We start from the raw sequence: 143,888 nt of genomic DNA, 5'->3' as shown, positions 1-143,888 counted from the left end.
ATAATCAATTAACACATCTTATTATTGTTTAAATATTTTTTTCTAAAACAACTGATCTGTTTTAATACTGGATTTATTTTCCAATTATTTCTTTATTTATTTATTTCTCCTTCTTCTTCTTTATTTATGTATTTTTGCTGTATTGACTGTTTGTGCAGTTTGGTGCTGAGAAAACCAAAGCTGATTACAGCATGTGTTCATGATGATGGAGGGCTGCGAAAGTTGGTCTTTCTCAGCACATTGTGAAAAACTGCTGCTATTTAAGTTACAACTTAACCTATTTGATTTTTAGTGGTTTGATTTTAAGTTTATACAAATACAGAGTATTATTTTATCATGATCAGTGTGACTTTAAAGTATCTCTTACATTTTAGCTGCTTCAAAATGTTTTCTCTCTTTTCTGTCAGCAAAGAAACAGTAAACTGTTACTTCACTGACTGTAAGTAAAGAAAAGAGTACTTTTTACTTCTGACTGTGCATTTTAATGATGTTCACTGTACTGCAGAATAAACTGTGGAAGTGTCACTGATGATCTGCTTGTATCCATGTAGTATTTAAACTCAAACATCTCCCTCAGGTGGTCAGTAACAAAACCTGGTGTTCAGTCAGTCATCATCCTGTCTCTAAGTGCTATGTTCCAGTTTGGCCTCAGGGTGGCAGTAGCTGAAGCTACAAACTAAAATGTGTTGGAGCATTGATGTGAATGCTTTTAAGTATTCCTTCTCTCCTGATGAAGACACTTAAGAGTCTTCTGAACATCTGGATCATCAGTGTTTTGCCCTCCACATCACACTCAGAAGCTGCTCGACATCGTTATAAAATAACTGTTTGACATGGAGTAATTAGTCAAAAATGATCTAATATGTATTTGGCTACAAATACATCATATGTCTCTTTTTTTAATGTCAAAGTCTTTTTTGTTAACAGTTCCTTAGAGAATTATCCAGTGCAATGCTTCAGTTCTGCCTCATGGTGGCACTGTTGTGATCACAGCTTGGGGTTAGGAATCTTGACCAAGGATACTTTAGCATGCAGAGTGGAGTAGCCAGGAATTAAACCGCCAACCTTCCAATTAATAGATGACCTGCTCTACCTCCTGAGCCACAGCCACCCCGTAACATGTACTAACCAAGTACTAACCGAACCCAACTCTGCTTCTGACATCAGATAAGATCAGGCGTGTTCAGGGTGGTATGTCTGTAAGCCTGTGCGGGTAAAACATCACCAATGTTGGTTTATATTAGTTTTAACCTTTTTAGCTGCTGCAAAGAAACAAATACATAAATCCATAAATGATCTGCTTGTATCCATGTAGTGTTTCCAGTCCAGCAGCTCCCTCTAGTGTCCATATCTAAAGCCTGTGGGAGGATGGTGTTAATCTAAAATGTGAATCATAGTGTTCCAGTCAGTCATCAGTGTGTCTCTGCACAGCTATCATTAAAATGTGTTCAGAGGGCCTCAGTGTATGAATGGTTCCAGTTCAGCTCCATAACAGCAGCGTCCCTGGTTTGATTCCTGTGTTTCAGCTCATATCTGCCTCTCTCACTGAGGGGGACGTACACTACATGGAAATGGATTTGATCAGGAACCAAACTACAGCTCACTGACACCAGAGGATGGATCAGTTTATCTGATTGTTCTTTTCATCGTGTGAAATGATGAACATCTGGGGGCAGAGTCGATCTTGGTGAGCTGACTGTCTCTGTTTCATGAAAAGAAAAAAAAAGTTAACCACCACTGTGTTCACACAAAGAGAAGAAAAAAAAACACCCTCTCTCACTGAGGGGACGCACACACACACACACACACACACACACATACTCTGCACCAATAGTAAAGCTGGTGCTCAGAGGAAGAGGGCGGGGCTTTACTTGGTGTCAGTGAGAGAAATGAAAAAAAGCTCAAATGAGTGAGAAGGACGATGAAGGAAACATCTGTGCTGTGTCTGCTCTGTAAGTAGAATCTCTGTGTTTGTTTGAATTATTGACCTTTGACTGTCTGCTCTCCTGATAACTGATGATGGAGGAGAAGACATGAAATATAGTGTGATATAATATAGTGAAATATAGTATATAGTGTTATTATTAGTAGTATTAAGGTTAATCTTGTTTGTTGATTTTATATATATTCTTTTCTTAATAGTGTAAATTATTATATCTTTATTTATATTTATAATAACTGCGGCTGCTGTTACACCCAAATTTCCCCTCTGTGGGACAATAAAGGCTGTTTCTTCTTCTTCTTCTTCTTAAAAACTAATCAGGCTGAATTCAAGTTCAAACACCATGAGGACCAACTGCAGGTCTGAACTGACTCTTTATCTTTGCTCAGGAGTCCAGGAAACACAGCAGGCAGTGAAAAGCTCAAATCATTCACTGATTACATGAACACAGCTGCACAGAGGACACATGACTTTACTGTGACACTGAACAGGAGAGACTGTTGTTCAAACTTTAGTGAAACTTGTTGCTGCATCAACTCTAAAATGAGCAGATCTATCAGAGAGAGACGAGTTTGTGTGTCTGTCAGCTGTTTGTGTGGAGTTGTTCTTTGTGTTCACCTCAAACCAACCTGAGTGTCATTTCTCTTTAGTTCTGATCTCACTGCTGAGCTGCACAACAAACCAAGGTCAGTAACCTTCTTCTGTCACAGCTTCAACCTGATAAATGCTCACTAATATGACCTGTTTGGCTTCATGTTTCATTGTAACCCTCACAGCTTGTCTGACTGTGAGTCCCAGCAGATCTCAGTTCTTTGAAGGAGACTTTGTGTCTCTGAGCTGTGAGGAGGACGACAGCTCTGCTGGATGGACTCTGAGGAGGAACACAACAAAAAAGCACAGGACTCAGTGTGGAGATGGGTGGGGAAGATGGTCTGGTTCTTCCTGTAACATCAGCTACATCTACACATGGTACAGTGGAGTTTACTGGTGTGAGTCCAGAGAGGGTGCCATCAGTAACATGGTTAATCTCACAGTCTCTGGTAAGCTGAGTGTGTGGAGTTAGTGTTGATGAAGCTGTGTGTAAATGGATGAAATGCTGTAGTTTGTCTCTGTGTTGAGGTGGATCAGTGATCCTGCAGAGTCCTGTCCTCCCTGTGATGGAGGGAGATGACGTCACTCTGCTCTGTCAAACAAAGACCACTCCCTCCAACCTCCCAGCTGCTTGCTATAAAGATGGCTCCCTCATCAGGAAGCAGCCTACAGGTCACATGACCATCCAGCATGTTTCCAGGTCTGATGAAGGCCTCTACAAGTGTGACATCAGCGGTCATGGAGAGTCTCCATCCAGCTGGATCACTGTCACAGGTGACACACTCACCTGTCTGTGTTTCTGCAGGTTTCAACATTCACAATGTGACCAGAACTTAATGACTGTGTTTGCTTTATTTTAGAGAGACCCACCACCACACCTCCACCTACATCCACACCTCCACCTACATCCACCTCTTCTCCTGGTTCCACCTCCATCACTCTCTCCTGCTGTTCTCTCTGTGATCTCCTCTGTTGGATCAGTCTATGTTGTGGTTCTCCTGGTGTTACTGGTTCTGCTGGTGAGACGATGCATTCACAGGAAACCTGAAGGTGAGACTCAGACTTCTGGATTTGTCAGACTGAATAATTTACAAATTTATTGTAAATCATTAAATATTTTTATATTTACATTTTTTGTAAGTAAAAGCAACAAATATTATTACACATCAAAAAATATAAATTATTTCCTAAAATTATTAGATTTTTTATTTACATTCTCTACAGTAGATTAAATTTCTCTTAAATTTGGATTTCAGCAGCACAAGAAAAACCATCTGAAGATGATGTCACAGATGACATCACATACAGTGACATCAAAATATCACATCATCAACAGCAGCCAATCAGACGGAGCAGAGGTAATTGGATTAACATAATAAAATAGATGGATGTTACTGGGGTTAGGTTAATTGGCCACTCTAAATTACCAACAGGTGTGAATGGTTGTCTGTCTCTCTGTGTTAGCCCTGCGACAGGCTGGTGACCTGTACAGGTGTACCTGCCTCTCACCCTATGACAGCTCAAGAATAGAATAGAATAGAATGCCTTTATTGTCATTATACAGGATGTACAATGAGATTGGAGGCCCACTCCTGTTCAGTGCCATGTAACAGAAAATCAAACTCTCTAAAATAAAAATATTATAATCTAGTATGATCAATATAATCAAGAGATATACAGAAATAAACAATGTGTAAAATATACAAAAAATAGCATGTATAAAAATATATACATACATTGGTGCATCTGTACATTGTAAGAAAAGTAAATATGTGTATACATATAATAATGAAGATGATGAATATTGCACTTGGTGAATGAATACTGGATATTACACAATATAGGAATGTCAGATATTGTTCAGTATGAATAATATAATATTGCACAGTTACAGTGGGTGAGTGTGTGAGTTCAGGGTGGTAATTGCTCTGGCGAAGAAACTGTTCTTGAGTCTGTTTGTTCTGGCTTTGATGCACCTGTAGCGCCTGCCAGAGGGCAGCAGGTCAAACAGGTCAAAGCCAGGGTGTGAGCTGTCCTTGATGATGTTCCTGGCTCTGCTGATGCAGCGGGAGGTGTAGATGTCCATCAGGGAGGGGAGAGGGCAGCCAACGATTCTTTGTGCTGTCTTGACTACCCTCTGAAGCCTGACCCTGTCTGCCTCAGTGCAGCTGCCGTACCATACTGTGAAACACAGTACGTCAGCAGGCTCTCAATGGATGAGCGGTAGAAGGTCAGCAGCAGGTTTGAGTCCAAGTTGTTCTTCCTGAGGACCCTCAGGAAGTGAAGTCGCTGCTGAGCCTTCTTGATAACAGCTGTGATGTTATCTGACCAAGAGAGATCAGCAGAGATGAGGACACCAAGAAACCTGAAGGTGTGGACCCTCTCCACATGCTCACCGTTGATGTAGAGGGGAGCTGGGTCAGTCCTGTGCTTCCTGAAGTCGATGATGATCTCTTTGGTTTTCATGGTGTTCAGTACCAGGTTGTTCTCTGAACACCAGGCTGTCAACTTCAAGACCTCCTCTCTGTAAGCTGCCTCATCTCCCTTCGAGATGAGTCCGACCACTGTGGTGTCGTCAGCAAATTTGACGATGAGGTTGTTATTGTGGGCCGGACTGCAGTCATGGGTGTAGAGGCAGTACAGGAGGGGGCTCAGCACACAGCCCTGTGGGGAGCCAGTGCTCAGTGTGCGGGTGGAGGAGAGATGGGGGCCAAGTCTCACAGTCTGGGGCCGGTTGGTTAAGAAGTCCTTGATCCAGGAACATGTGAGAGGGGGGAGGCCCAGGGTGTGCAGTTTGGTGGTGAGAATGTCCGGGATGATTGTGTTGAACGCTGAGCTGTAATCCACAAAGAGCATGCGAGCGTAGCTTTGCTGCTGCTCCAAGTGGCTCAACACAGAGTGGAGAGCTACAGCGATGGCGTCCTCTGTGGATCTGTTTGCTCGATATGCAAACTGATGGGTGTCGAAAGTGGGGGGCAGGTGGTCTTTGATGTGCTGGAGAACCAGCCTCTCAAAGCACTTCATGATTACCGGTGTGAGGGCCACAGGGCGGTAATCATTTAGGCTGGTGACAGATGACCTTTTGGGGACAGGGATGATTGTGGCTGTTTTTAGGCAGGGGGGGATGACTGCTTTGGCCAGGGAGAGGTTGAACATCCTGGTGAGAATCAGGGTGAGCTGGTGGGCACACGCTCTGATCACCTTGCCAGGTACTCCGTCTGGTCCGGCAGCCTTCCTGGGGTTCACTGCCAGGAGCACGCGCCGTACCTCATGCTCCTGGACAGTGAGTGGGGTGCAGCCTGGTGGGGGGGGGCAGGACTGGAGCAGATGGGTGGTCCTGAGGCATCTCAAAGCGAGCAAAGAAACAGTTAAGTTCCTCTGCTAGTGATACACTCAGGTCTCCTGCAGTCACATCACAGCCTCTGAAGTTTGTGATGTTCTGAATGCCCTGCCACACCTCCCGTGTGTTATTGCTGGACAGATGGGACTCTATTCTCCTCCTGTATTCCGTTTTGGCTTTTTTAATTCCTCTTTTCAGGTCAGCTCGAGCAGCACTGTACAGAGCTCTGTCGCCTGACCTGAAGGCAGCATCACGGGTTTTGAGGAGTGAACGGACCTGGCTGTTCATCCAGGGTTTCTGGTTAGGGAAAACCCGGATGATTTTGCTGACAGTCACATTTCCGATACAGAACTTAATGTAGTCCAGTACCGTCCCTGTGAATGTTTCTAGGTCCTCGTGTTCGAATAAGTCCCAGTCTGTGTATGCAAAGCAGTCCTGTAGGTCGGAGAGTGCGTTTTCAGGCCAGGTTGTAATGGTTTTTACAGTAGGCCTGGCTCTCCGTCTGAGGGGGGTGTATGCTGGGGTGAGCAGCAGGGAAAGATGGTCGGACTGGCCGAGGTGGGGGAGGGGTTTGGCTCTGTAAGCGTGCTTAATGTTGGAGTAAACATGGTCAAATACTCTCTCTACAATTTGGGAGAATGTAGAGGTGAGTTTGAGGACTTCTTTGCCAGCAATGTTTCATCAGACCAGGAGAGGTCCTCAGAGGTGTGCTCACCCTCCCCACAGCAACACCTTTAATGGTCAGTGTGGGATCTTGTCTATTACACTCTCTTTGGTTTGCTCCACATTCAGGAAGACACTGTTGTTTTTGCACCACTGGGCCATATGTCACCTCTCTGGTGGGGAAGGAGCCTGAGCTAGTGCGTGAGGTTGAGAGATACCAGCTAGACATAGTTGGGCTCACCTCAACGCATGGCCTGGGCTCTGGAACCAGTCTCCTGGAGAAGGGCTGGACTCTGTTCCAGTCTGGAGTTGCCCTCGGTGAGAGGCGGCGAGCTGGGGTGGGTATTCTTGTATCCCCCCGGCTTGCTGCCTGTACGTCGGAGTTTTCACCGGTGGACGAGAGGGTAGTTTCCCTGCGCCTTCGGGCTGGGGAACGGGTCCTGACTGTTGTTTGTGCTTATGCGCCGAATGACAGTTCAGGGTACCCACCCTTTTTGGAGTTGCTGGGTGGGGTGCTGGAGAGTGCTCCATCTGGTGACTCCATAGTCTTGCTGGGAGACTTCAACGCTCACGTGGGCAATGACAGTGAGACCTGGAGGGGCGTGATTGGGAGGAACGGCCTGCCCGATCTGAACCCGAATGGTGTTTTGTTATTGGACTTCTGTGCAAACCACAGTTTGTCCATAACAAACACCGTGTTCGAACACAAGGATGTCCATAAGTGCACATGGCACCAGGACACCCTAGGTCGCAGGTCGATGATCGATTTTGTAATCGTATCATCAGATCTGCGGCCGTATGTTCTGGACACTCGGGTGAAGAGAGGAGCTGAGCTGTCAACTGATGACCACCTGGTGGTGAGTTGGATCAGGTGGCGGGGGAAGATGCTGGACAGACCTGGCACACCTAAACGTATTGTGAGGGTGCGCTGGGAACGCCTGGCAGAAGCCCCAGTCCGGGAGATCTTCAACTCCCACCTCCGGCAGAACTTCGACAGCATTCCAAGGGAGGCTGAGGACATTGAGTCCGAATGGACCATGTTCCGCACCTCCATTGTTGAGGCGGCTGCTCAGAGCTGTGGCTGCAAGGTGGTTGGTGCCTGTCGTGGTGGTAACCCCCGAACCAGATGGTGGTCACCGGAGGTGAAGGGAGCCATCAAGCTGAAGAAAGAGTCCTATCGGGCTTGGTTAGCCTGTGGGACTCCGGAGGCAGCTGACAGGTATCGACAGGCCAAGCGGAATGCAGCTCGGGTAGTGGCCAAAGCAAAAACTCGGGTGTGGGAGGAGTTCGGTGAGGCTATGGAAAAAGACTTTCGGACGGCATCGAAGCGATTCTGGCAAACCGTCAGGCGACTCAGGAGGGGAAAGCAGTGCTTCACTCACACTGTTTATAGTGCGGGGGGGGTGCTGCTGACTTCAACTGAGGCTATAGTCGGACGGTGGAAGGAATACTTCGAGGACCTTCTGAATCCCACTGACACGCCTTCTGTAGTGGAAGCACAGTCTGGGGATGAGGGGGATGACTTGACCATCACTGGGGGTGAGGTCACTGAGGTAGTTAAACAACTCCTTGGTGGCAGAGCCCCTGGGGTGGACGAGATTCGCCCTGAGTTCCTGAAGGCTCTGGATGTTGTAGGGCTGTCTTGGTTGACACGCCTCTGCAACATCGCCTGGAGATCTGGGGCAGTGCCATTGGATTGGCAGACCGGGGTGGTGGTCCCCATCTTTAAGAAGGGAGACCGGAGGGTGTGCTCCAACTTTCGGGGGATCACACTACTCAGCCTCCCCGGTAAGGTCTATGCCAGGGTGCTGGAAAGGAGGGTGCGTCCGTTAGTCGAACCGCGGATTCAGGAGGAACAATGCGGTTTTCGTCCTGGTCGTGGAACGCTGGACCAGCTCTTTATCCTCTCAAGGATATTCGAGTGTGCGTGGGAGTTTGCCCAACCAGTCTACATGTGCTTTGTGGACTTGGAGAAGGCATTCGACCGTGTTCCTCGGGGTGTTCTTTGGGAGGTTCTGCGGGAGTATGGGGTGTCTGGCGCATTGTTGCGGGCCATTCAGTCCTTGTACAACCACAGTGAGAGCTTGGTCCGTATAGCCGGTAATAAGTCGGATTTGTTTCCTGTGGGTGATGGACTCCGTCAGGGCTGCCCTTTGTCACCGATTCTGTTCATAATTTTTATGGACAGAATTTCTAGGCGTAGCCAGGTGGCGGAAGGCTTCTTCCTTGGTGGCCTCAGAGTCTCATCTCTGCTTTTTGCAGATGATGCGGTTCTGTTGGCTTCATCACGGGGGGGCCTCCAGCTCGCAGTGGAACGGTTCGCAGCCGAGTGTGAAGCGGCTGGCATGAGAATCAGCACCTCTAAGTCTGAGGCCATGGTCCTCAGCCGGAAAAGGGTGGAGTGCCATCTCCGGCTCAGGAACGAGCTCTTGCCCCTAGTGGAGGAGTTTAAGTATCTCGGGGTCTTGTTCACGAGTGATGGGAGAAGGGAACGGGAGATCGACAGGCGGATCGGGGCTGCTTCTGCAGTGATGCGGACGCTGCACCGGTCCGTCGTGGTGAAGAGGGAGCTTAGCGTAAAAGCGAAGCTCTCGATTTACCGGTCGATCTACGTTCCTACCCTCACCTATGGTCACGAGCTTTGGGTAGTGACCGAAAGAATAAGATCGCGAATACAAGCGGCAGAAATGAGTTTCCTTCGAAGGGTGGCTGGCCTCTCCCTTAGAGATAAGGTGAGGAGTGCGGCCATCCGGGAGGGGCTCGGAGTAGAGCCGCTGCTCCTCCACATCGAAAGGAGCCAGTTGAGGTGGCTCGGGCATCTGATTAGGATGCCTCCTGGCCGCCTCCTGGGTGAGGTGTTCCGGGCATGTCCCACCTGGAGGAGGCCCCGTGGTAGACCCAGGACACGCTGGAGAGATTGTGTATCTCGGCTGGCCTGGGAACGCCTTGGGGTCCCTCCGGATGGGCTGGAGGAGGTGGCTGGGGAGAGGGAAGCTTGGGCTTCTCTGCTTAGGCTTCTGCCCCCGCGACCCGGCCCCGGATAAGCGGAAGAAAATGGATGGATGGATGGATGGGCCACATGGCTCACCTCTTTCCTGGCTTCATCATTGTTGAGTGATGAGACCCTCCACATGCCATCCACAACCTTGATGATAGTGTTGGTGCACAGTTGTGGGTCAGCAGGGTGAAGAGCAGTGAGCTGAGCACACACCCTTGTGGGGCTCCAGTGCTCAGTGTGATGGTCTTGGAGGTGTTAGTACTGAACCGCACATTCTGTGGCCTTCCTGTCAGAGAGTCCTGTACCCAGTTACAGAGAGAGGCTTTGGGTCCCAAGGGTCTGAGTATGTGGATACTTCTTTAAGATGCTTGCTGAGTGAGCGTTCCTCTCCAGCCTGTCAGCAGACCCCAGTGTGTTGTTCATGGAATCGTGAGTTTACATACTCTGTGCTTTGTTAGTGTTTGTGTGCAAGTTGGCTGTGACACCTTACCAGCATGTTGTTCAAGGTGTTGAGTTGATGCATTTGGTGGGTCCCTGCTGTAACACAGACATATGCCTCATGTGACTGTGGCAAACCATGAGGGTTAGCTTTTGCCTATTTTCTGCTAGTACCTACTCAACTTGACTCTACTCTACTCTACTAAGGTTCAGTTGTTTTCCATTACAATTGAGTACAACCTCAGCAAGGTGGCCCCAATAGTCCTGTGACATCATTTGTATGTGGTCTACCTTCCTCTGGATTCTGTCATCAGCCACCAATCACAAAAACGTCTGCACCTCATCACTAGACCACAATATTGGTCAGTGTATTCCCTCGTTGCTGGTTTTCAAAAGGCTCTGACATACTGACATGATACCATCACACAGTTGCAAAGCTCTTGTTCCACCAAGTCCCAACGATGCTGTGTTGGATTGAGATGTGGTGACTGTGGAGGCCGTCTAGGTACAATGAACTCACTGTAATGTTCAAAAAAACAGATTGAGATGACTTGAGTTTTGTGACATGGAAGGTTACCCTTCTGGAAAGAGCCATCAGAAGATGACTACACTGTTGCTACTTTTCAACCACCGAGGAGCCGGTGCTCGTGCAAGTGCTGGTGCTGGTTTCAGTGAACCAATGAAATGCTTAAGAATGGGCCCACGTTTCCACCACGTTTCTGTGAACTGCTCCTTTACGTATGAGTGTAGGCGGGTCCTCGTCAGGACACGGAAGCTGAAGCACACAAACATGGGAGAACACGCTCCCCTTTCTGTGCTGCAAATACGTTTTAAATAGAATAGAATAGAATAGAATAGAATAGAATAGAATAGAATAGAATAGAATGCCTTTATTGTCATTATACAGGATGTACAATGAGATTGGAGGGCCACTCCTGTTCAGTGCCATACAACAGAAAATCAAACTCTCTAAAATAAAAATAAAAATATTATAATCAAGAAATATACACGATTCTTTGTGCTGTCTTGACTACCCTCTGAAGCCTGACCCTGTCTGCCTCAGTGCAGCTGCCGTACCATACTGTGATACAGTACGTCAGCAGGCTATCAATGGATGAGCGGTAGAAGGTCAGCAGCAGTTTTGAGTCCAAGTTGTTCTTCCTGAGGACCCTCAGGAAGTGAAGTCGCTGCTGAGCCTTCTTGATAACAGCTGTGATGTTATCTGACCAAGAGAGATCAGCAGAGATGAGGACACCAAGAAACCTGAAGGTGTGGACCCTCTCCACACGCTCGCCGTTGATGTAGAGGGGAGCTGGGTCAGTCCTGTGCTTCCTGAAGTCGATGATGATCTCTTTGGTTTTCATGGTGTTCAGTACCAGGTTGTTCTCTGAACACCAGGCTGTCAACTTCAGGACCTCCTCTCTGTAGGCTGCCTCATCTCCCTTCGAGATGAGTCCGACCACTGTGGTGTCGTCAGCAAATTTGACGATGAGGTTGTTATTGTGGGCCGGACTGCAGTCATGGGTGTAGAGGCAGTACAGGAGGGGGCTCAGCACACAGCCCTGTGGGGAGCCAGTGCTCGGTGTGCGGGTGGAGGACAGATGGGGGCCAAGTCTCACAGTCTGGGGCCGGTTGGTTAAGAAGTCCTTGATCCAGGAACATGTGAGAGGGGGGAGGCCCAGGGTGTGCAATTTGGTGGTGAGAATGTCCGGGATGATTGTGTTGAACGCTGAGCTGTAATCCACAAAGAGCATGCGAGCGTAGCTCTGCTGCTGCTCCAAGTGGCTCAACACAGAGTGGAGAGCTACAGCGATGGCGTCCTCTGTGGATCTGTTTGCTCGATACGCAAACTGATGGGTGTCGAAAGTGGGGGGCAGGTGGTCTTTGATGTGCTGGAGAACCAGCCTCTCAAAGCACTTCATGATTACCGGTGTGAGGGCCACAGGGCGGTAATCATTTAGGCTGGTGACAGATGACCTTTTGGGCACGGGGATGATTGTGGCTGTTTTTAGGCAGGGGGGGATGACTGCTTGGGCCAGGGAGAGGTTGAAAATCCTGGTGAGAATCAGGGTGAGCTGGTGGGCACACGCTCTGATCACCTTGCCAGGTACTCCGTCTGGTCCGGCAGCCTTCCTGGGGTTCACTGCCAGGAGCACGCGCCGTACCTCATGCTCCTGGACAGTGAGTGGGGTGCAGCCTGGTGGGGGGGCAGGACTGGAGCAGATGGGTGGTCCTGAGGCATCTCAAAGCGAGCAAAGAAACAGTTAAGTTCCTCTGCTAGTGACACACTCAGGTCCAAACCAAACTACTGCAGCATCTGTGTGCAGCACAGAGGGAAACACAGACAGCGATTAGAGCAAGACGACAAGTACGCACTTTGTGTCCTTTTATCTGTGATATGAACTGATACAAAGCAGCAAGTTCAGCCTTAGAGCCCAACCTAATTCACAGCCGTGAAAATCGCTTCGCTTTTCTCCTGTAATACACATGTAATATGGTAGAAAACTTGATGTTGAGACGGCAGAGTCACGCCCTTCTGCTGCTTTCATCACGCGTTCTTGGTTCGAGACCAGCTAGTTTGCGGGGCCGGAGTTGAACCCGTTTTTCGGCCGAGCACCGAGTGTTTCGGCGGTGGAAAACCCGCTGAATGGTTCAAATACTGGCACCAGCACCAGAACCCCGTCGGTGGAAAAGCGGCCTGTGATGATAAGAATTAGGGCAGAGCTGGTGGTGGTGAAGATAAAGATGGAGGCTTGGCTGGAGCACTGAGTGATTTGGAGATGTGGAGGAGGTGGGTTGCAGGAATAAGTCTGCAAGGAAGAACGGCAGGTACGCAGGGAGATTTAAAGTGTACAAAGTGGAGACTGATTGGCCTGAAGAATGTGGGCAGAAAGATGATTGGACCAGAGCAATGATGTCAGCTTTGAGTTTGACATAAAGCAAAAGCAGAAGTGATGAGAAGAATAAACTAGCAGCCAAATATGCAGGAAAGCAGGCAGAGGAGTGAAAACAGATCTTCCTTATTGACCTTATGCATACACTTCATTTGACTTACTGTTGCCTGCCTATCAGCTCTAAGCAGCCTGGCCATTCCCCCTTGACCTCTGAAATCAACAAAACATTTTCTGCCACAGAAATGCTGCTCACTGGATATTTTCTCTTTTTCAGACCATTCTCTGTAAACTCTGGAGATGGTTGTGTGTGAGAATCTAAGAAGATCAGCAGTTTCTGAAATACTCAGAGCAGCTGATGTGGCATCAACATCCATGCCAAATACAGAGTCACTTTAAATCACCTTTCTTCCCCATTCTGATGCTTCGCTTGAACGTCAGCAGGTCATCCTGACCATTTCTACATGCACTAAGTTGCTGCCATGTGATTGGCTAACAAAGTGGATGTTCATTATATATCAGAAACCTCAGAAATTCATCAACAGGACAGGTGATCTATGTTTTCTCAAACAGGAATTATTTCATTTGCTGACCAGTTTTTGTTTTTTTTTCATCATGATGATGAAGGAACGTGTTCACCAGTTCAATCGTGACGTGTTTTAGGGGGAATAAGATATCCCAGCATGTAAGGTGTGCTCTGAGTTTGGCATATCTGAGCTGAAAATGCCAGTCTATCATTATGAGACACGAAGTCAAACTGAACAAACATGCTTTAATGCAATGAATCATCACAGCAGCAGCTTCCTCTTGTTGATTCTAGTTCACTACAGGCTGAAGCAGGTGAGACTTCTTTCAGTTTTTTTGGTTAAGCATTTTGTTAGTGAGACCGTGTTTGCTTTGTGCTCTGTGGTGAAACGTGTCAGCTGAAAATAGCAGCTCTGTGGCCGTCCATCCTTCCTCCTCACACAAACGCAGCCTAATTCTTTGTTGTTTCTAAGCAGAGGTGTTAAGAAGTAGAAAAAACTGTGAAAACCTGCTGCTGTTCACAGAAGTCACTTAATCGCTCCATAAACAAAAGTAAAAACATTTTGGCCACATTATCAGTGCAATGCTGTTATAATTGTGGAGTTGTTGTGCCAATGACTGAAATCGATTTCATTCAACAGAAGGAGATCCAGCTGTGATCTACTCAACGGTGAGAACTGAAGACGTCAGTTATGGACAAAACCTCATCAGACCTCATCAGAGGTAAAGCTGCTCTTTAACTTTGAACAGAGCCAAGCGAGCTGCTTCTGGTCTTTATGCTAAGCTAAGCTAACCACATACTGAGTCAAACCCAGGACACCAAACCTCTAGTATATCAGAATGAAAAACTCTTTCACCTGTGTGGCAGGGCAGTCAAATTAATGATGTTCACTGTGACAATAACACCTGGGGGAATTTCACCCCAGGAAATTTTTTAACACTGGAACAACTGAGTCATTTCGGCCCTTTGGGATTTTAAAAATCATGTAACTGTTAAAATAAAATCCCTTCATTTCACATTTCATGACTTTTCCTAAAATGAGCTTATTCATCAAACAGTGAATTTTAAGGTGTTTGGGATCAAAAGAAAAATATGACCACTTAATTATAGCCAAGGATGTAATTTTGATGCCATGAAATGAATGTTAAACAGTTACAGCAGCATGCTGCGTTACCTATTAACTCTTACTGTTTGTGCGCATTTTGATTTGAAGGCTGCTATAGCATGGATTGAAGCTGACTGATCAATAAATATATAGGTGACTATGGTTAGATACAACATGAATAATTACTGCAGGACTGAACAGGTCACCACTGGGATGTTGAGGTGGGGCAGAGCGGGTCAGAGGGGCAAGTATGTGATTGTTAGTAGTAAACAATTCAGAATGTAGTACATCACATGTAGCCATGCTTTTTAGTGTGAATGCACTTCTGCACTCACTATAGCGAGCCTAAGTAGGGGAGTAGATTTATTGGGACTGTCATGTTCCTGGGTTTTGAGTTTATGAACTTATGAATTCTTGGTTATTAAATATTCTCTTTTTGGCACTTCCAGTTATGGTTACTCACATCCTCTTTTACTTTGGTAGTCATTTATACCTTGTATTTTGTATTTAAAATTACTTCTGTTCTCTTGTTTTGATTGATTGTAGCACGTCTAGTTGACTCGATGACTAATCGGTGCTATTGCCGCTAATCGGTACCAAAGAAGAGCAGAGGCACAACTGTTCTTTAGCTTCACCTTTTTACAGAGTCACCACATCCTGACTCAGGACATTAAACGTCTCGTGTCTCAGAGAGAAAACTGTCACGTTTGAACTGTGTGTGTTTGTGTTCAGACTTTAAACCAGAGCCAGACGTCTTCTACTCTTACCTGAAGTAGTCCAGCGTCCAACCACTGACGTCCAGCTGCTGCTCTCTGACTGCTCCCCCAGCACCTCAGAAACCATCTACATGTTACAAAGATTTTTAGATGTCCTTTTTTTCATCTCTAATGTTTTTGCTGGAGTTTTAAGTCTACTTCACTGTAATTTAGATTCTATTCATGCTTGTTGGACGCTGCTGTTGTTGCAGCAGTTTCTCTGCAGGATTAAAAAGCTTTTGTTCTCACTTGTGGTTTTGTGAGTTTCACTGAGGTGTCAGATGGAAAATTTTACGAACTCGAGCTTGGGTGTAGCTAACCGACATACACACCTCTCTTCAGTGCAGAGAGCAAAGAAGGTATATCAAACCACAACTGCAGGCTAAAAAAAAGCAGAGGCATCATTCAGTGGCTTCAAACTGCACTCAAAGGCTCCAGTACAGGACACGAGTGTTTGACACTGAGGAGTTTTTATGTCTGAAAGTCGTAGTCAAGCAGGAATGTCTGATTTTTTTTTTTTTTTTTTTTTATGAATACAAAATCAAAATTCGGGCTTTTTGATGATGCAATTTGAAGAGCTTAACTTGGACTTTAGCTGATATTAAGATTTGTCAGAATATCTGACAGAGAGTAAAGCTGGCTCTGTCAGCATTATTGCTCCTCCCCCTTGGAAACATTCAAAGCACCACACTCAGTAGTTTAAAATGAGAATAGACAGCTGAGGTGTTTCAGTGTCTAATAAACTGCAAACTGATGAACATGTGACTCAGACCGGACTTCCTTCAGAACCATATCTCCTGAACCAGCTCAGAGCTCCTCATGTTAAACACTCAGTGAAGCTTGAAATGGACAGGAATCACATTTAAAGTCTGCTGCCATCTACTGGTGAAACTGGGTGTTACAGTTTAAACTGTTGTCATTTGGAGGTTTAACAGGAGCAGGCTGAGTATTCTAGACTCCCTTTTACTCCAGCTGTGTTTTCTAGTTCCTCCTAGGACAGCCATTCCCAAAGTCAGGAGCACTGGGGGGGGGCATTTGATTCAGGTGTGATTCAACACACCTGAATCAAATGGCTGAATTACCTCCTCCATTGACTCAGGTGTGTTGAAGCAGAGACACATCTAAAACCTGCAGGACACCGGCTCTCGAGGCCTGGATGTGAGGATCCCTGTTCTAGTAGATCTTCAGAGAGTACTCCTTCCCCTTGGAAACATTCAAAGCAGTAGTTTAAAATGAGAATATACAGCTGAGGTCTATTTCAGTGTCTAATAAACCGCAAACTGGTAAACATGTGACTCAGACTTCCGGACTTCCTGGTCTTGAGTCACAGCTGATTCAGGACCATATCTCCTGAACCAGCTCAGAGCTCCTCGTGTTAAACACTCAGTGAAGGTTGGTGTATACCACGGCAGAAGTGATCCTTGAGATGTTAGGCTATAAGATGAACAACAATAAGGAGCAGTACCCTTCATGGAAACGACTAGACAAGGCTAAGATCAAAGCGGGGATGAAGTACAACAGGCTGTCCATACCTGAGGCCTTAGAGACTGCCAAGCAAAGACTCACAGCCATACAACTCACAGAGCGAACCACAGCAACCTCCATGAACAGGCCCCAGTAACCATCACAGTGGCAGACATCCATATGAAGAGCTGGACTCCACGGAGCACCTGGCAGGCTAAGACACACCCAGAATCGGTGACTGAAGGCATTCAGACTGGAGAAGTGTAGTTGGATGGTAAATAAGAGAGGAAAAGTAGGCAGAACTGAGGGGATTACACTACCAGAAGGCAACATTGCAGACATTGAGGACAGCTACAATTATGTTTATTGCATGTTTAATGCCCTAACTGTAACTCCTCCTTCCTCAGAAGACAAACAGAGCGAGCTGCTCAAAACAAACTGACCTGTTTTACACTTTAAAAAGTTCACTATAAGCTCGTTAGGTTTGAACTCGTGTTTGTTCTTGGAGAATATCAGCGTATTGTGGACATTCCTAACGATCTCAGTGTTGGATCAGCACAACTGGATAAAATGAGTTTTTGCTGGACTTTGCTGTCTGTCTGCCTCCTGTTTGTCTCTACAGGAGAGATTTAACTGTTTTAAATTCAACAAGATTTCAGTCAGAGGCTGAAACATCCTCGCCGCAGGAAGGAGCGCTTTCGCAGCTCATTCATCCCAACAGCAGTTAGAATGTACAACACATCATGATGTCATGAGTCACTTGGACACTTTACCTCCTCTGCCATCACTTTATCCATACAGTCCATATACGTTTTATTTATTACACTCACTTATTATTACACTCACTTATTTATTACACTTATTTATTACACTAAGGTACACAGCATACCGTGTATGCTGTGTACCTTACCGGCTACAAATATATATAATGTTTTTGATATCTGTATATAGTGTTCTGATGTGTGTGCACATGTGTGTATATGTATATGTGTGTATTGTATTGACATTTATATATATTTTATCCATATAGTGCTTATGTATATGTGTATAGTTTTTCTAGTCTATTCTATTTTAGTTCATTTGTTTTTACTCATCCTTTTTTCATTTTTCTCTGTATTGAGCTGCTGTAATGCGCAAATTTCCTCGTTGTGGGATCAATAAAGTTTTATCTTATCTTATCTTATCTTGAAGAAGTTTGTTCATACTGATTGTGTGAATGTGTTTTTGCGTGGGCTAACCCCCCCAGGTCTCAGAGTTAAAGAACTGAGAAATCATTTAGATTTACTTTTAGTTCTTCATATTTTCCCTCTTGTAGTTACAGACGCAGCAAAATAAAAATAAACTTTAGTATTTGTCCAACAGCCTGCAGTAGAATTCAGTTAAAACTACAAAGTAAAGTGAGTTAGTCCTTTATGAGTCAGTATCCATGCAGATGGCATGGTGCTGCTGAGTAACACCTCTCACAGGGAGGCGGTCCTGGCTTCCAAACTCACACAGCTCCACGTGGAAATTCATTTAAATAAGTTATTTCACCTGATCCAGTTCAGCAGAGCTCAGTGAGCTCTCTGTTTGCTCCTCACTGTGCAGTGAGCAGTTGCACTTTGACCTTTAACCTCTCTGCTCTGTGTTGTTTCCTCTTTCAGAGCAGAAAGACCTCACAGCTGAGCCTGGACAGAACGTCACTCTGCCGTGTCAAGTTCCAAACAGAACCTTCTCTGTGCACTGACAGAGAAGTTACCTGATTATGGAAAAGATCCTGGACTGCTGGGATGGAAAGTGTGTTGCTCCGTATGGGCAGCATCCATCCTTTAAGAACCGGGCGGATCTGCAGGACAGACACATGAAGGATGAAGACGCGTCGTTGGTTCTGAGCAATGTGACGATCACTGACAGTGGACCGTACCAGGCTTATGTTTTAATGACAGAACCAATCTCATGGGAGCTCACCTGAGGCATCAACCTGTTTCTACCTGCAGGTCAAAGAGGAGGAACCACGGAGGATGGAGGGAAGGAGGATGGAGGATCTGTTGGACTGATCGTTGGTCTGTCAGTTCCTGCTGCACTTTTTGTTGTTGCTGGATTTGCCCGCACTGTTGAATGTGACTGCTGTATCGCTCACCTCCTTCTTCTCTGCCTGCACAGATATTCCACCTCCTACCTGAGTGTGTGTTTTCCCCTGAGGGAGGCAAGAGAGAGAGGAGTGGCCTCAGAGAATCCTTCTTGGAAAGCTGAACCTCCACTGGATCTGGAAATTCCCCCTTCTGTCCCCCAAAATCAGTATTGGACAATAAACTTGTGAACTTTTCATCAGAATCCTGTGTTTTGAGTCCCATCCGTTCACTGACTATTATGACAGATCAGCTGTATCTGAATGATGAGTCAGTTAAGACTCAGATGTTTCCTCTGAGCTGTGAAGCTTTCTTTCTTTAAGCAGACCCTTCAGTCTGTTTGTTACTGCAGTCTAATCCTGTAAAGAGTTTCTGATGGTTTATTCTTTAGTTTCTGTTGTGAGAATCTGAATTAAATCGATCTGCACAGACAGGTGAGGTTTTAATTTGCCTTTGCAAAGGGGTCAAAGTGCAGCAGCAGTCTGCATGGCATTTTACAAAGGATAATAACAAGCATTGAATAATCATAGCAGGGGTGTCCAAAGTCTGGTCCACGGGCCAAACACGTCTTGAGTTCAGATTTTACATGACCCGCCCATTTTGTGTTATTTTTGCCCCACCAGCATGATGAATACAACTCAGCATGCAATTCATGTTTTTAACTCATGGAGGCAGTGTTGTGTAACAGATGTCTGCCAACTGCTTCAATACCTCAAAAAGAAGAAGATTGATTGACCAATGGGTGGGGGTCACAGGTGACATAGACGGCTCAGCAGTTGTAAGCTGCCAATTTGACTCTTAACGGCCGTGAGTCAAATAAAAACATCGCCAAAGCAAGCTATGACGCTATAAACATGGCAAACCTTTATTACAGTTTATTAAAGACTGTTACAAAAATAACAGAATGCTTTTGCCCCGAGGAGAAGCCGGAGTCAGCTAACGTTTGCCTGGCTCTGTGCTGAATTGATCCTCACATGTTAACAGCTGGCAGACAGGTCAACTAACTTTTTTTTTCCATGAGCCTTCAAGGAAAAGATGCAGCACTGACCCAACTATTTGCACAGAAAAGCTGCAACTTTTCCAGACACACTTGTCACACACAGAGTCCTGCACCACACGCTTCCAGCTCGGCGGGAGGTCACCGTTGGCAGTACCGGCCTGCAAACAAAGCGTATGCAGCAGTCATTGCATCCCTCGCTGCTGAGTTCAATGACTGTTTTGGGGATTTTTCCTGAACAGGAAATGTTGCTGTTTGACTCTAATGATGCTCCACCTGCATCTGCAGCCTCACCTGCAGCTGGAGCTGACTGAGCTTCAGTGTCAGTGAGTCTCACAGCCGACACCAGCACCTCACTCTCGTCTCGTGTTTATGCTCTGATGTGTTCCTCTGGAAAGTATTAAATAACAGAATATTTATATGCAGCTTTTATTGTTTAAAATAATGTTGTTGGAGTGTTGGCCCTCGGAAACTTTCACATTATTAAATGTGGCCCTCTTTGAAAAAAGTTTGGATGCCCCTGCTGTACAGGAACAGTTACACTCCCGTCATCATCACAGAATACAGTCAGAACCTGTCATGAAAAGGATAAGTCGTACAGATGAGTGTATCTCGTAATAGAGGATTATATAAAGACAAAACTGTGGAGCCTTCCCTTCAGTCAGGTCAGCTTAACACAGAAACACTGAGACGTTTGTGACCTGTTGAACCAGCTGATAAACATTTGATCTGATCTGGAATCAGTGCAAACAAACCAGTGAGCAGGTCTGTGGACTGACCTTTCTCTCCACCTCTTTCAACATCTTGTGATGTGCTGTAAAGGTTTAATCCTCATAGAGGTGTAGGTAAAGCTGTTATGTTGTTATGACATAACATGGATGGAGATCTATTTCAATTCAATTCAGTTTTATTTACATAGCGCCAAATCACAACAAACAGTCACCTCAAGGTGCTTTGCATTGTGGGTAAAGACCCTACAATAATACAGAGAAAACCCAACAGTCAAAACGACCCCCTATGAGCAGCACTTGGTGACAGTGGGAAGGAAAAACTCCCTTTAACAGGAAGAAACCTCCAGCAGAACCAGGCTCAGGGAGGTGGGGTCATCTGCTGAGGGGGGAGAGAGCCAGAGATTAATAATAACTAATGATTAAATGCAGAGTGGAGTATAAACAATCTGTCATATCTGTCAGATCTGCTCCACCTGTACGTTCCTTCACGTTCACTCAGGTCAGCTGATCTGGCGCTGCTGGCTGTCCCAAAGACAAAGAGGAAGTCCAGAGGTGACCGCGCTTTTTCAGTTGCTGCCCCAAAACTGTGGAACGATCTTCCTTTGCACATTAGGCAGGCTGACTCACTCTCTGCTTTTAAGTCCTCTCTTAAAACACATTTTTTCTTATTGGCTTTTAACTCAGTTTGAGATGTTGGTTTTCTTTGTTTGTTTTCTTAGCTGTGGTTTTTATTTATTTATTTATTAATCCTTTCCTTATCTCATGTCTGTGTTTTGTTTGTTTGTGCTTAGATTTGTACAGCACTTTGGCCAATTGCATTTGATTTTAAAGTGCTTTATAAATAAAGATTGATTGATTGATTGATTGATTGATTGATTGATTGATTGAAACAAAGTAAATAAGGTGAAGGAAAAGAAACAGTGCATCATGGGAACCCCCCAGCAGCCTAGGCCTATAGCAGCATAACTAAGGGAGGGTTCAGGGTCACCTGATCCAGCCCTAACTATAAGCTTGATCATAAAGGAAAGTTTTAAGCCTAATCTTAAAAATAGAGAGGGTGTCTGTCTCCTGAATCCAAGCTGGGAGCTGGTTCCACAGCTCTTCATATGTGAGACTCTTTCTTAAATTTCTGCCTGAGCTTTGTGTACTGTACCGGGCATCGCTTCACCACCAGAGACGTTTCCAAGACATCAGATTGATTTATTGAGCTTTAATTATATTTGCAACAAGGCCAAATAGCATTAAAGAGAAGGACAACAGTCTGCATGTATCTGATGAAGAGGGACTGAGTATTAAAATGTTACAGGTAGAAATGACCATATGAGAGAGAGAGGATGTTTACAGGGTGGAAGATCCTAACAGCCTTTTATAGACTCGCCTAAACATGTGTGAACCTTTTTTTTGATGGAAAATCTACAATTGTGAAAAAAGAGACTTGTCATTCTGTGGGTTTAGTGTCGGTGCATCTGTGATGAGGCGAAGATTCACAGCCAAACAGCAAAGCAATACTTTGCAAAGGGAGGTGTGCGCTCTGGTGTTATCTTACTTTCAGTGGACCGCAGACACACTGTAAACATGATAAACCTGCTTTAAAAAGCAAACCGTTCAGTTCTCAGCTGGAAACTGGACTTCTTTAAGTTTCTTGAAGAAGGTCCACCTCTCAGCCAAGAGGCTTCTTCAGTTCTCAAAGCAAAAAGAGGAGAGACCCAGATGAGGAAGAGAGGAACGTCACTGGCCTTCAGGACAGCTGAATTTGGTGTCACTGAGGGAGAAGAAGCAGGATGGGCTCACCCACAGAGGTGCCTGTTTAATCTTTTATTTATCTTAATCTATTTCAGGCTCCAAATATTAAAGTGCTGCATGTTACAGAGTACAAGAGTGTCATCAGTTTGGAGGAGGACCCAAATACAGACTCTTGAGACAAACTGTAAAACACACCTTTAATTCTACGTGTGGAAAGTCCATACAAAAAAATCCAAAACACACAGGAGAGGATAACAGACCCTGAGACAAAGACCAAAGGATACCTGAGGCTATTTAGAACTGAAGGGTACACAGGTGAGACCAACCAGGGGTAAAGAGCCAAAGGAAATACAATTAAATACAAAGCACATGAGTAGGGCTGCAACGATTCATCGATTAACTCGATTAAATCGATTCTAAAAATTTATCGACACAAATTTACTGTGTCGATGCTTCGTTTAAACTCTGCAGCGCTCAGCTGTCTCGGTGTAAGCGGTGCTCCTCACTAGCATTAGCAGCATTAGTGCTGACGTTTTTTTGTGGGTTTATTGGGGGCTGGCAAACCAACATAGAACTGCATTACCGCCACCTACTGGACTGGAGTGTGAATCACTCACGTATACACAAGCACACATTCTAAAAAGCTCTCCATCGCTGCGATGGATTTCATTTAACACAGAGTGGATCATCTAGAGTTGCCACCTGTCTCGTAAAATACAGAACCCCGTATGTTACGGGACTCCGTGGAATACGGCTCCGTAACATGCCGTGTTCCGTACTTTACGGGACGGGTGGCAACTATCGCTGACATGCATTTCCACGCCTCCACTGCTCTCTGTGTGTCTGTGTGTGTTGTGCTCGCTGAGAATTTCAGCTGTTATTTTTGTCTTTACTTCAGCTGTAGCTACCAGAACTGGTTTGCTAGCGAGCGCGGGCCATTAGCACTAGCGATGGTTCGGTACCGGAAGGCCCGCCCCCCAGGACCGAGGGGCTCCTTCAAAATATTTTTTATACTTTAATCCCTTATTAGTGACTAAATATAGACCTGCAGTAGAAACGTATTTTCGAGAATGCTTGTGAATACAAAGCATTACACCATTACTCCCACATGCGCCATGGCTCCCGCAGCCACTAGTTTTTCAAACCACTCATAGCAGGCAGCGGTTTTAACTGCGCAAGCGCAAAGAGGCGAAGCTGTGACGGTGAGCTCAAGTAGTGAAAAAGGAAACGTTTTTCCAGCGTCCAAAACAGCAGCTTTTTCTTTTAGTAACCACCATTAAATCTGTGAAACAGCTGGAGGTCCTTCATCAAGCACCTGATCAGCAAGTGTTAAGGTGAAGAAAAGAGAACTTTGTAGCTGCTCCATTCACCGCTGTTTGTTCACATGGCGAGAAACTGCAGTACGGAAGTTAAAATATGCAGATAAACTGTTAATAAAAAAAAGTATTTCTTATCCGATTACTCGATTAATCGCTGGAATAATCGATAGAATACTCAATTATTAAAATAATCGTTTTATGCAACCCTACACATGAGACAAAAAACAGGAAGCAACTAAAGAGTGAAAACCTGAAAAGACACACAAGGAAAACTAATAAACTAATTTAAACTCTAACTACAACTAAGAATTCAAGACTGAAAAGATCAATAACAAACTCAATATCAAAACAGGAATTATTTAACACTCAGCACTAAACACTGGGTCAGAGACTCAGGACAAGAGACACAATTCAGAGATAGGTCATTACCACATTTGGAAAAATGCATTCCTGTCATTTAATTCAGTCTTCCCCTCAATGTGAATAATTGTTGTCAACAACATGCAGTTTGCTTTCACATGTGTGCACATGAGATAAATAACAGATCAACCTTTTTCCTCAAAGCATGAACCATGCACTGTGCCCCCTATTTAGTTGGAGGGCTAGGTGATAGAGTGCTGTGAAAAAGTATTTGCCCCACCCCACCCCCACCCCCACCCAATTTCTTTGCTTTTTTCCTTTCTCACTGATAAGTGGAGAGGTTATGAGGTTATGTTTTGGTAGCATTTGTCTGTCTGTTTATCCATTAGCGGGAAAATTATAAATGGATTTCCATGAAAATTCCTGTAGTTGTTGGGGGCGGTACAAGAAACGATTGATTGTATTTTCCTGTTAAAGGTCAAGGTCACCAAAAACGTTCAAAAATTTTAAAATCCCTGTGTCAAAAAGGTTGGACTCAAATTTCAAAATTCAGAGCCATCCATCCATCCATCCATCTATCCATCCATCTGTCCATCCATCCATCCATCCATCCATCCGTCCATCCATCCTCTTCTGCTTATCCAGGGCCATGTCATGGGGGCCCTCTCAATCTGGAGGATCAGCGGCTCTACTCTGAGCCCCTCACAAATGGCTGCACTCCTCACCCTATCTCTAAGGGAGAGGCCAGCCACCCTGGTCAGCTCTTTTTTGCCGGTTGTATTCGTGAACTCATTCTTTCAGTCACTACCCAAAACTGACGACCATAGGTAAGGGTAGGGACGTAGATCGATCGGTAAATCGACAGCTTTGCTTTCATGCTCAGCATCCTCTTTACCACAACAGACCAGTGCAGCGTCCGCATCACTGCAGACGCTTTTGCCATCACTCATGAACAAGACCCTGTGATACATAAAGTCCTCCACCTGAGGAAGCAACTCATTCCTGAGCCAGAGTGGGCACTCCACCCTTTTCCAGCTGACCATGGCCATGATGTGAAAAAGTAATTTCCCAACTTGTTAAATCATGAATTAATTGTGATTGATCACATTTTTTACAAAGCTAAATTCAATTTCATTAGCCACAGCCAGGCTTGATTACTGTCAGACCTTTGAAAGTGAAGCACCACAATCTAAAAAGCTGAGAAACAAAGTCAGTGACATCTATCAGTCTATAAATGGTTACAATCACTGTGAGAGCCACAAACTGAGAAAACTTGAAACAGTGGTCATTAGCCTCTCAAACTTACTCAAAGAGAGCATCAACCACTCTGCCAGTAGGTCACAAAAGAACCCAGAACACCATCTAAAGAGTTCATTACTACATGATCAGAAAAAGATTGGGCAAAAATGGCATGAGAACGCTCCAAAGAGGAAAACACTGCTGACCAAAATAACACAAAGGCTCATCTCACATCTGCCAAATCACCTTGATGATCCCCAATATTTTGTGGACTGATGAGTCAAAAGTTTAACTCTTTGAAAGGTTTATGTCCTATCACATCCACATAAAACTACCACAGCATTTCATAATAAAGATCACACCAGCAGTCAAACATGGTGGTAGTGCAGTGGTCTGGGGTTGATTTGCTTCTTCAGGACCTAAATATTTGCTTTAATTGATGGAACTGGATTTGGAAGATTTTGGAGTGGTCTAGTCAAAGTCTGGACTTTAATCAGATTAAAATGCTTTTGCATGAAATTAAACAGGCTGTTCAGGCTCGAAAACCCTCCAATGAGACTGAATTAAAACAAAAGAAGAGTGGTCCAAAATTCCTCCACAGTGATGTGAAAGACTACCACAATCTGGTATTAGATTTAGGGGGTATTTTTCACACAGGGCCAGGTAGATTTGGATAACTTTTTTTTTCCGTAATAAATGAAATCATCATTTAAAAACTGGATTTTGTATCTACTGTGGTTGACTTTGTCTGATAATAAAATTTGTTTGATGATGTAAAACATGTAAGTGTGACAAATATGCAAAAAGTAAGAAATCAGGAGGGGGCAAACACTTTTAACAGCACTGTGTAGCTATGACTCATTGTTCTTCACAGTGTAAAGATGTGTGTATCATTTTTTATAAGGAAGCTGAGCCTTCATCGTTTGTGTGCTCTGACGATTAAGATTTTTGTGTGTATACCTTGTTTTACATGACTGTTGTGAATTGGTGTTATATAAACTTGAATTGTCAATGCAGATCAAAGTTTCTGGTTACAATCACGGGTGATGCTCTTCGATGACATCATCCTCCACGTCCAGTCCCTTGACCTTGGTAGGTCGGGTCATTGCTTCAGAGATGGTCTGGTCATTTCCTGCAGTCAGAGCAGTTCACAAAGGAAATAAAGGTGTATTTTATGAAATGTTAAGAAAGTTTGGCTACAGTCAGACTTTCATCATCAGGTCATTCATTATTGATTGTTTGATGAGGGAATGGCTCAGAGTGTTACCTGTGGCTCTTTGTTGATATAAAGAAACCATGAGGAGGGTGGAGATGAAGAAAGGGCAGAAGACCAGCAGATATCGCATCAGTGTAAAGTCAAAATGACGAGTGGTTCTTTGAGTTCCTGAAGTGGGTGGAGTTGTTGTTGCAGGTATATCTGCAGAGAAAATCCCACCTGTTCAGGTAAATTTGTAGGTGAAATGAATTTGAAAAATCAGAGTGAAGCTCCTCACCTATGACAGTGATCCAGCTGGATGGAGACTCTCCATGACCGCTGATGTCACACTTGTAGAGGCCTTCATCAGACCTGGAAACATGCTGGATGGTCATGTGACCTGTAGGCTCATTGCCAATGAAGGTGCTGTTTTTGAAGAAAGCAGCTGGGAGGTTGGAGGGAGTGGTCTTTGTTTGACAGAGCAGAGTGACGTCATCTCCCTCCATCACAGGGAGGACAGGACTCTGCAGGATCACTGATCCACCTCAACACAGAGACAAACTACAGCATTTCATCCATTTACACACAGCTTCATCAACACTAACTCCACACAAGCCACTTTTTCACCGACGGGGTTCCGGTGCAGGTGCCAGTATTTGAACCGTTCAGCGGTTTTTCCACTTTGAACACACTCGGTGCTCGGCCGAAAAACAGATTCAACTCAGGCCTGCAAGCTAGCTGGTATCAAACCAAGAACATGTGACGAAAGCAGCAGAAGGGCGTGACTCTGCCGTCTCAACATCTAGTTTTCTACCATATTACATGTGTATTACATGAGAAAAACGAAGCAATTTTCACGGCTGTGAATTAGGTTGGGCTCTAAGGCTGAACTTGCTGCTTTGTATCAGTTCATATCACAGATAAAAGGACACAAAGTGCGTACTTGTCGTCTTGCTCTAATCGCTGTCTGTGTTTCCCTCTGTGCTGCACACAGATGCTGCAGTAGTTTGGTTTGGACACTAAAACGTATTTGCAGCACAGAAAGGGGAGCGTGTTCTCCCACGTTTGTGCGCTTCGGCTTCGTGTCCACACGAGGACCCGCCCACACTCATACGTAAAGGAGCGGTTCACAGAAACGCGGTGGAAACGCGGGCCCGTTCTTAAGCTTTTCACCAGTTCACTGAAACCAGCACTGGCACGAGCACCGGCTCCTCAGCGGTGGAAAAGTAGTAACACTCAGCTTACCAGTGACTGTGAGGTTAATCATGTTACTGATGGCACCCTCTCTGGACTCACACCAGTAAACTCCACTGTCCCATGTATAGATGTAGCTGATGTTACAAGAAGAACCAGACCATTTTCCAAAGTTAGTTCCACACTGAGTCCTCTGTAGTTTGCTTGTGTTCCTCCTCAGAATCCATCCAGCAGAGCTGTCGTCCTCCTCACAGCTCAGAGTCACAAAGTCTCCTTCAAAGATTTGAGAGCTGCTGGGACTGACAGTCAGACGAGCTGTGACATAGGATAAGATAAGAAATAAGATATTTATTATGTGCTTAACCTGACATCCTCTCGGGGCACTCTGAGAAATGAATGCAAAGAATTTTGTAGTGTACTCTATAAAAGCTCCTCTGTGAATCGTCACCTCATTGTGGTGGAGGGGTTTGTATGTCCCAGTAATCCCAGGAGCTATGTTGTTAGGGGGTTTGTCCCCCTGATAGGGTCTCCCATGGCAAATTGGTCCTGGTTGAGGGGCCAGACAAAGAGCAGGCCCCTATGGAAATGACAACTAGCGAACTGTTAACCCTGCCCTGGAAAGGGTTACTGGAGCCCCACCCTGGAACCAGGCCTGGGGAGGGAGCCTGAGTAAGAGCATCTGGTGGCCAAGCATTAGCTCGTGGTGCCTGGCTGGGTGCAACCTGAAGAGATGACATGGGCCCACCACCTACAGGAGGTGCCATAGGGGTCGGGTGCAGTGTGGGTCAGGCGGAGGCATTGGTGGACCGTTCCCTGGCTATCATGACTGGCTATTGGGACATGGAATGTCACCTCTCTGGTGCAGAAGGAGCCTGAGCTAGTGCATGGGGTTGAGAGATACCAACGAGATATGGTTGGGCTCACCTCAACACATGGCCTGGGCTCTGGAACCAGTCTCCTGGAGAGGGGCTGGACTCTGTTCAAGTCTGGAGTTGCCCTCAGTGAGAGGAGGCGAACTGGAGTGGGTATTCTTGTATCCCCGGCTGGCTGCCTGTATGTCGGAGTTTTCACCGGTAGTTGAGAAAGTTGTTTCCCTGCGCCTTTGGACGGGGAAACGGGTCTTGGCTGTTGTTTGTGCTTATGTGCCAAATGACAGTTCAAAGTACCCACCCTTCTTGGAGTCACTGGGCAGGGTTGCTCCATCTGATGACTCCATTGTCCTTCTAGGAGACTTCAACGCTCACATGGGCAATGACAGGAGACCTAGAGGGCTTTGATTGGGAGGAACGGCCTGCCCAATCTGAACCCAAATGGTGTCTTGTTATTGGACTTCTGTTCAAACCACAGTTTGTCCATAATGAACACCATGTTGGAACATAAGGGTGTCCATAAGTGCACGTGGCACTGGGACACCCTGGGTCGCAGGTCGATGATCAATTCTGCAATCACGTCATCAGACCTGAGGCTGTATGTTCTGGACACTCGAGTGAAGAGAGGAGCTGAGCTGTCAACTGATCACCACCTGGTGGTGAGTTGGATCAGGTGGCGGGGGAGGATGCTGGACAGACCTGGTGCACCTAAACATATCATGAGGCTGTGCTGGGAATGCCTGGCAGAAGCCCCAGTCCAGATCTTCAACTCCCACCTCCGGCAGAACTTTGACAGCATTCCAAGGCAGGCTGAGGACACTGACTATGAAAGGACCGTGTTGCACAACTTCACTGTTGAGACTGCCACTCAGAGCTGTGGCTGCAAGGTGGTTTGTGCCCATTGTGAGTAATCCCCGAACCAGATGGTGGTCACTGGAGATGAAGGGAGCCATCAAGCTGAAGTAGGAGTCCTATTGGGCTTGGTTAGCCTGTGGGACTCTGGAGGCAGCTGATGGGTACTGGCAGGGCCAAGCGAAATGTGGCTCGGGCGGTGACAGAAGTAAAAACTCAGGTGTGAGAGAAGTTCGGTGAGGCCATGGAAAAAGACTTTCAGACAGCCTCGATGTGATTCTGGCAAACAGGCAACTCAGGAAGGGAAAGTGGTGCTCTACTCACACGGTCTATAGTGCAGGTCTAGTACTGGTTACTTCAATTGCGGCTATAGTCAGGTGGTGTAAGGAATACTTCAAGGACCTCCTTAATCCCACTGACACGTCTTCCGCAGTGGAAGCAGAGTCTGGGGACGAAGGGATGACTCGCCCATCGCTGGGGGTGAGGTCACTGAGGCGGTTAAACAACTCCTTGCTGGTGAGACCTTGAGGGAAGCAGTGCTGCCAGTAGGCAGAGAACAGCAGCAGCAGAGCTTAGACCTCAGTCTCTATAATTTTACATTAAGGAACATTATTGGCAAGTTGTTCCATAATTTTTAGGGACAGTTTTTTGCAGACTGGTAAACCTCTGTTGTTCTTGAATTCTGAGAAACTCTGCATTTCTTAGATATTGTTTTTATACCCAGTCATGCTACTGGCCTATTGCTTATTAGCCTAATGAGTAGTGAAATGTTTCTCAGACTGTTTCTTCTTAGTACCACTTACTTTCCCAGCCCTTTGTTGCCCCATCCCAACTTTTTAGAGAAATGTTGTTGGATTATTACTTATCATAAAATATTAAAATGTCTCAGTTTAAACATGATGTGTTTTTTTGTTTCTTTACATTTTGCACAAAGCAATACGAGGTTGGGCTGAAAAGTTCAATGGCTGACCACAATGCAATGGTCAAACTTGACCAAATGCGTTTTATTTTTCCACATAGTCTCCTCTGCGGTCCACACATTTCTTCCATCAGTGTTGCAGTGCTTGGATCCCCGTGGTATAGAAACACTCATTCTGACACTCAATAAAGTCCTCAACAGCAGAGATGACCTCATCATCGGTCTGATACTGCTTCCCAGCCAAGTGTTTTTTCATGTTGAGGAACAGGAAATAGTCAGATGATGCCAAATCAGGAGAATATGGAGGGTGATCAACCAGCTCAAAGCCACAGTCGAGTACAGTAGCCATTGCAATGGACTTGTATGCAGGAGCATTGTCCTGGTGAAAAAGGACCCCCTCCATCAGTTTTCCAGGCCATTTTGACTTAATTGCCTTTTGCAGCTGCCTCAGCAAGTTGGCATAGTATTCTTCATTGATAACATGGGCTTTTTTGAATGTAGTCAATGAACCCAATGCCCTTTGCATTCCAGAAGACTGAGACAATCAACTTCCCTGCCGATGACACCACCTTGGCCTTTGTTGGTGGAGGAGAAGGCGGATGTTCCAACCCATGGACTGCCATTTGGTTTCTGGCTTAAAGTGGTAAACCCAACATTCATCATGGGTGAGGAAAAGTGCCAATTCTGGCTGCAACATGACCAGCCTGGCGTGTTATTGTGGCACCCACGGAGCGGGGAGAACACGGTAAATGTTTACTTGGGTGGTGGCTGTGGCAGGACGTCCGGACCTTGGGTCATCTTCAAGGCTCTCCCCACCCCTCTTGAAATCAGCTGCCCACTTTTGCACAGTTGATAAAGCTGGAGCATCATCCCCTAATGTAGCAACCATGTCAACATGAATGTACTTGTGGCTAACCCCTTTTTCTGCAGATATTTAATAACACCACAGTGCCAAATTTGATCCATTTTCACAAAATGTCTCTAGTATTAAACTTCCAAGTCCTCAATTCTGTATCCAGTGTGGGTTTATCTCGAAATAAAATATGCAGTTGGCATCAGTAAAGGTTTAAGGCAAGCCAAATTTAATTACTCTATGATAACTCCATCTTAGTCAGCCTATGAACTTTTCAGCCCACCCTCATAGAAGTTGTAAATTTAGTTATATTTAAATATTGGCATTTCAGAGCACCAGTCATTTCAATGTGCTTTATATTGTAAGATAAAAACACAACAATATTACGGGGCACATCTGAAGGATCAAGCAATCCCTTATGAGCAATACTTGGGAACAATGGCAAGGAAGAACTGCCTTTTTAACAGGAAGAAACCTGCAGCAGAATCAGGCTTGGGAAGGGGCAGCTGTCTGAGGCAGTGGAAGGAAATTACTGCAAGAATTGATTTATTCAATTAGAGTTTGTCATGAACGCTGAGTGGCAGGCAATATGGAACCCCGACTCAGGAGACTGGACGTCGAACTCGGAACAAACAGCTTTATCAGCTGAAACTCACAGGAGAAAATGGAAAACAAACTGGCTGGCAGCTAGCCAGAACTACATAATATAGACTTGGAAAGGAACATGGACTTGGAACTGGAAACTAGGAACTTTAACCTTAAACACAGCACAAACAGGAGAAACTAATGATGACTAGGATGCAACAAAGAGCAGAGGGAAAATATGGCAATAAATACACAAGTCGTAATGAGATCACAAGAAACAGCTGGGAGGGAAAACACAGGAAGCAAAACTAAACACACCACACAAGGACCAAAGGCACACCAAAATAAAACAGGAAGTAACTAGACAGAGACCAGGACTGAAACAAATGAGCTTAATGCAAGTACAGAAGAAAATAATAACACTGATAAATAAAACACCTGCTCAAACACTAAATAATCCATAATCAAAAATAAACAAGAAATCCAAACTAAGAACCAAACTAGATCATGATCTACTGTATGGGCAAATAAAAATGATCCAGTGTGCGCTTTTTAGTGCACTTGCCCAACAATCACTTGACTTTGTTTCATACAGAAGTTATTACAAAAATGGTAGCATTACTGAGGACTGAGAACTTCTAATTTATTGCACAATGGGACAAGAATGAAAATAAAATAATCTAAAGAGAACTTTTATTGTTTTCTTTTTTTTAAACCGGAACAGGAAATGGCATCTCTGAGTTGAATCACATTTGGACTGACAGCAGAGTGCTACCTGATGCTCTGCTATATATATTGTGAAATATGTATATGAAATGTTAACAATTTTGCAGACGGCCCTTTTTTTATTCCAAAATGTGTACATTTTAACCTGTGACAGAAGAAGGTTACTGACCTTGGTTTGTTGTGCAGCTCAGCAGTGAGATCAAAACTAAAGAGAAATAACACTCAGGTGACAGTTTTCACACTTCAGATGCACAGCATGCATTTTGCAGGCCTGCAGAACATCCGCTCACGTTTGTACATTTATAAGCAACACTTCACGTGACTGTTTGTTCAATCAAATCCATATCATCACTCCTGCTCCTGTTTACAGTAAAAGCGTTTGAAGCACTTAACATTCATAGTCAGGGTTAGGGTTTCACACACATTTTAATAAATTTTCATAGGCTATGTATGTATGTATGTATGTATGTATGCACTTCAGATGCACAGCATGCATTTTGCATTTTGTCTCTGGCATATATACATACATACATGCATACATACATACATACATACATATATACATACATACATGCATATATACATACATACAACATGCATATATACATACATACATGCATATATACATACATACATACATGCATATATACATACATACATGCATATATACATACATACATGCATATATACATACATACATGCATATATACATACATACATACATGCATATATACATACATACATGCATATATACATACATGCATACATGCATACATACATACATACGTGCATGTATGTATGAATGTAATTATTCTCTCTAGGTTTTCCATTCTTATGATAGCACTGATTTTTTTAAAGGATCTTTTTTGAAAGCTCCTCTACAATAATCTGTTCATAGTTTGGAGAGCAGTATCAGAACATCACCAAGTAGCATTCTCAGAAATATTGTTGCGACTGAAACCTGCAGACCAGCTCCACACACTGAAATATGAATAAAACTTGCAAACTAAAGAAGGCAATGGAAGTGGAGTCGTACTTACTGAGCAGTGGCAGCAGAGTTGTCTCTGGCATTGTTCTTCTCAGTAATGATTTTCACACTCTGCTAAGCTTAGCATAACACCCCTCCTTCCTGACTCTGTGACAGCTTTCATTTCCTTACCTGTTACTTGACAAATGTTTTTTTTTACTTGACTTTTTTGATCAGGATGATGTCAGGAATGTTGAAAAAAAATTTCATCTGAGAAACTAAATTCAGAGAAACTAATTCTGTTGACCATCATACAAATTTTCATTTGCTTCTGTAGGGGGCGCTATTGCACCTATAGCTTTGAATCCATAATTATGGGTTCAGCCTGAGTTTGTACATGTATGATTACATTTTTAGGCTGATCAGGCAAAGCACGTGCAAACGAGTGCACAAACAATTTTGTGGCGAGGGAGAAAAACGAAGGCCAAAATCAAGGGCCTGGTGTGACAAGGCTGCTGAATATTCTACAAAACCATGAATAACTTTTGGTGGGCTACTTGATAAGATAAGATAGTGTTTATTTGTCACATGCACAGTTATACACAGTACAATGCACAGTGAAATGTATTTTGTACCTGCAACCATATATACACACACATATAAATAATAAGAATAAAAATAAAAATAAGTAATTCACACTATACACTATACTCTATATACTATACACTATACACACTTTTATAAATTATAATATTTACATTGTGCAATAATGGTCCAGTTAGGGCTCAGAGTTGAGCAGACGGATGGCTTGTGGGTAAAAACTCTTCTTCAACCTTTCAGTCTTAGCCCTCAGGCAGCGGTAACGCCGGCCTGATGGGAGCAGGGAGAAGAGAGAGTGTCCGGGGTGGCTGGGCTGTTTTAGGATCTTCATGGCCCTCAGCCTGCACTGCTTGGTGTAAATGTCCTGCAGGTTGGGGAGGGTGGTTCTGATGGTCCGTTCAGCTGAACGAACCACCCTTTTTAGGGCCATGAAGTCCTGCTTGGTGCAGTTTCCCATCCAGGTGGTGATGCTCCCACGCATGATGCTCTCGATGGTGCAGGTGTAAAAGTTCCTGAGCACCTTGAGTGGGAGCTTGAAGTCTCTCAGCCGCCTGAGGAGGTAGAGACGCTGTCTGGCCTTCTTCACAGTGATGTTTATGTGATGAGTCCAGGACAGGTCCTGTGAGATGGTCACTCCCAGGTATTTGAAAGTGTCCACTCTTTCCACCTCAGCACCACTGATGACAAGTGGATGGTAGTCCCTCTGCTGCTTCCTGCTGAAGTCCACAATCAGTTCCTTTGTTTTGCTGACGTTGAGCAGGAGGTGGTTCTCCTGGCACCAGTTCTCCAGGCGGGAGACCTCTCTCCTGTAGGCTGTCTCCTCATTGTGAGAGATTAGTCCCACAACAGCAGTGTCGTCAGCAAACTTGATGATGACGTTGGACTCTGACGTGGCCTCGCAGTCATGGGTGTACAGTGAGTACAGCAGAGGGCTGAGCACACAGCCTTGGGGGGATCCAGTGTTGAGGGTGAGGGAGGATGAGGTGAGGTGACCCACTCGTACCACCTGTGGTCTGCTGGTCAGGAAGCTGTGAACCCACCTGCACAGGGATGGGCCCAGGCCCAGGTCCAGCAGCTTAGAGACCAGCCTGGAGGGAACTATGGTGTTGAATGCTGAGCTGTAATCTACAAACAGCACTCTCACATAGTTCCCCTTACCAGTGTCTATGTGTGAAAGGGTCTTGTGGAGGAGGAAGGATATGGCGTCATCTGTGGATCTGTCTGGCCGGTATGCAAACTGTAGTGGGTCGAGGGTGGTGGGCAGTGAGGAGGTGATGAATGTCTTGAGTCTTTCAAACACTTCATCACCACAGAGGTGAGTGCTATGGGCCTGAAGTCATTGGGGCTGCTGGGGTGTGGTTTCTTTGGGACAGGGACTATGATGGACTTTTTAACCCCTTAACTGGCAGCAAATAAAATCACCTGAAACAACTACATAACACCCTCTGGTCATTATTGGCTCTGAACAACCCATTTCATAGCCTATTAATCGGCTGCGTCTGGTCCGCGGGCCGAATGAAGTGCATTTATATGGCAGGCTAGACCCGCCCATTTTGACTGACACCTCATTCGGCCAATCATGTTAAGAAATGGGTTTCCCAGAGCCAATAATACTCAGAGGGCGTCACGTAGCTTTGTCAGGTGATTTGGTGCAGCCAGTTACATGATTGGCCGAATGACGTGTCAATAAAAATGGGAGGGTCTAGCCTGCCATATAAAAGGGACTACACACGGCCCGTCACCGGGCCCTTGCCAGTTAAGGGGTTAAAGCAGGTGGGAATCACACACAGTTTCAGTGAGAGGTTGAATATCAGTGTAAACACAGGTGCCAGCTGGTCAGCGCAGGTCTTAAGGACACGTCCACTAATACCGTCTGGTCCAGCCGCTTTCCTGGTGTTTACACGTCTAAACGCCCTCCTCACGTCGCGCTCCGTCACAGTGAGTGTCTCCGCCCCTCCGGCCGGGAGCGCAGCGGGCTGTCGGCTTCCCGACTCAAAGCGCGCAAAGAAGATGTTGAGTTCATCAGCCAGAGAAGCGTCGGCACTCACGGGGTGTGTGTGTGGTGCTTTGTAGTCCGTGATGGTGCGTAGTCCCTGCCACAGTCCCCTGGAGTCAGACTGTTGTAGTTGCTGTTCCAGTCTGCGGCCGTAGCGATGTTTAGCCTCTTTCACCGCTCTGCGGACGTTGTATGATGCAACCTTGTAGTCCTCCATGTTCCCAGAGGCGAGGCCGGAGTTGTAGGCAACGGTGCGGGACCTCAGGGCGTCGCGGACAGATTTATCCACCCACGGCTTCTGGTTGGGAAAAGTCCTGATGGTCCTCCTAAGTGAAGTGTCTTCAACAACTTTCCCAATAAATCCCACAACAGTTTCCGTAAACTCCTCGATGTCTCCGCCCGCGCTGCTGCGAAACATGTCCCAGTCGGTTGAATCCAACGCACCCTGCAGAGCGGCCTCTGTTTGATCAGACCACCGTGTCACTTCTCTCACAGCAGGGGGTTCCTGCCTGAGCCGTTGTTTGTATTTCGGCATGAGAAGGACAGAGGTGTGGTCAGACTTCCCAAAAGGCGGAAGAGGCTTTGCTTTGTAGCCCTCTTTGAATGCAGAGTAGCAGTGGTCTAGGGTCCTCTCTCCTCTGGTGGGGCAGTCGATGTGTTGAATCAACTCCGGTATCAGCTTTTTCAAGTTTGCACTGTTAAAGTCCCCGGCTACGATGAGAGCCGCATCACGCTGGTTAGCCTGATAGGTGGAAATCGCCTCATGTACCTCGGATAGTGCAGTGTTTGTGTCCGCCTGAGGTGGAATATAGACGGTGCTGAAGATGACCGAAGTGAACTCGCGGGGCAGGTAGTGGGGGCGGCATTTCAGGGTTAGGAGCTCCAGGTTAGGTGAACATGATTGTTTCAGAGGGACAACATTCCTACTGTCACACCAGTTGTTATTGATCATTAGGCACACACCTCCTCCTCTTGATTTTCCAGACTCACTCGTTCTGTCCGTGCGATGAACACTGAAGAACTCCGCCGGCTGTACGGCGTGGTCCGGTATGAGGGGGGTCAGCCATGTCTCCGTGAGACAGATGATGTTGCAGTCCCTTATGTCCCTCTGAAACTGTATCCTGGCCCTGAGTTCGTCCAGCTTGTTATCCAGTGACTGGACATTAGCCAAGAGGATGCTCGGCAGTGGCGTTTGGTGCGCTCTGTGCCTCAGCCTCTCTCTTACGCCGGCTCTTTTCCCTCGGGGCCTTGTCCGTGACCTGGTCCGTCCTTTGTTTGAGCTGGCCCACTGGAAACGCAGTATCTCCTGAGGCCAAGTCGGGTCGGGAGAAAAAGGTGTCAGAATACAGCCAGAGTGCTGTATTCTGATATTAAAAAGAGTCTGTCTGTCATACGTGATATGACACAGAGCAGGCGGAATTATAAAGTCCAAAATTAGAGCTAAACCTAATATATACAAACAAAGCGTAGGAGCAGGTACGACGGCTGCTGACCTCACCGGCGCCATCTAGAAGACCTGTGTAGGTGATTTGGAGCCATTTTGGTCTCACTGGGTGAAATGCCCCAGGGAGGAGATGATTTAAATAACAGGCCTGAAAATGGCAAATATTGACACCTTCAATTGAAAATGGCTGACTTCCTGTAGGGTTTCAGGTATGGGTCCAAGAGAATTTTTTGTACGACTTAGGATATTACATGAGCTTGCACAATTTCAGATATGTAGATAAAATGTAGCTCCGGGGCTATACAAAAAACATGGCATTTTATGATATTTGCAGGTGGCGCTCTTACATTTTAGGGACTTTATGCATATCGTTGTTTTCAGGGCGGGAGGCTCATAAAACCACTAAAGTCTGACACAGATTGGGCAAGTTGGCTTTGAGTTACTGCCATTTATGTCTTCATGGTGAAACATCGAACTTTGCCATCCTGCCAGGGTCACACCCTTTGGCAAAAACTCACAGTTTTGAAGACAATGTAAGGCAAACTCCTGTAGGCTTTCCAGGGGAAATTTGAGATGTTCTGCTCAGATGGTTCTGAGTTATTAGGGAAAGTATGAGGGCAGGAAATCGCTAAAATCACCCATATAATTCAAAATAGCAGACTTCCTGTTGGGTTTAGGACATTGGACCCAGTGGTCTTTTTTGGTCGTCTGGACATGTTACATATGTGTACCAAATTTCATACATGTATGTGAAATACTAGCAGTAGGAATTGAACTAAAGGTGGAGCTGTAGAGCCATTTTGAAAGGCCCATGCCTGAAACCATTAAAATACTTAAATTTTCACCAGACCTGACATGTGTGCACAATTTCATGAGTTTTTGAGCATGTTTAGGCCCTCAAAAAAGCAATTTATTTGCCTAAATGTCCAAAGCAATTATAATAGGGCCTTCGCACAGGTTGTGGTCGGGTCCTAATCAAGGGTCCTGTTTAACCCTGGGATAGGGTTACTGTGATCCCACCCTAGGGTCCATGGGTGAACCCAGCGGTGCTTAGCTTGAAGAAGCTAAATGGGTCCTGCCCTCCTATGGGCCCACCCGCCATACAATGCCATAGAATGCTGTGTGGAGTGAGCAGTGGTCAGGGCTGTTGGTCCTAGCAGCCTGATCCCAGCTTCCAAAACTAACTTGTACATGGAATGTCACTACTCTGGAGAGGAAGGAACCTGAGCTAGTGCACAAGGTTGCGAGATACTAACTAGACATAGTTGGGGTTTCCCCTGCTGGACAAGTGGGTTGCTTCCCTACACCTCTGGGTCAGGGAGCATGTCCTGCTGTCATTTGTGTGTATGTGCCAAGCAACAATCCACAGTTCAGTTTAGCCTTCTTGTAGTCACTGGGTGGGGTGCTGCAGAGCGTTCTATTTGGGCACTCCATTGTTCTGCTGGGGGACTTAAAGGGTTAAAGGGGGTGTGATAATGAACACCATGTTCAAGCAGGGTGTTTATTATCAATTATTGAAGGGTGTTTATAAGTACTTGTGGCACCAGGACACCTTAGGCCACATGTGTCGGATTTGGCTTGTGTCCAATTCAGAATTCTGAAAAGGAGTTAAGTTTATTTGAGCTAGCATGTACCACCCTCAAACTGACAGACTGATGGAGCACCTGAATAAAACTTCAAAGTCCATTATTTTTTAAGTTTATTCACAAGGATGAACACAACTCGAGTTACTCTGTGGGTCGCATCTGCCATGACTACAAGCACACTATACTACACACTAACTATACACTCCAAACACACTAAAATCTCTCAAGTCTCTCAAATTTTTGGTCCCCAGAGCTGAAAAGACTGTTCAGTACATCCCTGATTTTGGTTCAACGTTATCCCCAAAAACAGTTTTTGGTCAAAGTCAGTGCTTCGATATTGGAGTGGGTGTGGTCATGTCACAGTGTGGTGGCACAGAAGGTAAGCTTCATCCATGCACCTTCTTCTCCTGTTGTCTTTCCTGTTCTGAAAGGAATTACAATGTCGAAGACTGCTAGCTGTTAGCTGTTAAGCTAGCTCTTGAGTAGCGGCCGTTACACCATTACAGACCATCTTGGTTCCTGCCATATCAAGCCTGTTACTTTGTCCAGTTTTTCTCTGAGATAAATTTTTTTCTTTTTTTAGGGAAAGACACACATGAATATGTCAAAGCATGCCCAGACTGTCAGTTACTGCCTTTGCCCTTTCGTCACCTGACTCTAAATAATGTTCCTCTGTAACACACATGTGCACCAGCTCCACCAGAAGTGGCCTTCAGGTCCAAGGATGCAGCTTACCTGTCACAGCAACAGCAACCCTGTCAAAGCATGAAGGGGCTCCACAGATAAGGCAGGCAGCTTACCTGCCACATCCACTGCAGCAGTAAGATGGCATGGGCCAGTTTGCACCCCTGTTGCCACCTCCGCAATCAACCAGTGAAAATTTTCCACCTCCAAGACATGACAGAACCTGATCACAGCCACCTCCTCCAGTGACGGATAACCAATCAATCACATCAAGCGGCCAGCTCAACAAAAATGAGGAAACACAAACTGTGTGCAGTTTTATTCATGGTGTATCTGTGAGCAGTGTGTCTCTACAAATTTAAACATAATAATTTCTCATTATTCAGAGTTTCTATTGGGCTGTGCAGATTAAAGTGGGCAGTTTACAGTGTTGTGGTTCAATTTTCAGCGATGGATGTCGGGCTAGTCCAGAGCAGACTGTGGTGTTGGTTCTCACTGTTTGGTCCTCATAGAAACATTATGACAGAGGCACTGAAACTGAGGGGGGGCGGCAGCAGGGGGGTGGTAGATATTATTTGTAGCAGTGTTACATCAACATATTAAATGGATTTTTTAAATGAGGCTCAATGGACTATTGACTTTTTCTGCAAACACAAACTGCCCCCATGGTCCAAGGTTTAATCACACGGTTGCAGCATGATTAAGGTGGTCTGTACTTTGGGTTCAGACCACCAGTTAGTATCAGAGCTCCTGCATTTTTCTGTGTTTTGGTTTGTGTAGCTCAGAGTCTGACCTGCATCTGGAAAACTTAGACTTAACCCAGATGTCCCAAATCCACATGACATGAGGAGCTTTCAGTTTGTTCTCTTACTAGGAAGGTGACAAAATTCACAGCCCAAAAAAGACAGTTTGCAGTCTGAAAATTATTTTATATAGATATTAACATTTTTACAAGGTTGGGTTGAAGCAACATGTTTGAGTTGGAAACTGTATCCTTAACCGTCATATTGGATAGACTAGTTCTTATACAGTGCTTTTCTACTCTAATTGAGCACTCAAAGCTCTTATACAACATGTTTGCATTCACCCATTCATACAAGCACTTCCATATGTAACTAAGCTGAGTGCTTATTATCTTTCTAACATTCACACACATTCACACTCACATTGGTGAGCAACGTGGGGTTCAGTAACTTGCCCAAGGATACTTTGGCACGCAGCCCGGAGCAGCTGGGAATCAAACCACCAACCTTCCGATTAGTAGGTGACCCGCTCTACCAGCTATCAGAAATATCAGTGCATTTTATTCAGAAACAGGAGTAATAATAATAATAATTAAAGCCGCAAGCGGCGTTTTACGGCCCTCGCTGCATGCGCGACCGCCAAACCCAGCGCGAGCCGCAATTGAGCCCCCGCGAACCCCCAGCGAGCCACCTACGAGCTCCGCAAATCTCCAGCCAGCCACCTGCGAGCCCCGTAAACCCCACTGCATGCCGCCTGAGAGCCGCTGCTCCTGCAACCTGCGACCTGCCTTCCCTGCGAACAACGTGCCCTGCAAACAGCCTGCAACCCACCTGCGAGCCACCTGAGATCCCCCTTCAAGCTGTCAGAGAGCCAACTGTTCTGCCAAATGTAATCCCCACTGGCAAAAGATGAAAATCTTGGCAAGGATGGACATGATAACACCGTTGAATCTATCTATTTGACTGTGGCGAAGTTTTCTACCTTTTTTCATGCATTTCAGAAAACCTAAATGTGATTCCCACTATCTAATGCTTTTGTTCCATCTGTAGGGGGCACTAGTGCACTTGTTGCTCTGAATCCACAAATCTAAATGAAGTCTTGTACAGTACATAAGGGAAAGGAAAATGCAAGCAAAGTGCAGAAAGAGTGCGTGAGTGATTGCGCAATACGTGTGAGAAGGTTGTGGTTTCTCCATAATGATGTCATCTTGACATTGGGGTGGTGGTCACGGCTGCAGCGTGCAAAATAGGGCATAGGTCTGATTGACTTTTCTGATCAGGAGTATCTGACGAACATGTAAAAAAATTTTCATGCATTTCAAAGAAACCAATGCGGTGGACCTCCATACAAAATTTCAGTTTCTTCTGCAGGGGGCGCTATTGCAGCAATCGCCATTGTTTCTCCACGTATGGATTCAGTGTAGGTGTGTTCATAAATTATTCTATTTTGGGGCAGATCGGGCAAAGCACGTGCGATTGATGGCAGGAAAGAGGACGGGAATGTTTGGTCAAACGAACGCCAAATTCAGGGGCCTCATGTGACAAGCCCGTTGAATTGAATACGAAGCCTTCGATAACTTTGGATGCCCTATGTCTCTAGATGATGCAGAGGCATTTTGGTGTTAGCGCGTCAAATGCCCTAGGAGAAGTTCGAGCAAATATGAGGTGTCCAACAGTGCAAAATAGGCAAAAACAGAATTTCAAGCCAAGCTAGCGGATTTCCTGTGGGAATGTGGGCATGGGTGTCATTGACTTTTTTGATCGTGCTGGGGTAAAGAATGTTTGTCTCGAATTGCATGCATGTCTGAGAAAGTAAATTGTTGGCTCCCCATATAAACGCAACGCACATTTGCGGTGTGGTGGCGCGTGTGGCGTGCAAAATTGGGCATAGGTCTGATTGCCTTTTCTGACCAGGAGGATCTGAGGATTGTGTACAAAAATTTTCATGCATACCAGAGAAACTAATTTTGTGGACCCCCATACAAATTTTCATTTTGTTCTGTAGGGGGCGCTATGGCATCAATCGACGTGGTTTCTGCACTTATGGATTCAGTGTAGGTGTGTTCATAAATGATTCCATTTTGGGGCAGATCGGGCAAAGCATGTGGGATTGATGGCAGGAAAGAGGACCGGAATTATTGGTCAAACGAAGGCCAACTTCAGGGGCCTAGTGTGACAAGACAATTGAAATGAATACGAAGCCTTCGATAACTTTAGATGCCCTATGTCTCTAAATGATGCTGAGCCATTTTGGTGTTTGTGGGTGAAATGCTGTAGGAGGAGTTCGCGCAAATACAAGGTGAGCGAAATTGCTGACTCGGCAAAAGCCAAATTTCAAGTGAACCTGGTGGATTTCCTGTGGGTCATGCAGGGGTGCCTCAAGAGGATTTTTTGTTTGTCCTGACATGATCTATGTGTGACGAGAATTTCATGAATCTAGGGCAAACTTGAATTTGGCCTCTCCCATAGGGGCCCGAAAAATGAAATTTCCAGGGGGCGCAGTGTAGCCGTGTTTTTGAGTTAGTTTGTGGCGACATTAAAATACGTAATTTTTCGCCAGACCTGCCCACCATGCAAAAAATGGTGACTTTTCGCGCATGTTCAGGGGGTCAAATTTAGGTTCAAAGAGAGAGAAAGTATAATAATAATAATAAAGAAAAATAATAATAATAATAATAATTAAAGCCGCAAGCGGCGTTTTACGGCCCTCGCTGCGTGCGCGACCGCCAAACCCAGCGCGAGCCGCAAGTGAGCCCCCGCGAACCCCCAGCGAGCCACCTACGAGCTCCGCAAATCTCCAGCCAGCCACCTGCGAGCCCCGCCAACCCCACTGCATGCCGCCTGAGAGCCGCTGCTCCTGCAACCTGCGACCTGCCTTCCCTGCAAACAACCTGCCCTGCAAACAGCCTGCAACCCACCTGCGAGCCACCTGAGATCCCCCTTCAAGCTGTCAGAGAGCCACCTGTTCTGCCAAATGTAATCCCCACTGGCAAAAGATGAAAATCTTGGCAAGGATGGACATGATAACACCGTTGAATCTATCTATTTGACTGTGGCGAAGTTTTCTACCTTTTTTCATGCATTTCAGAAAACCTAAATGTGATTCCCACCATCTAATGCTTTTGTTCCATCTGTAGGGGGCACTAGTGCACTTGTTGCTCTGAATCCACAAATCTAAATGAAGTCTTGTACAGTACATAAGGGAAAGGAAAATGCAAGCAAAGTGCAGAAAGAGTGCGTGAGTGATTGCGCAATACGTGTGACAAGGTTGTGGTTTCTCCATAATGATGTCATCTTGACATTGGGGTGGTGGTCACGGCTGCAGCGTGCAAAATAGGGCATAGGTCTGATTGACTTTTCTGATCAGGAGTATCTGACGAACATGTAAAAAAATTTTCATGCATTTCAAAGAAACCAATGCGGTGGACCTCCATACAAAATTGCAGTTTCTTCTGCAGGGGGCGCTATTGCAGCAATCGCCATTGTTTCTCCACTTATGGATTCAGTGTAGGTGTGTTCATAAATGATTCCGTTTTGGGGCAGATCGGGCAAAGCACGTGCGATTGATGACAGGAAAGAGTACGGGAATTTTTGGTCAAACGACCGCCAAAGTCAGGGGCCTCATGTGACAAGCCCGTTGAATTGAATACGAAGCCTTCGATAACTTTGGATGCCCTATGTCTCTAGATGATGCTGAGCCATTTTGGTGTTAGCGCGTCAAATGCCCTAGGAGAAGTGCGAGCAAATATGAGGTGTCCAACAGTGCAAAATTGGCAAAAACAGAATTTCAAGCCAAGCTAGCGGATGTCCTGTGGAAATGTGGGCATGGGTCTCATTGACTTTTTTGATCGTGCTGGGGTACAGAATGTTTGTCTCGAATTGCATGCATGTCTGAGAAAGTAAATTGTTGGCTCCCCATATAAACGCAACGCACATTTGCGGTGTGGTGGCGCGTGTGGCGTGCAAAATTGGGCATAGGTCTGATTGCCTTTTCTGACCAGGAGGATCTGAAGATGGTGTAAAAAAATTTTCATGCATACCAGAGAAACTAATTTTGTGGACCCCCATACAAATTTTCATTTTGTTCTGTAGGGGGCGCTATGGCATCAATCGACGTGGTTTCTGCACTTATGGATTCAGTGTAGGTGTGTTCATAAATGATTCCATTTTGGGGCAGATCGGGCAAAGCATGTGCGATTGATGGCAGGAAAGAGGACCGGAATTTTTGGTCAAACGAAGGCCAACTTCAGGGGCCTAGTGTGACAAGAGCATTGAATTGAATACGAAGCCTTCGATAACTTTAGATGCCCTATGTCTCTAAATGATGCTGAGCCATTTTGGTGTTTGTGGGTCAAATGCTGTAGGAGAAGTTCGCGCAAATACAAGGTGAGCGAAATTGCTGACTCGGCGAAAGCCAAATTTCAAGTCAACCTGGTGGATTTCCTGTGGGTCATGGAGGGGTGCCTCAAGAGGATTTATTGTTTGTCCAGACATGCTCTATGTGTGACGAGAATTTCATGACTCTAGGGCAAACTTGAATTTGGCCTCTCCCATAAGGGCCCCGAAAAATGAAATTTCCAGGGGGCGCTGTGGAGCCGTGTTTTGGAGTTAGTTTGTGGCGACATTAAAATACGTAATTTTTCGCCAGACCTGACCACCATGCAAAAAATGGTGACTTTTCGCGCATGTTCAGGGGGTCAAATTTAGGTTCAAAGAGAGAGAAAGTATAATAATAATAATAAAGAAAAATAATAATAATAATAATAATTAAAGCCGCAAGCGGCGTTTTACGGCCCTCGCTGCGTGCGCGACCGCCAAACCCAGCGCGAGCCGCAAGTGAGCCCCCGCGAACCCCCAGCGAGCCACCTACGAGCTCCGCAAATCTCCAGCCAGCCACCTGCGAGCCCCGCAAACCCCACTGCAAGCCGCCTGAGAGCCGCTGCTCCTGCAACCTGCGACCTGCCTTCCCTGCGAACAACCTGCCCTGCAAACAGCCTGCAACCCACCTGCGAGCCACCTGAGATCCCCCTTCAAGCTGTCAGAGAGCCACCTGTTCTGCCAAATGTAATCCCCACTGGCAAAAGATGAAAATCTTGGCAAGGATGGACATGATAACACCGTTGAATCTATCTATTTGACTGTGGCGAAGTTTTCTACCTTTTTTCATGCATTTCAGAAAACCTAAATGTGATTCCCACCATCTAATGCTTTTGTTCCATCTGTAGGGGGCACTAGTGCACTTGTTGCTCTGAATCCACAAATCTAAATTAAGTCTTGTCCAGTACATAAGGGAAAGGAAATGGCAAGCAAAGTGCAGAAAGAGTGCGTGAGTGATTGTGCAATACGTGTGAGAAGGTTGTGGTTTCTCCATAGTGACGTCATGTTGACATTGGGGTGGTGGTCACGGCTGCAGCGTGCAAAAAAGGACATAGGTCTGATTGACTTTTCTGATCTGGAGTATCTGAAGAACATGTAAAAAAATTTTCATGCATTTCAAAGAAAGTAATGCGGTGGACCTCCATACAAAATTGCAGTTTCTTCTGTAGGGGGCGCTATTGCAGCAATCGCCATTGTTTCTCCACTTATGGATTCAGTGTAGGTGTGTTCATAAATGATTCCATTTTGGGGCAGATCGGGCAAAGCACGTGCGATTGATGGCAGGAAAGAGGACAGAAATTTTTGGTCAAACGAACGCCAAATTCAGGGGCCTCGTGTGACAAGCCCGTTGAATTGAATACGAAGCCTTCGATAACTTTGGATGCCCCATGTCTCTAGATAATGCTGAGCCATTTTGGGTTTAGTGGGTCAAATGCCCTAGGAGAAGTTCGCGCAAATACGAGGTGTCCAACAGTGCAAAATTGGCAAAAACAGAATTTCAAGCCAAGCTAGCGGATTTCCTGTGGGAATGTGGACATGGGTGTCATTGACTTTTTTGATCGTGCTGGGGTAAAGAATGTTTGTCTCGAATTGCATGCATGGCTGAGAAAGTAAATTGTTGGCTCCCCATATAAACGCAACGCACATTTGCGGTGTGGTGGCGCGTGTGGCGTGCAAAATTGGGCATAGGTCTGATTGCCTTTTCTGACCAGGAGGATCTGAGGATTGTGTACAAAAATTTTCATGCATACCAGAGAAACTAATTTTGTGGACCCCCATACAAATTTTCATTTTGTTCTGTAGGGGGCGCTATGGCATCAATCGACGTGGTTTCTGCACTTATGGATTCAGTGTAGGTGTGTTCATAAATGATTCCATTTTGGGGCAGATCGGGCAAAGCATGTGCGATTGATGGCAGGAAAGAGGACCGGAATTATTGGTCAAACGAAGGCCAACTTCAGGGGCCTAGTGTGACAAGACAATTGAAATGAATACGAAGCCTTCGATAACTTTAGATGCCCTATGTCTCTAAATGATGCTGAGCCATTTTGGTGTTTGTGGGTCAAATGCTGTAGGAGGAGTTCGCGCAAATACAAGGTGAGCGAAATTGCTGACTCGGCAAAAGCCAAATTTCAAGTGAACCTGGTGGATTTCCTGTGGGTCATGCAGGGGTGCCTCAAGAGGATTTTTTGTTTGTCCTGACATGATCTATGTGTGACGAGAATTTCATGAATCTAGGGCAAACTTGAATTTGGCCTCTCCCATAGGGGCCCGAAAAATGAAATTTCCAGGGGGCGCAGTGTAGCCGTGTTTTTGAGTTAGTTTGTGGCGACATTAAAATACGTAATTTTTCGCCAGACCTGACCACCATGCAAAAAATGGTGACTTTTCGCGCATGTTCAGGGGGTCAAAATTGGGTTCAAAGAGAGAGAAAGTATAATAATAATAATAATAATAATAATAATAAAGAATAATGGAGAATTCGAGCAAAAACAATTAGGCGTTTTCCCAGTCACCCCGACGCATACCTTTTCGGAAACGTCTCGACCTGACCCACGTCCCTATGAGGTCGGGGGTCACTGGCGACCGCGTCCCATGCGACCGTGGGGATTTTAACGCATTTTGGGGTATGTGGCATAGTGAATCCAATAGGCTCCTCGCCGAGACTTCGTCGGCTCGGGCCTAATTAAAGCCGCAAGCGGCGTTTTACGGCCCTCGCTGCCTGCGCGACCGCCAAACCCAGCGCGAGCCGCCAGTGAGCCCCCGCGAACCCCCAGCGAGCCACCTACGAGCTCCGCAAATCTCCAGCCAGCCACCTGCGAGCCCCGCAAACCCCACTGCATGCCGCCTGAGAGCCGCTGCTCCTGCAACCTGCGACCTGCCTTCCCTGCGAACAACCTGCCCTGCAAACAGCCTGCAACCCACCTGCGAGCCACCTGAGATCCCCCTTCAAGCTGTCAGAGAGCCACCTGTTCTGCCAAATGTAATCCCCACTGGCAAAAGATGAAAATCTTGGCAAGGATGGACATGATAACACTGTTGAATCTATCTATTTGACTGTCGCGAAGTTGTCTACCTTTTTTCATGAATTTCAGAAAACCTAAATGTGATTCCCACCATCTAATGCTTTTGTTCCATCTGTAGGGGGCACTAGTGCACTTGTTGCTCTGAATCCACAAATCTAAATTAAGTCTTGTCCAGTACATAAGGGAAAGGAAATGGCAAGCAAAGTGCAGAAAGAGTGCGTGAGTGATTGCGCAATACGTGTGACAAGGTTGTGGTTTCTCCATAGTGACGTCATGTTGACATTGGGGTGGTGGTCACGGCTGCAGCGTGCAAAAAAGGGCATAGGTCTGATTGACTTTTCTGATCAGGAGTATCTGAAGAACATGTAAAAAAATTTTCATGCATTTCAAAGAAAGTAATGCGGTGGACCTCCATACAAAATTGCAGTTTCTTCTGTAGGGGGCGCTATTGCAGCAATCGCCATTGTTTCTCCACTTATGGATTCAGTGTAGGTGTGTTCATAAATGATTCCATTTTGGGGCAGATCGGGCAAAGCACGTGCGATTGATGGCAGGAAAGAGGACAGAAATTTTTGGTCAAACGAACGCCAAATTCAGGGGCCTCGTGTGACAAGCCCGTTGAATTGAATACGAAGCCTTCGATAACTTTGGATGCCCCATGTCTCTAGATAATGCTGAGCCATTTTGGGTTTAGTGGGTCAAATGCCCTAGGAGAAGTTCGCGCAAATACGAGGGGTCCAACAGTGCAAAATTGGCAAAAACAGAATTTCAAGCCAAGCTAGCGGATTTCCTGTGGGAATGTGGACATGGGTGTCATTGACTTTTTTGATCGTGCTGGGGTAAAGAATGTTTGTCTCGAATTGCATGCATGTCTGAGAAAGTAAATTGTTGGCTCCCCATATAAACGCAACGCACATTTGCGGTGTGGTGGCGCGTGTGGCGTGCAAAATTGGGCATAGGTCTGATTGCCTTTTCTGACCAGGAGGATCTGAGGATTGTGTACAAAAATTTTCATGCATACCAGAGAAACTAATTTTGTTGACCCCCATACAAATTTTCATTTTGTTCTGTAGGGGGCGCTATGGCATCAATCGACGTGGTTTCTGCACTTATGGATTCAGTGTAGGTGTGTTCATAAATGATTCCATTTTGGGGCAGATCGGGCAAAGCATGTGCGATTGATGGCAGGAAAGAGGACCGGAATTATTGGTCAAACAAAGGCCAACTTCAGGGGCCTAGTGTGACAAGACAATTGAAATGAATACGAAGCCTTCGATAACTTTAGATGCCCTATGTCTCTAAATGATGCTGAGCCATTTTGGTGTTTGTGGGTCAAATGCTGTAGGAGAAGTTCGCGCAAATACAAGGTGAGCGAAATTGCTGACTCGGCAAAAGCCAAATTTCAAGTGAACCTGGTGGATTTCCTGTGGGTCATGCAGGGGTGCCTCAAGAGGATTTTTTGTTTGTCCTGACATGATCTATGTGTGACGAGAATTTCATGAATCTAGGGCAAACTTGAATTTGGCCTCTCCCATAAGGGCCCGAAAAATGAAATTTCCAGGGGGCGCAGTGTAGCCGTGTTTTTGAGTTAGTTTGTGGCGACATTAAAATACGTAATTTTTCGCCAGACCTGACCACCATGCAAAAAATGGTGACTTTTCGCGCATGTTCAGGGGGTCAAAATTGGGTTCAAAGAGAGATAAAGTATAATAATAATAATAATAATAATTAAAGCCGCAAGCGGCGTTTTACGGCCCTCGCTGCCTGCGCGACCGCCAAACCCAGCGCGAGCCGCAAGTGAGCCCCCGCGAACCCCCAGCGAGCCACCTACGAGCTCCGCAAATCTCCAGCCAGCCACCTGCGAGCCCCGCAAACCCCACTGCATGCCGCCTGAGAGCCGCTGCTCCTGCAACCTGCGACCTGCCTTCCCTGCGAACAACCTGCCCTGCAAACAGCCTGCAACCCACCTGCGAGCCACCTGAGATCCCCCTTCAAGCTGTCAGAGAGCCACCTGTTCTGCCAAATGTAATACCCACTGGCAAAAGATGAAAATCTTGGCAAGGATGGACATGATAACACTGTTGAATCTATCTATTTGACTGTCGCGAAGTTGTCTACCTTTTTTCATGCATTTCAGAAAACCTAAATGTGATTCCCACCATCTAATGCTTTTGTTCCATCTGTAGGGGGCACTAGTGCACTTGTTGCTCTGAATCCACAAATCTAAATTAAGTCTTGTCCAGTACATAAGGGAAAGGAAATGGCAAGCAAAGTGCAGAAAGAGTGCGTGAGTGATTGCGCAATACGTGTGACAAGGTAGTGGTTTCTCCATAGTGACGTCATGTTGACATTGGGGTGGTGGTCACGGCTGCAGCGTGCAAAAAAGGGCATAGGTCTGATTGACTTTTCTGATCAGGAGTATCTGAAGAACATGTAAAAAAATTTTCATGCATTTCAAAGAAAGTAATGCGGTGGACCTCCATACAAAATTGCAGTTTCTTCTGTAGGGGGCGCTATTGCAGCAATCGCCATTGTTTCTCCACTTATGGATTCAGTGTAGGTGTGTTCATAAATGATTCCATTTTGGGGCAGATCGGGCAAAGCACGTGCGATTGATGGCAGGAAAGAGGACAGAATTTTTGGTCAAACGAACGCCAAATTCAGGGGCCTCATGTGACAAGCCCGTTGAATTGAATACGAAGCCTTCGATAACTTTGGATGCCCCATGTCTCTAGATAATGCTGAGCCATTTTGGGTTTAGTGGGTCAAATGCCCTAGGAGAAGTTCGCGCAAATACGAGGTGTCCAACAGTGCAAAATTGGCAAAAACAGAATTTCAAGCCAAGCTAGCGGATTTCCTGTGGGAATGTGGACATGGGTGTCATTGACCGTTTTGATCGTGCTGGGGTAAAGAATGTTTGTCTCGAATTGCATGCATGTCTGAGAAAGTAAATTGTTGGCTCCCCATAGAAACGCAACGCACATTTGCGGTGTGGTGGCGCGTGTGGCGTGCAAAATTGGGCATAGGTCTAATTGCCTTTTCTGACCAGGAGGATCTGAGGATTGTGTACAAAAATTTTCATGCATACCAGAGAAACTAATTTTGTGGACCCCCATACAAATTTTCATTTTGTTCTGTAGGGGGCGCTATGGCATCAATCGACGTGGTTTCTGCACTTATGGATTCAGTGTAGGTGTGTTCATAAATGATTCCATTTTGGGGCAGATCGGGCAAAGCATGTGCGATTGATGGCAGGAAAGAGGACCGGAATTATTGGTCAAACGAAGGCCAACTTCAGGGGCCTAGTGTGACAAGACAATTGAAATGAATACGAAGCCTTCGATAACTTTAGATGCCCTATGTCTCTAAATGATGCTGAGCCATTTTGGTGTTTGTGGGTCAAATGCTGTAGGAGAAGTTCACGCAAATACAAGGTGAGCGAAATTGCTGACTCGGCGAAAGCCAAATTTCAAGTCAACCTGGTGGATTTCCTGTGGGTCATGGAGGGGTGCCTCAAGAGGATTTATTGTTTGTCCAGACATGCTCTATGTGTGACGAGAATTTCATGACTCTAGGGCAAACTTGAATTTGGCCTCTCCCATAAGGGCCCCGAAAAATGAAATTTCCAGGGGGCGCTGTGGAGCCGTGTTTTTGAGTTAGTTTGTGGCGACAGTAAAATACGTAATTTTTCGCCAGACCTGACCACCATGCAAAAAATGGTGACTTTTCGTGCACATTCAGGGGGTCAAATTTGGGTTCAAAGAGAGAGAAAGTATAATAATAATAAAGAAAAATAATAATAATAAAGAATAATGGAGAATTCGAGCAAAAACAATTAGGCGTTTTCCCAGTCACCCCGACGCATACCTTTTCGGAAACGTCTTGACCTGACCCACGTCCCTATGAGGTCAGGGGTCACTGGCGACCGCGTCCCATGCAACCGTGGGGATTTTAACGCATTTTGGGGTATGTGGCATAGTGAATCCAATAGGCTCCTCGCCGAGACTTCGTCGGCTCGGGCCTAATAATAATAATAATAATAATAAAGAATAATGGAGAATTCGAGCAAAAACAATTAGGCGTTTTCCCAGTCACCCCGACGCATACCTTTTCGGAAACGTCTCGACCTGACCCACGTCCCTATGAGGTCGGGGGTCACTGGCGACCGCGTCCCATGCGACCGTGGGGATTTTAACGCATTTTGGGGTATGTGGCATAGTGAATCCAATAGGCTCCTCGCCGAGACTTCGTCGGCTCGGGCCTAATAATAATAAAGAATAATGGAGAATTCGAGCAAAAACAATTAGGCGTTTTCCCAGTCACCCCAACGCATACCTTTTCGGAAACGTCTCGTCCTGACCCACGTCCCTATGAGGTCAGGGGTCACTGGCGACCGCGTCCCATGCGACCGTGGGGATTTTAACGCATTTTGGGGTATGTGGCATAGTGAATCCAATAGGCTCCTCGCCGAGACTTCGTCGGCTCGGGCCTAATAATAAAGAATAATGGAGAATTCGAGCAAAAACAATTAGGCGTTTTCCCAGTCACCCCGACGCATACCTTTTCGGAAACGTCTCGTCCTGACCCACGTCCCTATGAGGTCAGGGGTCACTGGCGACCGCGTCCCATGCGACCGTGGGGATTTTAACGCATTTTGGGGTATGTGGCATAGTGAATCCAATAGGCTCCTCGCCGAGACTTCGTCGGCTCGGGCCTAATAATGCATTAGTCTTATATAGCGCTTTTCTAGACACCCAAAGACGCTTTACAATTTCATGCACTATACATTCACACCTCAATCATACTTGGAGCCACAGCTGCCCTGGGGCAGTCTGACAGAGGCATGGCTGCCAATTTGTGCCTACGGCCCCTCCGACCACCACCACCAAGCACACAACCACATTCACACTAAGTAATAAATTGATTTAAATTTCCACACTTTGAACTTAGTGGGCCATCTTTGGCCTTTTGGTGGCCCACTTGTAGGCCCCAGGCCACATGTTTAATGCCCTAACTGTAACTCCTCCTTCCTCAGAAGGCAAACAGAGAGAGCTGCTCAAAACACACTGAACTGTTTTACACTTTATCTAAAAAGTTCACTCTAAGCTCGTTAGGTTTAAACTCGTGTTCGTTCTTGGAGAATATCAGCGTATTGTGGACGTTCCTACCAATCTCAGTGTTGGATCAGCACAACTGGATAGAATGAGTTTTTGCTGGTTGTAGTTCTTGTAGTTACAGACGCAGCAAAATAAAAATAAACTTTAGTATTTGTCCAACAGCCTGCAGTAGAATTCAGTTAAAACTACAAAGTAAAGTGAGTTAGAGTCCTTTATGAGTCAGTATCCATGCAGATGGCATGGTGCTGCTGAGTAACACTTCTCACAGGGAGACGGTCCTGGCTTCCAAACTCACACAGCTCCACGTGGAAATTCATTTAAATAAGTTATTTCACCTGATCCAGTTCAGCAGAGCTCAATGGGCTCTCTGTTTGCTCCTCACTGTGCAGTGAGCAGTTGCACTTTGACCTTTAACGTCTCTGCTCTGTGTTGTTTCCTCTTACAGAGCAGAAAGAACTCACAGCTGATCCTGGACAGAACGTCACTCTGCCGTGTACAGTTCCAAACAGAACCTTCTCTGTGCACTGGCAGAGAAGTTACCTGATTACGGAAAAGATCCTGGACTGCTGGGATGGAAAGTGTGTTGCTCCGTATATGCAGCATGAATCCTTTAAGAACCGGGTGGATCTGCAGGACAGACACATGAAGGCTGGAGACGCATCGTTGTTTCTGAGCAATGTGATGATCAATGACAGTGGACCGTACCAGGCTTATGTTTTAATGACAGAACCAATCTCATGGGAGCTCACTGTGGCATTGACCTGAGTGTTGCTCCTCCAGGTGAGTGAGCAGAGTTCAGTGTGTCTGTGATCAGAGGTGAAGCTGCTTCCTGGTTGTTGATGTTTGTTTCTAAAGATGTTGTTGATGAGACTTTGTAGAAAGCAGCTGGTCTGAGTGATGTGATCAGAGTGCAGTAGATAATGTCTGACAGCAGTTTGAAGAGGAAATGGATTCTGTTCTGTTCTTCACTCATCACCTACCTGACAGCTGACACCTCACACCTGTTTCTACCTGCAGGTCTAACAGGAGGAGTTGCTGGACTGATAATTGATGCATCTCATCAAGCTGTAGATGGTCTCCGCATTATTAGTGATTGGTTGTTTTGGTCAACTACATAAAATATAAAGAGCAAACAACTGAGCTAAGCTAATGCAGCCTGAAATCTCTCATCCCATCATCACCCTCAGCAAACAGCAGGTGTTGTATCCAGAGAGGAAAATGAGTGAATTCAACCAGAAATCAGTCACAAACTCATATCAAAATAAGATAAATGCTTTTAAAGCAGCTGAACAAGAGCTGCAAAACATAAAACACAGAAACAAACCAATATTCAGGTTATCAGAGACAGTTCAGTAGAGATCCCAGCAGAAACAGCTGGATGAAAGACTCTTAAAAATGATCGAGTGCAGCTTCGATGATCATCTGAAATTCCACTTTAAGTCTTCCCAAAACTGTGATGATTGTTATTAACGTCATACTTTCAGAATAAAGCACACACCTGCCCTACAGCCCACTGTTGTCTCCATTTCTGAGTTGTATGTGAAGCAGCAGCAGGAAACAGGTTAATACATAAATACGTAGCAGTGAAGGAGGAGCTTCAACCTGCTTCCTGATGGAAACATCTGGAAGCATCTGTGCCTCTGAGAGGATCCTCGTTTCACACAGATGCAGCAATCTAACAGCACTGGTTGGTAACTGTCTTCACTTTATTATTGTTTTATCATTAACACAACAGCAAAGCAGCAAATTAGTAAAAAGGAGGGAACATCATCACTGTCATGTGTACAGCAAACAGCTGATTTATCCTTTTACACACTGTAACAATTTAACGTCTCATTGAATCAGACACGGTCGGGGGGGGGGGGGGTGTCTCATGATGTCAGTCATATCTCAGGAGATGTGACTGCTACAATCATTAGTATAAAAAAGAAAAGGAAGCTGTGAGAAGGAGAACCAGATTTCAAACATCATCCACTAGAGTCCGAACAGCTGCTGGATGGAGAGACGTCAAAGTATCTGCAGAGGGAACAAGATCAGGTTGATCAGGGTCAGAGTGTCTCAGAGAGATCAGGGTGATCAGGGTCAGAGTGTCTCAGAGGGAATCAGAGTGTCTCAGAGGGATCAGGGTGATCAGGGTCAGAGTGTCTCAGAGGGAATCAGAGTGTCTCAGAGGGATCAGGGTGATCAGGGTCAGAGTGTCTCAGAGGGAATCAGAGTGTCTCAGAGGGATCAGGGTGATCAGGGTCAGAGTGTCTCAGAGGGAATCAGAGTGTCTCAGAGGGATCAGGGTGAGGAGAGCAGGTTTCATCTAGCACAACAACACAGCTATGCTCTTCTCCATCCCCAGAAACACACAGCAGTGTGACAGGATTTAAAGCATTACAGTGTTTAACAGTGATGCATCTGAGTCAGTGTGTGTGTGTGTGTGTGTGTGTGTGTGTGTTTGTGTGTGTGTTTAGCCTCTCAGTCTTTTGCCATCAACTTATTTCTTCACTGTTTTTATTTATTTTTACGTACTCCTGAGTTTAACACGCCCACAGAAAAAGGACAGTTTAATCTTTTTGCCAGCTAAACAGAGTCAACATCTTCTGTTCACAAGACTGTTGGATTCCAGCCCTGCTAGACCAGGTAAAAAGGAACAGTCTTGTGTTGATTCTGCTTTTGACATTCCTCTGAGAGCTTCACTTGTGAGCCGTGTGGATATTTAAAGGTCAAACGTCTCTGCTGTAATATAAAGTTTGATCAGTAGATGGCAGCAGATTAAAATCTTTTTTGGGTCTAAGCCTGACCCTAATACTAATATTAAATTCATCTTCAAAGTTTCTTCAGACTTTACTGGGAGATTCCTCAGATACCTGGATCTTCCATACTGCCCACACTTTACCTGCATGACCCCAAATCCCAAACCTGGAATCCACAGATCTGTTTTCATTCTGGGAAGATGATTTATTCTAGTGATGTCTGACTGTTTTAAACGCTCTGCTCTCTGTGAAGACGGGTGAAAACAGTGCTTTTTGGAAACAGGGACACTCACACATGTGCATTATGGTTGCCAGTCCTATTTCCACATTTGTGGCCTGGCAGTAGGAACCGCAGCGTTTTCAGCATCTTGCGTTTCCACATAAACAAAGATCGTTTTTGAAACGTTTCCATCTGAACGCGCGACTTTGCAAAAAGAAAAAAAAATAACAGTTTCCACTGGAAAGGTTCTCGTGTAAACGGGGTCTCTCTACAGTTCTTCCCTGTTGTGCTCCTTTGTTACTGACCACCTCTGCAACTACATCCACTTTAAATGTGAAGAACACAAAGTACAAATACTTCATTACCTCATTTATGCCTTGTTTGCAGTGCTGTACTCAGGGGCTAAAGTGCAGATACTGCAGTACTTCAGCCTCTAGAGTAATGTATCAGGTAATTTCAAATGCAATGTCTCTATCAGCTGAACAAATATCAGCAAACACAAACTGTTTGTGTGCAGTTTGTCACAGTGTGTCTGCGAGCTGAAGGTACAGCTGCTGTGTTTCCAGGGAGGGAAAAGAGGTTCGATTTGAAGGTAAGGACTGCTCAGGGACATCTGATAAACTGGAAGCTAAAAGCTTATGTGTAATGTCCTCATTTTTAAAATTAGATATTGGATGTGTGTGATGTGAAGTTATGACTTCATGTTGTGAAACGTCCTGCTAAACAAACTGCGCTAATGACTGATTAAAGGAACTGCTGCCCACGTCTGTTTAACGGCTCTTCAGGAAACACGGGTTCCTGATAGGAAGATGAAAGTTTGATAACTGTCGCAAGTCGTGAGCTTGAGTCAGGATGTGGTTTGGTTAGCTTAGCTTAGCACAATGGCTGGAAACAGACAGAGCAGCTAGCTCGGCTCTGTTCAAAGCTAAAGAGTACCTGGGCCTCCTTGATCTGGTGGTTGTTTATCCAATGCTGAAGTCTTCAGTTCTTAAAGCTGAGTAGACTCCAGCTGAATCAGTGTCTGCAGAATAAAACACATTTAAATTACTGCAGGTGCAACAATATTAAACTACAGTAATGGTAACATTTGATTACTTTCACTTCTGCAAATTTCTTAAGACATTGACAGTTTTTATAAACTGCAGCATCTTTCCACAGTTTTCTTTCTCTCCAGTGAAACTGAGCAGAAGTAAGTGGGGGTGTTTCTGAGAGAAGGTAAGGAGCATAACAACTTTTTTTAAAAGCAGACTGACGTACTTCACCACAGAGCACAAAAAAACATGTGCCCACCACATCAACACTATTATTAGCCACAGTGGAACCGCTTCAGACTAACAACAGGAAGTAGCAGCTGTTTTACACGCAGAACTCTTAAAAGTATTGATTGTATGAAAGGACAATTTGAAGAGTTAATGATCTTTGGTCTCTTTACCAGCCTCACACAGACTTGTGTGCGAACCAAACCCACATAGCATACAAATCTGTGCTGCACACGGGGCTCAGATACAGCACTGCTGCATGTTCTATAGGACAGGTGTGGCCCCGAAAACACAACACACCTGACACACCTGGTCCATATGAGCTGAACCTGTGGCTGAGGAGCTGTTAGTTAAGGCCCCCCAAAAAAAGCAAGCGAGCCATATTTGGGCTGCCAGTGACCTCTGCTGCCATCCTGGTTACTCTCTGCAGAGCTTTCCTTTCTGCTGCTGCCCGCAGAAAGTGGAGAAGCCCTTTCTGAGCCTTTTTGACCAGCATAGATATGTTGGCTGTCCAAGTCAGGTCATCTGATATTTGTGTCCCCAGGAACTTAAAGGAGGCGACCCTCTCTACACTTTCACCATTGATGCTACTTTTCCACCACCGAGGTGCTGGTGCTCGTGCCAGTGCTGGTGTCGGTTTCAATGAACCAGTGAAATGCTTAAGAATGGGCCTGAGTTTCTATGAACTGCTCCTTTACGTATGAGTGTGGGCGGGTCCTCGTCTGGACACGGAAGCCGAAGGACACAAACGTGATCCAGATTCTTTTGTCTACAGTAGCAGAGTCTGCGCAGTGTTTTATGTAGGCCAAAACTGCCTCTGTGCACTCTTGTAGCTCCAGATGATCAAATATGGCCCACTCTGTCCACTGGAAGCAGTCCTGTAGTTGTCTGAGCGCTCCCTCTGGCCAGATTTTTACAGTCTTTATTACTTGTTTGGTCTTTCTGAGGGGTGTGTACACAGGGAGCAGGAGGAGATGGTCGGACATGTCCAGGTGGGGGACGGGTACGGATTTATGTGCTTGCTTCAGGTTTGAGTATACAGTAGCTTATCTAATGTGCCACTGCCTCTGGTGGGAATTTGGGGAATATAGATTTGAGGCCGGTTTTATTAAAATCTCCTGCAACAATGAAGGCACTGCTTTGGCGAGCCTCATGCAGGAGCAGCAGAGCTATGCTAACATTAGCACCTGGTGGGATGGTAGGTAAAATGGTCTGCACACAACTGAAATGTCTTCAAGTCCGGGCAACAGTGAGTTTGGATAATGATACTGTTTGTGCACCAGTTATTCTGTGTGTATATGCACAGACAGCCCCCCCCCCCCACCTCTGCTCTTGCCAGAGTTAGCATTCCTGTCGTGGCGAGACAGGGTATGTCCCGTTAGCTGAACATCTGGTATGAGTGGATGCAGCCAGGATTCTGTAATGATAACTACACAGCAGTCCCTGATTGTTGGATTGAACTTCAATCCAGCTGTTTTATGCATGACTGCTCTTGCATTAATGAGAAGGATGATAGGAACTGATGGTTTGTGTGGATGTCTTGCTAGCCTAGTTTTTAGACGGTGCCTACGCCAACATCCGCTCCTCCTTAGTGCAAGAACAAGCCACGGAGAACCCGGTGGTCCTACTATTGTCTTTGGGATGTCGTGTTTTTGCTGGAACTCGCTCATAACTTTAGTTCAGCACTTGTTTCCAATGATCTGCAGTTCGTTGTAGGTGTATGTCCTACCCTCATTCACACATTTGCATTCATGCATAAACACACTCGACATTTAGAAGAAAAAGCACAACCAGAGAACTCTGAGCTGCTGCATCTATGTTCACCGACCAACCACAACATGTTGGGATGTCATGAAAACTCCCAAAATAATCATTTTTATAAAAATTTGTATTTTAGTAAAGACACTAAAACAAAATTTAAAATGTTGCAGTCACATAAATATAAAAATCAATGGTAAATTTAATAGAAGAAAAACATTCTTAATGTCATTATTATTATTAATGAATTGGTCTGTCTGCAGAAATATGTTTCCAAATGATTTCTACATGTTCCTTCCTCTTTTTAAAACAGGCAGCCCTCTGCTGAAACACCTGCAGCTCAAACAGGAAGCTGGACGACTGCAGAGCTGCTGGATTCCAGTAACCACAGACCACAAACACACAATCCAGCACACAGTCAACAACACTCAGTAAGCACAGTGTGAAACACACTTTTACATAAAGGAAATAGATTTGTAACAAAGTATAAAATTAAATGTTGGGATTTAAGGTTTTAATATCATCAAATCATAAAAATGTTTGTTTCACTGATACAATAATCCACATTTTTACACTTCTGATCATCCCTCACATGCTCCATAACATCCTCATAACCCATCATATCATCAAGGGCAACAACAGTCTACATGTACGAGCTCGAAATTTCACATGCACGAGTTTCACCGGTCGCTTGGCTGGAGGAGGACAAGCAATTTTCACCTCATCGCACAAGCTCCATAGGAAATGAATGGAGGGGGAGCGACGTCTCTGCCCGTGTATCGAGCCCCTTAGAGTGCTCCAAAGTCTGTCTGACTACTCAGCAGGTATCTCTGTAGCAACTCTAACAGATATTTGGGCAGCTATGTTACAGTCGCCACATAAATGAATACCAAAACCTTAATATAAAAGGACCTGTGTAGAACCACCACTCAGAGACGGTGTCCCAAGATACGATTTTAAAAGCCTTTTACTCCACACAGGTTGTACTTCTACTGCATATGTGTGAAATTGAGTGTTGCCTTTCGTCGTCACAACATTAAACACAGAGGTGGCAAAAGTACTGACATTCTGTACTTAAGTAGAAGTACAAGTACTTATGTTAAAAAATACTTTAGTAAAAGTCGAAGTACTGGTTCAACTTCTCTACTTCAGTAAAAGTAAAAAAGTACAGGGTCTGAAATGTACTCAAAGTAAGAAAGTAAAAGTAGTTCTTTGGAGGATGTTTCTACCTGCTATTTTTGTGTAAAACAAACCGAACCTCATTATATATTATTGTAATAATATAAAATAAGACATGAGAATACAAATGTTATTCCAATCTAAATTTTTATTCTAATGAATGCACTCAGCTTGAATCTGTTATGTAGGACACAAACTGTTAAAGGGAATTTAAACACAGCTCTATTCTCTGTGTCCTCCATAGTAGAGGGTGACTGTGCCTCCACCTAAACACCAACATGAGGATACTCAGGGGTTACAGTGGGATTCAGAAGGTGGAGGAACCCTAAGATCAGCTGTAGTGGCTCTGCATGGGGAGAAGAATCACAGCTTTCTATTGTGAGCTGCAGTAAATGATGTTGGTGTGCAGGCTGTGATCAGCTGACCTGCTGCTGCTGCTCTGAGGTTTACTGCTCTGTGTGGATGAACTGAACTCACAAAGATGTAACCCAGTATTTCACAGCTATCTGAGCTGATCTCCATCCCCTACACTGACAGCATACAGGCTGTAGAAATGTTGGATTCAGTGAATGAATCTCAGCATCAGCAGCTTTGATTCAAACTCATCTCTGCTGCACTGATGTAACCTGTAACTCTGACCATCAACACAGAGCTTTACTGTAAATACAGTACAACAAACTAACCTATTTATTAAACACTAAACTGCAGCATTTTCATAGAATCTTTGAATTACACAACGTCAGCATACTTCAGTTTGTTTTCCAGTCCTTACCTTTAACTCTAACCTCTCTTCTTCCTCTCCTGTCCTCTTTCTCCATCTCTGAGTGAACTTCTCTCTCTTTGCTCTCCCTGAAATACAGCAGCTCTTCTTTTAGCTAGCTGTGTAACAAACTGCACACACTTTGTGTGTTTGCTGATATTTGTTGAGCATTTAGAAACGTTGCATTTACCTGCCACACGTTACTCCCTTCATGCTCGCTCCTCTTCAGTAGCGCTAGCTAAGCTGTTTATGTGCCGCAGCGCAACTTACGGACTCGGTCCGGCCCGATTATAGCGCTATAAATGATACATTAATTATATGGGTTTGCGTATTTAATCCCTTTGTACGAGATAAGCCGGTGATGGAGGATACGCCAGTACGATTGTCTCTTATATATTATTATTCCTCCATTTAGGCTCAGATCGTTTGATGTTTGAAGGCGCACTGACCGGAAATGCAAACTTCTCTCTGACGTGTTAAAAAGTAACGAGTCTGTTTGAAAATGTAAGAAGTAGAAAGTACAGATACTTGTGTAAAAATGTAGGGAGTAAAAGTAAGAAGTAGTCAGAAAAATAAATACTTAAGTAAAGTACAGATACCTGAAAAATCTACTTAAGTACAGTAACGAAGTATTTGTACTTCGTTACTTCCCACCTCTGATTAAACAAACCAAATAAACCACAGTTTAAAAATGAACTAGCAACATAAACTGCAGTTCCTCTAATGTCCACTTGGGAGTCAATAGTGTGTCAGTCCTCACAAACTTCCATGATGAAACAACGGTCCCACAGCAAACTAAAATACAGTATCACTATAGCAACAAGGAGCTGAAACTGAGAACCCCAGAACACCCCATGAAGAAAACATTAAAGCACATCAATACCTCTCCTTCGTCTGATTGGCTGTTGTTGATGGCCTGATGTTTTGAAAGTACTGTAAATTACGTGAGTGATGATGTCATCATCTCCAGCTTCTTCTTGATCTGCTGAAATGAACAATAATAGAAATTAAACATCTAAACAGAGTAGATTGAAGAAAGTTGTTACTGTGATCATAATGAATGAACTTTATTCTACTAAACAAACTCAAAGATGAAACATCAGGAAGTCTGAGTCTCACCTTCAGGTTTCCTGTGAACACATCGTCTCACCAGCAGAACCAGTAACACCAGTAGAACCACAACACAGACTGATCCAACAGAGGAGATCACAGAGTGAACAGGAGGAGACAGTGATGGAGAAAGAGTGATGGAGGTGGAACCAACAGGAGAGGTGGATGTAGGTGGAGGTGTGGATGTAGGTGGAGGTGTGGTGGTGTGTCTCTCTAAAATAAAGCAAACACAGTCATTAAGTTCTGGTCACATTGTGAATGTTGAAACCTGCAGAAACACAGACAGGTGAGTGTGTCACCTGTGACAGTGATCCAGCTGGATGGAGACTCTCCATGACCGCTGATGTCACACTTGTAGAGGCCTTCATCAGACCTGGAAACATGCTGGATGGTCATGTGACCTGTAGGCTGCTTCCTGATGAGGGAGCCATCTTTATAGAAAGCAGCTGGGAGGTTGGAGGGAGTGGTCTTTGTTTGACAGAGCAGAGTGACGTCATCTCCCTCCATCACAGGGAGGACAGGACTCTGCAGGATCACTGATCCACCTCAACACAGAGACAAACTACAGCATTTCATCCATTTACACACAGCTTCATCAACACTAACTCCACACACTCAGCTTACCAGAGACTGTGAGCTTAACCATGTTACTGATGGCACCCTCTCTGGACTCACACCAGTAAACTCCACTGTCTGGTGGGTAAACAAGCATGTTACAGGTAGAAACATACCATCTTCCCCACCCATCTCCACACTGAGTCCTCTGTAGTTTGCTTGTGTTCCTCCTCAGAGTCCATCCAGCAGAGCTGTCGTCCTCCTCACAGCTCAGAGACACAAAGTCTCCTTTAAAGAACTGAGAGCTGCTGGGACTCACAGTCAGACGAGCTGTGAGGGTTACAATGAAACATGAAGCCAAACAGGTCATATTAGTGAGCATTTATCAGGTTGAAGCTGTGACAGAAGAAGGTTACTGACCTTGGTTTGTTGTGCAGCTCAGCAGTGAGATCAGAACTAAAGAGAAATGACACTCAGGTTGGTTTGAGGTGAACACAAAGAACAACTCCACACAAACAGCTGACAGACCCACAAACTCGTCTCTCTCTGATAGATCTGCTCATTTTAGACTTGATGCAGTGTCAATAAAGTTTGGAGAACAGGCTCACACAATTTTGACTCTTCGTGCTCCTCTACCTGAGTTTTTATCTGAAAAGCAGCACTTACAGCATTTTTTCAGCTTAAAATCAGTGAAACTTCTGTGATACTGATGTGGTCAGTAAGTATAAGAGGGGGGTGTTAGTCAGTTTCAGCTGCTTTGGTGTTCATGAAATTAACAACAGGTGCTCTACAGGGACAACAATGAGACACCCCCCCAAACAGGAATGGTTTTACAGGTGGAGGACACTCACATTTTTCCCTCCTCATCTTTTCTGACTGTTTTTCACTAGTTCTGCATTTGGCTAGGCTCAGAGTCACTGTTGGGAGCATGAGGCCATACCTGGACCCTACAGAGTCCGACTCCTCCAGTATGGCATCAATACGTGCCATTGGCAGAAGGTTTGCTGCGTCTCCCAGCACAGTCTCAGAGCATGGAGGAGATTCCAGGAGACAGGCAGTTACTGTAAGAGAGCTGGAGAAGGTCCTTAACCCTACAGCAGGACCTGGATCTGCTCCTTTGTGCAGGAGGAACAGGATGAGCACTGCAGAGCTACAGAATGACCTCCAGCAGTCACTGGTGTGAATGTCTCTGACCAAACACTCAGAAACAGACTTTGTGAGGGTGGACTGAGGGTCTGGTGTGCTCTATTTGGCCCTGTCCTCACTGCCCAGCACTGTAGAGCTTGATTAGCACTTGTCATAGAATACCAGATTTGGCAGGTCCACCACTGGAGCCCTGTGCTTTTCACAGATGAGAGCAGGTTCACCCTGAGCACATGTGACAGACATGAAAGGGTCTGCAGAAGCCGTGGAGTACGTTATGCTGCCTCTAACATCGTTCAGAATAACCGGTTTGGTGGTGGGTCAGTGATGGTCTGGGGAAGCATATCCATGGAGGGACACACAGACCTCTACAGACTAGGCAATGGCACCCTGACTGCCCTTAAATATCAGGATGAAATCCAACCATCTATTTTCTTCCACTCATCCAGGCCCGGGTTGTGGGGGTAGCAGCGTAAACAGAGAAGCCCAAACCTCCCTGTCCTCAGCTGATTCCTCCAGCTAATCCAGGGGGACCCCAAGGTGTTCCCAGGCCACCTGAGAGATATTATCTCTCCAGCGTGCCCTGTGTTTGCCCTGGGGCCTCCTCCTGCAGAGCAAGCCCAGAACACCTCACCCAAGAGGTGCCCAGGAGGCCTCCTAGTCAGATGCCTGAACCACCTCAACAGTCTCCTTTCAATGTGGAGGAGCAGCAGCTCTCCTCTGAGCCCTTCCCAAATGGGTGTGCTCTGCACCCTTATCGCACATTCCCTTCTCTCATCACTTGTGAACAAGACCCCAAGATATTTGAAGTCCTCCATCTGGGACACCAACTCATCCCTTAGCTGGCATGGGCGTTCCACCCTTTTCCGGCTGAGGACCATGGCCTCAGACTGAGAGGTGCTGATTCTTATGCCAGCCACTTCACACTCGGCTGCGAACTGTTGCACTGCGAGCTGGAGACCACCACTTGATGAAGCCAGCAGGACCACATCATCTGCAAAAAGCAGAGATGAGATTCTGAGGCCCCCAAGGCAGAAGCCTTCTGCCACATGGCTACACCTAGAAATTCTGTCCGTAAAAATTATGAACAGAATCGGTGACTACAGGCTACCCTGGTTCAACACCCACAGGAAACAAATCTGCTGACTCATTGTGGTTGTACAAAGACTGAATGGCCAACAATGGGCCAGACACCCCATACTCCCGCAGCACCTCCCAAAGGATACCCCGAAGGACGTGGTCGAATGCCTTCTCCAAGTCCACAAAACACATACAAAGTGGTTGGGCAAACTTCCACGCACACTCAAATATCCTCAAGAGGATAAAGAGCTGGTCCAGCGTTCCATGACCAGGACAATAACCGCATTGTTCCTCTTGAATCCAAGGTTCAACTAATGGATGGACCCTCCCTTTCAGCACCCAGGCATAGACCTTACCGAGGAGGCTGAGGAGTGTGATCCCCAATAGTTGGCGCACACCTTCCAGTCTCCCTTCTTAAAGATGGGGACCACCACCCCGGTCTGCATCAACCAAGACAGTCCTACAACATCCAGAGTCTTCAGGAACTAAGTGCGAATCTCATCCACCCCAGGCCCCCTGCCACCAAGGAGTTGTTTAACCACCTCAGTGACCCCACCCCCAGTGATGGGCGAGTCTTCCCCCTCATCCCCAGACTCTGCTTCCACTACAGAAGGCATGTCAGTGGGATTAAGGGGGTCCTCAAAGTATTCTTTTCACCACCTGACTATAGCCTCAGTTGAAGACAGCAGAACCCCATCCATACTATAGACCGTGTATAAACCTTCACTGGCCTGAAGGTGCAGGGAAGCAAACCTCTCGTCTACCAGTGAAAACGCCAATGTACAGGCAGCAAGAATACCCACTCCAGCTCACCTCCTCTCACCGAGGGCAACTCCAGTCTGGAACAGTGTCCATCCTCTCCAGGAGACTGATTCCAGAGCCTAGGCCATGTGTTGAGGTGTGCCCGACTATATCTCGCTGGTATCTCTCAACCTCACTCAGGCTCCTTCCCCACAAAAGAGTTGACATTCCATGTCCCAGTAGCCAGTCTCAATAGCCGACAATTGGTCTGCCAGGGCCTCCACACGTGGCCACCACCAAGCAACCATTGCACCTGACCCCTACAACACCTCCTATGGGTGGTGGGCATACTGGAGGGCAGGCCCATGTCTCCTCTTTGGCATGATGGGCTAATGCCTGGCCACAAGAAGCACTCCTTTGACCTCCCTCCTCAGGCCTGGCTCCAGGGTGGGGCCTTGGTAACTCTATCCTGAGCAGGGCAAACAGTTCCCTTGGTCTCTTCCATAGGAGTCTTTGGATTTCAGGATGACATCCTTGGACCCTTTGTCAGACCCTAAACTGGTGCAGTGAGTCCTAGTTTCCTCCTGGTACACAGCAATGTTTGGCCTCACGTGGTGAGAGTATGCAGGCAGTTCCCGGAGGAGACATGTATACAAGAAAATGGGGCCGTACAAACTACCAAGTACCATTCTCTGGAGTTTGAAAAAGGTGACTGGACTTTTTGAGTTTCTTGAAATTACTAGGACCTGGATGGCTGATAATTTACACAGACATGTGAGCACGATGTTGTGTTGCGTCAGTTAAAATTTGGCTAAATGTTCCAGCATGCTACGTAATTTTTCAGTTTGATTTTCAGGGTGTTTCTTTTGAGCTCAGAGGCTTAAAATAGTGCTGATTGTAAGATTATCTACAATAAAAAAGGAGCTCATTATGAATGGAAGGAGCTGTGTTATATACATACTCTGGACTCAATTGTTTGGTGCTTCTGAAATCCTCAGGTTTTAAAATCAACACAAGATCATTTTGGAAAGACTCCACAGAGCTTTGTGTTCTCGTTTTTGTAAAGCTCAAATATTTAATCGAGTTCCTGCAGAACAACAACAACATGTCCTGATAATCAGTGAACAGAGTCTGTGAGAGAAAGCAGCCTCTGATTATAGACACTGGGAGTCTCTGTATGCTGCCTTTATGGAGCTACAGATACACAAAGATACTGACTGCTGACACTACAACACATCACACTGACACACACATCACACTGACACAGACACACACACACACACTGACACAGACACACACACACTGTCACACCCAGCCTTGAGTCACCTTCACACAAAGTGAATCAGTATAATATGAAATAGTTTGGGAAGTTCTGCTAACACAAACCAGTCTGATTGTCTTTTTCTCTCTTTGTCTGAGAGAGAAACACAGTTTGGTTTTTAAATCTCACCCAAAGAGACAAACATGAAGACCCTGACACAACAAACAACATCATCGAGCAGAGCTGCAGAAACACAAACACTGGGTTGGGGTTACAGTGGGATTCAGCAGGTGGGGGGACCCTGAGATCAGTTGTAGTGGCTCAGCGTGGAGAAAGAATCACAATAATTTCTCTCGTGAGCTCCAGCAGATCAAACTTCAGTAATTCAAACAAACACAGAGATTCTACTTACAGAGCAGACACAGCACAGATGTTTCCTTCATCGTCCTTCTCACTCATTTGAGCTTTTTTTTCATTTCTCTCACTGACACCAAGTAAAGCCCCGCCCTCTTCCTCTGAGCACCAGCTTTACTATTGGTGCAGAGGCAGTGGGGGCAATGAACTCATCTTTTTTCTTCTGAAAATATACAAGTGATACAATTATTTCATTGCATATCTGTAAACAGCCTCCAACATCACATTTTTCTCCTAATAACATTTTGTGTTTAAACACTGACACCTTTCTACAAAAACATGCAAGACCATCATCATCATCACAGAGATGAGCAGACATCTGAAAAGTCATCCATCCTCTGGTGTCAGTGAGCTGTAGTTTGGTTCCTGATCAAATCCATTTCCATGTAGTGGACGTCCCCCTCAGTGAGAGAGGCAGATATGAGCTGAAACACAGGAATCAAACCAGGGACGCTGCTGTTATGGAGCTGAACTGGAACCATTCACACACTGAGGCCCTCTGAACACATGTTAATGACAGCTGTGCAGAGACACACTGATGACTGACTGGAACACTATGATTCACATTTTAGATTAACACCATCCTCCCACAGGCTTTAGATATGGACACTAGAGGGAGCTGCTGGACTGGAAACACTACATGGATACAAGCAGGTCATCAGGTCGATATAAAGAAAGAACATACTGAGCATGTGCAGGTCTGATGAAAGTGCTGTGTTTTATTTAACTGTTGATAATGATCACCTTTATTTAAATATGTGTTTAATACCATGATGAAATAAACTGTGGAGGCTGTTCCTGTGCTCAGAGAGGGAACGCTGTTAAATCCATGTTTGTCTGGTGTCACTACTTTAAATAAAGGTTTAAGAGAGAGAAGCAGCTGAAACAGCTCAGAATCCTGAGGCCTGACCTATGGAGCAGGTTTTCATCCTATCCAGGTCATGTCAGGGTTAACCCTGAGTTTCTTACTGCGGTACATCACCATGGAATCTTATACTGCAAAACTACCCTTCAGTTATGAATCACGGCTGACCAAATAATCCTTCTGTAAGTTATTATATGATCCTCTGCGGGGTGTCGGGCGGCTCTCGGGCACCTGAGGCCCTGGGGTCTTTGCTCCTCGGCTGGAGGGCTTCATCTAGGACCTCCCTCTCATCTGCCGGAGTGGGTGTGCAGCTATTGTTGGAGTGTGCGGCCAAGGGTCTTCGGTGCTCTCGATAGGTTGCAGACTGTCCGGGTGTCCTGGATCTTTTGCTATCTGTCTCGGGCTTCTGGTGGGTGGAGCTGCTGTGGGTGGAGCTGTGGTGGGCGGAGCTGCAGCCTATAGAGAATCTACAGAGCTCATCTTGGAAGAGTAAATCTGTCTGGCACAGCAGAGCATTCAGATCACAGTTCTGGTGACAAACTCCTGCAGACATGAGAGGCTTAAAGAATCACATGAACACTGAGTTTGAATGATTTTAGGAGGTGTTTTTATCCTTTGACACATTTATAATTTCGTCCTTCAGCTCCGGGACTGTTCATTGTTTTTGGGATGTTTGTCTTCCTGGCTGGGGCGGAAGGATGGCAGCAGTTTATGGCTGTGATGTTGCAGCTCTGACCTCGACACTGAAGTCATGTCAATCCCCACATCGAATATAAAATGTTGATAATTTTGGTGCTTCAAACACATTAAAATCCAAACTGTGGAGAGGGGAGGGGACTGTAGCCCTCTTAAACTGATCTGCAGTCAGTGTGTGAAGCTCAGAGCTCCTGGATTAGAGTCGATAAGGTGGCGTGGATCTACTGCATCGCTTTATTGTCATTGTGCTCTCACCGCATGACTCATTTCTTAGGAACAAACTTATTAAATTATCTCTGGACAAAATGTGGTGGACGGCGGGCCGGTGTGAAGCCCACAGACGGGCAGGAACGCACATTTCCTGTTTGGCCTCTGATGAAAACATCTAAACAAGCACGTTTATCACAGGAGAAAGTTTTTGTCTGTATCCTCTGTGAGAGAGCTGGGCTGAAAGGACCCACAATCACAGAGTTTAATGGAAATGAAAGCAAAGCCTGATGACGATGATTAGACTCTCCTGACCTGCTCTGAACAAACTGATCTAAACTAAAAATGTTACATTTGCACAGCAACCCTGAACTGGATGCGTGGCAGAAAATGAGCGCATGGATTTAAAATGTGGATCATGGCTCCATCAGACCTTTGCTGCTGATTTTCAGCCCAGTTCTGTGTAACGTGGCAGACCTCAGCCTTTCCTCCCTGCTTCCCTTCCTTAAGAACAGCCTCCTGACACCTCCCATCAGCTGAAGGTCCAGATCATCTCTCAGGTCCTGTGTCAGGTCTTTCAGATACTCTTCATCTCCTCTAAGTAGTTTTTCAGACCACTTCTTTTACCCTCCACCCTCCGGCTTCCTCATATTTTTGAAGGATACACTGCACATCATTCCAGGATGTGCCACAGAGCTCTTGGGAATCACATTGTTGGTGCAGAAATGCTGTGTTCTCCTGTCAGACTCGGATATCTGTGGCCTTTTTCACAGATTTGCTAAGCTGTGTGTTGTGTGTAGACACAGCATCAGTTCATTGCTTCAGTTGGGGGACTTTTTTATGTTTGAATGATTCATAGGTCAGTGTTAAGTGGCTCTACAAACAAAAGAGCATTCCTCTGAAAACGGTCAGGTACAAGGACCGGAGAGCGGCCGAGTTTAAAGGTTCAAAAACCTTCAGGAAGTGTTGCTCAGAGATTACCTGAGAGTTGTGTTTTATACACTACATTTCCATGTATGTTTGCACATGTTTCATCAAACTGCTTTTTCCAGATATAGTAACACTTAATACGACACCAACTGAGGCTGTAAGTACTCTGGAAATATGTCTCTGGAGCTTGAAAAAGGCGACTGGACTTCTTTTTGTTTCTTGAAGACGTTTCACCTCTTATCCGAAAGGCTTCTTCAGTTCTCAACCAAATGGTGGAGAGACCCAGGTATTTAAACCCCTGTGGGCGTAGTCCCCTGGAGGTGGTTATGACCCTCTATTGATCATGTGCTTGAACACATGTGCCCAGGTGTGAAGGGGGCGTGGGTCATATTTAATCAGTGGTTTCAGTTGAAACCAATTTAGGACTCCGCTCCATTGTTTCCTGTGGCCTATTGAGGTCACTGGAACAAAGGTGTGAATGGGGGTTGAGACGTCTGGGAAGGGAGCTCAGGACAGCACTGTAAGCGGGGGAAAGTTGGTGACGTAATCAACCTCCTCTGTTCAATGATGGTTGTTCACAGTGGACATAGATGCTTCTTTCACTCCTCTTTCAAACCATCTGTTTTCCCTGTCAAAAATGTGAACATTGGCATCCTCAAAAGAGTGCCCTTTTTCCTTCAGATGCAGATGTACTGCTGAATCTTGTCCTGTCGAAGTGGCTCTTCTATGTTGTGCCATTCGTTTGTGAAGAGGCTGTTTGGTTTCACCAATGTAGAGGTCCGAGCACTCTTCACTGCACTGAACAGCATACACTACATCGCTGATCTTGTGTTTGGCGGGTTTGTCCTTGGGATGAACCAGTTTTTGTCTTAGGGTGTGACTTGGTTTGAAGTATACTGAGATGTCATGCTTGGAGAAAATTCTTCTGAGTTTCTCTGACAAGCCTGACACATATGGGATGACAATGTTGTTCCTCTTGTCCTTCCCATTCTCTGTAGTTTGTGTTTGGCCTTCATTCCTGTGCATCTTAGCTGATTTGATGAAGGCCCAGTTGGGGTAACCGCATGTTTTGAGGGCTTTCTCAATGTGTGTGTGTTCCTTATGCTTCCCTTCTGCCTTAGAGGGAACACTTTCCGCACGGTGTTGTAGGGTCCTGATCACCCCAAGTTTGTGTTCCAGAGGGTGGTGGGAGTCAAAGAGGAGATACTGGTCTGTGTGTGTGGGCTTCCGGTAAACTTCAATGTTGAGGCTTCCATCTTCCTCGATAAGCACCGCACAGTCCAGGAATGGTAACTTGTTATCTCTGGTGTCCTCCCTGGTAAAAAGTATGTATTTATCCACTGAGTTAAAGGGCACTCTTTTGAGGATGCCAATGTTCACATTTTGGACAGGGAGAACAGATGGTTTGAAAGAGGAGTGAAAGAAGCCATCTATGTCCACTGTGAACAACCATCATTGAACAGAGGAGGTGGATTACGTCACCAACTTTCCCCCGCTTACAGTGCTGTCCTGAGCTCCCTTCCCAGACGTCTCAACCCCCATTCACACCTTTGTTCCAGTGACCTCAATAGGCCACAGGAAACAATGGAGCGGAGTCCTAAATTGGTTTCAACTGAAACCACTGATTAAATATGACCCACGCCCCCTTCACACCTGGGCACATGTGTTCACACACATGATCAATAGAGGGTCATAACCACCTCCAGGGGACTACGCCCACAGGGGTTTAAATACCTGGGTCTCTCCACCTTTTGGTTGAGAACTGAAGAAGCCTTTCGGATGAGAGGTGAAACGTCTTCAAGAAACAAAAAAGAAGTCCAGTCGCCTTTTTCAAGCTCCAGAGACTACTATGACCTGGATGACTGAGAATCTACACAGACATATAACCTGGAAATACATGTAATTACATTTCCAGAGTATTTCCCTGGGTCTTAGCCGTTGGTTGGGTTATGAAGTGTTTCCTTTTATTTGATTGTCACATTAATTAAAGTCTAATTACCGCTGCGTGGGGATGAAACAAACCATATTTCTGACTCATGGACATCATTGTTTAATGAGGTGTGACAGGCAGGTGTGATTTTTTGTAACGATCACAGACTGTGAAGCGGTTTTTATTCCGATCAGTTCAGTCTGAGACAGTTTCAGGCTGGTGGAAACGCTCCGGCCTCCCTCCGGATCAGAACTTTCCACATTTAGGATTTTAGTTTAAGTCTGCCGTCTGACTCAGTCAGGTAGGGAGTGAAGCTGATGTGAGTGTATCTATTTTTGTCTGCCGATTAGTCAGAACTCATAAAATGTGGACCGTTGACTGTGTGTTGGCTCTGTGCCCAGCCTGTGAGTGTGTGAGTGAGAGTGTGTGTGTGTGAGTGTGTGTGTGAGTGTACGCCTACTTCCAAGTAAAACCACGAAACACACCCACAAACTCTCACTGAGGAGGCGAGCAGGGGGAAGCACACACACCGCTGGACGGACGGATAAACGGACGAGCGGCTGCGGGAGCGACAACACGGTGACGAGATGAACGGTGAGTGAAACTTTTAATGAAGCAGCGAATCAGGAGCAGAGCTTAAAGGAAACTCTCCCGCAGATTAGGAGCCCGAGCAGCTCAGATTATATGCTGTCATTCAGAGCCTTACATGGAGCTCAGCAGAGGGACAAACAGCCCGTGTTCTGTTTACTGGCAGCAGCTGCCTTTGAGTGTTTGCCTTAAAGGATTCAGGGCAAACCTGTGTGAGCTGTGCGGCTTTATTTGAGTATGAGAAGCTGGAGAGGTGACAGGAGATGGAAACTGGAGCTTCCAGATGTAAAATCAGAAATTTGCTCTGGGATAAAAGAACTTTGAGGAGGAGAAGAAACTTTAGAAACTTAAGTCCTGGTGATTTGAAAGCCTGCAGCATCTATTTCACTCCCTCCTCTTCATTACACTTAAACACAGCCTTTGAATAAAGAGTCTGTGGTGCTGAAGTGGGGGAACCTGATCTAAAATCCTCAGGTGTGCCTCAGCGAAACCTGAGGCAACAGAAAAAATGCAGCAATAAAAATATTCAGAGTGCTTCAAGATGCCCTCTCTAATAATGAAAGCTGTGCCAGCTACATATTTTGATAACAGATGCATCCTGGATCCATTAGAGGGGCCACGGGGGTGGGCCGGCTTCACAAACCTGCTTTAGTGAACTGAAACATGCAGAGACGCTGACTGTCCTGAAAGATGACCTCAGGGAGACGCTCAGTCACCTGAAGGACCTCATCAAATACTGCAGAGTACAAACCCACAGTAGACCACACAGCCCTGTTTTTATTTAAATGATAAAGTCAAATCTGCTGAACAGGAGAAAAACACACAACATGAATCTGTCCTGAGTGGAAATCTTCCCGTGACCTGATTTTAAAAACAAGCCTGACAGTGTGGGAACCTGTGGGCGCGGTCCAACAGTCGGTCCTGTTTGGGAAGGTGGCCTGGAATTATCTGAGTGACAGCCATAAAAAGACCTGTCGGAATTCTCCGAATGCCGAGGAACGCTGTTCAGCGCTGCTTTTACTTCCTCCTTCAGGGGGAAACGCTGCAGTGAAGGAAGTGATTCCATCCCAGAGTTCATGCCCTAACCTGCAGATATGTTCGGATTATCCAACAACAGCTGATCTCTGTTTGCTGCTGCTGGAAGAGCTCCATATTATTAGAGCAAAGTATGTTTAAAGCTCTGTGTGTTGACTTAAGAAATTTAATAGACCGCCTGTCATAAAAACTAAAAACTACATGCCAGATGCTCTCCTGATGTAACCCTCCACATTTATCCAGGATTGGGTCCAGCACTGGGAATACACTGGCCGGGTTCCAGATCAGCATCAAATGCAGCAAATATTAAAAACAAAGGAGCCTGTTCTCACCTGAGCCGTGACCTCAGGAAGCACTCTGCTGATGAGGTCACGGTCAGATCCACGACTCAGCACATCCATTTCAGACCTCTGAGGCAGAAATGCTGGGTTAGAAAAAAAGACCTGACTCTGCAAACCAACAGGTGACCTTTACAGGTGGTCTGTAAAGGTCCCACAGCCTGTGGCCTGAGGTGCCCACAGCACCAGCCTGTGGCCTGAGGTGCCTCCACCCACAGCCTGTGACCTGAGGGCACCTCCACCCACAGCCTGTGGCCTGAGGGCACCTCCACCCACAGCCTGTGTCACTGTGTGTGTCTCTAAGCTGAAACCAAAGCCGCGTCTGTGCCTGCAGCAGCAGCAGCAGCAGCAGCAGCAGCAGCAGCAGCAGCAGCAGCAGCAGCAGCAGCAGCAGCAGCAGCAGCAGGGTCAGAGCTGTCTACATGTTTGGTTTCAGGAGCGCAGATGAAGCAGCTGTGGAGCTCTTCCATCTGCAGCCGGTCACTGTCGGTCAAACGCTGCAGTGAGATATTTTCCAGCATCGGCAGCCACAAACACAAATCAGGGAAGGTCAAAGGTCGCAGCAGCCAGGCCAAGCTGGGCTCCAGTGTTTATATGGTGGAATAAATTTATGTGGGAATATCACACAAACAGCTGGATGCTGAGAGGGGAAAAGTCAGAGGATAAATGCATGTATATTTCAGAGAGAGGGGAACATGTCAGGATGTTCAGACACCCGTGGAAATGAAAGTGAAGCCCCGCCCACATATAAAATGATTAGCTGATGGTTTGCACAGGTGACCCTGTGGATGTAAGAAAGGCTTTTTAGCCCCCCATCGTGCAGCATGTGTGTCTGCATCGTCCATCACTCCCATTGGTTTTCCTTCCACCCACTCACACTGATAATGGTTATTCAGCACGTGACGTCTGCGAGTCATGTCTGCATGTTATCTGGTACCGCTGACATTCCTCAGTCTGGTTGTTAAACTGCTGCTCTTGTCTGTGTGGGCGCAGCTTAAAACACGAGTGTAAACACGGTGCAAAGACTTGGCAGCCGACGCTGCTGCGGTCGAGGTGCGAGGACACATTCAGAGCTTCAGGGGAAACTGGAGCTTTGTTAGAAAGAGCTGAGTATTATTTTATTTAGCTCGACCTGTGAGGAAACCATAAGTCAGACTTTAAGGTAAAACTGATGATCGATGATGATATTTTGGTTTGTATCAGCCGTTTGGTGCGATGTGACTGAGGAGGCCGAGCTCAGAGGGGTCTGAGTGCTCAGGACTGTTTACTGATGGCAGGGGGCGATTTACTCTGCAGCCCTGCTGCCGCTGATAGCACACACATTTTTAGCCCTTTCTTATCAGGACACGGGGCTGAGTTTATAAGACTTTCTCCTTCATATCAGCTCAAAATCCATGAGGAATGTATATTTCATGCTGTTCCTCTGCTGCAGTTATTTTTCATTATAAACTCGTGTTTATAGCCCAAAACAGAGAATAAAATCTAAATGTTTACACCCCCTCGTCCCTAACAGTAGATTACATCCTCTATTATAGTCCACAAAGATCATTTTTCATCCAGCAATTTACATTTGATGAGATAAGAGGGCAGTTAACCAGTCAGGAGCCAGAATTCAAATATTCAGTGCAGCTTTTCTCACCGGCTCTGCAATAAAAGCGGCTTTATTTCAAACTGCTGCAGATCTGTTTAGCTTATGGAAATGCACAAAGGTTTCCTGGTTGTGCCGCTCTGGTTTAGGCGCACTCAGAGATCCGTTGTTATCACCAAATTATTTATAATCTGACCTGAAAATCGGCCACAGCAGGAGGAAATGAAGCAGCAGTTTCAGCTCAGAAAAAGCCCCTTTTCTCTCACCTGAAACGTAAACGTGAAAAATTTGTGTAAATTCCACCTGAGCAGCAGCGTTCGCACACTCCAGACTGAGGACAACATTTTGCTTCTTGTTCCTATAAATAAAATCATTTGCTTATGAAACGCTGACACGGACAGACTGACCTCAAACACTGGCTTTATACACTTAAAGGCCCACTAATCACCCTCTGACCCCTGACCTGTGGTGACTGGAGACTCAGTCTAACTGGGTTAGCACACAGTGAATATGCCCACATCCTGTTTAGTGCAGCATAAACATGCAGCAGTGTTATCAGCGGATAATCACATTTTTTTAAATTAAAGGAAAAAGGCACCAGTTTATTCAGGGCCTTTTAAAGACTCTCTAATGTGTGGCATTAGAAATTCAGGAGGCCTGAATGCGCTCAGTCACTGCATCAAACGTGTCTCACTTACAGTCATGTGCATGACTCAGCACATCAGCTGTGTTCATTCATTCTGTGCCAATACTTCCTGTTTCAGCAGAGCTCCTGATGAGCACCACCGTCGCCATCGGCAACAACACTACGAAGTCGCTGATGGAATGCGTCCACGACGACGACGCGTTCAAGTACAGCGCCTACCGGTACACGTACCTGCTCGTGTTCCCCGTGGCGTTCCTCTGCAACATCGCCGCGCTGGCTGTGTTCTTCAGGCAGACGGGCCGCAGGTCAGAACACGCAGACACACAAACGTGCAGCTTTGTTGACACACACACACACACTGACTCCCATTTATTCTTATTGTTTAGCACTACAACAGCTGATGTGAAACAGACAGTAGAGGGTAATCAGGGCACAGAGAGGAGGAGTGGTGGCTGGCACCGTGGCCTCACAGTAAGGAGGCCCCGGGTTTGAACCTGCGGCCGTCCTCTGTGCAGTTTGCAGGCTCGGCCCATCTCTGCACAGGTTCTGCCCAGCGTGCTCCCACAGTCCAAAGACGTGCCCGGGTCGGGTTAACTGCTGACTCTAAACTGGTCGCAGGTGTGAATGATTGTCTGGCGACCTGCCTCTGTGACGGCTGTGACCCTGAACTGGATAAGAAGAAACAAATGGAAGGCAGGGTAATCAGGGGGAGTTAACAGCTGAGACTAATTAAGGCAATATCGCATTACAAAAAAAAAAACACATTAAAAAATATCAGAAATGTAAAAACTAGTGTTGAATCTAGAGATTAAACAGAAGCAATAAACACAACACTTCACTGTGATTACAGCATTCAAGAAAAGTTCAACTATAAACCAAAAGGTTCCCACAGAAAACTGAAAATAACCCAACAGCACCCACAGAGCGTGACACCCTGACTCTGTGACTTTCATTCATTGTTATTGTTTATCATCAGAGCTCACAGTTGTGCGTCTGTTTCAGAGGCCTCTGCACTCACTCCCATTTATTGTTGCTGTTTATGACCAGAACAAACAAATATGTCGTTTTGACTCTGAATTATTAGAAAACACAAACATGTATGTTTATCCTCTCGAGGACTTCAAACACTTTCATCAAGTAGACTTTCATGGTGAAACGTTCCAAATGTTTCTCCGACTTTCCAAAGTGTCTCTCTGACGTCCATCATTTCTCACCGTTCAGCATTAAAATAAAGACAAACGCATCTTTTTCCTTCTGAACTTTTGACCTTGACCTTCATACATTCACGTCCTTCCAAACTGGGTCATACAAACATCCCTGATCCCCAATCAGTCTCAGGACAAACATGTCTCTGATGCTGTGTGAGCCACTGTCTAACATGGAGAGTTGTCCGTGGCTGTACTGAACCTTTGCTGGCAAACGTGGACACCAGATATTAGACAGATCCATCCTCGCACTGCTGGACTCAAACTGAAAAGCATCAGTGAGGCCTCATTCAGGCCTCTGCATCCACTGAAGGCGACGCCGTAACCTCTCGAGAAACGTAACTACACATCAGGTCCACACAAGGATTGTGATCACGGCCTTTGGTTCAGAGGTGATTTCCAGGTATGCACGTAGGCCCCATAAAGACCTGACACAGAAGTCTAATTCCTGCCTAATGCTGGCATTAGGAGAGCCAATCCCAGAGCCACTGAAGAGGGTTAAGGTCAAGTTCAGGACAGTGAATTTCAAACAGATCCAGTTCCAAAGTTGAACATACCAACATACCATCGTCTAAAAACAACCTGAAGAATCTGAAAGGCGATCTTTGTCTTCGTACGGATTTATTTAAAGAACAAGAAGCTGCTTTTCCTCGGAGATGGTCGAGTATGTGGACTCTCACTTTCTTTGTACTGGTTGATGAACATGGAGGAGCGCGGCGGGCCTTCAAAGGTTCGATGGTATGTGGGCGGCAGTCTCAGACTCAGACTGAAGGAAAAGCTTGTTTGGGACCAGCTGAGCCGAACTGAAATATTCCACAGAGAAACTTTCACTTTCTAACAAAGATGATCCGACATTTTGATAAGGAAGGGTTCACAGCAGGGAACGAGCTGCAGCTCTTCCTCTGACTCTTCACATCCACCTCATATCTCTGTGTTGTTACAACACAAACTGCACTCAGTGCAGACACCAAACTTTTTATTTTAAAATAATCTGTTTTAAAAAGGAAAGCACTCAGTGAGTAAGAAGCAGTGCCTTTATCCACAGTTAGCAGTTAAACCCAGACAGCAGCCACAGAGACTCAGCCTGCGTGGTTACAGCAGTTTCTGTCAGATCAAAGCTGCGAGTGTTTAAAAAAAGTTTCTGTAAAATAAAGTCATAAAATTTAAACACTTTAAACGCTTTTAAGATGAAGCTGCAGCAGGAAGACATTTTCAGTAATTTAATGCTTATATTTTATTATTTTTTTAGAAAGGCGCAGGTTCACCAGGTGCTTCCTGATGCCGTACCTTAATAGACTTTTTTATTTCTATTTTCGGTGGCTTTATTTGACAGTCAGCGGTGTCGAGAGGCAGGATGCAAACCTGCGCCGTCTGCACGGCCGCGAGGCAGACGTGGTCGCCTGCTCCACCCTGGCGCCACAATAGACTTTTATTTAGCCCGTGTTTGGACCCATTTTTAATATTTACCAAGAGACGCGTTAATTATGCAGCTGGTCATTGTGTCTGTCTCAGACTCCGCCCCTTTGGCTCGTTTTCTGTGACAAACCTGAAATACCACAGTTATATTACGGATGTGGTGTTCAGGTCCACTGGGCCCGCGGGTCATAAATGTGTGGCAGTGTTGTGTCCCCCTCCCTGTTTTACTGCGTTTGGGGGGGGAAGGGGGGTCTGTATGCTTGTGTTTTATCTCTATTCCTGCCATTCCTGCACGAGGCTGCAGCACGTTTCAAACACCTACGTCTGCTCCCACATTCCTGCATATTTACCCCTCTGTCTTGCTGGAACCGCTCTAAATTTCCTCACACCATACCCCAGCTCAAACAGAGCGTGGTGCGCAACAGATAGCTTATCACTGGAGATGTTCAGGGACCTCTGTGATTTCACATGGGAGAGCAGATCTGGGAGATGATAAAGGGTTTTCGGAGATGAGGCCTTTTGGCTTCATTAGATAGGAAAGGGCAGACAGGAAGGCAGGAAGTGAGTGAGGGGAAATGACTGGTGCAGACTCCTGCAGTGAGGACTCTGACCTTCAGCACATGACCTCAACCAGGCGGGCAATAGCAGCCGTGTTACTGCGACTATGAAGAGGAGGATGAGACTGAGCATCAGGCCGCTCATAAACGAGCCATCAGCCGGCAGAAAGGGTCGAAACATGAAGACGCACAGTTTCAGATTAAACTTTATTAATACCTTTGAGAGGGTTCAGTCAGGGAAATGAGAGGCTTCACAGACCAGCACGAATCTCTTCAGTTCCTAATTAAGCTCAAAGGAGTAAACATCAGTGATGATGGAGATAAAAACAGCCGTTTGTGTGACGCTGCAAACAGCAAACTAAACCTTTAACTTTAGTCCGTCTCCTGCTGTGGTTTGTTTGGTGTGTAAAAAATATTAATCTTAATCTCTGTTAAATTAAAGTGTTATTTGTGTCTGAAAGCCTCGGCCTGGGCACATGCTGAAGGCGACCTTGCATGAGCTTCTTCTTGGTTTTTGTTCATTTTATGACCATGTGGCTCATTTGCTTATCAAATCGCACACAAATCCGGGACAAGTTTGTGAATACCAGCTTGTTTATGCTCCATGCAAACTTGATATCACGATATGATCAAAACAGGATAACTGCCACCGTCTGGACCTGTGAGCAGGTGCGTCCACAATAAGAGTTTTATGTAGGTAAATTTTCATAAGCAGTCACCATGCAGCCGCTTGTTGTGGCTTTCACTGCCATCTGAAATACACGGAGAATAAAACCTGCACGCTGAAGGGTCCGATCTGAACAACTAACCTTAACTTTGCAGTGTGTGCAGCCTGCAGCAATAACACCAGTTTATCAGTAACGTACTCCACTATGTTGTGATGGCAGCACTGCTGCACTGAAGATATACAAATGCAAAGTATTTATTTATATTAAGCTGTTTGGATCAGAAAGAAGTCCAATACCATCATTCCCTCCCAAAATCTTTACAAATATGTTAATAATTTATAATTTTGTGCTTTGGTAGATCAGCCATGATCCATAAATTTAAATGCACGTGTACTGACAGCAGTACTAACAGGTGAGGGCAGGCAGGAGTCTCCATGTTTGCAGACAGCATTGTGATCTGCAGTGAGACGGCTGGAAAGGTGAACATGTCCACCTTTTGGATACAAGAGAAGTGGAGAAGAAAAAGCAGGCAGGGTGGAGCAGGTGGAGGTGAGTGCTGGGTGTGATCTGTGATAGAAGGAGTGAAGGGAAGGTTTCCAGGATGGTAGTGAGACCTGCAGTGAGGGGCGGGCTGGGGTTGAAGTTCAGCCTTGGAGCTTGGTTTGGAGAGGCCTTAGAACAAGAGAACCTGATGAAAAGTGGCTCTCAGTGAAGAGCCAGCTCCTGTCGCTCACTTCAAAAAGGCTGAAACGTTTGTGACCGAAACTTCCCGATGGCCACCACACCCCTGCCTTCTGGTATGGATGGTTTGGAAGATGGTGGCACTGATAAAGAGCCAGGAGGCCGAGCTGGAGGAAGACCTCAGAGAAGATTCATGAACATATGAAGGAGGACATGCAGAGGGTTGGTGAGACAGAGGAGGATGCTCGGATAGGGTGTGATGGAGGCAGCTGTGGTGACCCCTAAAGGGAGCAGCCAAAAGAAGAAGTAGTCCCTAAGTTTTGAACTTCCTCTTATATGTGTGTGTTTTTCCCTCACTTTAAGCAGCTGTTCCTTTTTCTTTTTCATGCACAGCTATCACAATTCCCCTCCTGTTAAGCTGCTAACCTACAGACCTGTGTGTTAACTGTGGAGCCATCATACAAACAAGCTGCAGTCTGTAAACAAGCTGCAGCCGGCAGCTCTGATAAAATCACAGGGATGTGAATGTTACTGCCTACATTTTTGCTGCCTGGTACCACAAAACCACTCAGGAGTGGGGTTGTGTTACATTTCAGCTGCATGCTGAGCAAACAGTTTCAAAGTTTCAGGACTTTTATTTGGGCATGTCAAACACTGTAGGTGAAGGCTTTTTAAATTAATTATTAAGATTAAAATGGTCCATTTTCTTACCTCCTCTCCTCAGACGGTCCGCCTCCTGTGTGGTCATGATGAACCTCGCCATATCGGACGGCAGCTTCTCCCTGACCCTCCCTCTGCGATTGGCTTATTACTTCAACAAAGGGGTGTGGTACTTCCCTGACTGGGTGTGCCGGCTGTGCGTCTACGGCTTCTACGTTAACCTGTACACCAGGTAATGCACACACTCAGGCTTGTCTCTGCCACTTTAGGGACCATGAAGAATTGAATGTCTCCCATAAGGATCACGAATATACCCAAAAGATGTCAGTGTTCACAACGTGAGTCAACCTGAGTCATTCAGTCACAACCATCAACAAAAATAAATCTTTATGTCCTCACTAAGAAGGCCATATATGAGTCCATATGTAAGACCTCACATCACCAGTTAAACCAGCACACACACTTACACACACAAACACTGAAATCTACCCCTTCTTCCCTCAGCATCCTCTTCCTCACTCTGCTGAGCCTGCTGCGCTGGTTGGCTGTGGCTAAACCACTCCGTCACCGCTCTCTAGCTACGCCCGCTCGAACCTTATGGGTCTGTCTGGGTGTCTGGGTGTTTGTGGGCGTGTCCTCTGCACCCTTCCTGACCAATGGGGTCATAGAAAGGTGAGGCATCCTGCAACAGGTGAACACATTTTTTAATGCTATAAGACGGAACATGAGAGGCTGATTATTACATTTTATTTATTTATTTATTTTGTTTTTACTGTTCTGGTTTAAATATTTTTTGTTTTATTTGTTTTAAAATAATTAACGTCTTTGAAAACATGCTCATATATTATTCTGAATACAGTGGCAGTGCCAGGGGGGTGATGGGGGTGCTATAGCTTCCCCTGGAAAAGTCATAGCACCCCCGTAGCACCCCTAAGATAATAGCGTATGTCTGTGTGTTAAAAACTGAAATAACAAATGATCCTTCAGAGCACCCTCAGTAAAATGCTTAGCCCCCCCCTTAGCACCTGCAGAAAAATATTTCTGGAACCACCACTGTCTGAATATCACTTGGAACGATCGATGATGGATGGATGGTTGGATGGATGGATGGATGGATGGATGGATGGATGGATGGATGGATGGATGGATGGATGGATGGACCAGGGTTATTATAGTTAACGAAAACGAACGAAATACTGAAAACTGAAATTGAAAAAACATTGTCATTAACTGAAATAAATAATAACTATAATTAAAAGGAAAAAACGATAGTTAACTAAAACTAACTGAAATTATAGATAAAACGACCTTAGTCTTCTTGTTAGTAATTTTATGTCTGCATATACCTCAGATATTATATAGCTGCGCTCCAAACTGTCTTGTGAACAGTTGGTTGTTGAATATATTTCTTTAAACTGTATCTTTTGTCAGGTATTTATTATACATTAGTCACTGTTGCACCTGACAAAGTATGAAAATACTAAAACTAATACTGAAACTAATGAAAACTAAACTAAAACTAAGCTTTAAACCAAAAATAACTAATAAATAAATGAGAAAAACCACTCTGAAAACTAACTAAAACTAAACTATAATGTAAAATCCAAAATTATTATAACCCTGGGATGGACCATTGGATGGATGGACAGCTGGATGGATGTGTTGCTGTTGTCTTTGCGGTTTCACTGTTGGCTGATTTGAATCCTTCCTTAGAAACACTGGATACAGTTTGTTGTAGTACAAACAAACGTTCTGCTGACTGATCCTGCACATCCTGCTTTGTGTCTTTTTGTTCCCTGTAAATCTGGTTCTCAGCTGAACAAGTCCAGCAGGGTTTCAAACCCTTATTCTTATGAAAACACCACAGCTGTTTTCATCTGTCAGAGTGAACTATCACCTGTGATATGAACAGCAGAGTGGAATTAAGCACATCCCAAGGAGTCAAAACAAATAAATTGGTTTCAGTCTGTTTTATTACTCAGCAGTGTTTTGTGTTTGGATTTCCAGCTTAATATTTCTCAAAGATTTACTGCCTGAAGTTGTTTTGTGTGTACGTACATAATGAATGTCAGCTGATGGTTTCACATTTACTGGAGGAACAAAGACAAACAAAATGACAGTGTTTAGAGTTCATATTAGCACAGCGAGCCTTCCTCACATATTTTCCAAAGGACAAAACCATCAGTGAAGATTTATCACCGTCTCACCAGCTCTGCTGAGCCTTTCACAGACTCTACGTCAAAGAAAGTTTCTAATGACCAGCAGGGGGCGTCTCCTCTGGGTTGTGTAAAGCAGTGTTTATTTTGACAGCAAATTTTGATTTAGTTTTAGTCATAGTCTTTTGATGAAAATGTAATTTAGTTTTAGTCATAATTTAGTATCTGAATAGTTTTAGTTTTAGTCGACGAAATTATCGTAAGAATATAGTCGACTAAATCTAATCTGCTTTTTCTTCAGTTCCCTTGAATTAGTCATTATACACACTTACACAAAATTAAACATTTATTAAAAGTTATGGAATATTATTAATAATATTAACATTAGGGTTTCACCTGCTTCCCACACACCTGATCATTAACACCACCTTACTGAGATAATACAGCGTTTTACAGCAGGACGCTCTGAAAGGTACAGGGCAGTGTTCAGGACTAAGATTATAAAGGCTAATCCACCGCGGTGTGGAGATTTTCTCTAAACACAAACTGGGAAAAACACTTTACCCTGCATGACATTAAAATGCTGACCTTTGCATGGAGATCTGGGTGACTGGTTTGCAGATGTCGTTTAAGATTTGTGGTGTTTTTACCCGAGATAGTCGCCCCACATGGTTTACACATCGTTTTGTTTGTCAAAGGACAAATGTGTCCATACATCGGCTCTTCTCTTTCTCCCTGCTCACATTGTTTACATCACTTAGTGCTATTGGAAGGAACGACCAATCACAGGCTAGTTTGGCGTTCCCCAGTTTAGAGTAAATTTGTGCAACTTTGTGTTTGATTGGAGGTTTTCCTAACTCCCCGCCAAGCATTTTTGTGTTGTTTTCATTCGTTGAAAGTGTCAATTAATTTCGTTATCGTTTTTATCATTTTAGGTAGTTTTTATTTAGTTATCGTCTCGTTATCGTCATGAAAAAAAGGTTTGTTGACGAAAACTATGACGAAAATGTTTCGTCAACTAAATTAACACTGGTGTAAAGAAGTCTGATTGTGTAGAAGTCCATGAATCTGAATTTATAGCTGGAAATAAGCCAAATCGATCTCTTTCCTCGAGGATGCTGCTCATAAAATTGTTCTGTGGTGCAGGAAATGTATTTCTTTCTGTGTACAGGAATGCGCTATAGTGATGGTGCCAGTAAAAGATCAACAGAGAGCCATTAAAGCTGGTCTTCTTTGGAAGCCAGCTGTGTGCAGTTTAATTTCCACAAACATGAGTCACAGAGCGAGTTTTGTCCGTCTGATGGATCTCTGCCCCTGAATGCAGCATTACCCTCTTTAGATGACAAATGTGCTGCTGTGTTCTCCAGCTCATCTTTGACTGCGTTTTTCATCTTAACGGCCTTCTGTATGTTATGAAGAGCAAAGTTAATTTGCCTTTGAAACAAAAAGGAATAGAAGTGTGAAGGAAAAGCAGTAAAAATGCTCCAAAGGCTCCAACAGCACAAACATGGGGCAGAGGTCCAGTTCAGGGGCTCCAGTTAGCTGAGGTGAAGCCTAGCAGCTACAGCCGCCTGTGTCACCATCCCTCTGTCAGTCAGAGAGGCCACGCCCTTAATAATACAAACATTAAGCCTTAATCCAATTTAAACAGGTGAGTTATAGTTGTTGCAGCACGGTGGCATGGTGGTTAGCACTGCTGCCTCACAGCTAGAATGATATCTAGAAGGTCTGGGTTTGATTCCACCTTGGCCCGGGTGTCTCTGTGTGGAGTTTGCATGTTCTCACAGTGTCTGCGTGGGTTTCCTCCCACAGTCCAAAGACATGCAGTTACTGGGGTTAGGTTAATTGGTCACTCAAAATTGCCCATAGGTGTGAATGACCCCCCCCCCCCCCCTGAAAAGGATAAGTGGAAGAGAATGGATGGGTGTGTGAAGAGAGAAATTAGAGGCTCCAGCAGTTTGTAGCCGGCTGTAAAGTTTTATGATGGGAGTCTGTGGGGACATCAGCAGAACTGCATCTTTATCTTTCAGCCGCTGCACACGTGGTGTCACAGCTCTGTTAAGCATGAATGTGAATGAAACACAATCTGAGGAAGTCAACAGCAGATATTATGTAGCAAACATGACATTTTTATTATGACGCAGCCTGCTTAATGCTTTTAGGGCGGTACAGGAAGCCTGTGCACATCAAATAAAAGATCATTATTTATTTATTCAGCAGCACAGGAAATCCTGCAGAGGCCGTTACATCCCTGAGCTGATGCACGTGTCAGGGAGCGCACTTTGACACCATAACTCAGCACTTTAATAACACAACCTCGTGTTATGGCCCTTGTCTCCATTGTGCCTGTGATTGACTCTAAAGTTAATGTTTGAGGTCCTCTGGCTCAAAGGACGGCGGTGTATGGTGGTAATCGGTTTATAGTTTTACAACCATAAGTGAGGCGGTTCAGTCTGAGCCTGTATCTGGTAATGCTGACGTACATAAAACACACAGTGAAGCCTACGGTACTGTGTATTTTTGTGGAGTTGAGATCAATCTTCAGGCCGTTTTTTTAAGACGTTTAAAGTTCTTACCCTGAGTTAGTTTTTCATCATCGGGGAGAATAAACCACTGAAAGGTTGCGTCTGCACACCAAACTAATGGTTGTTTCTTCTGTGCTGACATTTCTGACATCATCTCTCAGCAATAAAACCTGGTTTGAATCGTTCTTACAGGAGGCCTGCAGTGTTCAGAGTACTTAATACAGCACTTTGTTTATGTAGTACATTTAAAAGTGTTTTAGGGTTAAATAAAATCCCCTCTGCACACGTTCACATAGAATAACAGCCACAGATGATGATGAACTCTGATGTTTTCAGCAGCCAGGGTTACAGCAGGGACTCTAACAGTGACCTCTGAGCAGAGTCAGCTGCTCCCCGATCCTCCAGTCGCTGCCCTGCTGCGTACTGACGGAGGTGTCGCCTGCTGTGTTTTTCTGCCTTCCCTTCAGTGTGTGATAATGTCAGTGTGACAGGCCCCAGTATGCACTAGCAAAGCATGTGAGGTGCTCACACCCAGGTTAGAGCAGGACCTGAGCTCAGAGCAATGACACAGTGTTCCCTTAAACCATGAAATGAGTCAAATTAATCCTCCTTTAATAACTCTGAATTAAAATAAAATGCTAAACTTACTAATCTTACTGTGATCAGCAGGGTTGCTGGTATGATGGCTGAACTTTGTGTGTCTGTCTCTCAGGAGGGGGGCGCCCCGCTGCTTCGAGCCCTACACCCCGCCCTCCTGGTCGCGCATCCTCATCTTAAACTACGTGGCGGTGGCCTTCGGCTTCCTCTTTCCTTTCCTCACCATCATCGTCTGCTACAGCAAAATCATCCGCCAGCTGACGGCCGACTCCAGCCCCTGCGGCAGCAACCTGGCCAGCAAGGCTCGCACTCGCAACCGGAGGCGCTCGGTGCAGCTGGTTTCCATGGTGACGGCGACCTTCCTGCTCTGCTTCTTGCCCTATCACCTGGTCCGCTCGCTGCACCTGCACGCCGTGTGCAGCCGCTGGGGCTGCAACATCACGAGGGCCCTGCAGCGGGGAGTGGTGGTGACGCTGTGCCTGGCGGCCTCGAACAGCATGGTCAACCCGCTGCTGTACTACTACTCCACCAGGACGTTCAGGGAAAACCTGAAGGAAGCCCACTCCTCACTGCGCTCCAGCAGGGGGGGGTCCACCAGGTCGGGGAAGTTCCAAATGAGGCGGAAGAGCACCATCTGAGGAGGTTCCCCTCGTGAACGCAGACCTGATTATTCCAGTGGAACTATAGACACGATTCCTCTAAAGCTTCCTAATATGGACTGAGGGGATGGTGGAACCACACGACTGAATCTGTTCACCCGAGAGTCGCTGAAGGGACGAAGGCTGACACGAAGGACCCAAAAGACTCGAGGGGTCGAGAAGGGGTCAGGGGGTCATCATGGACTCAGGTGTTTCTGAAGGGTCTGTGAGTCCAAGGGGTTATAAAATTTCAGATGTTTTTCAGGAGTTGTTGAGAAGGATTTTGTACAGTTTGTGAAGTGCTTGTAGAAGCTGATCCTGCAGCCATCTTTAAACACTTAACTCAGTTATTCTGAAGCTTTGTTTGAGTAACTTTAGAGAATGAGGCGTCCTGTAAACTGTCCTGTAAACAGCACACGGAGAAGCAGCAGAGTAACAGCGCCCTCCTCAGGCGGTGCTGAGATCAAACCTCATGGGTGGATTTAAATGAGCCGCAGAGCTCCATCACATGACCGAGGCTCTACGGTGGCCCTGAGGTTTAAACCCAGCAGCACAAAAACATCCACCTGTCACCAAACTGAGGTCAAAGTTCAGGCACCAGGTGATAATATTTCACTTTATGGAAATGCTGAGAGTTTGTTTTTGCTGTTTCTGCTGAAATATACTTCCAGCACCTGCATTATTTTCTTCTTCTCTTATATAAAAACTACTTGAAGTGTAATGAAGCTGTGCAGCAGCAGACTGAAAGGAGCTGAGGGCCTTCTATTTAAGATGACTAATTGGGCTTTGATTGAAATTATGAGTCTTGCTTCCTGTGATCATCCAAACAAGATCATTGTAATAATAATCATTTATTTTTGCTCCACAGTTCCTGTAAATCAAACACACCTCTCTGCTTTCCCCCCGAAGGCTCAAACTCACTCGCTGTTTGGCCATGGTTAGCATGGGTGTGGTTAGCATGGGTGTGCACACATAGGTGGCTCATCTTCAGTCCCCAGATCTGCAGCATCCAGCTTCCAAACATGAAAAGTTATGGAGGAAAACAAGGAAGATGAACTGTATTTATCTCAAAGTTGGGAAATCTTTTTGTTTCTAGTAAAATATTAAGTTAAACTCGACAGATTTATAACCAATATCTTAATTAACTAATGATCAGGAGGCTCTGATGTGTTCTGAGGCTCTGTGCAGATTTCTTGGCTCAAGAATTGCTTAAATATTTGTATCAATCGTAAAGGTTGCGCAGGTGAATCCGTGGAGGATTATTAACGCAGATATTCTTTATGTACTCTGTGTATTCATGTACCACAGAAACACAGCAGCGGGGGGGGTCAGAGGCTTAAAATGCACTTTTAATTTCATTCTGTGGAGATGGAAGTCTGACTGTGCAGTGTGTGTCTATGTGCGTGTGTGTTTGCACATTACTGTTTAAACATGTGATGATGTTCCAGTGATCACTTCCTGTTTATGTTTATTTATTTGTAAATAAAAATTCAGGGATGCTTCACATAAACCACAAACGTCTCCTTTCTTTCTTCCCTCCTTCCCTCCTTCTCTCCTTCCCTCCCTCCTCTCCTGTCCTCCTTTCCTCCTGATTCACCCTCCTGTTTATTTTCTTCTGAATTCAGTGGAGTTTTTGCATCACCACCAATAAAAAGGAGACAAAAAATATTCTTCTGATTTACTGCAGTGTGTGTATTTATTACTGAAGGTCAGACATGAGTGCCTCTTCCCTGTAGGGGGCGCACTGAGCACCAGGGATGACATTTAACCAAAATAAATACAGTGACCCAGAAGTTAAATAGTATAGATTAAGACCTGATTGAGACCTGTAATAGAACAAGTCTGCCAGACCATATCATCACAGTTACACATGCTGTAGTACCATTATTACAACTCACTATAGAACCTTCAGAACTCTAATTATAATAATATGTATGAAGGTAATCCATAGTAACTACATAAAGTAGCTAAAGAGTGCACTAACCCACAGAGAAATAAAAACCATTTTCTGTATCTACATATGTTAGATGGAGAAACACCACAGCTGTACATGCTTTTGCTTATCAGGACAGAATAAGCTTCCTCTGTCCCTCAGCACGGGTCTATAATGAGCCTGAGAGGAGCAGCGACTCATATCACACTGTTATAATGTAACATAAATGAAGCTGAGGTCCTGGTGTGCAGTGTTTCAGCGTGCTAGCAGAACACAGAGCAGGAATGACCTCAGCAATGACCTGAGGGAAGCAGTTTCTGCTGCTGCCCGTAAATCTGGGAAGGGTTATAAGGCCGCTTCCGAGGGATCTGAAGTCCAATTAGAAGATTATTCACAAGTGGAAAACATTCAGGACAATCACCAGGGCTCCTGGGAGTGGACAACCCAGCAAATTCAGCCGAGGGTCAGGGTCAGGGTCAGAGTACAATGCTCCGAGAAACTGCAAAAAACCCAAGAGCTCCATCCGAGCAGTCAGAAAAACACAGAGTCTGGTTTGTTTGGAAGTATTGCCAGGAGAAGGCCCCTGGTTACACGGGGGGGGGGGGGGGGGGGGGGGGGGGGTGATGATGGGGGTTTGTCATTTACATGGAAACAGAGACCAGAGCGTTTCAAAGATGCTCCACGCTGGGAACCATTTTCACAAACGTTATCGTTTTCATGTCGTTCCTTATAAACGAGGCCTTAGTGGGTCAGGTTAACTGTCCGTGGGTGTAAATGTTTGCTTCTCTATGTTAGCCCTACGACACACTGGTGACCTGTCCAGGTGTGCCCCACCTCTCACCCCAGCTGAGATAGGCTGCAGCCCCCCTGCAACCCTGAATTGGATAAATGGAAGAGGACGGATGGATGGATCAATGGATGGATGGAGGGATGGATGGATGGATGAATGGATGGAAGAATGGATGGATGGACAGACGGACGGATGGATCAATGGATGGATGGATGGATGGATGATGGATGGATGGATGGATGGATGGATGATGGATGGATGGATGGATGCAATGTTGAAATGAACGGACGGATGGATCAATGGATGATCGATAGATGGATTGTCGGATGGATGATGGATGGATGGATCAATGGATGGATGGATGGATGGATGGATGGATGGAGGGACGGATGGATGGACGAATGGATGGATGGACAGATGGACGGATGGATCAATGGATGGATGGATGGAGGGATGGATGGACGGATTGATGATGGATGGATGGACAGACGGATGGATGGATCAATGGATGGATGGAGGGATGGATGGATGGACGGATTGACGGATGGATGGATCAGTAGATGGATGGATGGACAGATGGATGGATGGATGGATGGAAGGAGGGATGGATGGACAAACGGATGGATGGATCAATGGATGGATGGATGGAGGGATGGATGGATGGATTGACGGATGGATGGATGGATGGATGGATGGATGGATGGATGGATGGATGGATGGATGGATGGATGGATGGATGGACGGATTGACAGATGGATGGATAGGTAGATGGATGGATGGATGGATCAATGGATGGATGGATGGATCAATGTATGGATGGATGGACGGATTGACGGATGGATAGATCAGTGGATGGAGGGATGGATGGATGGATGGATGAACTGTTGAAATGAACCGAGCTAAGTGATTTTCTTTCTCCAGACCAGCTTTATCATGTGTGTCTAATTTATCTGATTATTTAAACAACAAAAAGACACTGAAACCAAATAAACTCTTACCCCAACAATGGCCCCCACCTCTTTGTGGAACAGCTGGATGGACAGAGCCATCCACAGGACCTGAGCATGTCACAGTCTCATGAACTCCTCTGTATACTAGAGCCAAATATGAGGATGTCAGTCTGACGGTGCTCCCAGGCTCAGCAGCAAACCTCCAGCAGAACAGCTGAAGAAGGAAAGGATGAAGCTGCTGCAGCTGGAGTCCAGACCTCCGCCTGACTAAAGCCTGTGCCAGGATCTTAAGAGAGCTGCGCATAAACAAATACCTGCAGACCTCAATAAACTGAAGCTACACAAAGAGTGGGCCAGCATTCCTCCACAGTGATGAGAGAGACTGAAGTCTCACAGGAAACAGTTATTTCTACTTCCTGCAGCTAGAGGACCTCTCCAAGCTGCTGAATCGTGGGGTTCTTCTCTTCGGCTCTTTTCATGACTGCAGGATCATTTTAATCACCTCTGGGCACTGTTTTCAGCAGCTTTGTTTGTGAAGAAGCTGCAGAGTAAAAGCTGCTCTGTTTTCTACAGAGTAACAGCGCCCCCTTCAGGTGAGACCCTGAAAAGCAAATAGTCTGATTTGAATAAAACTGAGTGTAGATCTGCTTTATGTGAGTCTTTTTCCTTCATGATCAAACCTCATGTGTGGATTTAAATGAGCTGCAGAGCTCCATCACACAGCAGTGACTCCTGAGGTTTGAACCCAGCGGCAGAAAAATAAACTGTCACAGAGTCACTGAGGCCTTTGCAATGAAACTACACACAGCAGCAGGCTGACAGGAGCGACGCTGCTGTTTAGGGAGGGGCGATTAAATAAAGAGTTTGGCTTCCTGCGATCATTAAAACAAGATCATTGAAATAAAAATCATTTATTTTTGCTGCATAGTTGTGTCATGCTATAAGTGAGTGCAACACTTTGCTATCCAGAGGTGCACTTTCGCCCCTCCCTCAGACTCCAGCAGGAGTGTCGAACCCGCAGCTCTCTGTGGCCTTCACAACAATAAACTATAAAAATTATCATTTTCTAAATATGTTTAGAACTATGGCAGCACGATGGAGCCCTGCCTCACAGCAAGAAGGTCCTGGGTTTGAATCCATCTTGGCCTTCCTGTCCTCCTCTGACCTTTGACCTCCTTCTGACTCACAGCTGAAAAGGGTAAGTAGAAAAAATTGACCTTTCTAAGGACCAGAATATTTTTATTACGTCCTGATACATTAAAACTTTTCTTTAATATTTTATATTTAAAATAATGTTAGCAATGTCTGTGCTAATAGTTTTCATGTTTGCAGAGATCTGATTCAGTCCAGTGACACACACGCTGCGCTGTAATATTCAGAGGTGTCCAGCAGAGGGCGCAGCAGCTGTACAGATTGTTCCCTTTAAGTCAGCAACGTGATGACCTCTGACCTCGGAGCTCCACCTTCAATTTATGACACCAGAGGGCGAATCGCAGGCCTTCCTGAGAGAGACAAAGTGTGGACCAATCAGCTCTCAGCACAGCTGTGAGTCAAAAGGAGGTCAAAGGTCAGACAGAACAATCACCAGCATGTAGAGAGAAGCTGTGTGTGTGTGTGTGTGTGTGTGTGTGTGTGCCCATAAAACAAGAGAGGGTGGATTCAGGAAACACCTGGGAGTCAGGAAACACACACATACACACACACACACACACTCGAGCTTGTGCTGCTGTGTTTGTGAGGACCTCCCTAACATAATGGAGTCACATGTCCTTCAAAACAGGCCTGACCCCTCCAGCAGTCCTTTAACGCTCCCAAAGGAGGACCGCCCAGCATGTCCTCACAAAGACTGACACACAACAGTCACACAAAGTTGTGTTTTTGTCACTTCAGAGGACGTCTCAGGACTTCCATCCACTCCTGGGACCCTCCCTGTAGTCTGCACGCTTAAAGTGAAGGGCTGCCTCACAGGGACGTGCTTTTGTCCCCTGAAGGAAGTCGAGCCCCCGCAGTGCCACTGTGTAAACACAGCATAAAACACACACAGGCGCGCTTGTAGTGATTTATCTCAAACACACACACACACACACACACACACACACACACACACACACACACACACAGAAAGAGATAAGAACTTGTTTACCCGTCACACTGAGACATAAATAATCTTTAATCACACCGCGGTGCTGCTGGACTTTAAGCCTGACACACAGAGGTGTTCCTTATGTTTCGTCCTGCCCCGTAAACACAAACACAGCCCTGTATTTCTTAGTTTGTCACATTGTCCTGATTAAGAGCAGCTGGATTAGCTGTGAGCAGCTCCTGTTTGTGGTGCAGCCATGAACGCACACACAGCTGAGAACACTGAGACACTGAAACACAGTGAAGCTCTGCAGGATCTGCTGAGTCTAACCTGATTCAGGGCCGGTTATCAATGTGAACATCAACGATGAAAGTGTACGTTACACTGAATCTAAAGATGTGTGAGTCATCTCTGTGTGTTTAGACTCAGTTTATGATGCTGCATGATCCCCACGAGTCTGACTGAATGATAACAGGTCGCCCCCCCAGACTGAGTCACTCAGATTTGGATTGCATCAGTTCGCACAGCTGATCAACCCTCAGGGAGTCTGTGAGCCTGGAAAGCAGACGGACTGCTCCTTTAACAGTCAGGCTCCGCCATCAGGGGCCGACATGGCGCCAGAGATCGTCTCAGTATGAGGATGATGCACTCCATCAGCTCAAATACAGCCTCACTTAAAGACCCTTCTGGAGACATTAGTGTTCAGTTTTTTAGAAAGAGATACTTCATTGATCCCACGTGACTGTGACAGCAGGAGCAGCAGGAAACAACAGAATAAAAAAACAGTAGAATCTACAGCACCACAGGCCACACAGTACTGTGCATTGTACTGTGTATAACCGTGCATGTGACAAATAAACACTATCTTAATATCTTAATCTTAATCTTAATCATACTGAAGGTTTAGTGTGTGTTTTATATAGAACAGCGATAATAAAGAGACATAATGAAAGCTGCTCCAGAATAACTGTGGAGTTACTGCAGTGCAGTAGACAGCGCAGTATTTCCTGCAGTATTAGGGTAAAGTAAAGACTTTAACCCTGAGAGCCTGCAGGGAAAAACCTCCTCGGTCCCGGTGCCGGGATCTGCGTCAGAGTGAGACCTCCTGTCTCCTGAGTGTCCGCGCGACCGCTATCCGCTCCGTCGCGGGGACGCGCCCGCACTCACACGCACTCACCCGCCGCGCGGCCAGGCCACCGGCCAGCCTCTCCACCTCTCTCCCCTTTTCCTCCATTTCTCCGCTCAAACTTTCCGCTCACGCCCGGTTCGCCGCTCGAGTCCCGCTCCCCGCGGACAGGAGCACGAGGAGCGGCCGTCGGCCGGACTGACCGCCGGATTACCGACTTTTCAGCGACGGGCTGTCCCGGACCTGCCGTGATTCACCGCCCCGCCAGCCAGCGGCGGGCCTCAACTTACCCCAGCCTCGGTTCACCGGACGGTGACGTCAGTCCGGGGAAAAGTTGAGCTCGAGGCGCCGGTGCTGCCGTTACCCCGGAGGAGCTCCGGTTCGTGTCCGGTAAAACTTTTCTTTGAGGCTGCGGGACGCCGCAGCGCCCCCACCCAGCTTCACCCCCTCCCTCCCGCCCGGCTGTCCCGGTACCGACAGGCCCGCACCGGAACCGGGGCCGGAACCAGGAGCGGCTGCGCCCCCGGGAGCGTTTGTTTATTTGTTTATTTATTTTTTGTTTATTGGACGTGGACATGGGGAGAGAGTGAGCGGAGCATCGCGTGGCTTCCACGAGACTCACGGGTTCCTCCGGTCCGGTACAGGTGAGTCACCTCCGGTAACGCGAGCCAATCAGAGCGGAGCACGCGCACAGTTATAACTGTTATTATTATTGAATGTTAGGCAGGTGTTTTATTTATCAGGGTTACTTTTTATTTCTAATTATTTATGAAAGTTTTAATGGTTTAAAACTTTATGATAAAAGTTTAGCAGTGAATAAAAGTAAACCTGCAGCTGCTGCCTGAAGGTTTCCTGCCCTCAATAATAATAACAACGATCAATAAATGTTATATGAAATCACCATTAATTAACCATATTAACCATATTTTTCAAGTGAAACCCTGTAAACATGCGGATCTGATTGTTGGACCTGCGTTTTGGCTCATATTTCATAATAAGCTGCAGCTGTGGGCGGTGTGGGTGCTGCTGTTATGCTGACTGAGGTGTATCACCGGGTTTCAGGGTTAGAGATGCCTGCTGATAATGAAAATGATAATAATTTGCAGCCCTGCTCAGTGAAGGTGTGGCTGTTTGGGACATGCTTTTGTTTTTTGGTATTTCCTGAAATTAATCAATCAATAATCAGCAGATGAACTGTGAGCTGCAGGCCGATCTGTGGGACACTAAAGAGCATTTTCATTATTCAATCATCTGCAGATCATTTCCAGATCGGCCGTCTGGTCTAGACTGATTTTATCAGTGTACACGTGACCTGTGACCTCTGAACATAAGGAGAAAAACAAACATTACATCACTAAGAAATGTTTAAAAGAATGAAACTAAATCTACTTTAAAGTAAAAAAGTTTTAAGAATTAAAACCAAACCTGTATATAAAAGATGGACACAGGCACTGTGACATCACCTGCTGGTTTCTGGAGCCTGATTTGACGACTGTCACTACAAATCTGACCTGAAACTCAGTTTTTTCTACATATGCGTGAGAAGGGCTTCTTTCCTATTCATGCCTTTCACAATAAAAGCCCTCAACAGCTACACTGAGTGACTGATAGAGTGATGGAGGTACCCTGCAGGTCACAGGTGAGAAGTTTGATCCGGCTCGTCTGAGCCCGTGTGAGGCAGTTTGACTCCACAACTGTAAATACTCCTTTGTGTTAAAGCGCTTTAACGTGTTTCAGGTCTTTGTGTGTCATCTTTGTGTTTGCTCGCTCAGTGTGCGGCTCTTTGTTTACTGTATCTACGCCAGTCAGAGGGCAACAATGTTGCCCACCCCGGGAGGAGAGGGTGGAGCGCTAAGACTGGACCCTCTAACGGCCTCGGCTGCTTTTAGTGGTCTTTTATTTTCATTTGTGATTGATTAGGTGGTTGTTGATGGAGCCACACAGTGTTTGTGTAGTTTCAGAGGTGCTGATGTAATGTTTCTGCATTGAGAAATCACAGCGGAGGCTTCTGTCAGCTGTCTCTGTTTCTGAGCTTTTATTTTGAAAAATGTGTTTGCTAAACTGGCAGCAGGCCGGCTCTTTAAGGGGCTGCTGTTGTGTCCTCCTCAGGTTTGTTGACACATCATTACATCATTCTTATCGCTGTGCATGTGACCAGAAGTATGTGGACAAAGGGACTTACTTCATCCCTGAAGCACGAGCGCTAATCTGCTCATTGTTGACGGCTGCAGTGGGTTAAAACCCGCCGTCATGTGCTGAGCCCCCCCCCCCCCCCCCCCCCAGCACCACTACAGGTGTGTCCACATACTTTTGGAACTGCAGCGTTCACCTCTGCTCATGTCAGCCTCGCTAAAGTTAGCCCGAGAGGCTAAAGCATTTCTCAGCTGGCATCTCAGCTATCTGTGTGTGTGTGTATGTGTGTGTGTGTGTGTGTGTGTATTTTTAGCTGCATGTTGTCTGAATTCTGCTCTGATGTGATTAGGCAACCCCCACAAACCTTAAACATGAGTGACAGAATCATCTCCTCCATCACGTCAGAGTGTGGAGACCCGTCTTTGTGAGGACCCCTGGGGGGGTTTGGATGATGGAGGATCAGGACGGTTTGGTTGGTCCTCACCTTCTGAGACAGGAAATCAAACCTCAGCACTCGGGCTGGTGCTGCTCCATCACAGACTGTAGGTAAAAGATGGACAGCCACCTGAAGTCGCCCACACGTCAAATGATGTATGACGCGTTTGAAACATCGATCTGATCTTTGTACTCATCAGCGTCTCGGTGTTTTGATGAGCGAGGGGGCGGGTCTGGCCGAGAACCTGAGGGGCACTGCACCTTCGTGTGGTAGCTCCACCCTAAATCCTCTCCTGCTGCGTGACCTCTTTGACTCTTTTACCACAGACTGTAGGTAAAAGATGGATGCAGGGTCATTTTCAAAGAAATCAGAGGTCTTATTAACACCATGGTTCGGGGTTTCTTAACAAATACTGTACAGAGTTTTTCCATCGCAGCACGATACAAGCTGGAAGCTCTGTTTTTCTTTTGTGACTTTCACTCGCTCAGGTTTTTCTGATCTGCTGCTGTAAACGATGATCAGCAGGAAGCTGTTCATCACTTCTTCTTTGGTGGTTTGCAGTCAGATCACAACAGAAATGATTCATAACGGTTGCAGCAGGTTGCAGTCGGAGTCTGGCCTCCAGGCTCCCAGCTCATGAGTCACCACAGGTATGATGCACAGAAAAGGGAGGAGTTATTAGTTACCTGGAGACTACAGGTGGATGCTGGGGTGGAGTAGGCATTGAGAAATGGGAAATCCTGCAGCTTTGACTCAGGGAGGGTGTGTGAGGAGAATGATGTGAGGATGAGGAGGAGGAGTTGTCTGCCTCCATCGGCTCACAGGCTCCATTTAAGGTTTTTTTTTTTTTAGCTTTATGTTTCCAGTGTAGAAACAAAGATCAGGGAAGACACACTGTAAATGGCAACAGGTCAGGACTCGAACCATCACCGTCTGCACTGCCACGCAGCATACGTGGTCACGGGCTCAACGGCTGAGCCGCCCTGGCGCTCCATTTGTGTTGATTTTAACATGGATGGCAGCAGAGCTGCGAACGCCTGCAGCTCTTACCTCCATGAGCTCCTCGGTTGGGGCCGTGCTCACATAAACAGAGAGGAAATGCTGCCTCAGTCATGGTGAAGCTCCCAGCCTCATCATACAGTCACAGCTGCTGCTTTCTGACTGTAGCACTGATGAAGTCACACCGTGGAGGCCCTCGTGGACTTGCAGAGGTGACGGGATTACGGTGAAGCGGACGAAGCGAAAGCACGGCAGAGCGTTAAAGTCCGGCCTCCTCTGATCTCCGTCGTCTGTGTTTACAGCAGCTGAATTCCCAGATTTCCTGTTTCTTGTCCTCAGCCTCTAAACATGGGAAGCAGCAGTGGTTTCCAGGTAATCAGGGTACTGACGGTAAACCACAGACAGTGTGGTCGGTTTTAAACTCTGAGTCGATGGTGAAGCTTTAATTTGACTCGATTACTTTGAGTGTGAGCAGATGGAAAAGCTTAAATAATATTTGGACTCCTTTGTCTCCAAGCAGAGGTCAGCCTGTCACAGAGGACCTCCAGTTACTGAATGACCTTATTTGTTGCTTCCATTTCCTGTTTTGTCTTCTTCTGGCTGCTTTAGTTAAGCTGTAAATGCTGCTGTCCTCATAGCAGGCAGGGCTGCTCCTCTGTCACAGCCGTGGTTATTTAACACAGTGAAACACATTAATCACACTTACATTTATCTCTGTACAACAAACTGTGACCTCGGCTCGACCTGACCTGCCTCAGCCTGTCAGAGTGAGTCTGGGACTAATGCAGAGGTGATGGATTTATGACATGAGGTAAAATGAGAGCTTCACTGCACACAGGAACGCTAACATTATTGTTTTCTCTGGATTCTCTTGTTTTTAGACTCCAGTGAGTCAGTATTTGGACTCAGTGCAGCTGTAGTGTCAGAGTGGAAAGGCCTCCTGTGCTTCCCTGTGTGGATTCAGCCCCTCAAACATCGGGGTTTAATGCTCCTCTCACTGGCCAAACAAATCAAGCCAAATAAATGGATCCCCTTCAGCTTATTTGATGGCTTTGAGGGCTGATCAGAGGGAAGTGATTGATTAATAATCCTGTGAACAGCTATCTTGGTTATTAAGCTGCATTCATAGCAGGGTTCTCGCTAGCGCCTGATTGGCCGGCGCTGCACCTTGCTGAGGTACCATCACACCAGGCTGCAAATTTCAGCTGTTAGCTATCGTCATAGTTAGCTAGCAGTGTGGCTATTTGCACTAGCAAGCAGTTGCTCAGTACTGAAGGACCCCCCCCAGCCCTGATAGTGTTGGCTTGTGACATTTTTGTGGCTGTGCATCACACAGACACACTCCATCCATCCATCCATCCATCCATCCATCCATCCATCCATCCATCCATCCATCCATCCATGCATGTCAGGGCCTCGGGGTGCTGCAGCCTATCTGGATGTACTGAGTAGCAGAACTTACTCACCCAAACTGGAGCTCAGACTTCTTGTGTAAACATGATTCTTTCTGCTGTAAACTTGACATTTTAACATGGGCGTCTATACGGGACTGACTCACAGCTTCCAGTGGACATTAGAGGAACTGCAGCCTCATTTTTCACCCCGGGGGGGGGGTTAATGGGTTTAGATGAGTTCAGCCTGGGGTTAAACTCATCCAAATGCTTCAGCTACTCTGGCCGTGTGAGAGTGTGAGGCTTTCATTATCCATGCTGAGTCTGCAATGCTAATATTTCCCACTGCACATGAAAGCAGCATGTGGTTCGCAGTCATGTGACCAGGATGTAACGTCAGCTCTGATCAAACAGTGTAAAAACCTTCTGTGCAAACTGGGCGTCGAGTCGAGCCGATGGCTATCTTTAGCTGTCTGTGTGCATATGTTACCATAGGGTGTGTGTGTCTGTGTGTGTGTGTGTGGTATGGAGACCATTCATTATCACATTCCTCCTCAGAGGCCTGCACATGGGAGCAGCAGAGTGAGTCTGTGGGAGTTTGTCCACATGGCTGTGGATGGTGATGATGTGTTCACAGCAGATCAGTAATGAGCTGCAGTGACCCGAGCACCACAGGAAGCTGCAGGAGGGTCAGCAGATCTGTGGACTCACATGGATCCACGTCAGGAAGCAGTGAGGAGGTCCACAGCGTTCCATTTATTTCCTCATTCAGCTTTAAGGTGGAGCTCTGCTGTACATGCAGACACGCTCAGCTGCAGGCAGAAGGTGGCTTTTCCATCAGTCAGTGATCAGACAGTGAGACGAGTTTGTTCCCCGATGTTGTCGTCTCAGGGCGTCACACACTGTTGTGTAGCTGGAATCTCAGATATGGCCGTGGCCTTCACGATAACATTTCTGAAGGTCTGTGAAGTTAAAGTGAGGACGATGGAGGGCTGGTGGTGTGTTTGGTACCTGATGCTTACAGAATGACTGAAGATGGACGAACATGCGTTTTTGTGTTTGGTATTCAGACCTTACAGGAACCTGAGGGCTGCTTATATCACATGGTTCGTGTCTGAGAAGCTGTAACTCACATCGGTCTACCTGCGCAGCTGCTGACATCACACATCCAGATGTGTTAGCGTCCATCCGTATTCATCACGTCCGCCTTAAAGACATTTCTGAGGAAGCTAGAGTCAGCAGGGTGCTAATATTTTACATCTTCCTAATACAGAGGGAATCTTTCCCCTGCTGTTCAGGAAACTTTGGGAATTGTAGTTTGGAGGATCCCCCTGAGGGTGCAGGTCTGTATTCCTGTGTGATCCACAGGTTACTGCTCCGTCCCTGTGGCCTGTGTTGGAAAGCCTCCATCATCAGGTAAGGAGTGCAGAGGGACACACGAGTGTGAGACTTCTCCAGGTTCCCTTCAGTGACTGGAACTTGTGTTGTTTGTCATGTTTACATGTGCAGACGCAGGTTTGTGGTTCAGAGGCTCAGATGTTATCGTGATGTGACAGCAGCAGATCCCCGGTCCTCTCTGTGGGACTCCGACCTGCTGCTGCAGCGAGGACAGAGGTGGAGGACAGAGGTGGAGGACAGAGGTGGAGCCTGAGCAGCTTCACTGTGGCTGCCTCTGTTTCCACACTCCTGCTCCTCTGTCTGTGTGTGTGTTGTGTAATTCCTGTCTGAGTGTGCTCTGTCTCGCTGTCTGAGAGGAGCTGATTGGCTGGCAGGCGATCCAGCTGGTTTGAGTCGTGAGATTAAAGACGAGCGACACGACTGGAATCTTTATTCCTGCGAAGGGAAACGCTCTCTGTGTTCCTGCGTGTTTAAACAGCTGTTAGTCCAACAGCAGCACGACCAGCCGGGCCTGTTCCACACACACACACACACACACACACACTCTGAATCACTCCCTGTGTGTGTGTGTTGGGATGCCTGTGGCATGAAGTCAGCCTTTCTGCTGGGCTCTGTGGTATGAAGGCTGCTCGCTCACCTAAAGACACACAAACACAGACATACACACACAGACACACACAATAAGATTAGAGTACAATCCAGTATCTGTATCCACCATCTTGTCCGTGTGTTGACAGAGCAAATACACACTCTCCTGCTGCTGTTCTGTGTGTGCGTGCGTGTGTGTGTGGCTGAGTTTCAGATGGAGGCTGCATCATGAGCAAACTCAGGATGTTTCCTGTTCGTTATTAACTCATAACTTGAACCTGGATAAAAGCATGAGGCTGCTTTCTCACACACACACACACACACACACACACACACACACACACACACACACACACACACACACACACCTCTGACCCTGAATGATGTGTTTGTATTAATGTCAGCTGTTATAACTGGGGTTGCTGTAGCTCAGTAGGTAGAGCAGGTCACCTACTGATCGGAAGGTCAGGGGTTCGATTCCTGGCTACTCCAGGCTACATGCCAATGTATCCTTGGGCAAGGTACTTAACTCCAAGTTTCTCTCCGACGCAACCGTCGGGAGTGTGAATGTGTGTGAATGTTAGACAATTAAAGCACTTAGCTTAGTTAATATGGAAGTGCTTGTATGAGTGGGTGTGCATGGGTAAATGTAAAACGTGTTTAAGCACTTTGAGTAGAAAAGCGCTATATAAGAACTAGCCCATTCACCATTTATAACCTTGTTTGCAGGTGTCAGCCTTTAAATAATGACACTTTTAGATTTTAGATATTTTTCAGTCATTTTTGTTGCTGCATATTTCCTGCCTGTATTATGTAATGATGACATCATTTCTGAGCACTGAAGCAGCCCTGATGAGGCGCTCAGTATCAGCTGATGACATCATTAATGTTACCTGCAGTATTTCGGTGAACTCGGGGGGGGGGTGTTAGAAGTCGTGTCAGCAGAAAGAAAAACAAAGATGATTCATGTTTGTCATTTTTCGCTCAAAGTGAAACAGCTTGCTCGTCTCATGTTCCCGCGTCTCTGCGCTGCAGCCATCTTCAGGCTGATCTGAGGTCAGCTCTGTGGTATGAGATCAAAGGCTTCGATGGAAATGAAATCAGAAGCAGAGCGTCAGAGTCACGCTCTGATTTCAGCTCAGATTTCCACGTTTTAGTCGGTCACATGTCAGTGAGGCGTCGCACAAAGCTGGTTTATTTAAACGTGTGACGCTTCGCTCCACCCAGCAGAGATGGCCTGCTGTAGGAGGGTGGAGGAGGGCTTCATGAGCGTGCCTGACGTCTGTGGGGCTCAATCACAGAGCAAACAGACTGATGTGATCCCAGACGCTCTCACAGGAAGTCACAAAGACGGCACAGGAAGTGTGCGTGCTCACACACCAAATGATCCTGATTTAAAATCAGCATTCACACTCTGATGCATCAGGGCCTGCTCAGGGTTTGGTTTCCTTCGAATATTTATTTAGGAGGATGCCCACTCATTCTAAATGGTTGTTTACTGTGTGAACAGGGTTAAATATAAATCATATAAATATGATCAGCGTTTCTCTGAAGCTCCTGATGACCTCAGAGCTCACGGAAACCTCCCTGCTGTGGATTATTCCCCGCTGTCATGTTTCTGTAGCTGCATCAGAGTGAGACGTCATCCCTTCCAGAGGATCTCAGACTCTCCTTCATGTCTTTATTAAACTTTATTTATGACTCAGTGAGCCGATGAATATTTAAGGTCAAGTTTTACTCAGGACTTCCCCGAGAGGCCGCTGAGTGAGCTTATATTGGAGAATGTCAGTCATGTGACCATTACAGACCACACAGGCCTAAATTATAGAGCACACACACTAAAACACACACAGTAACGCACACACCAGCTGAGCCGACCAATCGCTGAGCTGATCACAAACAGGGCGATGGGTCGATGATCAGCCCACTCTGATGGATGATTGACTGTCTGATCAATAACCTGCTGACCTTGTGACAGAGCTAACACACACACACACACACACACACACACACACACACAGTAACTGTATCTGATGAGGTTTCTTCCCAGGAGAGCTGAGTGTAGTGTACAAAGGCCCGAGGCGAGGGCGATCGACACAGACTGACACACAAAGAGAGAAAAGGTTTGGGAATAAAGGAACAATAAGAAGGAAAAAAGTGGGAAAACGGGTGAAAAGGAGCCTCGTGGAGACGAGGAAGAACAGGAATGTAAAGAGAGGAAAGAATGAAGGGAGGAGCTCGGGAGACACTAATGAAAGGGGGGAGAGAGGGAGAGGAGGAAGCATTGCTCAAATGCTTGGGATGAGTTAGAGGTAAGAAAGGAAAATCGAGGCATGAGAGACACTAGAGACACAATAAAAGCATGAAAAAAGTAGAGATGGAGGAAAATGAAAGATGGAGATAAACGTGAGACAATGACAGCAGAAACTGAGAAAGGAAAAAAATCGTCAAAAGGCATTTTAGAGAGGGGAAAAGATAAGAGGCAGGGATTATAGGAAAATATATGGAAGAGGAGAGGAAAATGTGTGAAGGAAAAAACGTATGATGGGTGGATGGAAAACCGAGGACTGGAAAAAGAGAAGGAGAGAAAAAAAAAGAGCGGGAATGAGAGAAACTTGTAAAATGAAGGGAGGAGTGCTGGGAAAGAGATGGAAAAGTGGTCGGACAGGAATGGAGGCAGATATTAAAAACACAGTAGAAACAGTAGAAACATGCATAAAAGATAAAAATGTTAATTAAATATAAATGTGTAAAAATTAGTGAAAAAGAGAACTCAGTGTTTTGATTTTGTTTTTTTCTGTTTATTTATTTACTTATTTTGACCGGGTTTTCTGAATGGCTGTCCTCAGGTGGTGTAGGCAGAGCTGAAAGATGGCGGGTGCATCAGTGAAGGTGGCGGTGCGAGTCCGCCCGTTCAACTCCAGAGAGATCGGACGCAACTCCAAGTGTGTGATCCAGATGCAGGGAAACACCACCTGTAAGAACAACACACACGTTCTGTCCTTTAGTGCTTATGAGGACCCTCACGGAGACATTAACCTGAAGATGTCCTCGCACGGTTGGAGGGGCGCCGCGGTCCTCACAGAGATAAAGACAGATAAAATGTTTTTGCATGTGAGAGGGCAGTTGCTGCCATAATCTGAAAGGTCAAAGATAAGGACTGTCATCGTGCTTCTGGTGAAAATTTACAAGAAGAAAAGCTGTTATGAAATAAAAGACACAACCGTGGATAAGAGGACAGATAGAGGGCTCCTACCGGCTGCTGTTTTATGACCACCTCATTGTGATATAATGAGGATTTTATTCTGTCAGGATTTTATTGTGACATGGGATCGTAAACTGGGTATAAAAAAATGTGGAGATAATAAAACCGCCACATTGTTTTTTTTGTTTTAATCCTCCTTTGAGAGAGCTAATAAAGTTAAAACTGACCTTCAGCTTCGCAGTTAGGTGTGAAAGCAGCTGAAGCATCGCTTGAAGGTGTTTGAGCTTCCAGCTGAGTGCTGGAAGTTTCTGCTAACCTGTAACAGAAATGACAGAGTTTAGCTCAAGGCTAACAGTCCCCATTGATTTCACTAAAGAATGCTAACACGCGCCTGTCCCTCAGTGGGCTAGAGGTTTTTATGGCCTCAGCAGTCCCAGAAGGCTTCAGGGCGGTCATGTGACGTCTGAACCTACTGCTGCATACACTGACAGACACACACACACGCTGGTTATTAATAGACTGCTGCGGCGGGACTGTTATTAGCAGCTGTGCGTCCATCTGACAAATATTTATTCGCAGAGCCCGTCATATGTTCTGTGAATGCTGGGAGGGGTCACATGCTCGTGCCCGCCTTCAGCAGTGACAGTTTGTTGCCTTCAGTTTTAAAAACTGAGGAGAAAGCAGTGCAGACTCCTGAAGTGAAGCTCTTTTTTTGATCATTTTTTTCCAGGCATCTCCAACCCCAAACAACCCAAAGATGGAGCCAAGAACTTCACCTTTGACTACTCCTACTGGTCACACACAACGGTGATAACCCACTCTTCTCACACACACATACACAGAAAACATTCATATTAGCCAGGAATCGGTGCTAACAGCAGAGTGTGTTTGTGCTTCTGCAGCTCGATGACCCCGGCTTCGCCTCTCAGACGCAGGTGTATAAGGACATCGGGGAGGAGATGCTGCTGCACGCCTTCGAAGGTGAGTCTGCTGCTCCCCGGCTCTCAGGATTTTATTAATCCAGTCCAGTATGGAGGACCAAAGCTGCCAAAATAAATGCTAAAATTAAAAGTGAATAAATATAAAAATGATTAAAAAGAGGGAAAAAACAAATATAAATTTATAGGTTATTACTCAGATTTGGTGCATCTGGACTCATTTATTTATAATTTTGGCAGTTTGTGTCATCCATAAATATCCAAAGTAAACTTGTTTTGAAGCCGTGTGAGGTGAAACCCTTCAGTGCTTCTTTAAAATCAGTCAGAACTCGTCTCCAGTTAACGACCCCTCAGTGACCGTCTGAGGAGCCCAACCCCAGGGTGAGAACCAAACTATTCATGTAACATGTCAGTCATTATTACCTGCATTTATTTATTTTTGTCTATTTAATGCATTTAGTGGCATTTTTAAAATGTATTTAAATTTTAGCAGTTTTGGGCCTCCAACAAGCTTCACGTTGCCAATAATGAGGCTCGGACGGATGCTGTTGGTGGTGCTACAGAGACTAATAATTACAGTAGTCATACTGAGACTAATAATGAGACTGCTGAGGGTTATGATGATGATGATGATGATGATGATGACAGCATGATTATGTTGAGTACTCTAGTGCTACGTAGGCTAATGCTAATGGCTGAGGGTTGTGCTGTCTGGTTGTGTCTTTGCTAGCAGCAGTTAAATTGAGGTTTTTCTTATGTCCTGTCAAATTTATGGTGTTGCTGTGGTTGGTGTATAATGAGATAAATATATTTAAGTAAACACTAAAAGTTTTTTCACTCGTTTTTTTGTAACGAGCTGATCTCAGGCTGTCAGACAAGTGACTTTATATGGTCACATGTTTCAAATATAGCAGAATTTAAAGAGGTCTGAAGATTTTAGTAGAAGATTAACTTTTTAAACTGTCAGTCAGATAAAGCTACCCTCCTGTAATATGGCTGCATTTAAAGATGCAGAGATTTATTATTTATAGAATGAGCAGAAGACTTTTCCCCTAAAATCCTAAAGCGTGGAAGTTGTTGGTCACTAAAGGAAAATGTTTAAAATGATCACAAACATGTTGTTGTTGTTTTCCAGGATACAACGTGTGTATTTTTGCGTACGGACAGACGGGTGCAGGAAAAAGCTACACTATGATGGGCAAACAGGAGCCTGGACAGGAAGGCATCATACCACAGGTAAGTGACTTTAATATTTGCTGACTGAAAGGCCAGACTGATGCAGAGTTACATTAATGATGTCTGTCTGTGTGCAGCTGTGTGAGGACCTGTTTCAGAGAACAGGAGAAAACACAGATCCTGACCTCACCTACTCCGTGGAGGTAAGCCTCCTTCTGACAGATCAGTTTTATTCAGACTGATTCCCTGAGTGCCGATTGGATGAACATCTCCTCCTCTGCCTCCCAGGTGTCCTACATGGAGATCTACTGTGAGCGGGTTCGGGACCTGTTGAACCCGAAGTCCCAGGGCACTCTGCGGGTGCGGGAGCACCCCATCCTGGGGCCCTACGTGGAGGATCTGTCCAAACTGGCCGTGACCGGATTCACGGACATCCGGGACCTGATGGACGCCGGCAACAAAGCTCGGTCAGGCTTCTTCCCGATGATGTCACGGGTCAAAGTTTAAGAAAAGCTGTGAACTGTCTGAGGCTGAAATAGTCTAAATACCTGCAGTTCATCCCTGCATTTGTTAATCAGCTGTTAGCTGATGTTCGGCTGACGGCGCCCTCAGTACCTCGTTAAAGCTGCTGTTGTGTTAAGCGTGTGTGACACCTGTCAGGTAAAGAACTGTGATTAAGTTAAGTCCTTCTTGCTGGTTATTGATCGCAGGACGGTCGCGGCTACAAACATGAACGAGACGTCGTCCAGGTCCCACGCTGTCTTCACCATCGTCTTCACCCAAAAGCGACGCGACCAGATGACCAGCCTGGACACGGAGAAGGTGCGTCAGCCGCTCTGCTCCGTCCTCGCAGGGCGTTTCTAAATGCAGAGTTCTGATTTTGGTTCTTTCCTCTGCAGGTCAGTAAGATCAGCCTGGTCGACCTGGCTGGAAGTGAACGAGCAGACTCCTCGGGGGCGAAGGGCACTCGGCTGAAGGTCAGACATAACGTGGCGTAATCGGTTTATCTTTGTGGTGCTCATCTTTCTGCTGTCACAGTCACGATGTATTTGCTGTTCCTCTGCACGCAGGAAGGAGCAAACATCAACAAATCTCTGACCACGTTAGGAAAAGTGATTTCTGCTTTGGCTGAAATGGTAATTCAACACCTTCCACATTTGCAAGTCAAATCATTTCAGATGTGCACACGAAACTGACTGCTTCCTGCCTCCAACCTGCAGCAGAGCAGCAAGAAGAGGAAAAGTGATTTTATTCCCTACAGAGACTCTGTTCTCACCTGGCTACTGAAGGAGAACCTGGGTAAGGACCCGCTGTGCTGCGGTTCTCTTCACAGTGTCACAACAAGCATTAATAAACAGGCTCTGTTACATCAGGGGTAATGAGCCACGCCTACAGTCAGGGCTCAGAGACAGTTTGAAGGTTTGCTGTGTGCTTCTTTCAGGAGGAAACTCGCGCACAGCAATGATCGCTGCTCTAAGTCCTGCTGACATCAACTATGAAGAAACACTGAGCACTCTGAGGTCAGATGCTCTAATCTGTCTGTGAGGCTCCTTATTGATCAGCTGATCTGAATCCGCCTCAGTGTAATCTGACTCAGTCCGTGTGCTTCCAGGTACGCCGACCGTGCCAAACAGATTCGCTGTAACGCCGTGATCAACGAAGATCCGAACGCCAAACTGATCAGAGAGCTGAAGGCTGAAGTGGAGCGGCTGAGAAACCTGCTGTTCTCCCAGGGCCTGCAGGAGCTGCTCAACAACGCCGGTACGAGCACACTTCAGACCAAAGATCTGCTTTTTCAGGGTCGGATCACAGAAACAAACACGAGGCACCGCTGAGGGTTAAACATGCTCAGATTCTTCCAGCTCCCATGAAAGGATCAGTGTGGCTGTTCTCCCTCATGTTACAGTAAAGTTTAACATCCAGGCCTTCATTAGAAAGGGGGATTTATAAGAACACTGCTTCAACTTTGGATGGAAACAAAGATAAAACAATCGCAGTGATTGTTGGAGGGTTGGTGAAGTTGGGCTGGTTGGTGGCAGCTACAGAGCCACAGATTGGCTCTAAGGCCTGGAGAGTGCTTGTTAACGACTCGGAAACCTTTGGTGAAAAAAATGTGTTGGGACCTGGTTGCTGGAGGTTGCTGGCAGCTCCAGCAGCTGGTAGGTGTTTGTGGAGGTGAGGTTGCCGTCCCCTCCACAAACCCACACACACCTCAACCCTAAATCTGTATAAAACTGCACGTCAGCACCTGCGACCAAAATGGTCTCATCAGTGCTTTTTCTTCTTTATTCTCACATCAGAGTTTATTCCTCTTTTCTTTCTGTTCCTCCTCAGCTTCAATAACTCATCAGAGCTGTTCCGTCACCATTACATCTGCACAAAAGTACAGCAATTCAATTCAGCTTTATTTATATGGCGCCAAATCACAACAACAGTCACCTCGAGGCAGCACCGCAAATGATTAACGTTTACCTTCAAAGTAAAAGCTGCAAACACATATCAAAGCGGTGTAGCTTTTACTCTGAAGGTCTCAGCTGCCAGTTTACACATTTCAGTCTCACTGCTGCTTGCAGAGTAGTCAGCAAGTGTTTGCAGACAGGCTGCATCCTCCCTGCAAACTGCAGACACGTGAGGCCGTCTGCTGGTGACCAGAACGACTACAGCACCGCACACCTGTTTGTAACCAGCAAAAGCTGCGAGCCTGAGACACCGTGAACACAAACACAGCCATGATGGTGGTGCTTATCACTGTGTGCGTTTGTGTAGTGAATGTGAGACAGACTGTACTTCATATAAACATGGAATCCAGTCTGTTCTCGGCCCAATGAACCGCACACATCACATGCTGTTATTTCTTAATTTGAACCCGGTATGAACGGCACGACCATGTGCAGCATGTTATTTAAAGACAACAGCAACTGTGTGTGTGTGTGTGTGTGTGTGTGTGTGTGTGTGTGTGTGTGTGTGTGTGTGTGTGTGTGTGTGTGTGTGTTTACAGGCTGTCTTTACATAACCAGGATTGCTGGGATTCCAGCCTGTTAGAAATTAAACCTGACTCCGCCTCCTCTTTCTCTTTCTGTGTCTCTTAAAGTCAATAACAGCAGCAGCCTCGGGGGTGTTGCAGGTGCACCCCCCTCCCCTCTTCAGCTGGCTCTCACATCCAATGGGATTGCACCTAAGAACGGCTCCGCCCCTCCAGGTGAGTCTGTGTTTATTGTGTCCTGCTGAGAGGCAGTGAGAGGATCTGTCTCTCCTCTGTATGAAATAAACTTCATGTTTTAAACACACAGTTTTAGGCAGCAGCTGCTGCAGATCTGTCTGTAAATATTAGCTGTTAATAATCACTCACTTTAATGTGCATGAATATAGTTTCTGACAGACCTCTGAGCCGCCCACACCTGTTTGAAGGTTTAAAAATGTGACTCTTCTTATGCTTCATCAAGTTCTTATACTAAAGTGTTTTTTTCCTGCACAGGTGCTGAACCAAAGTCTGAAGGTGACGCTCCTGCTGACCCCGATCAGCTGATCGAGGACGGAGAGGAAGGAGAGGAGGGAGAGTCCACGGAGAACATCAGTAAAGAGGAAGCAGCTGAGAGACTGCTGGTAGGAGATTTTTATGAGCTGGTGCTGATTCATCAGAGCTCAGAGGTGTGAAACAGACTCTTAGAGCCAGCGTGGCCTCCACCCTCAGAGGAAACTCCTCCTTTATTCATTTCCACCTGCAGATGTGAGAAAAAGAGCTGAGGGTCTTCATGTTTTTAGGTTTTCCTCAGTTTACCCTCTGATGGTATCCATGAATACCCTGCAGACAGGAGCTGCTGATTGATAATCTCGCTGCTATTAACGAGGTGAAATGATTGATGGAACATGATGAGCAGAGGCTCTGTGTGTGTTTGTGCTTCAGGAAACGGAGAAAATCATCGCTGAGCTGAACGAGACGTGGGAGGAGAAGCTGAGGAAGACCGAATCCATCCGTCATGAGAGGTAACGCCACGTTTTTCACTCTGAGCTTTTAAATGTTCACGATTTGTTGTCACTGGCAGAGGAGGAGCTTTTCTTTAAAAACGGCGACGCTCTCACGGCTGCTTTATCCTCCTGAGCCGCCTGCAGAGGACAGACGGCTGAAACCAGAGCCAAAGAGATCAGTTTGTTTTTCCGGCAGCGTCTCTCTACACCCTGCATCAGCAGGTGTGACCTCACTGTTGCTGCACGGGGCCACCAGGTGTAACGGGCCCTTTAGGCTCTGTGGCAGCCGGGGCTCATGGGAAGTGTAGTGTTTACAGCCGACCCCGCGGGTGGAGTCGGTGCTCAGATGAAGACAGAGGAACAAAAGCTGAATGATTGATGTGTCTCCCTCCCTCAGAGAGGCCCTGCTGGCAGAGATGGGCGTGTCCATAAAGGAAGATGGAGGAACGCTGGGCGTCTTCTCTCCTAAAGGAGTGAGTCTATATTTAACCCCTTCATCCCCGTTCCCAGTCTGTGTGCAGAAACCTTTGATCCTGTGAACAGGCCGACTGAAGGTGTAATACCTGCTTAATAACACAGCTGTGAGCAGCTGCAGCTGTTTATTGGGAACAGCTGTGGAGCCTTAAACAGTCTTCACTGTTCAGGCTCAGCTTTGTGACAGTTAAACCTGCTTCACACTCTGTTAGAAAAGCTGATGAACTGATTTAGCTCCATGTCTGCTCATAAACAGCTGAGCTCATCATGTCAGACACTCAACTTCAGGATGAAGACTCCATGAAACGAATGTAACCTCCACCATGTGTGTGCGCGCGCGTGTGTGTGTGTGTGTGTGTGTGTGTGTGTGTGTGTGTGTGTGTGTGTGTGTGTGTGTGTGTTGCAGACGCCTCACCTGGTCAACCTGAATGAGGACCCTCTGATGTCTGAGTGCCTCCTCTATTACATCAAGGAGGGCTTCACCAGGTCAGCGCTGATTTCATCATCGATCATTAAGGACATTAATCAGTTAATCGATCAGTCTGTTGGTCTTTGGTCAGAAAAATTATTGAGTGTGTGAAGACAGATCCTTTACTGCAGTATTAGAAGTAATAATACTGTAAAATTACAGTTTTACTAGTAAAAGTCCTGCACTCAGAGATCCAGAGTGTTGTGTGATGGAGCTCGACCCTGAGACCGTCGTCTTATCAGAAACGCTTTTACAAAATGTAGCAGCTTCCTGATCAGAAGCTCGTCGTTACTTCAATGCAGCTTTGATCTTTGTTCTTGGTGAAGTTTTGTAACTACCTCAAAGTGATGTTTGAATAAAGTTTTTTTTTTCCTCTCTCTCTCTCTCTCTCTCTCTGTGTGTGTGTGTGTGTGTGTGTGTGTGTGTGTGTGTGTGTGTGGTGTGTGTGTGTGTGGTGTGTGTGTGTGTGTGTCAGGGTGGGACAGCAGGACGTGGACATTAAGCTGTCGGGTCAGTTCATAAAGGAGATTCACTGTGTGATTGTCAGTGAGACCAACGAGCAGGGAGAAGGTGAGATCTTTACCCTCTGAACTGACTAAGTCACATGACTGACAGCTGATCCCTGATTGGTTCGCTCTGATGTGCCACACTTGTGTTTTATGAGTTTCATTGTGCTGAGCAGAAGCAGCTTCAGTCCTGGGCTTAGAGCGCCCTCTGCTGGCATGAAGCAGTCAGCTCCTCTGAAGCTCTGATACTGTGGTATTCTGCTCTCACTGTTAAACTACATGTTTACATGTTTCATTAAAATCTGCTTCATTGTTTCCTCCTGTTGCTTTAAAGTAACTGAAGCATTTCCTCCTGTCATGTCTCTGTTCCACTGTTCATATCAAACCTGGTTCTACATTTTTTTATTTTTGGAGCTCTATGATGTCATAAAGAGGTGACGTCACCTGTGAGCACACCTTTCAGGGGAGGGACTAAAACAGCTCGTTTCGGACCGAGGAGCTTTAACGAGGCCCACGATGACATCATTAAGGATTCTTCTGAACTGTGAATCATGCAGAGTCTGATGATGATAACAGAAATAAAAGCGTGGCTGTGGAAATGCATCAGTTTTATTTCCCCCCGTGCTCAGACTGATCATTGAGGTGATTGATGATGGCCTCTCTGATGTCTGCCACGTTTCTCCCGCTGCTCTCAGCGGCTCTGAATGTAAACGTGTTGCAGGCTGTAATTATCTCAGAGCGCTGGGAACTTAGAGAGCAGCCGCTCTGGGAGGGTTTAGCTCGAGGCTCGCAGGACACCGAGGTGCTTTAGGACTGCTGGATCAGAAGCTTTGAGGATAAGAAAAATGAAAACCCTCCACACAGCTTCAGTTACTTTATTATAAGTTAAATAACATAAACACCTGAATGGTTTCTCTCCACAGCAGTAGAAGGAGACGCTATCGAAGCTCAGCCTCGACTTCATGTGTTTTTATGGTGTGTCGCTCAGAGAGCCGCTGCTTTGAAGCTTCAGCTCTGAGTCTCAGCTGAGCCTCCAGCTGTTTGTTTCCACTCAGAGCCATTAAGCTGGAAAACAGCTGGAAGGATCCCACAGCTGTGTGTGTGTCTGTGTGAGTCTCTCTGTATGTGTGCGTGTTCAGTGAGTGACTCTCTTCTTCTTCTCTTTCTGTGAAAGCTGCCAGGATCTCAGTCAGGTATTCGCCTCTGCTGCTCCTCATTATCGTGGTGACATCATCCTCATGTTCACACCCATGTCTCCTGTTCCCCCCCTGCCCCTGACACCCCTCCCACAGCCTCTGTGTACGTGTGTGTGTGTGTGTGTGTGTGTGTGTGAATGTGGAGCTGCTGTGTGTCATCACCTGCTGCTGTTACCTGTGTGCTGCTTTGCTGCTTCTCTGTACCTCCTGTGTCTGGGCTGTGGGCCCACTGTTGTACTGATGTTACAAAGGGCAGCCCAGATTGTAACAGCCATGATGAATTCATATCACTGCCCCCCTCCCCCCCCAAAGAGCAGCCATCCCTGCTGCTGAGTCTGTTTTATGCTCCTGAGACTTCCTCCTCATGAACGCGCCGTGTCTCTGTGCCCCTGTTGGGTGGAGTTCTTCCTCTGGCTAAGCTGTCGGTGTGTCTCTGCAGTGGTGGTCACCCTGGAGCCGTTAGTGGGAGCAGAGACGTACGTTAACGGGAAGCAGATCACCGAAGCCGTCGTGTTGAAACAAGGTACCAGCGCACACCACAGTTACAGCTGTGCACCCACAGGAAGCACCTGTCATGTTCTTCAGTGCAGTTTATTATCGGTTACACCCAAAACCCTCCAGCAGGCCTCAGCTTCACTGTTTTCCTCTCTGTCTCCAGGTAACCGCATCGTGATGGGGAAGAATCACGTGTTTCGGTTCAACCACCCGGAGCAGGCGAGGCTGGAGAGGGAGCGCAGCGCCACGGCCGAGCAGCAGGGGGAGCCGGAGGACTGGAACTACGCCCAGAGGGAGTTGCTGGAGAAGCAAGGCATCGACATCAAACTGGAGATGGAGAAGAGGTGGGGGCACCGGGGACTGACACCGGGGTGTCAGACAGTATTTGTAGATAATGTTTGGCGTTGTAGATCATAAGCATGGAGCAGTGTCCTGATCACTGAGGAGTCTGTAGGCACGTACTGATTGGTTGGTGTGTTCCAGACTGCAGGACGTGGAGACTCAGTACCGTAAAGAGAAGGAGGAGGCTGACCTGCTGCTGGAGCAGCACAGACTGGTGAGTGTCTCCTCTACATGAGCTCATGTGGTCACTGAGGTAGACCTCTGACCTCTGACCTCTGTGTGTGTGTTCAGTATGCAGACAGCGACAGCGGCGACGACTCGGACAAACGATCCTGTGAGGAGAGCTGGAGGCTCATCTCCTCCCTGAGAGAGAAGCTTCCTGCCAACAAGGTACCATCTCTGACTCACCCTGAACACCTGGATAATGTACCTGCAGGGTCACCTGTCTCACCTGTGTGTCCGTGTCCAGGTGCAGTCCATAGTGAAGCGCTGCGGTCTGCCCAGCAGCGGGAAGAGGAGGGAGCCTCTGCGAGTGTATCAGATCCCCCAGAGGAGGAGGATCAGCAAAGACCCCAAACGGGTCACCATCGAGGACCTCCGCATGCAGGCCGTCAAAGAGATCTGCTACGAGGTGTCTCACTCACTCACACACACACACACACACACACACACACACACACACACACACGATATCATCAGAGTCGTCTCAGGCTGGGTTTAAAGGGACAGTTCAACATTTCAGGACCTTTTCTTATGGACCCTCTCACACCTGTGCGCTCAGGGCCATGATAGACTCTGCATGTCCTTCAAAAACCTCTTCAGGCTGGTCTGTGGAGTTGGAGCAGATTAGTTTAATGCATTTTATGAACTGTATAAAAGCTGAATGCAGCTGATGGGACTTCCTGTCTGCTGGTTTCTGAAACCTCCACTGTAGCATTCTGGCTGCCGCCATGTTGGATTTTCAGGGGTAGAAGTGACCTTATTTGGATGAGAGTTAACAACCTGCACCTCCACACAGTACGGGTGTGTCACACAGATATCTGCTAATCAGTAACATCCAGATAAAATCCTAGGATTGCACTCATTAAACAGGAGCTCAGCCTTCGTGGACGGGCTGTTAGTGCAGGTGGTGAATGCCCACTCAGATCAGGCAGAGCTGAGTTTGTCGTCTGCATTCCCGATCATGTAGCAGGAGTTTCTAACCAGCATCAACAACACATTTTTTTTAACCTGCTCCTCTGTGTGTGGCGCCCCCCGCAGGTGGCTCTGGGAGACTTCCGTCACTCCCGTCAGGAGATCGAGGCGCTGTCCATCGTCAAGATGAAGGAGCTGTGCCGCATGTACGCTAAGAAGGATCCCAGCGAGAAGGAGAGCTGGAGGGCCGTGGCCCAGGACGTCTGCGACACTGTGGGCATCGGAGAGGAGAGGAGCCCCCCAGCTGAGGAGGGGGGAGGTGGAGGAGGAGGTGGTGGTGGTGGTGGTGGTGGTAGTGGTGGTGGAGAGACAGGGGAAGGCGGAGAGAAAGGGGGCGTGTACGACCTGAAGGCTCACATCGATAAACTGACGGATATTTTGGAGGTGAGTGATGCAGACTGGCTCATATAACCTGTTTTATTTGCGACCTGTTGGTGGCGCTAGAGGAGCAGTTTGATGGTGACGGAGGTAAACGTGTGCGACTCCTGCAGGAGGTGAAGCTGCAGAACAACATGAAGGACGAGGAGATCAAAGCTCTGAGAGACCGAATGATCAAGATGGAGAGCATCATTCCCGTTCAGGTACGTTTGCACCTGCTGTCCCGCTCCGTCAGCCGCCGCCGCCATGCTTAATCTTCTTTGACTTGTTTCCAGGACGATGACATAAACGGCGAAAGAGACGAGTCCCCTCGGAGAGAGAGAGACGAGGACGGGGGCGATGAAAGCCCCAACCACCCTGAGGTCAGAGTTCAGCGGCTGATGGAGGAGGACCCGGCCTTCAGGAGAGGGCGCCTCCGCTGGATGAAGAAGGAACAGCAGCGGCTCCTGAACCTGCAGCAGCAGAACATCACGAAGAAACTACGAGGACAGAACCAAACCCAAGGTCAGCGCGGGGGTCAATACACAATTATGTGATGGTCCATCGCTTATGATGGTGGCATCCATCTTTTATATACAGTCTGTGCTCTCACCCTGATCTTGCTCCGCACTTCTTACAGGTCAGAACACCCCCGTCGTACCCATTCACCTCCCAGGAACAGGCCGCTTCATCCCTCCCCAGGAGTGCAAGCTCAAGTTCCCCTTCAAGAGTAACCCCGCCCACCGACTGTCCTGGGGACCCGCCAGCGCCGCACTGCAGGCTCTGGGTCTGTTCGAAGGTGGAGGAGGGAGCGATGGCGGAGAACAGAAGGAGAATGGAGGAGGTGGAGGGGAGGCTAAAGGTTCTCCCTCACCTCCGCCTCCCCCACAGGGTCAGCCACCTGCTCTCTTGCCCCTCCCTTTCCCAGCTCAGCCCCCTCGCATGCGCACCCCAAGCCCTCAACGTGCCTGGCAACAGCGTAACCAAGGTAACCAGGGCAGCTTCCACTACCACAACCAGGGCAGCAACCAAAACCAGCAGCGCCGCTACCGCCGCAACTCCCTGGACAGCTCACCACAGGGCAACGAGAGCTACGACAGTGACCAGCAGTTCGGCAACGGCGGTCACCAGGGCCGACCGAGGCAGAGGAGGGGGTTTTCACCTGGGCCGGGGGGGGAGAGAGGAGGAGGCGGAGGCAGAGGAGGAGGAGGAGGAGGAGGAGGAGGAGGGAGGGACAGAGACAGAGACAGAGACGGAGGCTTCCATTTTAATCAACGCCAGCACCATCAGTACCACCACCATCCCTACTACAACCCCCACAATGCACCATTCCAGCCTGGACCTTACCCCAACTACCACAGCCTGCCGCGCTCCGGGGCCCCGCCCCTTCCTGCTGACATGCTACTGGGCATTGCTCCGCCACCGGGGCCGTGGAACTTCAACACTCCGCCCAGGATGAGGCGGCAGTTCAGCGCACCGGACCTCAAAAACAACAACAAGGAGACGCCGATCTGACCTCTGACCTCCGGCACATGGAGGCTCCTGATTGGCTGATTGGGACACAGGGCAATCCTGATGCTGTAGAGAGTTGGCTGTGTGTGTGTGTGTGTGTGTGTGTGTGTGTTTGTTTGAGCACATTGACACACCTTGTATCCTCTGTCCTGCTTTGTGTGTGTGTGTGTGTGTGTGTGTGTATGTGTGTGTGTGTGTGTTAAGCTTTTAGGTTAGCACAGGTGAGCTGTTAGCAACACTGTTGTGCAGAAAGTGAAATTTAATTTGTTTTATTTGAGTTTGTCGAGCTCTCAGACTTTTGTCATGTAACGATTTAGCTTCTTTCTTTATTTCACCGACCGCTGACGTTCGGGCGTCGCTCCGCCGCGGGTGACGAGGTGCCTTAAAGCCGACGTGTCTGCTGGTGAAGCTGGTTGTGTTTGTAAAGATGAAGTACGTCAGTTAGCAGGGTGGTGTTTCTGAGTTAGCTCAGTTTTTTTAGATTTTAGTGCTAGCAGGTGAAACTGGGAGCTTAGCCTAGCCTACGCTGCATTCAAGTTCCATGGGAATAATGGGAATTACGACCTGTTAAACATGCTTCACCTAGTCTCCATGAAACTGATTATGAATTCAGTCAGAAACAGTTTCCAAAAGGCGATCAAGAGCTAATTATTCACGAAACACAGCTTATAGACAGATTTTGACTTGAGCTTAAACCACCCCCCCCCACACACACACACACATACTGGCTAGACTGCTCATACTTATAAAATTAAGATGTAGATAAACTTTATACAGTTTAACAACTTGAATATTGATTTAGAGTTGAGTAAAACATGATTGAAATGACCTCCCTACTTAACTATGTGAACGAATAAAATGCAGCTGAACCTTTTTCCCGTCACATTGATCACCTGTGAGCTGTTTTTGTTTCCTTAAAGCTTGAAACTCGTATTTACACCCTCTCCCGTGCAGCTTGAATGCAGCACTGTTGAGTGCTACAAACCAAAGAAAGTGGCTCTTTGGCGCCTCCTAGTGAGCATGAAAGCATCAGTGCATAAACAGTTAGTGCCAATGGTGACGTCATCGTTTCTGCTCACAGTTACGGGGCTTTTGCAGAAGTTGGGGGTGAGACCGGGGAGCGCAGTGGGCCCCTGAGAGGGAGGAGGCGCAGAGAGGAAGAGGAGGAGGTGCTGTTTTACCTGTCAGACGTTGTTTTTTAAAGAGCTGTGTGTGTATATTTGAAGTGTTTCTCGAATCTGTTTTTAAACACCTGAAACGTTCTGACGGTGAGTTCACTGTCTCTGGCAATCGTGGGAAATGCAAGTGATGTGTAACACAAGATGAGATGTGGGATTTACTTAGAGACATAATCATGAAGGGATGGGTTATAGTTTATGTAGGGCTGGTTGAGTGAGGAATTCTGGGAAATGTAGTGAGAAGCGGAAGGTTTTGTGGTAAGAAGAAAGAAGAACGTGAAGTACAGTAAGCTTTTTGTTTTTTTGAAGCAGTAACAGACACTACAGTGAGTCGGGTGTGATAGGAGATTCCTGCTGTAAGGATCTGACACTTTTTACTTTATGTCCACTTCAAGGGGGAGAGGAAAATTCACTACTGCCTTCCTCGCACGTCAGGGTCCTGGAAATTGTGGCTTCCACCTGTTTGATGTTGCATTTAACATCTTTTTTTCAAACGTGACATTCACACCCATATTTTTGTCCGTGTTGTGTTCACTGCACATCTGTAAGACAGGAAACACATTTCCAGCTTCCCGCGTCACAGCGAATGCGGCCCCCCCAGTGCTTTTTAATCGACCTGAATGAAGATGAGTTTACTGCCAGGAGGAGCTAGGAGAGGTGGTGGCACCACAGAATTGTGGGAGATAACAAGTGGAGTGTCTCTGAGCTCCGTGACTTTTTTAAGGCTTTTTCATAAAAAGGTTAGAACCAACCAATGGAAGCGCTCCTTCCTGCTGCAGGAGGGACACGTCGCCATGATGATGATGATGACGAAAACAGAAGAAATGATTGTGATTAGCCCGAGAAGCATGGCGTCAGCAAAATATCTGGAATTGACCAATCATAGGACAATCTCTAAACCTGCTGCCACCGCCGGGCCTGATGGGAAATTATTTTATTTTTTTTTATGTTTTTCTTTTTAATTTCCAGTTTGGGCCTCTGATTGGCTGTTTGTTTTTCCTGTGTATCACTTGCATCATGTACTGAGTATTTTAACCATCCTCCATGTTTGACCTTTGCGTTATGATGTCATCAGTCATCATCACTTATTAATATAATTATCCTAAAGTTATACGTGTCATTAATATTTGGTTCTTGTGGATGCTGCTAAAGGGAGTTTCGCTGCCCTCACGCAAACTGTTGAGTGTGTGTGTGTATGTTGGGCGTCTGTGTGTGTGTATGTTGGACATCTGTGTATGTGTTGGGCGTCCGTGTGTGTGTGCTCTATGGGTTAATTTAGAATCACACTTTAAAGTTTGTTTTACGTCATAAAGCTGATTTTAGTTATTTCTTATTTGTTTAGTTTTGTTATTTTTGGAGGTGGAGAGGGGGGCTTGAGGGGGTGTTGCCATGGCAGCCATGACTCAGCAGAATTCCAGAACATTCTAGAACTCCCCTCACTGACAGGCTGCGCCCGTTCCCTGCACCTCTGCTCCAATCACAACCTCAGAATCTGTGACATCACAGTGCAGTGTCGCTTCAGGACTCTGGAACACGGATGGACATGATGACATCATGGTGTGGCCTTCTTCCTATTGGCTCAGAGCCCCTCGGTTGTTTTTTTTGTTTGTTTTTGGGGTTTTTTTTTCCTGTGTTGGGTTGTCTTTTGTTGTTTTTGTTTGTATCAGGAACCAATCTCAGGCTCTACCTGCAGACAACATGATGGCAATAAACTGTCTCCAAGATTCAAAACAAGACTCACTTCCTGTTTGTATCTTCATTCGTACAGGATACTACGGTGGCTGAGAGGGGTCAGTGCACTCAAAATTAAAAATATCAAGGATGGGAGCAGTTTCCAGGTCTGAAGGCACAGTGCCTTAAATCTGAATACTTTTTAGTGGCCTGCAGGGGGCGACTCCCCTGGCTGTTAATAGAAGTTTGTGAAAACATGGGCCTGCTGTGTACAGAAGTGTTACAAGCTAAATTTATTTAAAACATTTGGTTCAAAACGATCCCCTCTGGCCCATATCTTATGATAATTTAAATAACTGCTTTGAAGGCATTTGCTGTTGTAGCTGCTGCAGGTGGAGTTGGTGTCCAATCCAGGTGTTAAGGCGCCTCCAAACTGGCATTTGAGGTAAGTATCATGAGAGGGCAGAATAAAATAAAAGATTCAGTTTGAGCAGCTGCTTTCAAACTTCAGACTCCTGCAGCCCATTTTAAGGTCTGAAAATCTTCTGCCCACCTAAATGAGCCCAAGGCCACGCGTTTCCTCCTCTGAGTGGATTTCCCACTCACAGCTTTACAGCAGTGAGAGATGAGATGAGCTCAGGACTTAGAAACTGTTTAAAAATAAACAACTGTGACATTTTTGTCTAGAAATGTAAGGCTTTAGTGGCATTTAAATTAACTGCCAAAATTAAAATGAACACAAATGCCCGTCTGCAGTACTACTAAGGGGCCACAGACCACACTTTGGAGATTGCTGAAACAGAAAATTATATGGAAGCTTATTTATACCACTTTAAAAAGGAAAAACAAAACAAGTCTTTGGGTAATATTCTGAGACTTCTGAGAAAAGAACTCAAAATTGAGGAACTAACTTTAAAGTTTGAGGTAGTTGAAATTTTGACATACAGATGCTGACAGATGGGTTTTATTTTAGTGCTGGAGGCTTCCTTTAAATGAGAATTACAGGTGCTGGTCATAAAATTAGAGTATCATGAAAAAGTTGATTTATTTCAGGAATTCCATTCAAAAAGTGAAACTTGTATATTATATTCATTCATTACACTCTGTGTCCAAGCACATTAATAGAGAGGTGAAGGGAAGGAAAAGATGTGGTAGAAAAAAGTGTCCAACAACAGGGATAACTGCACCCTGGAGAGGATTGTGGAACAAAAGCCATTTAAAAATGTGGGGAGATTCACAAAGAGTGGACTGCAGCTGGAGTCAGAGCTTCAAGAACTACCACGCACAGACGTATGCAGACATGGTTTCAGCTGTCGCAGTCCTCGTGTCGAGCCACTCTTGAACAGAGACGGCGTCAGAAGCGTCTCGCCTGGACTAAAAGGACTGGACTGCTGCTGAGTGCTCCAAAGTTATGTTCTCTGATCAAAGTCAATGTTGCATTTCCTTTGGAAATCAAGGTCCCAGAGTCTGGAGGAAGAGAGGAGAGGCACAGAGTCCATGCTGGCTGAGGTCCAGTGGAAAGTTTCCACAGTCAGTGATGGTTTGGGGTGCCATGTCATCTGCTGCTGTTGGTCCACTGTGTTTTCTGAGGTCCAAGGTCATCGCAGCCGTCTACCAGGAAGTTTTAGAGCACTTCATGCTTCCTGCTGCTGACCAACTTTATGGAGATGCAGATTTCATTTTACAACAGGACTTGGCACCTGCACACAGTGCCAAAGCTACCAGTACCTGCTTTAAGGACTATGGTATCCCTGCTCTTAATTGGCCAGCAAACTCGCCTGACCTTTAACCCCATAGAAAATCTATGGGCTATTGTGAAGAGGAAGATGTGATACGCCAGAGCCAACAATTCAGAAGAGCTGAAGGCCACTATCAGAGCAACCTGGGCTCTCATAACACCTGAGCAGTGCCAAAGACTGATCGACTCCATGCCACGCTGCATTGCTGCAGTAATCCAGGCAAAAGGAGCCCCAACTAAGTATTGAGTGCAGTACATGCTCATACTTTTCATGTTCATACTTTTCAGTTGGTCAACATTTCTAAAAACCCTTTTTTTGTATTGGCCTTAAGTAATATTCTAATTTTCTGAGATACTGAATTTGGGGTTTTCATTAGTTGTCAGTTATAATCATCAAAATTAAAAGAAATAAACATTTGAAATATATCAGTCTTTGTGTAATGAATGAATATAATATACAAGTTTCACTTTTTGAATGGAATTACTGAAATAAATCAACATTTTCATGATATTCTAATTTTATGGTCAGCACCTGTAGATTGGAAATGATAACCCTTCTGAAACTTAGGCAGTGCTCCTTTGTTCAAAGATCACAAACATAAAGAGCTGCAAAATGTAAATTTTTACTTTTTTGTAATGCAGCATGAATGCATCCATATATATAAATGGCAGCTGATAAAGAGCATCAGGATAGCAGTGAGATTTTCATTCAAACTGAAGTCAAAGCCATCGCCCACTCAGCACCTCCTTATAGCTGCAGCACCAACCTGAGAATCCCTGGATTCTGCTTTTTTTAACCCCACAGTATCCAGTTACAGCTGTCACATTACAAAGAGGTGGTTCTGATGGTGCGTTCAGGTACTTTCAAAGGTGGCTGTCGAATAAATACACTAAAGAATCTAGCAGCTACACTTTAATGGTGTCTAATCAGGTGAGTTATATAAAAGTCTAGTTGTTCTGTGAAGCTGAGAGCTGACTCACTGCTGGAGCCTCAAGTGGGCATCAATGCACCAAATCACCACAACATTCACCTCAGTGTGTTTTATACTGAAAGATAAAGACCCCACAGTGATGCAGAGAAAGAGGAGCTGCAGTTTATGGCGTTTGAGTCTCCTGAGTTCTTGGACATGAACCTCCCTAACTTATCTTCATGAGAACATCGGCGTCTGTGCTGTCCTCGTCCACCGGGCCAAGAAGGTCGACTCCTTCCAGCACCTGTTCCTGGACAAAATCTGGGACTGCTAAGGTCCACCTGCAGGAGAACCTGCTGAAGAAGCAGAGAGCCGAGGGGGCCAAGTGAATCTTGTAGACCACCTACCTGTAAAACTATCTTGTATTTTCCTCTGATGCATCCATCAGTGTGTGTGTGTGTGTGTGTGTGTGTGTGTGTGTGTGAATGGGTGACTGAGGCTTGTAGTAAGAAAGTACTTTATAAGGTTGATGCAGCCTCATAGGTAGAAATGTTGGAAATGGTGTTTCCACTGGCTGCTTCTTTGACTCATATAAATTAAGCATTTGTGTCTAAGAGTTGTTGGTAGGGTTACCCTGCCTTCAAACCTCCATTTTCTCGTTTGCCAGGGTGACATGTCCCTGTTAAAGATTCTGCACAACATATCTGCATCCATCCATCCATCCATCCATCCGTTGTCAAGTCATGGTGGCAGCAGGCTTCACAGTACTGCAGACGTCCTTCTCCTCAGGCTCCAGTTCCTCCTGAGGGATCCCAACATAGGCCAGATGAGATATGTCATCTCTCTAGCAGGTTCTGGGTTTACTGCTCATGGCCAGAAAGCCTCAGAGGGGAGGCACCCCGACCAGATGCCCAGACACCTTAACTGGCTCCTCTCAACACCCAGGAGCAGTGGCTCTACTCCCAGCCTGCTTCCTACTGAAATACATCAGATCCACAATCATGCTGATGGACACAAACACACAAAAACAGCTTTTTCTTAGTATTTCTGGTTTTGTGCTGCTCAGTCACCTTTTTTGACCATGTGAACATTAACCATTGTGTCTTTGGAAACTTTCTGCTCTGCTAAGATGAAGGTCTATGTACTCACACCGTGCTTCGGCTCATTTAGCAGAGCCGCCTCTGCTCCATGTTTAACCACAGTGCTTCAGTTTATCATGTAAGACACTTCAAATGTAACAAATGATGTTTTTTCCCTCACATGAGTGTGTAATGGACAAAGAGCCATCATGACTCAGTAGATTCACTGCAGTGACTCGTGCGTCAGTGCCTGCAGCTCTGCCGTTAGGCTGCTTCTGAACATCATTATCGACTCTGTGGACCGCGACAGCAGGAAGTCTGAACATTCAAGTAAACATGATGAAAACGCAGAGCGAAGAAGCTGGTGAGAAAACACACACACACACAGCCTGCCAACTGAAGAGATATCACACTTCCTGCTGCAGCAGCTGCCAGTCAAACCACACACACACACACACACAGGAAGTGCACACTTCCGGCTCTGCCAAGCATCTCCTCCTTCACTTTCTCAGTGTCTTCTCTGAGCCTGAGACACACCATCAGTCTCTGAGAGTCTCAGTGAAGATGCAGCTCTTCCTCCTCCTCCTCCTCCTCCTCCTGTCCTGCGTTTCCACGGGAGCAGCAGTGGCTGGTTGCCTCAGTGACCAGGACAAGGACAACCGGCCGAGGGAGAACTGCACTGCAGCCGGCTTCAGCGACATCCCAGAGGGAATCGAACCCACGAAAAAGGTAACACCCTGAACCACATGGAGTCAAGTGTGGAGCAAAAACTCAATTCAGAAGTAAAATGTGTGTAATCAGAAATGATGTTTATAGTTTTGTTTCTTAATTTAAAAAAAAAAAACATTATTAAGACATCAGAGAAATGTGAGCACAGTGATGGCTTCAGACTGAAACCACTTAAAATCTGAGACAGTTCAGGTGGTATTTTTATCAGTGAGTTATAAACATATGATGTGAACTGTGTGAATTATATGAACCAAAAACCTTCAGGTTGCTTTTGTATTGCAGTTGGTTGGAAGTTGTTAATTTCACTGACGCCTGCAGAGAAATCAGTTTGATATGCAAAAAGTAAAAAAGACATGAAACTAGAAACATTGTAATAATAATAAATGAACATTAAGTGCCTCCCCTCTATTATTGTAGGGTCTTTACCCACAATACAAAGCGCCTTGAGGCGACAGTTTGTTGTGATTTGGCGCTATAGAAATAAAATTGAATTGAATTGAAATTGAATTGAATTGAAAGTGAATAGAAAAAGGCAGAAGCACAAATAAATTGAATAATGTAAGAGAACAGTAGAATATATTCCACATAGACGCTGGTTTAAGAGCTTAAATGCTCACTTCATGCATGTGTTAGTTTAAAGCACTTAAATCTTCGTGTCTGTTTGAGTGTCACTGAACACACACACTGTGAGATGAAAGCAGAATGAGCAGTTCACACTACAAAGATTACAGCCACACACTTAAACAACTGAGCGTTCTTTATTACAGTACAAGGAGGGAAATAAGCAAATGTAAGTATTTAACAGCAACGCTGAGTGGATCGAGTGTTTGACTGACAGGAGGGGACCAAAGCGGAGACACAAATTTCCTGTTTAAGAGCGATAACAGCTTACCGGGAACTACCACAGCACTAAATGCTTCCATACTTTCTGTCTATCTTTAGGTCCTGTTGTTTCCCAAAAACCTGTTCTCCAGTCTGTCCTGGTCCTCCTTCCAGGTCTTCGCAGAGATCTATGAGATCGACCTCACAGGCAACAAGGTGTCCGTCTGTCTGCACGCTAGTCACAAATTGTAAATGAAGAGTTATTCGGATGCTAGTACAAAATGATGTTTCATTTTCCAGGTTCCAGCGGTGACTCCAAGCGCTAGTCCGATCCTCCCCACCCTCAGCGTTCTCAGGCTGGGCTCAAACCATCTGACTACCCTCTCTGACGGCTCCTTCTCCGCCTGTCCTTATCTGACTGAACTCTACCTGGAAAACAACGCCATCAGCTCTCTGAGGGACCACACCTTCTCTGGACTAACCAAGCTGGAGGCGAGTGCGCTAGCATGTTTTTAATAAGCCTACATGGAGAGAAAGATGCAAGAAAATAGGGCTACATCAAAAATAAAAATATCTGTTGTGAGGGCACCTTATTATACTGCAGATAATGTAAGGTTGGGATGCTCAGATAAAAGTAGTGAGAAACACAACTGGTAACACTGAAGAAGTCACAATGAAGCACAGCAAACTGGTCCTGGAGTATTTCAGTTTATTCATTTTCCAATCCAGCTCAGTCTTGGCTCCTTTCCATTCAGGACAGTCTCATAGAAAAACCCGATAGTCACCAATAAGTCATCAATAAGCCTCACATATACCTGCTCACCTGCTAACCCTAACTCAATGCATTTAGGTATGTAGACATGGTCAAAACAACCTGCTGAAGTTCAAACTGAGCATCAGAATGGGAAAGGCGATTTTTGGACTTTTTTCCTCTAAAGAAACTTTGATGATTCTGGACAAATTTGTGTTTCCATCCAACCCTCTAGATCCTGGACCTGACATCCAATCACATCAGGGTGCTTCCTGATCTCATGCTTCACCCCCTCCGAGCCATAGAAACCCTCTTCCTTGAGAACAACAAGGTGGGGAACACACACCAAAGAGCACATTTGTACTGATGGTACAACCAGCTGTTGGTTTCTACAAGTCTAAAAGTTTCTGTTCCATTTCAGATCAGCGTGATGCCCGATAACTGGTTTAGCCAAAAGGAGGAAGTACCATACCTCTACCTCTCAGCCAATCCCTGGGCATGCTCCTGTTCCCTTAGTTACCTGCGCAGGTACCTCGAAGACTATGAATTCAATGTCTATGTGCGGGATGGCCCTGATATCAAGGCTGATGCAGAAAGTGTGGTAAGTACCACAAACAGAAATGAAAAACAGAAGAACAGGAAGAGGGTGGCCATTTTTGGTTCTGAATAGCTGCTGTCAACCTTTTAACATCCACCAAGTCACTAGCAAACCACTCAGGGTTCAGGTTATCAAGGTTACTATACATAGTTTCTGGAACTAGAAAATGTTACCTTTGAAATCAAGTCTCCATCTCACATTTTGGTCTTACTGTTCTTCTCTTAGAAGATTTCCATATAAAGATGTAAATGTGACTCTGATCAGGTCATCAGTAACCTGGTGGATATTAGAAAAATTAAAACTCTACCTGAACAGTTTTTCGATGGTATTTCTGTCCTCAGGTGTGTGACTCTCCCCAGCAGCTCAAGGGTACACCTGTAATAACACTGGAAGAATCTGATCTGTGTTCAGTACCGGGTCCAACTGGAGATTTCGACCAACCAGCGACTAAATACTCTACGAAATATTATTATACCACAACTGCTGTTCCTGCTCCTGTCCCAACTGCTACTTATTCTCCTCCTGCTTACACAGCACTTACACAGTTATACACCATGTATGACCGAGTAGTCACATGGTCCTGGTCCAAAACATTCACCAGTCTCATTGAATGGTCGGACTACTCAAACACAGAGGTAGCAACAGCAAGGTTTCACAAGTTTATCACTCTTCCTACTGTTTCTACCGCCAGACGTTTGACCGAAAGTCAATCAATACCTGCTGAAACAACCACATCTGTTCCTTTAACTACACCTTCAACAAAACCAACACTGCACACAGTCAGAAGCACCACCGCTGAGGCAACCACAGCATATGAGGAGGTCACCACCACTAAGGCAACCACAACAGGGACCACCACTGAGGCAGCCACAGCATATGAGGCGGTCACCACCACTAGGGCAACCACAACAGGGACCACCACTGAGGCAACCACAACATACAAGGCGGCCACCACCACGGAGGCAAACACAACGTTTGATGCAGTCACCACCACTGGGACAGCAGCCGCCATGTCCATCCCTTTCAGGGTGGCCAGTGATGTCCAGCAACATGAGAAAGTTAGCTCTGTCAGACCTGCTGGTGTGTTCTGCATTTGGCTGTTCGCAGGCTGCCTGCTACTCTGCCTGGCATTGGCAGCGTCTATACTGGCAACTGTAGCTAATATGGTCATCTGGTACAGGAGGATATACAAGCCGCTATGTATGAAGTTAGCAGCTAGGAGAGGAACCAGTGAAGGAATGATGCTGTTAACGTACAACAGGGTCGAAGGGAAGGAAGTGGGAGGCGGAGGAGTAATGGCGCTTTATCGCTCTGTTCTGTTTGTCCACAGAGAGGCAGGAGAAGGTATGGAGAGGGAAAATAGAGATGAGAGAGGGGAAGGAGAAGGGGAAGAAAGACTGCTTGTTGCTCTGAAGCCCACAGGTGGAGGAGCGATAAGGGAGGATGAAAGTGAAAAAAGTGGGAGAGAAGAGCGAGGAGTATATAAGAAGACCTTGTACCGTCTCTTAAGCAGAGAGGAGGAGATAGAGGGATGGAGGGATGTGATGGAGGAGTGCCAAGTCTACAAAGAGGATGGCAGTAGAAGAGCAGTTGGGCAACATCGGGGGATGGATAGACTGAGTAGCAGGGGTGGAGAAGGAGTATCCAAAAAGCGCTACAGTGTGATTCTGAGGGAGGAGAGAGAGGAGGTGGGTGGTGGCAAAGAGGAACTGGACTGGGTGGTGGGAGGATGGGAAGTGAAAAGAGAAGGAGTAGAGACAGGGGAGCAGCCCAGGAGCAGCTGGGGGGAGTGGCTGGCACACTATTTACCCAGCATGCCGTGGGGGGTGACCGCACCTCCTGAGGATGAGGCAGTCCTGTGATATCGTCAATGGATAGAGCTGCATAGGCGAAACTCCACCCCCTCCAAAAACATGTATACTAAATCAATTGATCCTTGAAATATTCAGGTCGTTGCATCACTTCCTGTCCCCTTTTGCAGTCCTGAAGCTCAGTCCAGTCCTCGTATTTTTCAGATCTTCAGTGTGCATTTCTATGCTGATGATATCATCTTGTTTGCCATCAGACCACCAGTACACCACGCAGGCTCTCTTAAAGATGAGGGGAGCTTTTGATGACCTGCAGACCTCTCTGTTAATTTTAAACTTGTCCCAGCAGACAGAACTGAGACTCCCAGTTCAGTACAGCTTCATAGCTGCTTCTAATTTGGCTAGCAAGTGAAGTGAACAGCGTGATTCGCCTATCATTACTCCATACTTTTCCATATTATATTTTGGTGGAACAATTGTTAGACACTATAACCTGCAGGCCTGTGTAGATAAGCTCACCATGCACCACAAGACGAAATGAAAGTCTTTGTACACGGAGTGGCTGTTTGAGCACAGGAACTATCAAACCCATGACATAAGACCACATCAGAGAGTGGAGACTGACCGCTGACCAGGGCTGGTTTCCAGAATCACTCCTCAAATTAACTGCAGCAAGTTGGAAAAATATACATGCTACACCATCCTTCTGGCCTACTTTACTAACCAGTGTTACTAATCAATGCTCCTCTGTAATAATCAGCTCACTGCAGACGTGTGAAAACTGAGTTTCTCTCCACTGTGGATGCACTGATGGACTTTAAATTCATTCCCATAACAGTACTGTTGCAGTTGTAATTTTATATGATTTATTTTGCAGAGACAGATTGAATTAAATTCTATATTGGGTTTTATGTATATGTATTATATATTATTTATATATTGTGAGGTGAAGTCCCTATAATATTATGAGCTGGTGTTTTTTTAAGTATCAGGAAAGCTTTCTCACAGCTGCAGGGACGGTCTCTCTCTCCAGAGTAAACTCTCAGATGATGAATCTTTAATATGTTGGATGTCCTGAAAGTTTCCTGATGTTGGTTACAGATGTAGAGTTTCTCTCCTGTGTGAACTCATGGATGAATCTTTAGGTCTGCATCCAGGACAATTCATCACAGTGCTGACACTGGTGGGGGTCTCTGCAGTGTCTGCTTATACCTTTAACACATCCTTTTTTCCTTCCCATCCCTGTAATGCGATCATGGTGCACATGTAAAATAAAGCAGTACTGTTTCTGTGCAGTTTGTTGCAGAATGTGTCTGCTAACTAATGCAAAGCTGTTGTGCCAGGGAGAGAAAACAAAACTAATGTGGGACACTGTCAGAGATGGAGAAAGATGGAAGAAAGTCAGAACAGGAGAGAGAGATTTTATTTTTAAAGCCAAGGATGCTCAGTCACATTTTATGAACTGGAAATTTAAAGCTTTCTTGTGATGCCCTCATTAATTGTTTGATTAGATATTTATCATATTCGCAGAAATATTTTTTTTCACACTGTGAAATGTCTTACAGAACAGGCTGAAGTGTAATCCTTCTGAATTATTTAAAGGTTTCATGAAAACGCTGAGGCAGTTTAATGCAGGATAAACTGATTAGTTGCAGCAGTGAAGTTTAGTATGTTGAACTGGTGCAGAGCAGCTGTGCTGTTCATGGCCAGCTGCATCAAGCAGACATTGGTGATGATGCTGATTAGACTGACTCAATGAATTCTACCTTTAATATTTCCTTTGTGGTGCCTGGAGGCTGGAAATCAGCGCTGAAAGCTCAGGTAACATTTATCTCATTAAATTCAGATGGATAAATCCACAAAGAGGAGCAGCACAGGTCAGCTGACCACCGAACACAAAGAAAAATTCAGTTCCAGGTGATTCTTTTCCAGGTCGCACCCATTCTGACCCCTGTAAAAACTAATAAACAAGCCCATGCATTCAATACACCCATGCCTCTTTCTTCTTTATTTCAACACCCAAACATGATCTTACTGATCATTTTTTTAATAAATGGCATTTGATTGAGCACTTAAAAAAAATAAATAATGTATTGACCGAATGTAAACTCCACACAGGAAGGTCCCAGCCAGGCGGTGGAGTCAAACCCATGACCTTTGCTCTGTGAGGTAACACTACTAACCACTGCACCACCAGGCTGCCTACAAACAGCCTGGTGGTGCAGAGAGATGTAGGCTAAGAAATGTTTAAAAAAAATGTTCATCTCTAAATGGCATGTGGATGGTTGTTATATAATAAGTACGCAGGTGAGGTGTCATAAATCACAAGACTGAGAACCTGGGTGCAGTTTGGGTGAGTTTAACCCTCTGAGGTCGCCATCAGTGACGACCCTAAACTCAAGTCAAGTGCTAGACAATCAGAAAATATTCTATTTATTTCCTGTGAACTGGTCTCCAAAGTGTCAGCAAAAAAATAAAAAAGTAAAACAATAAATGATTCAGACTTAAAACAGAAAAAACAAAACAAAAACAAAAAAACAGAACAAAAAAAAAGGGGGGGGGGTAATTGCCTGCCAAGGCTGTGGGTCGCCCTGGTGTTTGTGACTGAGAGAAAGAGGAAGAGGAAGCCTGATCTGTTGCACCAACTCATCTCTCACACAAAGATCTCGATGCAGAGATGTGGATGTGTGCGGCGCATCGGTGAGAGGAAACTCTCTCAGCAGCTTTAAACACAGTCTGACTGAGAGTGGCTTCGTTTTGAGGCCTGCCTTTTACCCGCTGATGCATCAGTCCGTGTCTGTGTGAGTCTGCAGTGATGGAGGAAATCCGGAGAAAACCACAAGGTTTCATTCAAAGAATAAAAGCTGATTATCAGGATGAAAAGCCTGAATTATTTCAGCGTGAACTGTGCGCAGTGACATGTATCAAACAGGCCTTCATTTCCTTGTCTAGTTTTTGGAAGATTAGGATGTCTCTGTGTGCCTGCTGCTTTAAGACTAATGAGAGAGGAAGTCATGTGACTGCAGTTTATTAATAACATTAAGACATGTGCAGGTGTGCAGCTGTATCGTCGTGTCACAGGACTGACATTTAAAGAGATAAAAAAAAACTCATCATCTGTGACCCATTTACTGCAGAGCATCTGCAGCAGCATCATATAAATAGACGTCATATATGTTGGTGGGTTTATTTAAAAATAAATGGTTTGAAGTACAGCTGAGGACAAAATCTGCTTCCAGTGTTTAGAAAGCAGCAGAACACAGAAGTACTTCAATAAAAGTATAAACCTGTACTTCAGTAATAAGTTCCTGCACTGGTACTTTCCACCGTACCGTTACTGTAAATGACTTTGCCTTTTTTCTCCCCATCACTGAGTGATCAGAGATACTTTAACAGGACTGTGAAAGCAGCAGAGGGCTGCCAGCAGCAGGTCACGCAGCCTGAGAGTTTCATTTTTATTTATTGCTCACAGAATAACTGCGAACTTCAACTAAACAAAGTCTTTGTGAGAAAATCTGATCTGCTGGTTTTTATTTTTGTAGTTTTCACATTGAAACAGGCTGTTGAACTGCACCTAAAATAACTGTTTTTATATTAAACAGCAGTCTGGGAGGCAGAGCTCCTGTGACACTGAGCAGTGTGATCCATGCACATTTGTTCAGGAAGCCCCCAAAACCCCAGCAGACTGTTTCAGCGCGCAAACTTCACAACAGACAAATCCCAGAAACACGCCTGCATGTGTGCTCAGATCTGCAGCTGCGTGTTGCATTTATGGACCTGCAGTGTGTGAGTCACGCTGTGACAGAGGGGGGGCGAGAGCACGAAGAGCTCAACTGTAACCTGACCGTCGCTCTCTGAATGAATCACAGGTTAGAACGTGTTTCAGAGGCAGCGAGCCGCTGCTGCTGATCTCAGTGAGAGTCTCGGGTCTGTGGCAGTTTGTAGAGCTGATGGTGAGAGAGAAACGAGCTGCTGCAGACAGGAAACAGAACAGGAAATGGAAAAAGAAGCTCATGTGTTCAGACTGCTTCCTGTTTGAGAAGATGCTGCATTTACTCGTGTACTCGCGCCTGCTGGGCTGTTGAACTTTGAGATTATTTCATTTTAATTAACAGGAAGGAGAAGAAATATTTTCATCCTCTAACCTGGTTAATTAGAAGCCAAAACACAAAATCTAATTCTCTAAATAAAAGAAAGGCAGGAGCACAGGAAGGTTAAAAGTACAGTAACGAAGGAGCTGAATAGAAAATATAAACCTGGAGTTAGTTAAAGGTCAAATATGATATGAGAGGAAGATTTAACTCTGACACATTAAAGCAGCATGGAAGCTCTGATGTAGTTATTTTGTATCTGGTTACAGTGTTTCTGTCCATGAGAGGAAACATGAGAATAATCACACACAAATAATTCATTTATTTTGCTTTTAAATCAGGAGACTGGAGGTTCCTGTAAATGCAGCGATGATATCTTTAATTTCTGAATTTGTGGGGTCAAAGTTCACACTTATTCTATAAATTAACAGTGATATTAAACACACTAACAGCTTTTATAGTCTACAGACCCACCCTGCTTCCTGAATTCCTGATTAAAATCATCCCTGATGATTTTATAAGTTGCTGTCATTGATTTTTAAGTCTTTGCCTCTAAAAGGTTTTCTGTTCTTACCAAATGAGGAGCAAAGACTCAGAGATGAATGGAGATCAGGTCCTGAATCCGTCGCCTCAGATCCGGCTCGTTCTGTCCCAAAGTCAAACACAAAACTCTGAGTTTACTTTCCACTCGACCCACAGCAGCGTCAGACTCCGGATCTGCGTCGGTGTCACGTACTCAGAAAACTTCGACACCTCGCTGTTTGCGGTTTGGTTCAGGTCGCTGCAACTTCCTGTTCACAGAGTCGGTCTTAATGTACAGGAAGCACGAGACAAACATCTGAACAGCTGCTCGCTGGAAAGAGCTGAGCAGTGTTGACATGGTGGAGGGTGTTTCTTCAGAGTCTTCAGAATTAGAGGCTTCTTTAACAAACTTCTCCCATAAATAACCCCGACCCAGCTTCAGGTTTATACGTCCCGAAGTCCCACAAACCTTCACTTCTGTTATCTCTGCGTTTAAAAACGAGCAGAGCCGCCGCTCGAGCTCCTTTCTTTCTCCTTTCTCATGAAGAATTTTTCATCAGTTTCATGCAGCAGACTTCCTGTAGCGTCATCCCACAAACCCACCTGCACACTCTCAGTTTCACTCAGAGCCACAGAAATGAGAAATGAGAATCACACAGACACACTTCATCACATGCGCTAAATTAACTGTGAATGCATGACTGCAAAAATCCACGCATGACTGTAAATGTGTCTGCAGAGAGGCTCATGAGTCTTTACACCATTAAAGTGGCTCTGAGGATGGATTCAAACTCTGTCCTGTGTTCATGAATGCAGATGTCAATAAAGTTGTGATAGTGAAGCTGTATCTTCAGGGTCCGGCTCATGTTTAGCACTAAAGAAGGAGTGTGAAAATAAACAGAGTCAGTTTTTACGTTTCTGATCTTTGATCGGCGCCTGCAGTTTCCTCATTTCAGTGTCTTTAAAAAATAAATGACTTTCGTTCCATCATTCAAATCAAGTTTTATTTCTACAGCACGTTTAAAACGACAGCAGCTGACCAAAGTGCTGCACATCAAAAATAAATCAAATCTCATAAAATGCAACATAAAATGACAGTTAAGACAGGAGACCTAAAGTAATAACAACCTGAGAGAAAACAACACCAATGAGGACTCGGTCTGATTTGACAGCCAGAGAATAAAACTGGGTTTTCAAACAGGTTTTAAAGGGTCTGCAGTTTGAGAGGTCCTGATGTGAAGGGACAGTTTGTTCCTCAGTTTTGGCTCAACAGCTGCAAAGGTCTGATCTCCTCTGTGCTTTACAGAGCTCATAGAGGGAAAGTGCAAACTTAAACAATCAGAGAGGTAAGAAGGTGCTAAACCCTGCAATCCCTTAAAAACAAATAATAAAACCTTAAAGTCAATCCTAAAACTATGGGGGATACGTGGTCTCGCTTACGAATGCCAGTTAGTAACCGTGCGTTTTGGATCAGCTGTAGTCGGAGAAGTAGACACCTGAATAACGACTTGCAATACTCAAGTTGAGAATGAGGGTGAGGACAGCCCTCTCAAAGTCTCTGAAACAGAGGAATGGCTTCATCTTTGCAAGTAGCCAAAGATGGAAGAAATGAGATTTACTGACAGCATTAATGTGTTTGTCAAAAGTCAGATTACGGTCAAAGATCACTCCCAGGTTCCTCACAAAAGGTTTATTATAAAACTTTAAAGGGCCGAGATCATAGAGGTCAGGAGTACCAAACACAGTGACCTCTGTTTTCTGTTTGTTTCAGTCCAATAAGGCCTTCAGAGCACTCACAGAATTACATTTCAGTGGCAGGTAGATCTGCGAGTCATCTGCATAGCAATAAAATGGGATGCCATATTTTTTTAAAATAAAAATGAGCCCAAGGGGAGCATATAAATCCAAAAAAGACCTGGGCCTTCAGTACAGTTTAAATGGTTAATCTGGCCAGTTAGCATGTGGAGCTGGTGCTGGATTAACAGAAGGACTAAAAATGACCTCCTCCATCTTCTCCTAATCGCTTCTTCTCAGTGGAAACCATCATGAGGTGAAGGACTCAGTGATGCTCGACGCTTGGAGAATCAGCTGCTCTGGTCCATGATGTGATGGTGGATGTTGGTGACGTGAGTCTGCTGTGGTGACAGTATAATGTCCAAAGATCAGCGACACAAAGCTCAGCTTCGATACTTCAGTCTGTGAGTTCTTACTTCGATGTTTCATGCAGGAAGCACTGAAGAGATGTGGGAAAACAAAGACACAAAATACAACAGAAAAATATGAAACAGGAAGTGACTAAATCAAGGGATAAATAAAGAAACAGTTGAAGAATTAAGAAAATAAAAAAGATGAAGCAGAAACTATAATTTAGAAATCCTCAGACTGACTAAAAGTGTGAGGGTTTATGGTTTGCTGGATTAGAACTATCCCATGCAATGCTCCAGTTTGACCTCATGGTGGCAGTGCTGTCTCACTGTTATGACGGCTACAGTCAGACTACAGAAGATGCAATGACGTGGATATGTTCTGCACAACTGCAAACAAAGCTGCTAATAATACCAGACTATCAATAATTATGATCAACCCACGTTTTGGAGAAATCTCCAAAATGTGGGTTAAAAAAAACTACTACTGTTAAAAAAAACCCTGAGACTGTTAAAGACAGCGAGCTGTGACTGTAGGGAACAGAGTGCTGTTTGTGTTTGTCTTAGTGATTCAGTGCAACTCACAATAAACCTGTTTATACAGTAAAATATAGTGCTGTTTTTACTGCAGTAACCACACAGGGTTGCAGCTGTATCTGGGCTCAGTCAGCTTCCTTTTTGCCAGCTTTGGAAAAATCCCCTCAAAGTTTGGATGTGTTTGGTTGACCTTTAACCTTTGTGGAAGTTCCTGTCATCAGGTTTCTTTGACATGCTGTCAAACACAGCTAGGAGCTGGTTTAGCGTTAGGCTTTATTTTAAATTAAAAATATATATTTAACATCAGAGTAGAGCCGCTGCTCCTCCACATCGAAAGGAGCCAGTTGAGGTGGCTCGGGCATCTGATTAGGATGCCTCCTGGCCGCCTCTTGGGTGAGGTGTTCCGGGCATGTCCCACCGGGAGGAGGCCCCGGGGTAGACCCAGGACACGCTGGAGGGATTATATCTCTCGGCTGGCCTGGGAACGCCTTGGGGTCCCTTCGGATGAGCTGGAGGAGGTGGCTGGGGAGACGGAAGCCTGGGCTTCTTTGCTTAGGCTCCTGCCCCCGCGACCCGGCTCCAGATAAGCAGGAGAGAATGGATGGATGGATGGATGGATATTTAACATTAAGTTTTAGTGGGCTAATTCTGCCCAGTCATAACAGTCATTTCCACATCAACCGATTTTAAATCTGAGCAAACACATTACCCTCCACTGAGCAAAATCTGAACCATGAAGAAATGTTTAACAACACTCCCCCATCCAATAATTACAGAGAAAACCCAGCAGTCAGAACGACCCCCTATGAGCAGCACTTGGTGACAGTGTGAAGGAAAAACTCCCTTTAACAGGAAGAAACCTCCAGCAGAACCAGGCTCAGGGAGGGGGGGCAGGGTTAAAGATTACCTCGACTGATAGCACTGCAAGTCTTTTTACTAATTTGTATCATAAGGCGATCTCATTAAAGAGAACTTTTTTAGTCAAAGACAGGTGATGAGTGCCAGGAATGGAGTGATCTCAGTCCATTCAGTAGTATCATATCAGCTGTCTATAATCAATAGACCTTCATCTACAATCAGATCATCACATATTGTGCTTATGCTGTCAGTGTGTGTAATTTGTGTGGTTTAACCCTCATGTACCAAAGCCAAGTGTGGTCCTACAAACAGCTGCTGAAACAGAAACATTCAATCATTCTCAGATTCAAGCACATAAATTCATGTTTTTAAACACAGTTCAACTTTGTGGGAATGTGAATATATAAAGACTGTTATTCAGAGTCACAGCACAAACACACACATAGTTGGTCTGAACATGATAATAATCAGAGAAACATGAAATAAAATCAGATTCTGGAGGTTTGACATCTTGCTGGATGTTCAGCATCATTTCAGCCTGACTCACAGATCAGCTGTGGGCACTGCAGAGGCTGCGTACTAATTCTTTTTATGCTTTGTGTAGATCAAAAAACCAACACCAGCAACAAGAACCAGAGCCAGAGCTGACAGACCAACTGTCAGACCAACAGCTGCTCCAGGCTGACCTGCAGGTGAGAAACAGGTGTGAGGTGTCAGGTAGGTGAAGCCAGTTCCTCTGCTACTGCAGTAGATTACATAAATAAGTTATTCAAAATGTGAATGAAGGCATAAAAAGTCAGATTTTTCTCTGTGCTTTTGTTTAAAAAAAAAGGAAGCTGATCAATGTGACAAAACTGTGGCTGCCAGCTTGTTTTTAAAAATACACAAACCAATGCAAACAGGCATTGACCTCAGCAGGGTCATATCAGCACATCAGACAAAAACTTAGCTGCACAAAGTGTTCAGCACAGCGTTCTACTGTCCTTCATTTTGAGCATGATGCAGTAAAACACTTCATCCCAGAGCATGTGGGCACTCTGGGGCCGGCAGTGCTCTCTAAGATGTGCCGGTGAAGGTCAAAGCTTGTAACGGTGATAAGACAATTTCACTGTATGCCTTCCCAGACCCGGGCAGCACAGATAAGTTCCAACTTATTCTAGAGATTTCAGGGATGATAGAAGCAAATCTTTTTGTCGCCGCCTGATGCATATACCCAAAAAGAGTTGACAAACACCTGAAGAGCAGGGTTTTGCTAGATGACCAGAAACTGACAGCAAGATTGAGCCAATGTCTCAAGAATCTTAGAGCCACTGGAAGTTATAAACAGTCGGTTGGACGACCCTATGCAGCGAAGACCCTAACGGGATAGGTAATCAGTGGATTTCAGGAGAACACACACCTCCAAAACATGGGTGCAGGAAAACGGAGAATCAAAAGGAACAAAGAAGTCCGCACACCAGAGTGCTCCTGGAAAATGTTTTAATCCAAACAGACCTTCAAAAACGTGATGTTTCGGACCAACATGCCCTTCTTCAGATGACCCTATGCAGCGAAGACCCTAATGGGATAGGTAATCATTTGACCCTTATGAGGTGGTCAATCCAATGCCTACAGTGACTGTCAGTCTGTCACAGTGAACAGAGTATCTGTGGCAACCTTAGAAAAGCTGCTAATTAGACAAGACTTCATTGAAATAAATGAAAATGTGAATTCCACAAGATTGTAAACAAGTCTTCCTCAGTGATGGGCATTCCAGCCTCAACCTCCCCTCCAGGAAAGAGGACGCGCACTGTCTAACAACAGTGATACTGCCATGCAACGAGTTATCAGAACACACAGCCTTCCTCAGTGATGTTCTACCTACAGGATATGCTGAGGTGGTGCCTGTATCAGGGTACATCCACACAACAAACAAAGAAACATCAACAACCAGGAAGCAGCTTGACCTCTGACCACAGACACACTCAGCTCTGCTCACTCACCTGGAGGAGCAACAACACTCAGGTTGATGATGCTGCTGAGATTCCAGGATCGAGTTTCTTCCATGAAGACGCGACACTCGTACGCTCCAGTGGTGTTAGTCGTCACGTTCTTCAGAATCAAAGAAGTATCTCCATCATTCATCTGTCTGTCCTGCAGATCCACCCGGTTCTTAAAAGATGGATGCTGGTTACCTGGATCAATATTCCCATCATGGTACAAAAGGACATATTGTGTCTCCAGGTCAGCTCTGTTCCACTTTACACCTGTGTTCTTGTTAGGAGCTCGACATGTCAGAGTGACGTTCTGTCCAGACTCAGCTGTGACGGTTTTCTTGTCTGAAAAGGAAACAGCACAGAGCAGATGACCGGAATGATTTACTTTAAATATGTTATTTCCTTTGAAATTTGAGTTTCTTTGGATTCAACTAACCTCCACCAGTTACTTTAAATAGAATAGAATTGTATAGAATGCCTTTATTGTCATTATACAAAATGTACAATGAGTTTGGAGGGTGACTCCTGTTCAGAGCCATGCTGTAGAAAGTCAGACTTTCTAAAATATAAAATAGAACTTCTAAGGTTTTAGGCAGTCAGGTTTTAAGAGGGTTAATACATTTGGCCAGATTTCTAGAAATGAGAGCTGCTCCATCCAAAGTGGGATGGACGCCGTCTCTCCTAACAAGACCAGGTTTTCCCCAGAAAACTCACTTTGTGTCCATGAAGTTTGTGTTTAATCTGCTGACCTGTCACATCATTAACAGTGTATATTTGTCCTTAAAGCACCAGGAGGTCAGAGCTCCTTCATCTGTGAGTCAGCAGCCCAGAGGCTTCACAGTAAACAGATACTTCTGCAGTACTTAAGTACATAAAGCCAGGCAGGTGTGTGTGTTGGTGGTATGCATGCTTTAGCAGAGCAGCAAACCGCAGCAGATGTTTGCGTGATGAATTAGAGGCTCTCCTCTGCTGCATGTTCTCCTCTGCTGCATGTTCTCCTCTGCTGCATGTTCTCCTCTGCTGCAGCAGCAGCAGAGTGGTCGTGCTTTCCTGTGGCAGCTGCTCTTTGCTGCTGCGCTTCTCTTTAGTTTGAGCTCAGTGTGCTGTCAGTGCAGATCATTTAATAGCAAATAAAGGTGTCCTGTGTTCTTTTAATTCGAGGCTAGGCTGAATTCTCTCCACAACGAAGGTCTTTGAAGAGCTGATGGCTGTGAGGAAGAGACTGAGGAAGAGGACGTGATCCACAGTGGGCGTCTGTGAGGCTGAGCTGAGTCTGCAGTGCTGCTGTGGAGGAAGGTAGGAGCAGAGAGCAGGCTTCAACTTGTCCTCGCTGAGTATCTAAGCCAGGGACGTCAAAACGTTTCAAAGAGGGCCGGATTTGATCATGTGAAAGTGCCTGAGGGCCAACAGGCCCTGATGACATCATTTATGCATATAAATATTCTCTTATTTAATATTTTCATGCAGCAAACAAACATGAAGGAACCAAATGTAGAGCAGAAAGCTCTGAATTTAAGCTGACATTTATAACATACAGAAACTGTAAAATGCTGCTGTGTGATTCTGATAGCAGAGCAGCAGCTGAGTAAAGCTAATAGTACTCATTCATTCACTTTTTATAAATATAAAGAAGTTATCCAAACAAAGTAAGACTAACTTAAATGTATATTTTTTATACAATATTAAAGTTGAATTTACTGTTTTCTTCCACAAAAATAAATTTTAGGATTGTAGCTGTGACGACTTTGCAGAGGTTACTCAGTTCTTCTGAGGAAACGACTGAAACCTTTTAAGCTGTATCAACACAATATGACACACACACAACTTAAGCCAACAACTTAACCATTTAATTTGTTAAATGGAAAAAAAGCACAGAGAGGACTCAGATTAGCATCATTTGAATCACTTGCTTTTTAAATATCATGCACACAGGATCAGGGTTTGCAGTCCCCGTCATCATGCAGGTATAAACTTTAATAAAAACAGCTGAAACTATAATTTAACTGGCTGCTGAGTGAACTACAGTAATGACACAAATGACACCTGTAATACTGTAGTATTGCAGTACTGAGGGTACAGTGAGTACAGTAGGGTCAGTTATCTTATCACAAGCAACAGTCTGATTCTGTCCATCAATAATAGAAGATTAAAGGCAGTTCTCAATGACCTGATTTAGTTCCACCTTTGAGGTCCAGAATCTTATAAAGTGAAGCCAATGAACACACTGTCATAAATACTTTTGTTGGAAATAAAATAAGATTCATAAAAATAATAATCACTAAAATAATTTAAAAATTCACGTCCATTCCATAATGCAAAAGGTTTGAGGACACCACCAGAATAATACAGAAACACTGTAAAAACAATTTAAAATCAGTCCTTGTTGTGAATTCTGTTTAAACACTCAAATGTGAACCAAAAGAACTGAGTTTACTTTCAGTTTGTAGTTTTTCAGCCCGGCCAGAATATTTGTTGCTGTATATTGTTGCTAAACTTCAAAACTAAACCCAGTGGGAATGTGCTGCAGCTCATTTCTCACAGCCTGCAGGTCTGATCCGCATCCTCCATCATCAAGAATTAAGAGAATGACCTGAACTCAAAGACACTGCTCAGCTTTTCTGGGACGCTCAAATGGAGAGCATCACATCTGTCCAACATCTGTGTGACAGTACAGCCTGATCCTCCAGCATGATTGACACAAAGGTGACATTCATTCCTGCAGCCACCACTGCCGCTGCTCCCTCCTGCATCGCCTCCAACTTTGCCTGAAACAGGAGTTCATGTTCAGTGTGGATAAACAATAAAGTTAAAGGGACCATTTTTTTCTTTTTGTAAAGATACAAGTGATGAAATTATTCTATAACTACAAACGTGAACTTTTTCTTAAAGCTTTATCTGTGATGGAACATTTCTCAGCCCCACCCCAGCCATTTGTCAATTCACAGAGATGAAAATAATAATACTAATAATAATAAATATAAAGAAATAAAACCATCCATCCTCTGGTGTCAGTGAGCTGTAGTTTGGTTTCTGATCAAATCCATTTCCATGTAGTGGACGTCCCCCTCAGTGAGAGAGGCAGATATGATGCTTCAACAATATGATATAAACACAGTAGTATGTGGAGCATGTGCAGTTAATACCTGTGCATGAAGGTTACTTTAACTTCAGCATGTGTTCAGGATGGTGATTAAATAAACTGTGGACAGTGTGCATGCGTGGGGCTCAGCTCTGCTTCATGTTGTACTCTGTGATACTTCTAATGCAGACTGAAACGCGTCTATTCCACTGGACAGTGAACGTACACTCGAGAGTATGAAGTAGTTTCTGTTACCGTATCTCATCCTGCATCTCATCCCATCCCAGCATCCTCCTCTGGATGCTGGGATGGGATGCAGGCAGATTATCTGTTGTGGCAACTGAGAAAGGAATAATAGGAGACATTTTAACTTAAACCTGGATTTTAAAAAATTATTCCATCCACAATGCTTTCTCCATTCAAATACTGATCCATAATTAATCCCAAATATTTGATACGGGAGCTAAAATTAATTTTACCACTGGTATATTGCACTTGTATGGAGTTTATTTTGTCACATTTTCTTTCTGACACAAAGAGAATTGAATCACTTTTTCAATAATGCAGCGAGAGCTTATTGTCAATGAGCCATTCACTAATTGAGTCCATTTCTTTTGAAAGCCTGTGCTGGATAACCTCAACACTTCTATCATCTGCATATAAAAGCAACTTGGAAGACACTGTTGAGACAATATTGTTAATATAGACGGAAGGAAATGAGTATCATTGTATTTGTGTCCCCTTACCAAATGTACATTTACTTGCCTGAGAAATTTGTTTTTGACTGGAAGATAAACATAACTGATTAAAAACACAGAAGCTTATAATGTTCTGTGTCATCATGAACTTTGTTCTGACTGTACAATGAACCACACTGATGGAGACTACACAGTGATAGAACTGGAGACTTCGAGGTCACCCTGTGGTTGAAAACCTCTTTTTTCCACATTCTGCTTTCTATAATGATGTAACCAAGACTGATAAGCTGTGACTACATGAAACTGTAAGCTGAATTAGAATCTGTCAGTACTTCACGTCATATCCAGTAACACACTGGGAATGGTGTGCGGTTCTGAACCAGCTTAATCTATAAAACAGTTTGAAATGGCTTCATTAAATTCAATAATTGGACTCCTTATTCCAGTTTGTGTCATTCCTGTTCAATAAACGAACATGCAGAAACCTAAAGGCTTAAGCAGCACACACTCTTGTTTCTTAAATTCCTTCAAGACCAGTTCTGCATTAAATGTGGCCTTCGAAGGACGCAGCCCCTGAATTTGGACACAGCTAGTGTCTCCAGACAGCATGCCCTCCTTTACTCTCTTCTCTGTCCTCTCACACTCCAGCCGCTCACTATAGAGGTTGCCCCTCCCTGAACCTGGTTCCTTGGGAGGCCTCTTACTGTTCCCACTGGGTTTCTGTTTATAATGTTTGTAATGCCTTTAATATATGATATAAAGTGGTTTAAAGCAGCAGACAGGCGGGGTGTGCTGTCTGTAGAACCTTACTGGACAGCTTAGCTCATGAATGAATTTGCCAACATAGTTCACTTTTTAGAGAAGTGCTGCTGTTTGAGCCGAGAGCTTTCTATGTGAGCAGGGTGGGGGCAGGGGTGGAGGAGGGGGCACATTTCCTGATCCGGTCGCTGCAGCTCTGCGGAGCAGATCCTGTCCGGATGGCTGCAATTACTGAGAGAGTGGGGCCAGTCTCACATGGAGTCTTTGCTATCTGGGTAATAATCTGATCAGCAGAAGGAGTAAACACAGACATGGCTGCTGTAACTGCGTCACTCTGCTCAGCTCTGCTGTTTGTCAGCGTTTCTGTCTCTGCAGGTGAGATGTACCTGTTGTTTTCCCTCTGAGATAGGAGAGAGGTACAGCAGAATTATTTTTATATTGATTCAGTTTGTTTATGAGATGAGTTTAGGTGGAGTCTGTTACTGTGATCGGAGACAAAGGAGTGTAATGTGTGTTAGCATGAGGCTACATTGACCCTCAGCAGGTCACTGCTGACCTGGTGGACACTCAGAGGTTAATTGAATCAAAAATGACTAAAAACTCAGTGAAATAATTCTGCTCATAATTGTACTTTGACCTTTAACCTCTCTGTCTTCTTTCCTTTTACAGACAACTTAATGACCAGTACCTCCATGACCTATCCTGGAGGGGACGACACTCTGTCATGTCGAGCTCCAAACAACAACATCACAGCTGTGAAGTTGAGCAGAGCTGACCTGGAGTCAGAATATGTGCTTTTGTACCGGGATGGTCAGTTTGTTCCAGATAACCAGCATCCATCTTTTAAGAACCGGGTGGATCTGCAGGACAGACGGGTAACCAAGGGAGACATCTCTTTGATCCTGAAGGATGTGAGGACTGCTGATAGTGGGATATACGAATGCCTTGTCTTCATGAGAGAAACACACTCATGGGAGCCCAGCATCACCTACCTGAGCGTTCTTCCAGGTGAGTGACCAGAGCTGAGTGTGTCTGTGATCAGAGGTGAAGCTGCTTCCTGGTTGCTGATGTTTCTTTGTGTGTTGTGTGGATGACCTGCTGGATGTTGGAGGCAGACAGATGTTTAGCAGCTGCTGGCTTTTTGGTTGCTAATCTAGAGTTCATTTTTTGTTCACATTTTTGTTGCTGTGCA

At 45.6% G+C, this 143,888-nt stretch overlaps 4 protein-coding genes across 7 annotated transcripts; 3 read left to right on the top strand and 1 right to left on the bottom strand.

Moving 5' to 3' along the window:
* Positions 1-26,247: 26,247 nt before the first annotated feature.
* Positions 26,248-67,193, bottom strand: LOC115776549 (low affinity immunoglobulin gamma Fc region receptor III-like). The gene is made up of 7 exons (XM_030724264.1): positions 67,163-67,193; positions 62,946-62,981; positions 62,698-62,855; positions 27,651-27,783; positions 26,704-26,949; positions 26,466-26,627; positions 26,248-26,342 (listed from the first exon to the last, which is right to left on the bottom strand). The coding sequence occupies exons 1-7, from the start codon at positions 67,191-67,193 to the stop codon at positions 26,248-26,250; spliced, it is 861 nt and encodes a 286-aa protein (XP_030580124.1).
* Positions 67,194-72,299: 5,106 nt separating this feature from the next.
* Positions 72,300-88,483, top strand: cysltr3 (cysteinyl leukotriene receptor 3). Of its 2 annotated transcripts, none has more exons than XM_030724279.1 (5): positions 72,300-72,386; positions 76,109-76,292; positions 81,239-81,406; positions 81,679-81,846; positions 86,568-88,483. In XM_030724279.1, exons 1-5 carry the CDS (start codon positions 72,380-72,382, stop codon positions 87,088-87,090), a joined length of 1,050 nt encoding a protein of 349 aa, XP_030580139.1. In that variant the 5' UTR covers positions 72,300-72,379; the 3' UTR covers positions 87,091-88,483. The 2 variants fall into 2 exon arrangements, with proteins under 2 accessions (XP_030580139.1, XP_030580138.1); XM_030724278.1 differs by having other exon boundaries at positions 76,106-76,292.
* Positions 88,484-94,035: 5,552 nt separating this feature from the next.
* On the top strand, positions 94,036-122,729 carry LOC115776557 (kinesin-like protein KIF1C). 3 transcript variants are annotated; one of them, XM_030724274.1, is made up of 28 exons: positions 94,036-94,616; positions 103,767-103,894; positions 104,853-104,929; positions 105,025-105,103; positions 106,196-106,296; positions 106,374-106,439; positions 106,525-106,703; positions 106,947-107,058; positions 107,136-107,213; positions 107,307-107,372; positions 107,457-107,535; positions 107,678-107,756; positions 107,849-107,997; positions 109,328-109,435; positions 109,712-109,839; positions 110,141-110,220; positions 110,600-110,675; positions 111,083-111,162; positions 111,621-111,715; positions 113,287-113,370; positions 113,506-113,686; positions 113,826-113,898; positions 113,976-114,074; positions 114,154-114,315; positions 114,945-115,262; positions 115,370-115,459; positions 115,532-115,760; positions 115,876-116,750. In XM_030724274.1, exons 2-28 carry the CDS (start codon positions 103,789-103,791, stop codon positions 116,748-116,750), a joined length of 3,849 nt encoding a protein of 1,282 aa, XP_030580134.1. In that variant the 5' UTR covers positions 94,036-94,616; positions 103,767-103,788. The 3 variants fall into 3 exon arrangements, 2 of the variants coding, with proteins under 2 accessions (XP_030580134.1, XP_030580136.1); XR_004019475.1 differs by lacking the exon at positions 94,036-94,616 and adding an exon at positions 122,693-122,729 and having other exon boundaries at positions 103,789-103,894; positions 115,876-116,859; XM_030724276.1 differs by lacking the exon at positions 94,036-94,616 and having other exon boundaries at positions 103,789-103,894; positions 115,876-119,642.
* A 1,159-nt stretch (positions 122,730-123,888) lies between these two features.
* gp1ba (glycoprotein Ib platelet subunit alpha) lies at positions 123,889-130,002 on the top strand. Its single transcript, XM_030724234.1, has 6 exons — positions 123,889-124,053; positions 124,996-125,091; positions 125,176-125,367; positions 125,862-125,957; positions 126,048-126,227; positions 126,566-130,002. Exons 1-6 carry the CDS (start codon positions 123,889-123,891, stop codon positions 128,084-128,086), a joined length of 2,250 nt encoding a protein of 749 aa, XP_030580094.1. The 3' UTR covers positions 128,087-130,002.
* The last annotated feature ends 13,886 nt before the right edge of the window (positions 130,003-143,888 follow it).

The sequence above is a fragment of the Archocentrus centrarchus genome, unplaced genomic scaffold (genome assembly GCF_007364275.1).
Source record: "Archocentrus centrarchus isolate MPI-CPG fArcCen1 unplaced genomic scaffold, fArcCen1 scaffold_33_ctg1, whole genome shotgun sequence".
Lineage (NCBI taxonomy): Eukaryota > Metazoa > Chordata > Actinopteri > Cichliformes > Cichlidae > Archocentrus > Archocentrus centrarchus.
The sequence above is the reverse complement of the archived record's forward strand: the minus strand, read 5'-3'. Positions and strand labels throughout refer to the sequence as shown.

Coding starts and splice junctions, on each gene's coding strand:
- LOC115776557 (XM_030724276.1), top strand. CDS start 103,789: ATGGCGGGTGCATCAGTGAAGGTGGCGGTGCGAGTCCGCCCGTTCAAC. Junction 110,676..111,082: donor GCGTCTTCTCTCCTAAAGGA/GTGAGTCTATAT, acceptor TGTGTGTTGCAG/ACGCCTCACCTGGTCAACCT. Junction 113,899..113,975: donor TGCTGGAGCAGCACAGACTG/GTGAGTGTCTCC, acceptor GTGTGTGTTCAG/TATGCAGACAGCGACAGCGG.
- cysltr3 (XM_030724278.1), top strand. Junction 81,407..81,678: donor TACGTTAACCTGTACACCAG/GTAATGCACACA, acceptor TTCTTCCCTCAG/CATCCTCTTCCTCACTCTGC. Junction 81,847..86,567: donor ACCAATGGGGTCATAGAAAG/GTGAGGCATCCT, acceptor TCTGTCTCTCAG/GAGGGGGGCGCCCCGCTGCT.
- LOC115776549 (XM_030724264.1), bottom strand. CDS start 67,193: ATGAAGGAAACATCTGTGCTGTGTCTGCTCT. Junction 62,982..67,162: donor ATCTGTGCTGTGTCTGCTCT/GTAAGTAGAATC, acceptor ATTTCTCTTTAG/TTCTGATCTCACTGCTGAGC. Junction 26,628..26,703: donor CAGCTGGATCACTGTCATAG/GTGAGGAGCTTC, acceptor TTTTCTCTGCAG/ATATACCTGCAACAACAACT.
- gp1ba (XM_030724234.1), top strand. CDS start 123,889: ATGCAGCTCTTCCTCCTCCTCCTCCTCCTCCTCCTGTCCTGCGTTTCC. Junction 125,092..125,175: donor TCGACCTCACAGGCAACAAG/GTGTCCGTCTGT, acceptor TTCATTTTCCAG/GTTCCAGCGGTGACTCCAAG. Junction 125,958..126,047: donor TCTTCCTTGAGAACAACAAG/GTGGGGAACACA, acceptor GTTCCATTTCAG/ATCAGCGTGATGCCCGATAA.